Consider the following 130,935-nt stretch of genomic DNA (forward strand, 5'->3'; position numbering starts at 1 on the left):
AAGGCAATTTAATCAGCAAATCAGTCAGTTGGAACAAGTCAAAAAGACATCACCAATGAAAAACTGAGGTTTTTTGCATAAACCAGCAGAAAAAATATAGGGTATTAGTGCTTTTCTATAATAAATTAAAGACCACCTGTAAAAATTCAGCTATTAATTTGAGCAAGGAAAAAAAATAGTCACTTGAGACATTTTTCCGGTCTGCTCTTCAATTAAAGGCAACTTGCTGCAAAGTAAGCACCCATTTCTTTTGGAAAAAGTCTTTCTTCAGTTAATTTCCGTTTAATTTTTTAACTCTTCAGAGCTTTTTACCCAATTGCAACATGTAGGACCTGCAGTATGTACTCCACCGCCTTCCCTATCCCCCTCAACCTTGCATTCACAATCCTTCCTGTTTGATATGAACAGGGGAAAGTTAATAGCTCATTACTCGGGCCGTAAGGCGAACCGAGTTAAGGTTTCGGTAGCATTATCAAATTCTTTTTTCTCTTTGGGGTCGCGATGGGCCGAGAGATAAGACTTCGGGCCACGAGTTATTGTTCTAGGTCTTGTTTTTTGTACTCGAGTGGCACGAGTAAAGTTTTCGGTGGCGTTATCAAATTCTTCGCGTTCTTTGTACTCGGGCCTTGAGGCGCCGAGTTAAGTAATCGGGGAAGGGGAGGGGAGGGTCCCGAACTCCCTCGTTTTTTTCGCTTCCTAAGCTCCCCATCCCTTTCCCCGATGTATTCTGCGAGTCACTATTCTTTTGAATCAAAACATTTGGCGTCGGTTGTGAAGCGTTCGTGAACGTTTCCCTTAGCGCAGAGAGGGTTCTGGAGTCGTTAGAACAAAAAGGTGAAGGCAAATGATAGCATATCGAGTGGCAAAGAAAGCTAAAATGTAAGGATTAAAGCCCGTGGATATAGCATAAGAGAAGAGGAGGTAGCTTGAACATGGTGCATTCTGTTTCGTCTGATAAACGAGGGTGACAGTTGTGCAAGAAATCCTGAACCTTTGGAAGGTTTGTCGCGCAAGCAGCACGTGCGTGAATTTAACTCTGCATGATGTAGATGGTGGGTATCGAAAACGCGAATGCGAAATCGAAACAGAAAAGTGTAGTGACGTTTTGCAGCTTTCTTCGGGACCCTCGCAAGACGCTGCAGAATGGTCAGAAAATTCAAAGAATTCCAAAGATTTGAATGCAGACCTCACCGCAAGCCACGCGAATGTTTTACAGAAAAAGAATGGTCATGTCGAATCAACGATCGATCACAAGTGCACGCTGAGGAAGATGGGAAAGGAGAGACAGTTTTTGGCTAGCTTTTATTTGGGTGACCACATGCAATAAGACTTAATTTTCCAATTTGACTTAATAGAGATGTTATCGGTGACGCGATCACTATCGTGTCACACTCAGTCCTGCGATGACAATTCTCGTCTTCGATTCCTCTGCCCGAAAAATCCTGACCCTTCATGGGTTATCGCGCAGAGCATTTTTATTACGAAACGCGAAACAAGGCACGTGCAGAAAAATTGGCGGGCCAAGGAATACATCCCGCACGACAAAATCATGCGAACGTACTTGCAATTTTGTCATCAGTTTTTTAATTTGGTCAAGAAGGAAACCGTTTTCTCAACAAACTTCTTTAATTTGTGCCCTAGCCTGCTCATAGAGCTTTGTTTGGCTAAATCATGTTTCATATCGTTGATACATCTGAGTAAAAGAATTTGAGCTTACATGGATAAGTTGATATCAGAGTGTTTATGTCAGTGTATACTAAATAGGAGAATTAGAAATTGTCAATTGTACAGAAATTTTTATCCATCGTTGACAAATGCTTCCCCAAGAACCACCCAATAAACAAGATCTTCAACAGACAGACAGACACTAAAACTCAGCTACTCAATCATGCATGCCAAACATGAAAACCATAATCGCATCACATAAAAAAACAGATACTCTCAAATGTAGCAACAACCCCAAACCAAAATCATGAACCGAGCTGCAACTGCAGGAAGAAAGCAGAATGCCCACTTGATGGTAAATGCCTCCAAGCGAACGACTGTAACAACAACTGAATCGTACGTGGGACTGGCACAACACATTCTTCCGAAACGCCAACAGACGCAATGCAACGGAACTATCTGAACAATATATGGACCCTGACGGACGCAAACAAAACATTTCTGATTAAATGGAAAGTACTCAGAAAGTTCAAACCCGATAATAACATTAACAAGAAATGTAACCTATGTCTTCATGAAAAGTTTATTTCTGTAGAAAAGATCTTAGTAGCCTGAACAAACGCAATGAATTACCAAGTCCAAACCCCCCACAGAAATAGATAAGTACTCAAAACCTCTCAAAAAACGTAAAGTAACCGTTTATATCATGGCACGTGAATTTTTTCACGCCACGAGCATTAGTAATTTATCGCCCAGCAAACGCTTGTTTTAAATCACCAGTTCGAATGATTTCATAAATCCATGCCCTCATATAAATAGATACGTACCCAAAACCTCTTGTTTAACGTAACGTAACCGTTTGTATTGTGGCACGTGAACTCTCTCACGGCACGTGGAATTGTATTTTAAATCACCAGTTTTTGATTTCTTTATATACTTTACAGTCATTCATTGAAGTTGCGTGATGAGTGTGGTCACCTCCTGATCATACGAAACAGAGCTGTAGCAATAAAACGATGAATCACTTCTGGAGCCTGAACTATTTTTTTCCTGGGTGTATATCTCCGTCTATTTCTATCGATTTTGGGGAGTCAGCGATGCTCGAAGTTATCACTGCTAAAAGATTGTAGGCTTACGCACCACGCAGTCAAATATGGCCCACGTATAAGCTGGAAACAGCTTCTTTCTTGTTCATATTATTTTGTTAACACATTAAAACGTACATATAAGAAAGGTTTTTATGTCCATGTGTTAGTCATGTAAGATTTATATTTTTCTCTTTTCAGGACTGGCCACCAAAATTTGACACTTTTGAAAAGATTTTCTACTTCTGGACTATCTACGTCTGCGCCAATGCAATCTGGATTGTTGTTCCGACAACCATCATGTTACAGACACTCTCAGAGATGAACAGTGTGTATAATCCACAAACTAGTTCGAAGAAAAAACGTAATTAACAGCAATATGTCAAACCTTAAACTGACAAAACAGGTACTGCTGTCTTAGGTGTTTTCTGACCTGCATTTTCTCAAAATAAGAGTGTGTTGATTACTTGATATCCATTTTCCAATTTTTATTCAATTTCCATTTTTGCATTGATTAAAAAATACTGCTAGCACTTGAATTCCTGCTAACCCGCGCGAACTCCCAAGGGAAATAAAAACTAGTCCGACTTATGGCGTTTGTGTTAAAATCAAGTATCGTGCTGATTAATAGTTAAATAAGGGTTTTGTGCAAGAGTGGTGTAAACTGACTTATTTTGCCCAAAAATCAAAATTGCTTCGAATAAGCTCAACTAGGCACAAAGACCGATTGTCAGGTAAGAAACTGGCTTGTGTGTTTAATTTTTGAGCAAAATTAAGCTAAATAAACAAGAAAATATAGCTTATGAATTACTTTTCTAGAAAATGCAAGCGACCTACATAAAGAAGAAACTGCTCAACTGATTTCTTTGGGCAACCATAAAAGCCGGATTGGCAGAATGGCGAAAAATCATCCCTTATCCTAAAAGACGGCATGGCTTAGGGTTAATTTAGGATGATTTTCCGCCGTTCCCTCTTTTAGGATTTAGGGTGATTTTCTGCCATTCCCTGTTTTAGGGTCGCCAGCTTTCTTTTGAATACAAGACTGAACCAAGTCAAGAACCAAGGAAGGCATTGGAAGTTGTGATCAAAATAAATCAGTCCATTAACAGGCTTTTAATCATAGGGCTTACTTGGAGGAATTTAAAGAAGAAAAAAAAAGTCGCAGATGCCTCTCTTGCACAATTTAACCCATCAACTGAAAATATCATGGTTTTATCATTTTTTCACAATCGAGTCACTTCAAAGTGCAATAGGTTTATTTTCTATTTGTTAGAGCCTTTTGATAAGAATGTTTAGTTTGGGAATTTTAGCCAGCATTTTGTTCTTAAAAGAACACATTATGGATGTTTCCGTATATTAACAATCATGCCAACACTAATTAAAAATTAGAGATTTCAACACGTAATTCGGCTATGTTCTGGCATTTTGGGGTTTACCAATGAACCAACATTTTTAAAATAGAGTTTGAGTTATCAGGGTAAATTTGAGCCAAGGAAAAGTAAAAGTAGTTCAATTTAGTTGGGAGTTCAAGTTAGCTGATCTGTCGTCTCTAATCTTTCAATGGAAGTTATGTTATACTACGAATTTTCAGTCTTGCATGAATTCTATAGCTGTTGTATTCTTTTAATTAATGACTAAGTAAACACATTTAAATTATAGATCGCAGATCCCATTTCTGATTTTAGAGAAGTAGGATAGCTGTTGAGTAATCATTATTTAATCATTGTTGTTTTATTTACATTGGAAATTAAAAACACCAATGTTTGCGTTTCATACTTATTCAAACAATAAAGAGCGGTGAACTTTGCAACTCACTAAAACCCCTTTACAAACAGTATCAAAATAATCTGTTGTGCTTACATTAAAAAATTCACTAAGAAGGCTGTTTTCTTTTTTGAGTGTTCTGCAGTCAACATTAACTGTTCGGAACCACATTGTGATGTGATGCCCACAACAGCAACATCTTTATTCACTACAGTGGAACCTCGATTTTACAATTTGGCCAGGGCACAGCAAAATCATATTGTTGAATCAGGATATCGTAGTAAACGAACTCCAGATTTATAAATAACTGTTGCCGGGACACAGAATGTTGATTGTTAAATTGGGAATATCGTTAGATCGACAATTGTAAAATTGAGGTTCCACTGTAAAACAATTCCCTACTTCAGAAACTACGGGGAGACCGGTATGAGTGAGGGATTATGGGATTGTTTTGGAAGGTGGATGGAAATTGCACCAATGAATAAGTGAATTTCTTCGCAGTCAGTTGTATAAGAAATATTCGTTTAGTTTAAAACGATTGAACAAAAACTATGCTACTTGATAAAATGCTGAAAAATGCACTCCCTTGCTCATAGTTTGTGGAGTGGGGAATTGGAAAAAATTTCAGGACCCACAGGTAGCTTTTGAGCTACTTCAAGCGGATGCCCCCACCCCCACGCACACACCACTTGTTACTTCAAGACAACTTGGCATTATCAAATATATGTCCACATTTGCTTCCCTTGAAGTCGCAGGAAAATTATGACCATTGTTCTGCACAGCTGCCATCTAGGATCCCCCATTTTGGATTTCATAATAATTATTGAAAACCACTCTTTGCATAATCAGAACATGAGATTGCACATGTGGAAATCCTGGCAACTTTTACAGAATGATCAGACAATCTAAATATTCTAGAAACCTTAGGTTGTGAGTTGTGATGTTATATATAAAACATAAGGAAGAGTGTTTCATCTGAGAAGTGGGTTAAAAACGAGGTGCAGCCAAGTTTTTTTTTAACCAACTCTAAGGACGCCCGTGTTTGGAGATCAGATAGAACCCTCTCTTTGAGACTTTGATATACCTTCTCAAACCATTAATAATAATATTAACACCAAATTTTATGATAATTGAGATCACATTTGATTTCCATACCTCATTCACAGGAGTGATTTCCTTTGTTTTGTCCGATCATATATTATTTTAAGGCTTTTAGAACTATCCACAACACAAGGGGAAGTAGGAAGAACTTAATGCTTCCCAAAGTGAGAACTGTGACTGCAAGGAAGTCTTTTTATTTTAATGGATCAAAACTTTTTAATGACATTCCAAATGAAATGAAGGATCTTAACTTAAAACTCGTATTTTAGAATTCTATAGATCCCAAGCATTTTAATTATGTTTAAAGTTAGTGGCTGTATTTAGGCTTTTTAGGCTCTTTTCTTTTGGCAGGGCCCTTATTGATATCAACGTAATTTTTTAAGCTGAAGAGGTCACTTGTTAAAAAACATTTATTATTTATTGTCCGTTGGGAAATTTTTCTGCAGATTTTTTAATCTCTCCATCTCTGCAACTGACCATAAGTAATGATGCATTTCTATGTCTGCAATGTCCATCTCATCCAGATCTTCCCTTTCCCCCTCGGGATCAAGTTGTTTTGAACTCTGAAGATCACAAATCCTTGACTCAAAATAGCCATCCATCAACTCTTCTTCAGAGTACCCACACGTCAAGAGATGTTCTATCAACACGTCATTATGATCTAAATCGTTTTTGTTGTGTGTTGTTAAAGTGCCACTGTTCGCGGTGTCTGAGGAGATGTTGCCATCGTCTGTCGATGGAAGTATAAACATTTCTTGGGATGGGCCAGACTGTGATGCAACTGCATCACCACTGCCCACACTATTTCCATGGTAACTTGCCTGGTGCTTCCAATTCTGACACCTTGACAGTGAGTCTGGGAGGGTAGGGGTGTTTTGATCACTGTTTGCACTGGATCCAGACACCACCTGCTCCTTGTCCAAGATGCGAGATTTGGCCATCTGTATCTTTGCTTTGCGATTCTTATCAGTGATTTCTTTCTTCTTCATCCACAGGGCCTTGACAACAGGCAAATCCAGCTTTCCACATTTCTTGTGAAAATTCACTATGTCAGCAACGTGCTTAACGATGTCTTTCTTTTTCACAGAATCTGGAATCCAGGGAACTTCTTTTGCCAGCTCTAACAAGCTAGTCTTCACACGAGACATGTATCCTCTCAGTTCGAGCTCAGTGACTGAATTTTTTCCCAAGACTTCTGCGATCTTTTCCTTGGAAGGTGACATTCTTTTATATTCGAGAACTAGAAGCACCAAACCCACTGCTTTGGCAGCTTGATTTCTAGATATTGACAAGCCAAATGATTTCAAAATCTGCCACAGATCTAGGGAAAGCTTCTCGCAGGACCTATCCAACACGGAGAGTTCCGAGAGAATACACAAAACCAGAGATTCGACACTAAAAGGATCCAAGCTAATATCAAGAGCTTTCAAAATGTTCTTCACACATTTGCCGATAAGGAACATGCTACACTCGGCAACTTCGGCCATACGCCTGTAAGTGAACTGAATGTTATTCTGCCTACAGACGATGAACACGCAGCTGCCGACAAGAACAGGCCTCCGATAAAAAAGGCCTTGAAATTTCCGAGACTTTCTCACCGGTAAGAGTCTATCGAACAACAACTCTCTTGTCTTGTTCAGAATCTCATTCGACAGGTTTAGTCGCTTCACCAAAGCGTACAGGCACGACTGAAGGAGCTTTTTAGTCGGTGTGGAGTCAACTTTAGGCATGCGCTGTCTCACTGTTCTCGGTAGATCGTAATAGTCACCAATAAATAAGGTGGTTCCATCTGCCCGCATTGCAGTAAATCCATCGCCCTCACTTTCAAAGCTAAAAACATTGCTTTCCACCACAGCTCCGCACTTGTGGCAAACAAGCTCTCCTCCGGGTTCGGAATCAACGGCGTTTTCATGGCAATTCGGGCATTCAGAAGGCATATTATCGTTTTGAGAAAGAGGTAAAAAAGCCTACAAAGTACAAGCCTTGCAAAGATTGCAAAACGTCTTGAAAACGACAACTTTCGCTGTACCAAAATGTTCCAGGCGTTCACAGACGCTAGTGCCAGTCTCTTCATCCCTTACTCTTTTCCAGGCCTTACTCGTTCAGTCACAGGCACCCCAAGAAAGATTAACATTTGATCCCTTGCAAGGCTCTTCCTGAACAATCTCAGCTTCCGTTGAATCAAGAGCCCATTGCCTGCGTTGACAGTAGCCGAATCGTTCCTTATGTAAACTTGTTTGCTGAACCAGAGGAAAATTAGTTTCAGACTATAACAAGACGCCTATGGGCGTTTACGCGGGATCATGAGATGGTGTATGTTTAGCACTAAGTGCAGACCCCAGTCGCGGAGCCGTCGCGGTTGATCTAATTGAATAGTTTGAGTCACAAAGAAAGCGTGATGTTGTTTCGCTAAACTTCCGTTACGCTTCTCGACGACTCATATCGAAAAGTGATTATGATTCAATGGTCTTTGCGAGCATTTGCGAGCATGCGAGCAGTGTGTTTATTTTTGCGAGCATGAGCAGTTGTCAAATTTTTCTTGCGAGCAGCGAGCAGTACAGTTTAGAAAAATACAAATGGGGAGCAGCGAGTACTTCGAGTACTTTGTAAATTTTCCGCTAGCCGATATCAGGGCACGTTGTTTTACGCCAAGTAATAGCTAATAATCTGGCTGACACCTCCAAAACAGAACAATGGTTATAGGCTGAACTGTTGAAGAAAGACTGAAGCCAGAGTTAGAGATGTTTAAACCTTTTTTTTTTAACCCTATCATAACTGATTTATCGTTTATATATGTATAAAAATAACTACAAAGGAGGTTTAAGGAAATTTCGGAGCAATCGAGCACATGTTAACGAGAATGCGAGCAGTTGCAAAAATTTTGCGAGGACGAGCAAGCGAGCACCCGTGTAGTTTTTGCCAGCAATTCGAGCAAAGGCCAAATTTTGCGAACACTTTTAAATTAAATGGGACCATTCGATACCCCTACAAGACACAGAGAGCCGTGGACCTGGCATGTGAAAAAGGCGCATCCAACTGGCTTACAGTTATTCCTCTCAAAAACATGGATTTTGATCTCAACAAGATGCCCGGCTAGTGGCATTAACACGGAATGGTTAAATTATGTAGCCCCAATTATTAACCATTGTATGTTTCGCAGATATTTAAAAACTATCCTCCCTTGGCAATTGAAATAATTTTCTGAATGGTTTTATTCAGATATATTCGTGATACATGTACTTATCGTTGTGTTACTAGGAATCATACCAGAAATAACTCTGCAATAACGTCATGACCCCGCTGAACTGGTCTGGCCTCCTCTAGCTCTAATCCTTTGCGTTGATTATTCGATCTGTTTTTGAAAACGGAGTTTCTTCGCTGTGAACTCTCCCAATTTCCATCGTTTCAACTGTCGAGTACTACCTAGAAATTATTATTTCGATTTACCCCTTGAAAAAGGTTTGCTTTCTCTGAAAACGGCAGATCAGAGTCTTAAATTCATACATGTGGCCGCCATTGCCGCCATTGAACAAAAACAACTTTTCGAAATGATGACTTGCTTTGACGTCACACAGGTAGAGATAAGTGGGTCCCCTCCCTCGTGATATACGGGCCGATAATAGATTTTGATTGGGCTGTTTTTGTTCAAGACAATCAAAACAATAAATCCCTTTTGGGAGAGGGTAGAATTTAATCAAGGTTTAATAAATAAATCAAATAATGATTTGACGTCGCACAGGAAGGGATGAGTGGGTCCCCTCTCTCGTGATGTGTGCCCGAATAATAGATTTTGATTGGCCTGCGTTGGTTTTTTTTATTTATTTTTATTTATTTATTTATTCACCACGACATACAAACATAGAAAGTTACAATGAATAATAGACTAGGATTACAAGTACATAAGTTTAGAGTAAATAAAAATAGTAAAAGAAGTAAGAAGTGGCGAGGAGACCTCAAGAAACCCCCGGGCTTATACTGAGAGGTCTCCTCGAAGATATGTTGGGACTTTAAGACCAGTAAAGACATTGTGTTGAGATTTTTTAACATACGGTGGTGGTAAGACTATAAAAAACATAACAGAGTCGGACGTTTCGTGCAATTAACTGAGGAAATCAAGAAGCTTTCTTTTGAAGGTGGATAGACTAGGGGAAGACGTAATTGATAATGGCAAAGCATTCCATATTTTTGGCCCTCTATAGAGTATAGTAAATTGCTTGATATTAGTTCGGCAGGTGTGAGGTCGAAAATGAGCTGAGGTTCTGGTATCATAATTATGAATTTGACCACCAGTCGGAAATAAATTTAGAAAGGGCGAAGGCAGCAAACGTTGGTGATAGGAAAACATAAATTTTGCAATATAAAAGGAATTCACTTAAAAATATCTAGGATATTCAATTGTGCAGATAAAGGTGCAGAAGGTGCAAGGTGATTAGAATTTGTCATAGCTCGCACAGCTCGTTTTTGAAGAAGAAAAATGCGATTTAAGTTTGTTACATAAGTAGAAGACCAAACTGTAGTACAATAAGTTAAATAGGGATAAATTAAGGTAAAGTTGAAGACAATGAGAACAATACATCCCTACTAGGGGAGGACATATTTTAATGCATAGATTAATGTGCACGTTTGTGGCTACGACGAAGAAAAAAAAAAAGATACCCGACCCAAACCTAGACACGGCCTGCCCTGCGGGCATTCTGTGTAACAAGCGGGAATTTCGTGATGCCTTGAGGCTTCGATATGATTGGCCGATACCCAATATCCCGTCAATATGCGTTTGTGGGAGCATGTTTACAGTAGACCACGCGATGATCTGCCAGCGTGGAGGCTTAGTTATTTAGCGCCACAATGAAATAAGCGATCTACAGGCCGAGTTGCTTAACATGGTTTGCTATGATGTGCAAGTTGCACCGGCTTTAATACTCATTACAGGCGAAGAGCCTGCCAGAGGGACTAACCAAGCCCCTGACGCACGCCTTGATGTTCACTGTAGGGGTTTCTGGGAGAGACAGAGAGCTGCATTTTTCGATATAAGGGTGTGTCATCCCAATGCGGACTCGTATAGAGATCTTAGCCCCAAGCAAATTTACAGGATTCACGAAAATGAAAAGAAGCGAAAATACAACTCTCGCGTCACAGAAATAGAGCAAGGCGCATTCACCCCACTGGTGTTTACAACGACGGAAGGGATGGCTGACGAATGCCTGAGATACCACTCAAGATTAGCCGAGCTATTATCTGCAAAAAAGCAAGAGAGCTACGCCACAACAATTTCGTGGGTCAGGGCGAAAGTGTCAATTTTGCGGAGCGCGCTCCTATGCCTAAGAGGATCGAGAACCCCGAGAAGGAGGAAATTAGACGTCAAGGACAGTGATCACGGCCAAGCTGGACTTTCCTAGACTGCTATAGAAACTTTATAATGGGTTGATTGATAGGTTTCTGAATTTTTATCATTTTAGAGTATGATTGGAAACACTGTGACTGGGCATTTATTTAGAATATTCTTATTATGAGGGTATATATATTTTTATTACATCAGTGGAAATTGTTCTTTTATCTTCTGAACCAAACCGATATAAATTAGCTTTTATATATAAGATGTTGATATTTTACAATTTTATGACAGCAAACTGTAAAATCACTCACTAAAATCAAACTGTATCTAGTAGATTTTATTCTTGTAAATAATAAAATTATCATTCCATTAAAATATTAAGTAAAAAAAATAAAAAAAGAAAAAAGGAATCTAGATTATAGCCTGGTACGTAGCTTTATCACGGGTTTAGGCAGTGAATGAAAACTGACAATAAACACTAGCAAAAAGGCAAAAAGAACTTACATTTGTATATGCATTTTTCCACGTCTGTCAACAAAGTTTGGATTCCGGAATCCTTTGTTCATGCTGACTGGCTGTTAAGTACTGAATTTCTTTTCAGCTAAAGAAAAATAATTAAATCAGCAATGAAAGTTTATTGCTTAGTCCCAGTTTCAAAATAGCATGTCTGCACACCCTTTTCAGAATTATCCCTAGAAGTTGTGCGTCACTCCCGAGACAGTTTCTGATAGCGTATTTCCCTACCCACGGAAACTGAAGATTTGATAAATCTGAGTCAGATTCCATCTCTTTTGGTAAACAAATTTTCAAATTTATATACACACAGACTAACTCATTCTTTGAAAAAGAACTGAGATGGTAATGGTAATGTTTTTTATTTCGCATATATCACATAATCTCATGGCGGTTTAGAATTCTTCTGTGGAGTGAGATCGGACGTCAGCCTGAAAGACGCCACTGGCAACCAACCAACCCACGCGTGAATGTGAAAGACAGTTGAAATCAGATATAGAGATAGACCACCACCACGTCGAGGACTACGTCCCTTACTCTTTTCGAATAGTGTGTGGGCTCTTCAAGTCCCACAGATCATTAGGCTCTGTACAGCCTTTCTTTTTCAAGCGGCGACAAATGCCTTCTTCTCGTTTTCTGGGCAATCGCACAAACCAGTTTTTGAGCTAACTTATGCATATCAAAAACTGCGACACCACAGTTACTGTTCGATTTTTCGTACTCAGTACCGTTTCCAGTTTCGCCTTTTTTCTCCCTTTTTACTGGGATCTTTGCGGGGTATCAATAAAACGTTCATTTCGGCCATTTATAAAAAAACAAATTAAGTTATTAAAGCCGCCAAGAATATCAAAATGTGTTATTGTTTACAAGCTGTTACAAGACAACGACGGAAAGGACACCGTCTCAGATTGTTAAAAAAAACTTACCACTGTAGATGTTTTTGCATCATCGAACATTTTACATTTAAATCATTTTCTTTGCAAAAAACACCATTTGCACCCATTTGGTTCTGTTTGCTCGTCTTTGCCCTTAGTTTTTGAGGTAAACGTGAATCGTTAACGGTCTTTTGTTGTTGTTGCTTTTTTTTTTTTTTTGGAGCGCGAACAGCACGGCGCGCTCTTTTTCCCGCCAAAAAATCTGGTTACCAGGTCATCACGGTAAACATTTACGCATTCGCAGTATAATAATACTGGAGGATACTGGAGAGAATTGGAATTACGTCAGAAATGACCACGAGACCATGTTTGTTCACATTTATCACTCCGTAATTTCAGTTCCTCAGTAAATTGATTGCGTTAGCATCAAAGGCCAAAATATTTTACACTACTATTAGTATATACTGTCATTGGTGTACTCATTTTTCCAAGAAAACATAAAAGCGACTCTAAATCTCTCTTATGATGTTTTGGTAAGTCGGAGACTCAGGGGCAGCTAGTCGACAAGAAGGGATTTCCGTGGGCGAAAGTTTACACAACAACGGTTGTTGTTGTTGTTGTAAACTTTCGCCCGCGGAAATTTCTTCCTGTCGACTAGCTGCCCCTGAGTCTTTGAGGATGTTACAACTGATTGATGATGCCAGAAAAGCACGAGAAGCCTGGTCCCGAGCGGCTAGAGGGGGCAGAGGAGGAATGGATTTTAAAATACTAGTAGTAATTCATCGTGGAGTAAAAAGTTTTCGGAGCTGGCCTAGCAAACGACATTTTCCTTGGTTAAAAATAAACAAACAATTGAAACCACCCGGCAAATTAACAGAAAATAACTCTATCTCTCTTGCCCTCCCTTGAAGAGCGCGCTATTGATAGGTGCCTATATGAAGTTCCGTTGTGCTTATTAATTTTATTTCTTTTCTTTGTTTTCATAAAAACTTCAAAAAGCGTTGAATATCTTATTATCAATTTTTTTATTGTAACAGAGTCCGTAACGCTCTAGTACGAGTGAAGATTTGTTCGTTAAATTAATTAATTAATTAATTAATTAATTAACTACTAAAATTGTACTCAGGAATGGACATAATATAGTCGAACCTGTATTAAGCGGCACCGTATTAAGCGGTCACCCTCTATTAAGCGGTCAGTTGTCAAAGTCCCGAAAATTACTTCCCTTATTTACTGTAATCCTGACCTGTATTGAACGGTCACCCTATGCTAAGTCCCAGCGAGCTGTTTCTATTGTCTTGACCTGTTTTAAACGGTCACCTTGTAAAAGGAAACCACTTAAATATGGAAACAAATAGCGTGCTAGGCAATTGAGCTTCTAATGAGCTGCACAATCGTGGCGTTAATGTTTTACTAGTCTGTTTCAATACCATGCTCTCCTTTGTCATACCATTTTACCGCTGAACTTTCTTAACCAAGTAAGTGATGTATTCTGTGCAACCTGTATCAAGCGGTCAACCTGTATTAAGCGGTCACTTAGCCATTCCACGAGGGTGACCACTTAATACAGGTTCGACTGTATAATCTCAAAGTTATCGGACTCTGTTATCTTCGGCGTTATCTCTTTCTGCTCGGTGATCTTTCGTTACATGTTGTCAGTGCATTTAGCACCCGCTTGTTGGTCTTTCTGAAACTGACGAAGGCCGAAGATTTTCGACTGGAAAGTCTTATCTAAGTTTTGGATAAATGTTGTGTTTTAAAGTTTTTCCAAGTCAGAGTCCGACATGGTTTAATAAATCATAAGTCTCTTCTTTCGTAGGTGGAAGAGGTTGTTTGATTCGCGATTTACAGCAGCGTATTATCTAAAGCAAAGAGTAAATAAAAAACGACTATAAGAAACATGAAGAAATAATCTCTTTCTCTCTTGATCTTGGTGCTGACAACTAACTGTAACTTTATAAATATGAGTTCCGGAAAATTGGAAGTTTCAATCGCTACTAAATCTTTAATCAAGATACCCAAAATACAAGTTAATACAAGCAGTTGGCAGTGAACACACTGCAGCCGGTTAAATAATCTTTTCCTATAATCGGCGTTTTGAGTTTGACTGTCTAAGAACAAGTTAAACAGTAAACAATGAAATTATTTTACATTCACATAACATAATTTTTATTGATCCACGGAAATTCAGGTTACAGATATATAACCCAATGAGAAAAACATTCCAAAATTCTAATTGCTATCACCACATACCACAACAATCATTTACTAATAAAACGCCTGTTTTCCATGAATGCCGTGCCTTTAGTTATTGGTAGAGTAATTAAAAAAGAGTCTCTCAAATTCACCCAGAGATCCTGCTTGCCTCACATTTTGAGGGACCCAAGACTAGTCCACAGAACAGCACCGCTATAGCGAAAAACTATTACTAAGATAATTAGTTCGTGGCAATGGCATAGCTAGTTTATTCACAGAATCTCGGAAAGTGTATGGAGTGAGGAACGAGAATCAAGAGAGGCCGTTTAGGGATTTACAGACCATTAGGGCCTTTGAATGTCGCGCTGAGTTCTGAGTTCTGGCCGATTTCCTGTGTTCATCTCTTTTTATTTTACCTTGAAGCTACTCGGTGCATTGTGCGCAACTGATATACTTGTGGGGAAACGGAGGGGGAAGCAAATTGCGTCGCTTTAGAGCATGATAGAAAATTAAAACGAGCTTTCGACAGCAGCAAACTGTGCAATCCAACTGTTGACATTCGTTAGCAACTTACCTTTATATTGGATTAATCACCAAATCGGTCGAAGACTTCTCCCTTGTTAAATAGACATTGCCATGATCTATTCCTATTCTCCGGCGGGTTTCAACTGTACAACTCTTGGACTTGCACTTATGCGAGGCCTTCACTATCACTTCATGCCTCAAACCTTTTAGGTAAATCTTTCAAACTGTCCGCCAAAGTTTCAGGAAACGTCTGGAAAGCTCTTGGGAAACTTGTGCTTGGGCTAACTTTTTAGAGACCAACTTTTTTCGTTCCAAATTTAGTTCTTTCGGTACGTAAAGCAGCAAGCGAAATGTCCGTTAAGAATTTAAAAACCCGTTTGAGCTGAGGTGCGCATGGGTGAATAAATTTTTGGTATAGTTCATCTATCGCGAAAATCATAAAGAACCATTGTGTAAGTAAATATCTTTACATTGGAGCGTGTTTTAGTTCAGTATCGCTTAGCATAATCTAAAATGCTGAGATTTTTGCCACTTACGAAGCAATAAAGCTCAACAGGCCAGGTTTTTTCGCGTTTTGAATTGGATTCAGCACGAATTAAATGCCGGAAAATCGGAATTGTCCGGCGTCAAAGCGCTCTCAGGTGCTGAAAGCGTTGAGGGTGAACAAGTTCGAAAGTTATGAATAAATAAACAAATATGGACAGGTTAAAATACGTCCCTTCCACTAACGATTTTCAGACCTGACGCCTAAACGGATGTCCATATTTTTCAGCCTAAATACCAAATCAATGCCTATTTTCACCACTCTCCCATAAATCCCTTGATACGGTACCATTTCCAGACCAAAACAGGTCGAAAACCATTTTCATTGGGTATGTATGATTTATCAACAGAGTTGGCCATCGGAGTAAAGAGATTCGAGTATGTGCTGACGTTTAGAGCGTATTTAGCCCTTCGTCCTGAGCGCTAGCCCTTCGCTCTGACGAAGGGACGTCAGCACCGAACGAATCTCTTTTACGGTGACCAATTTACCTTTGGTCATCAACTCTTGATAAACCAAACATTCGTTTTTATTCCTCACCGACGCAACACAGCAGTTTCGTTAGAAACTAACCTTTTTCATATTCATTTCCACTGAGACCCTACAGGTATACCGCCCTTGGAGCATATATTTTCAGTGATATATGATTTGAATTAAAATCCTTGACGTTACGTTACTAATTACTGATAATGTTTCCAGAAAAAAAAAAATACACAGTCAGAGCCTTGATTCCAAAAATCGTTATTGTCTTCTTTCTTGAGTTGCAAATCAGTGTCAGTGAACGAAATACCAGGGCCTACAAATCACTGTCTTCCGATTGTAATTACTGTATTTCAGTATTTGGTAGACTGCTTGCGATCTCTTTCCTACCGAAGTCGAGTACAAGTCGTGATGATCAGGCAAGCCAGTGAAAAAGCAAAGCAACCTTGAAGAAGGATGAGCTTTTAGCCACTTAATCAAGGTCAAGTTTTTATCGGATTTTCAGTTTATTTTACAAATTCGCTAATGGCGGGTAAACAGACAAGAAGACATTGTGACCCTTACTAGGCCTGTCAAACCACAATTCACTGAGAGATAAGAAGAAAAACTGAGACCAAAACTGACTGAATGTAAAATTAGCAAGAGTACACTTGAAGAGGATTAACAAAGCGGCATTTAGGGCGCTTTGACCTCAAAGAAAAAACTCACGATGGTAAGAACAGTTATTGGTAAATGCAAGTGCCGGCACAGTAAACTTGCTGATCCAATTTGTTATAACGAAGTTAAAACTAATTAACTTTACACCTACCCTGCCCCATTTTCTGCAAATAAGTTTATTAATCATGTTAAGACCCAATTTACTAATTAGTAAATTTGCCGTCACCTTCTAGTTTAAAAGAGAAAAAAATTTGATCTAAAAGTTCCGACGCTCGAGGCTTTTCTAATCACGTCCTTATTATAGATCTTGTTGAAAACGAGCTTAGTGGTTGCTTGTTTGTTTGTTTGTTTTTTTTTCTCAGTATTTTTTTTCTTTTTATAACGTATCTTCCTATTCCCTGGTTAAAAAATTATTTTGAGCATATATATATCTTCCCCAAAATGGCTAATGATTTTTTTGTGGTTTTCATTAGTTATAGTAACGATATCCAAAGTTTGGTAAGGGTCCAAACAGCCACTGTAGAAAAATTCTTGTCCAAAAATCTCATCAGCTTTTGGCCCGTACTTCCGTGCTGAAAATTCTCTCGGTTATTTCTTAGTGTCATTCATATTGAAAAGCTCTTTTTTATTTCTTGAAAGCAATTAACAATATATTTTTAGTTCAAGGTTGACAAACACTGACAAGGAACCGCATTTTCGCGAAAAAATCTCCAACTTCCTCCCTATGGATTAACGCGACTCGGCGGTTGTAAACAAAATTATCAAGAATGGCCATTTCACGACATGTGATTATTTTCCCCTTTCTCGAACAACTAGTGCGGAGTCGACTGTATTTGGTGAAAATGATAAACTTTATCAGTCTTTCGTGTCTTGTTCGGGCAGATGAAAATTAACGTGATAGGAACTATTAATTCTGTGTTACTTTAATTTCCGGCGCTTGTAGGCGCTACCTCTTGGGAGATAGAAAAAAAAGCATTGTGTGGTCAGGAAAATCTCAAGAAGTTCAAAGTTGAAAAATATCGGAGCGTGAGAGTCTTTGCAGTTTTAGACAAATCTGTGTTATCCTCGAGAATTTTCTGGCGCTTCTTAGTACAGGAAGTCCGCTTAACAAGCTATATTTTCAGTGATGTCAAATAGCCACTCTATGATCCTTCCATACACCATGATACGACCCAACAGCTTTCTGGGAAGTGTCAGTTTGACTTGTAAGCTTATTCGTATTCTTCATGTTAGAAAATAAAAGCACGTGTGATTTTTAGGGCTTAAAGTTAACATGTCTCAAGAACAAAGAGAAAACTGACACGAATATTGTTTTAGGCGCACGCTAATTAGATCAACCCTTAATTCCATCAGGTCGCGCGTGGCGCGTTTACGATTCATACCTCGTTCATCTCCGGACGACGTTTCTTCAATCGAGTGTATGCTGGACAGTTCATCCATGCGTTCAGTTTCTGTCTGCTTACTTCATTAAAAAAAACAAACTAATCAAATTATTGTCTATAAATTTCCACAATTCTGATGCCACAAATTGACAAGTACAAGGAGAAAAGCTAAGCTTGTTCTGAGCAAAAAACTGCCTTAGGATAGTGTCCAACGTGCACAATCTGTTGTTAAACGGGACCGTAAGACTTAGAGCCTTAACAATGACTTTGACCGATTCGTAATTGCTTTTCTACGAAACACTTGCGTTTTAAATTCTTCGTTCTGAAGTCTGTGAAGTAAAAACGACCAAACCGCAAACTTATGGGCGGAGCCCAAGAGTAAGTGTTAGACATAACTGAGCTCAACTCATGTAAACCTTTTCTTTTTTAAGAGAAAACAAGCTCTTGACGATTGGATTTGTTGCTGAGAAACATGAAAGAACTAAATATAATCACGGCGTCTAATTAGCAAATTATATTGCGAGATTTGTCGATACATGCAGTAGACTTCTACTGTCTGTAAAGACTAGCGATATTATTTTAACGCAAGAGGTCATGATTGTGCAACGGAAACGACACGTTGTTGTTCCAGATAGCAACACTGATTTTGGATGGCTGGTTTCCAAGATACTATAGGGAGTAAGGGGCCGCAACCCTATTTTTTTAATTTTCATTTGACAAAAAATAAAACACTTTCATTTTGTGGAATTTAACCATGATAAGCCAATGCTCAGTGACTATAGCTGCTGACTACGAATCATAACCGGACAATCCTATTTGGAAAACCGGGTGTGCCAACCGGTACAGTTTGTTTTTCCAGCGGGTTAGACATCTAATCCACATTTGTTTTCGTCTCCATAGGTGTAAATTTGCAGATTGTCAGAAATGTACGGAATTCATCAACTTTGGAATAACCTTGCCCCATAAATCAAAACCTGGTGGGTTTTCCTCACCTTTTTTTTTTTAACTCGCTTCTTTAGCTTAACCGATAACTAAGCGGCTTATTAGAGATTATCTAATTTTGTTTTAATTGATAGTATTTTACAATACCTGAGATAAACAGAATGTCTCCAGGTTTATTGAACTCGGCTCACCCTTTTGGCATATCCTCCCCGGCGACACGAACGTGTTAACGCCCATGCACAAGCGACATGTTTGGAGTGCAAAATATCCAGCAACATCGACATTTGAGTCCTGTAGGACCACATCCACAATGCCTAGTTTTATTTGCAATTGTGCGACGTTTGAAACACGAGGAGATGAAAATGTTCCTTTGATAGTCCAGAACAAATGGCGATGAATCGTGAAATTATGACAAATTTTCCCGACGTGTTCCAGATTTTTGCGGCGGTGATCTCCGATCATTCTCGTCAGGAAAACATAAATTTTGGGACAGTCTGAGACGTTGTGCTATGTTAAGCTTGTTTACAAATTCAGATGGCACACTTTTCCCCAGACATTCAAGGACTTTTTTCATCTGTTGAGAATTCGAATTACATCCGGGACAGGAAACATCCCGGGGGCATCCGATATTTTACTACATTTCGAAAAACAACAAAATCATTCCACAAGAATTGAAGGGCAACTAGACTCTATTCATTTTCATCTATAAACCTACCTTTTTGAAAATCACAAAAGTTATTAGGGAACTAATGATAACAAGTTTGTTCAAAGAGGACCCACCTTGTCTGGGGTAAGGGGGTTATCGAAGACACTACCTAACTCGTGAACATTACCGACAAAATTTTATTGGTTTTAAAATTTGAGTTGATACAGAAACACTCAGCTAGCAAGAGTCAGCATTGCTAGATAAATAAGAAAAGCGAGGTTTGAATCTCACTGTCATTTTTTTTACTGCTGGATAGAGGGGTGGCTATGCAACAAAGACACCGTCTTTTGAGGTTGAGGAAGATGGGGGGGGGGGGGGGGGGGAGGCAGGCAAAGGCCACCATCTATTTTGCGGTTTGGTGGGTCCTGTTCGAGTATAGTAGTTTTGACCATGCCTTCCCTTACTCAACACATTGTAACACTGCCCAAATATGGTCATGGTTCACTCGATATTCGTCGTCCTTAAACAACAAATATCCTGTGATATACGTAATTTTGTGTCTCGGGGAGAAAAATGGCAAACTAAAGGTCGTCCCAGCTTTTCTGCAATAAAAATGTGCTTTTTTATCGATGTGTTGAATAGTTAAACAACTCGACCTACAGCCTCGTCGGCTAAGTACCCCGCGATTTCGCAGGATGATTGTTAATTAATCCAGGTTGGTAATCACAACATAACAGTCACAATATACCACAACTAAAAGCTGCATGGCAGATCTTACAGATGTGAGTTATGTTGACGAATTTGCTAAATTTTTCGGATTGACGAGGAACTAGCCTTCATCAAGGGCAGGAAGGCTAAAAACGCTAACCTTTTCCAGACCCCAAGGACGTCTAGTTTTATCTAACTGACAAATTGGGCCAATTTATTAATTGAAAGTAATCTTCGGCTGTTCGATCGCTCACGAAACACGCATTTATTGGTTGAGTTAAGTTGATCCTGGGCCGGTTGTTCGAAAGCCGATTAACGCTAATCCCCGATTAAGAATTAATTGAGGTTTTTATCTCGCTCATTAAATAATGCTTTTAAAAGCTAATTTTAATATAGTGGTAGAGAAACGTTAGAAATAGAGGAACAAAAATAGCGTTGAAGAGTCTTCATTGATTAGTAATTAAACCGAATCACGATCAAAGTTTACGTTTACCCAGGATTAACCTAACCCCGGGCGGGTTTTGAACAACTGGTTCCTGAGCTCTACGAAGATCCGATTACAAATTGCTCCTGTTTATTCAAGTGGTCCTTAAAAGGTTCATAAAAATAATTGGGATCATGATATATATCACGAAAAAAAAAAAAAAAAAAAAAACTGCAAAGGTCAAGAAAGAAAATACTTTTCGCAACAAGCTCCAGGAAAATGCATTTGGTTACCTATACAAAGTCAATTTGCAAATGACTTCTGTGCATGAAATTTGTAGGTCGTTTCGGAACAGTGGACTAAATAAAAGAAGTTGCAGTGAAAGATGCAAGGCTGATCGAACAGCTAGTATTTAAATAAGTTTGCCAATTAAATATTGCGGTCAGACAAAAGTAACTTTATCCGGGGCTAGCAATGCTAATTTAAAAATACCCGTGCATACTTTGGCGCCCAATAAAGTTTATTTTTTATAATTCAGGTACCGTTACCGCCTTTAGTAGGGGGCAACATCTCACAGGGTTGGTCGAGAGGGGAAAAGAACGAACAGCAGAACAATATCTAAACAAACAACCGTGGTCGATAAATCCTGCTGGTATACGTTGGATCAATTGTTGATCTGATCGGCTTAACAAATACAAATGATAAGAGAAGCAGAGACCGATACTACGTAGAACTACGTTTTAAAGTGTACTATATTTCGGTTGGCCAAACCAACCTTCTTCAGGTACGGTGGTCTCCTCTTCTCTTTAATATCAACAGAACAATGCTCCCAACCCTAAAAACAACGCAGCTGCTGGTTATCAGGGTCCAGTGAAAATAGAGCTTTTGAAAGGTGCAGGTTAATAATAATAATAATAATAATAATAATAATAATAATAATAATAATAATAATAATAATAATAATAATAATAATAATAATAATAATAAAGACTTTATCAACAGCATTTCCACAGAGTGGCTCTTCATCCGTTAACTAAAATTAATTGCAACTAAGACAAACTTAAGAAAAACGGTGTTAAAATGAATAACAAAATATGTGTTCCAAACGCTAAAGGCAGGTTTACTGTTGTAGGCGCAGTGGTGCAGTAATTAGGACGTATAGGTCTTTTGACTTTTGATTGGGTATATACGGCATGCCATATAGTCACCCACATACTTCATGGCAGCAAACCGCCGTTATGTTGTCTGCTTTGACAAGCAGCTTTACTCCATGTCTATTAGCCACATAAATACTGTTGGGGAAAACTCTGGCGATTGACTTCTTAGTTGCTTAATGCCAAGAAACTGTGTTGAGCTTCGACGGTCTGAACTCAGACTCAAACTATGACTTCAAACCTTAGTTCACTTTTCCATCATTATACTTTGAGTATATCAGTTGAATTTACCTTGTGGTTTAACTGAATTTAAAATCCTCGCCGAACATTTATAATAAGCAAATATCGACTACGGAAATTCTTAAAAGCAGTGATGAACTCAACTTCTTTGCTTTTGGCCTTGATTTGGCTGAAAAATAATTAGCAAACCCTATAAATAAAATTTAAGAAATTAAGTTAGCAATACTATATGTATTTACGGTCGTGAAAATAAAGCTAATTGTTGTTGTTGTTATCGTTATTGTTAGAAAAAAAATCTTTCACGCCGACGAAAAATAGTCGTCGGGATATGCATGGCTTCATAGCCAAGCTGGCCCTTTACCATATGCAGTTAAAATCTACAAGATCGCCGCAATCACAAATCGATAAGTTGTGCCGGATCTCTTGTAAGATCTGGGGCTGGTTGTTCGAAAGCCTATTAACGCTAATCCTCGATTAAAAGTTAACTGGGGTTTTCATTTCGCTCCTTAAAAATGCTTTTAAAGGCTAATTTTAAGCTAATGGTATAGGAAAGTTCAAGTCAAAACTGAGAGACAAACATCTTTTGGAAGCATCCTTACTGATTAGCAATTAAACTTCAATCAAAGTTCACGTTAACCCAGGATTAGCTTACTGGGCTTTGAACAACCCGGCCCTGGATCAGAAAATTATTTCAAATGCAAAATATAGACGACAGACTTATCCTTAGGCTAACGGCGGAAATAAAAAAAATGACTAGAACAATATAACAAAATCAGCCCAATAATTAAAAATATTTCAGTTTTTCTAGCCATTTTGTTTACTTTTTTTTGTGTTGGCAAGAGTTCAGTTTTTCCGGCACAATATGTTTCTCCTTAGTTTTCTGATTTGGAAAATGGCCAATGGCCTGACGCACTGTAAGGCACGTAGATGACCGGCAGGGTAAAAAATATAAAAGATATCTCTGAATGTCGAGTCTAAGTAGATTACGCCGCGTAAGCTTATTGAAACTTGACAACTGAAGCATCAAAATGAGTTAAACAGGACTTCGTGTACCGGCTTTGACTGGCTTCAATTCCGGTTATGTTTTTCGTCCATCAAGGCTGAAATCTGCCTTCCGATCTGATTATCAGGAGAACTTAATTCGCAAAATTACTTTCTGCCGTAAGATATTTAATATGATGTTCTGTAAGGACTGGTTTTTTTAGATGTATTACTCGTGGAAAGTGAAGGGTAAAGTTTAAGTTTTAAGTAAATTTGAGAATCTTCAAAATCACATCGCTGTTTAGTTCTTACTGGCAGCAGACTACGCTAGACTGTCAACAAGGTTAAACTCCACCTCCACCTTTCACCGTCAGGCTTTCTAAACGTCGGTTTCTAACTTACTGTCATTTAGCCTTGTTCAACTTCTTGTGACTGTAGTTAGTGCGTGCAGTAGACTGCCATTTTCTCAAACTCTGGAAAAAAGACGTTTTGCTAAAAGATCGTCAAGGAAAGGGAAATTGGAGACAGACAATACACTCTGTTTTTTTTTTTTTATAAGAACCGTTTTTATAAGAACGTTGAGGCTGAGATTAACCAAAATTTTAAGAACGTAGTAAGAATATTCCTCAGGCCGAGAGTCGATTAAGAACGTTTTTATTTTGCTAATCTGTATAAAAAATCAAGGTAATAAATGTAAATTAACCAAAATACTTAAGGGCAGGTTTCGTAAACATTAACAATGGTGACACACATCTCGGTTTGTCATAATCAGCAGTTCTTGATACCATATCTCAACAGGCAATGCTTGATATACTAAAATACATGTAGTGTACACCATGTAATTTAAGAACATCTTAAACAAGAACGTTTTCAGCCTCAAATCGCAAAAAAATATAAGAACGTTCAGCCTCAGCTCCAAAATTAGACGTTCTTATAAAAAAACAGAGTGTAGCAAATTACTGTACCAGTGAGGGAAAAGAGTTCATTTTGACCTTCTAAAAAGTACTTCAAGTAGTAAATCGGCATGGTTTGAAATCTAAGAAATTCATTGTATACTTGCATTGGTGTTCATTACCACTGAAGTGCTTCACGTACGTCTACATACCTTAGCTAATGGGATTGATCACGGCCACGAAAGTTCTGAGAGCATCGATCGAGATAAAAACTGCCCGAGATCGCAGTACTCGGTCCATTACATATCCGATCTTGTCTAAGTACCTCAAGCATTACTGGGGGCGTTTACGTCTTATGATAACCCTTATTATCTGATATAATTGTACGTATTTTTGCATACCCAATGAGATCAGTACTCTCGTGTAATTTACTGTACCACAATCGCGTACAAATTTAGAGGTAACAGCTCGTTCTTTCTGTAGCCGGCCAAATCACGAGTACCGTTGTGGGGTTCTAACGCTAGAGATCGGGGTTCCCTGGTGATGGGGTCATATTGAAATGAACTGTGTGTTTTAGGCAAACCGGTTTTTATACATTACAGACGTGACACGGGGCATGCAGACCTGTGTTATGAAAATACCGGGTATCTGTCTTCTGGAGTTCCCCTCGAATTTTGACCTTTTTAGACATTTTGTGTCATTTTACGGATGTATGTAAGGAGTGCAGTTATTAATCACTATGTCATCGAGAAGGCACTATCTGGCTTACATTAACCACTTCCTTTTAATCGGCGTTGAGCTTCTCATCCCTTTGCCTTTTACTTCAAGTTGCCATGCATGCCCTGAACACCTTATCAGTATCGAGGGTGCGAAATCCGTTTTAAGTGATATCCTCGGCTACACGAATATTATTGGATACGGGATTTTGAAAAGTCGGGCTTTCGGTTTAAAGGAACAACAGATGTGATAATAAGAGGATAAAGTTCAGTTCAGCAATTGCAGGAAACAAATTGAATCATTGATTAAGAAGGGATACGAAATCAGATCGCAAATGTGTTTACAGAAGACTTCAGAATGTTTACTTGCAAAATATAAATTCGACTTTCGCTCAGAATTTACCATTAAAAAAACAGTTCAAAGGGATTTTGTTTCCTCGGATTTTTTAGGCAAAAAAAAATATTCCCAGGTTGGTCAGATATTTCAACTATTCGTTACTTGCAATTAAGAGGTATGAAAAGGACGTTTGCTATTCCGTCTGAATGCAGCAAAAAGACCCGAACGCTCCCCTGCGTAGAAATCCACCACAAATTAGACGAGTTTCCGAAGAGGTTTAAATTGACCATCAAACTCTTTCATCTTCAGCCGCTCAGCCCCTATAATAATGTACATTCCTCTCCGGTATTTAACCTCTTGACACGGAGAAATTGATTTTCAGGGCTTCCATAGTCTTAGAAAACACGAAAATGAAACAGGGAAGTAAGGATTTATCCTCGGGAATTTCTTGAATAAATTGCCTTTACCAGCGACACAGAAACGGGCCAAAGCCATCACTTACGTTCCAAAAAAAAAAAACTTTGCTTTGGGTTGGACTCCGGACATAACCCTCGACGGAAAACAAATAGTTATTTAATATCTTTTCTTAATGACAATGTCAAGGGAACGAAGTGACGCAATTGACCTGGGCAGTCTGCGAAATGCGACATAAAATCTCATGTGCACTTCAATCGTCTGCGAAGTCGAAAGAGTGTGCCTTCGAGAACATCAACTTAAAATTCGTGCAACAATCGCTGTCTTCACATTGCCTTCGTTACAATCATGGTGTCGTGGCGAACAGTTTATGTCACTTTCTGTGCATTGCTTTTCTTAAGCGGATTCTCCTCTGTAGAAGCTAAAAGACGAAAGAAAGGGAAAAACGTATTGCAGGGAGAAACGCTCCAAGAAATGTGCCGTAATGCTGGACCCAGTGGCTCAAGAAAGAACATCTTGGAGCTGCAAGCATTTTTCGATCTGAGAAAGGTATGGACCACATATGAAAAATTTATGATACAAAACATTAACTTTATCAGCGACGTGTGCAACTGAATGTATCAGCATTTTTATATCCATGTTGTTTAATTCTATTTGTTTTGCTCTGATTTCCCGGCAGTCGTTTGCGTGTTTGAAAGTGGAAACTTGTTCAAGAATTCCAGTTTGTTTTGTTGAGGAGACCCCAGATTTGGGTCAGGAAAGTCTGCATAATTGTAACTTGTGGAATATACTCCTTCACGGACTACAGGTAATAGTTTTTTTTAAAAGAATTAAATGTTAACGTTTCCCATAAACTGTGTTACGCAAAAGATACTTGTTTTTCCCAGCGAAGAAGAGTTGCAAACGAGGGTCATCCTTGGAACGACTCAGAACAAATCGCGGCAGCTGCCATCCAAGAAGTACCTGATTTCCTCCATAAAAAAATTGGTTCCACATATTTCGTTATTTCACTGCTTCGAGTAGGAGATATTTTGTTTGTAAAACTGCATGCAGTGAGTACTGATAAATTTTTCGATTGAAGCTGAGGTGTTAAGCCGATGGTCTTGTCGAACCGAGAATCGTGATGAATCGAGAAGAGCTTTGTTGTTGACCTCCTTTCACATAAACCCCATTGCAATATCTATTAGCAGGCATTTAGACCACAAATCCTCAGGAAATTGTAAGTTCCTCTACCCCGTTTTCTCAGACAATCTTATCAGCTTAGCGAAACAGAGTCAAAGAAGCGTTTGATTTCACAGACAGATGCCAGCACAGCACAACGGAACATTCGTACGATCTGACTGCCAAACGGGGCCAATCCGTATTCCGCATCTGCTAACCAATCGAAACATTTGGAACAGCTTAGATTGTTTCTTGTGAAACGTATGGCAACTATTTTAAAACTGTGCAAATTACCGTTGTTCAAGAAATAATGGACAAAGTTCGGGAACATTTTTACTAAATTTGATATCTCTTTCGTATTTCCTTTCTGCCAGGGTACTCCCTCGTCGGTTTAATTGGAAAATGAAGGACGAGATCTTATCATTTAGTAACGAAAACGCGTCGATCACGACTGGAATTGATATCAGCAATTTTTCATCGCCGTCTAATATGGATAAATACGTCTAAGAACATCCTCATGTTCCAAGTAAGGAAAGCTCCGACCAAACACTGCACGGAACGTCTGTTATGTTGTGATCGAACAGGCAACTGAAAATACTAACTTCAACTTCGAAACTTTTGAAGCCAGGTTTTCCTCTCCAACTTTGTGACATTTTCCTGGTACATTTCGGACGTTTAAATCCAGTAATCAGGGCCTTCTTTGACTTGAAACAAAGTAGTGTTTCTAACACTGAAATTGAAATGAACGGTTTTATTCTGATTGCAACCGTTGTTTGTCGCACACTAATTTGACTCGGTACAGTTTTTTTCCCCGAATCAGACTAGACACTGCAGTTCTTAGCTAAATTACCCAACTCAAACAGTTTAAAACGAGTTCAAAGTCTTCAGTCTCCTAGAAATCAGTGGACTTGTATCTTCATTTTTTTCGTTTAATTTACACTGAAATATTTAGTGGTTATAAAGCTTTATAACAAAAACAAAAAGGCTCTTTGGCAATACTTGCGGCCTCTCGGTGTGCTTCGTTTGCTTGAACATACACTTCTTTCTGCAAATGGTTTCCTTCAAAATCTTATCGTCAGAATTACCATTTTCCAAGTCAAGGTGGAGCAGAAGTCTAAACAAAAAGATTTCTTTGGAAAAACTCTCAAGAATTTGCTTGCCCTGACACGTATGACCTTGGAAGCGACTATTTTAACATTCCGAATTCCAAATTCATTTCTGCCGACAAACAACTATAAAGGGCATCAACTATTCAAACAGGCACTACCCTAAACAGTCCAAAAAAGACGGCAAGTTTAAGCTCCCTCCTGAGAGCTTAATTAACTTGAGACTGGCGTTGACAGAAAGGTAAATGGCTAGTTGTCGTGAAGTGGGCTTGTCAATGACAAATCAATTATGTCTTCTTAAATTGCGCCTTTAAAATTTTCTGCTCACGAGACGTATGGGCGTATGCAGTACTATTAATGTCGAGAGAAGAATACGATTTGCACTTTTTCTAAGTCCATATATTGAAGCTGACTTTAACACCGTATTCTAGATATGGTTTTCACTGCTGTCGTAAATTCATGTTTGCCTTATCCATGTTTGTACTTTCTTGAAATGCAATTCCAGGTCACGTGAATCGGCGGGTGGGAAATAGCGTGATCACTGTAATCAGAGAGGTTTTACAGTCAGCAAGAAACTACTTAAAATCAACAGAAATGTGTTCACTAAAGTGATAAATACGTGTTAAGTTTTTACCCCTGTTTATCAGTTTTGTTCACGACTTTCACACAGCATGCACGCAGCATTGATTTAATAAGCGTCTCTGGTTTGGTTGAGTAAGGCTGGCCGACAGATGATTTGTTTGTTTTTCATATCAATCGTTCCATACAACTGGCAAAACGCCTACTTCGTTCAGCATCAAGTCTGATTTGCTCCACCTCTATGACCCGCTCTGGCAAAACATTCATATGACTCAAGCCGAGTGCCAAATATCAACCAGCTTCCATCATTTTCTTTGGGCACACTCAGGAATTTAATCATGTACCGGTTACATGAAAAGTTAGAAAGGCAGTAAAATTAATTAGTTAACCTCCTCAGGGACTGTACTCACAGATAGTACAGGAACCTCCTAAGAGGTTTCTAAGAGGAGCGGGTGGAGGCGTAACGTCCAACGATTGAAACCGTAACTTTCAAATAAAATGTCTTATTCTTCATTCCCTAGAAATGACCACTAAAATGCTTTACTTGTTGGCCCAAAGCGGCAAAATCTATGTGCTTTTTTAACAGCTAGCCTTGTCTGTGACCAGGTCCTCCCAGGAGAGGGGGTATTCAATATAGATTCATGGAGCAAGACTCCCCCGGACTGGATTCACGTGTATACAAACGTTTGCGAACTAGCTCACCTTTCACACACATACATGAAAAACAATAGTACTGGCTGTTTTTCCCCCAATATAAACCAAAGACAATAGATTCCCTACGTTACAGATATAGCAGAACTATTCACAATAATCTTAGCATTGTTCAGCTCTGCTAGGAATTTATGCCCGGTTTTCCTTTCTAATACTTGGATTTAATCGCGCCCTTTCGGTTCACAGTCTAGTTTTACGACCTTTTAAAATGCTAAAATTTTAATTTTTTGCCAGGATATTTCGTCGCGTTGACATTTTACGAGGTATCCTTTTCGGACTGGGCCTCCCCGTATAACGACGTCTTTAAGCGGACATTTCAGAAAATCTGTCAAAATGTTAACCTCGAATGGTAATGAAAGCCAGTCACAAACTCTTTAACTACTACTCATTAGTAGAGCTGTTTGCTGAATCACCGGAAATACTTTGAAGGCAAAATTCCTTTCGCTCGATGACTTTCATTCAATCGTTGATTGATCAAAGGGAATTTTTTTTGTGTGAAAAATATCTGAATACCAAATTAAAAGGTAATTATGAAAATTATTGGGTTCTATGACAGTTACTTTTGAGTGTGATGAATGTGATAATCTTTACCAAAAACCATGATAAAGCAGGATGAACACTATTTTGAACTGCGATCATCCTGAGTTTTGTCCCTGTTTATTAAAGTAACCGAACTTCCAAGGTTTTAACATGGCCGATCCCCACAATACTGGTAACTCTAGACGCTTGTCTACTAAAAATACCGCTGATAATTACAGTGAGGGCTGAAGAAGCCGTGCTCTGGTTTGATGCGCTTTCAGTTAATATTAAACTGTACAAAGTGTTCAAAGTCAGGTTTGGGTGAAATCCTCAAGTGTAACCATTTAAACGAGGATACCAAGAAATAAATTCCTCCGGTGGTATTTATTATGCCGGCATACAAAGTGGGCAGGCTCTAAAGTTTGAATTTGGAAATGTAATCCTCAAATGTGGCTATTCAATACTTTCCCATGGTAATGTTGAATCATTCAAATGAAAGCTACTGAGCAGTCAACTTTCCTTACATTTGTTTTATTTTTCCTTGCTTCAATCTTGGGCTCTTTTGGGAGAGAAAGGTATAAAATCGAAACTCACCCTTCTAATAGGTGGTTTCGAGAAGTTGTTTGATCTATGAATTAAATCAACCAGATAAAATTTTAAAATTCAGCTTGGAAACACTTGACACAGTATTTTCCTCATTCAACGGCTTCTTAAATTCACTAACTATCCATGACCCAATAGGTCAATACAAATTGGTCCAGCCCGAAAAAAAACTACAAAAAAAACAAAAACAAAAAAAAAACAAATGAAAACCACAAACGTTTTGGATCACATATCCAAAGCACGTGTGATGATTACTTAATCTAACTTTCATCATTTTCTTGGTGCATGGAACTTCTTATGAAACACTTGCAGTACGGTATATAAATAATTTTTAATTACTTCAATTTCAGACCAACCGGAAGATAGAACCAGTGAGGGAAAATTCTGTGGTATGTGCAATGTTTTTTTTATAAATACTTTTTATAAGAATTTTCAAGAAGGCATTCAAACCTGGTATTTACGTAAGAAAATTAAGATCAGTTCTTCTTGAAAATAACTTGAGAACAATTGATACCTATAGCAACTTTTGACTGAATTTTACAATGAATCTCAGTTTCAGTGTCGGCACACAAAGATGTTTTGTTGTTGGTTACGAAATTACTAGTAGTTACGACACAACACCTTGTTGTCTAGTTTCGAAACATAAGAACTTTTTAAGGACATTCCAGCCTAAAATCCTTTAAAAGCTGCCAACGTGCAGCTGAAAAAGACGGTCTTACAAAAAAAGGGGAGCGTAAATCATCTGTTGTTCCGCTTATTGTGGCCCAGAAGGAAGGGGGGGAGAGGGTGGGGGTGGGGGAAGTGCAATGAATCAAAATCGATCGACTGACAAAAGCTGCACTCAAGTGTTTCCGTTCGGTAACCAGACAACGAGGTTTCTTTTTTTCAATTGCTTGCTGTTTTAGTTTAAGTTTTTTTTCTTGCGTTCTCATTTCAAGCTCAATCAAGAATTGCTCTATCATTTCTTGGCTATATGAATTTGAAGGAGAAGGACTTCTTTCCTTGTCTTTTTTAGAATGTTCTAAGCGGTGTCAAGTCACATATAGATAACACCTGGGACGATGCCGTTAGCAGCCTTTGCCATGGAGCCAACGTTTATCGTTTTTTGACCGAGAATACAAACGAAGAGGAAAACGCAAGTAATAATGGGAGTAAGTGTTACATTGGAGACACACACCCTGTATCATTATCGTCACCCTTATCATTACGGCCACGCTTTCTTACGCATGCCAACCCAATTGGCCAAATGACCATCCACTACCACCAAGCGGAGATACAACTATTAATGCCACCTTAAACTTCAACCAACAAATCACCAACATCACTTATAATTATCATCATCATCAACATCATCATCATCATCATCATCATCATCATTATCATCACCGTTATCGTAACCGTCTCTATCACCATATCACCAACACCACCACAGTTCTCTTCATCATCACTACCACCATCACCACATGACCAAAACTATCGCCGTCATTTTCACTATGAACACGATGGCCACCATGACGACGACCATTTCTTGACTACATCACCATTCTGGTTAGCATCACAACTACCATCATCACATGACTGTGAGCATTACCACCACCACAACCATCATCATCATCATCATCATCATCATCATCATCATCATCATCATCATCATCAGGCTAATCACATTCTAATCACAACACTTTATTGTTTCTCCTTAGCGTCCGAAAATCCCACCACCACCACCATATTAACTCCAGATAACCAAGCCACAAATGGAAGTACAGCCACACCAGTGACGAATACACTCCCAAGGAAAAAGAGACTGCGGCGAGGGGGACCCTTCAACAGGGTTGTTAGGTTGCTGAAAAAGAGACGGATGGCCAGTAGCAATTCATCTTGTGGCGGGCTCGAAGACTGTGATCGTATTTGCGTCGGACAGAACGAAAGGCTCACGACCCTTTCCGATTGCACGATTTTTAAGATTCAATGCACGACCCGGAAGCTGTTCAAAAGTCGCAGAAGGCAAAAAGGGAAGGGTAGGAAGGGAAAAAACAATAATTAGAGAAACAGGGGAAATGTTTTCTGACGTGCACTCACTACGCACGGTAGCGCGTTTTTAGTGTTAGTGTAAGACTTGACTGAGTCATTTACAGGCTAAAGAATAGATTTTTCTAGTTTTGTAGGCGGAGTATATTTAAACTAAAAGATCCATCATGGTTATACCCATCGAAGCTTCGGGAGAATCGACTTAAAAATAAACTTATTTATGGTAAATCCTAGGCTAGAGGCGCCGGGAAAATTCCAGAAAGGTGGAGGGAATAATTGAGGAGTCGCGATAAAAATAATGAGCGCATTTATTCCTAAATCTTTTTTGTTTTTGCTCTTTCCTTTCTATGATAAACCTTGATGTATGTTAATTTAATTTTGAAAGCTATCGATCACTGGCTTCCTGTGGTCCTGCACATATTTTGCAGGAAGTGAATTTGTCAATGAAATCCTAGCCTCTTCTAGACGATCAGAATGCGGGGTGTAAAGGACGTTTAGCGCGGAAGAAAATCAAAAGGGCTACTAACACAAAATTGATTCACTTAGTTGCCCCTTTAGGAGAGCTTTGCATTCCAATGACAACATTTTTGCGCCATTTTGTATTTGCGTAGAGTAGATAATGACATATTTGACACGAAAGTATTTTAAAGGTCTGTCTGTGTTAAGAATTGCTTGTAATAAGTCAGAATCAGTTCCAAGACTGATACCCCGTCTAAAATCAATATCTTGTTCAACACAAAAATTCTCCTAAAACCATATCATTTATATCGGGTTGACGTGACGTGAGGCCAAAAAAGGGCATAACTTAAATTTCGGGGGGATCCAAGACAGTCTCCTTCCATTTTCAGTCATAATTTCTCCTTGACGACTTTCTTTCCTCCCCAAAATCTGAAGCATCCTGGAACTGAAATCTTGGACAAAAATCCATTTGAAAACAGGACACTTAAAAGAACTGAAACACTTTTCTAATGTAAGAGGCTAAACTTTTGTTTTACCAAATTAAAGTTACTATTCCTTTTCTCCTTCTCCTATTCAATGTTGATTCGGGAGGTCGTCATTGCCAGGGAAACGTTTAAGAGCCGGAAAACAACATTGGTTCGTTTGGGGAGGGAAGGATTGGGGCTGGCGGGGGATGGGGGGTTTCAAATTGTTTTTCTTGCTAGTGTACGAGTAGAATTGTTTGGAAGCGTAATTTCCTGAACAATTTTGTCCAAGATTGTGGCAAACAGAGGATCCTAAAGTGTCGCCAAGCAAATTAAACTATCAATGTGGAAGGTTATAAAATCGATTACATTTGCTTTTGTTAAAGGTTAAAACGAGTGGAACAAATTCAATCGCAGAAGCTTTAGTTTTCATATACTCAAGCAGTCGGACCAGACTTGTTGTGAGCATAAAAAAGGTTAAGATTATTCTTTAGTAAGTAGCAAAGTGTGTTTGTCACCCTTCGAATGCTTTGAGACACATTATCTGCTGGTGACAAAACGATGAACTAATTTAATAACAGACTAGCTTAATTTGCTAATATTTAGTGCAGCAAAAGCTGTTGTAAAGAGGTTTTGTAATGTACGTGTTAGAATGCCATCTAATGGTTTTCAATTGTTGGTGAAATAACCCGTCATTATAAGGTATTGTGTTATTTCATGAACACGTTACACAAGATAGTCATTGTCTAGTTGTTAAAAGTAGCTCTTAAGTAGTAATTATTGTGTAATTATTTATTAGATTTGCTATGAGTTTACAAGTTGCAGCTTGGTGTATTCACAAAACGAAAATCTGCTCGATTCGTGAAACTCTTGAAGCATGTAAACCCATGCTGGCGAAAAAAAAGTAAATTAAATTGTGTTAAATTGAGTATTAGGATTTAAAGGGGCACTGTAGCGGAGATTTTGCTGTATGTTGCCGGTCAAAACTGCCCGGGGGGGGGGGGGGGGGGGGCAATCCCATAAATTTCGGATAGGTGTGTGCCGCCCAGGTCTTTAAACCCTTGAACCTATTTAAGGATGAGACAAACGAAAATTGATACCCTATTAAAGGCCCAAACCCGAAAACGCAAGGGAAAATAAAAAACTAAGAAATTAATGTCGTGAAAGGCTTTATTTCGTTCCTGTAACAGATGACTTGTTTCTCGTGTAGCTGAGCATTTACGCACTTGAATTTTAGCTCATACAACTTAGGTACCCTATCTAAGGATCACACCGGGAACACAATGCTTACACGTGCAAAAATGATACCCTATTTAAGGATCGAGACTCTCAAACACAGGCATACCCTATCGGGCGGCACATACCTATCTAGCCCATATATGGGAGTAGCCCCCCCCCCCCCCGGGAAAAACTGCTCAAACATTTGACCAACAACCTCTTTTCTAGCTTTTCCAACGCAAAATAGAGAATCTAAAGAATAACGTTTATAATAATTTTTCTAAAATACTCAGAAGGAACTTAAAAAATTGGCCAATTTTTTTCAAGTTGCAATCCATATCCATCCTAGCCATCTTCTGCCAAAGATGAATGATACTAGCTTCTGTTTCAAAATGACGCCAAAAATAGGTGACACTGCCCTTTTAAAGGGGCACTGTCATGGCGATTTTACTGTATTTTGGTCAAAAACTGCTCATAATATTTTAGCCTGGTTTGTAACATGAAATTGCTCTTACAACACCAGAAGGAAAATATTAAGGTTTTTCTCCTGGGAAGAACGAACTATAATCGGTTTTTAGCGTCTTGCCTAAAATACACAGGATGAACTTGAGAAAGTTCGCCAACTTTTTCAAGTTGCAATCCACTACCATCCTAGCCATCGGCAACTAAGTATAATTTCTGAGCACTAGTAGGGTTGTTGTTAATAAATTACAGACCTCATCATTATTTTTAAGATTCCATTGAAACAGATGTATTTGTTGGCTTTTCATAGTAATACTAAAGTCAGGTTACACTGCCCCTTTAAGACAATGCATTAATGTAGAGATGCGGCAAGCTATATTATGTTCCGGTTATTGGAGATGTTGCGATGATACCATTAAAATAACTCTGAAAGTAGTTAATATAGGCATTAAAACTGTTGCAAAATGTTAATTGACCCAGCATAAGGAAAAATGTGAATTAATTGAATTGTATTGAGTTAAGAATAATGTATTAGTATACTGAGAAATGTGGCAAACTACGTATTTTAAATTTCTGGGCATTGTTCCGTTCAAGAGATGGTAATTAGTCAACAGATGGAAAATGTTGAAGAATGTTAACTCAACCTGAAGGAAAGTGTAAATTGAACTATATCAAATTAAGTATAAGAATTAAAGACAATGTTATTACAGTAATTTGGCAAACTGCGTTTTTTTTTTCAGGCTTTGTTTTTGCAACTGTATATTAAGTTGCGTACATATCTGCGATGATCATTCCCTGATTCGTACCACAAAACTTGATTGCTATATACGTAATCACGAAAAAAAAAAGGTAGCATATCGTAAAGCTGTCTTAAGCCCAACCTCTCTATTGAGCCGTTTTTCTCGAGAGCTCAAAATAAATAAACCCCTCCCCCAGGGGCTAACTTTTAGGTAAACATACTGCTTAGGGGGGAGCCTCGTGGGAGCATAGAACCGCCCAATGAAATTGCTCGATTTTTTTTTAACGAAACGTGAATGGCGCTGTCTTCAATGAAATACAGTCAGCCATGATTGGATAATGTTTTATCTCGGGAAGGCAGAAACCCTTTCGGCTACTGTCATGCGCACTTCTGACGTATCCGAGTTGATGCATGATATTTGCTTCGATAAACTTACCTGGAAAACCGAGGAGCGGTCACATGCAAATTTTGCTAAAAAAAACCTTTTACAGCAGTAAAATGGCCCAGTGAATCGTAGTGTTACGTTTTACTGTTTTTCTCGAGTATTCTTTCCAAGCCGCCGACAACCATGTATTCAGATCTTTCCAACATTCAAAGCTTTTAAGGAACATCTGAATTCCTAAAATGTGTCAATTTTCGAATGTAATGCATCAGCGCAGTCTGATCCAATTTTTTGTTTTTTTTTTTGCTTGAAACGGCATTGTTCCTGCATGTGAATGTCAAATGAAAGCTGTTTCGGCGGCTTTTAATATTTTGTAAAATGGATGGTCTTCGAAACGGTGATATAATTGGAGCTTCTTAAGGTGTTGTTTAGCCAAGACCGCCGCGGCGGTTGCATATGCCTTGTACTTTGAAACTATCTTTGCCTGCATTTCACGAAACACCTGTCGTCGCAAGTGTTGAAAAATACTAAAAGCAAAGGTAATTTTTTAAACGCCTGCTGTAAAGTGATGCCACATTTGCAATTCAGGAGATAAAAGTTGCCGGAAATTCGTTATATTGGAACGGAATGAATGGAAAATTAAAAGTGATAGCTATAAACAGCACAATACAACATTACTGCATTAGCAAATACTCAGTGGAGAGCTGCGACATTGATAACGAGCGTCGGGCTGAAGAAAAGCGGCTACAGCGTCAGTAATAGGTAAGTATTAGATTTAAAAACGTAAACATTAAGTTTTGCCGTTGCAAAGAAGTTTAAATCTAGTTTGGGATTGTAATTTCTTGAAGGAGAATTAGCGAACGGTGATTGTTATGTTCTGTTTGTCGTTTTATTTGTTCTACTTTCGCACAGCAAACACCTCACTTAGACGCAATCTTACTAATCCCGAATAAGTCAGTTATAGACAGGACTACGACTAAAGCGAAGTAATTCCTTTCAGTTGGCATAAGGGATGGCCTCTGATTGCCGATTAAGAAGATAATTGCGCGAAGTCTTAACCTAGATAAAATCAAAAGCTATAAAACCTTAGGTCTACTTTGCACATCGTTTGTGCCAAACACGAACATTTTCAACGCTTGGTGATTCAAATAACCGAGCTCAAATTCACAAGTCGGAGCGTTTTGCTTTATCGTTTGACTCAGTGGCATTCAAACGCACGTAAGTTTGTAGAAAATTTATTAATTTCGTTTTTCCAAACTTTTTTTTTTCTGTTCAACTGCGTTCTCATCTAAGCCTACCTTGAAAAACTGATAAACTGGAAAAGTGTAATTGTTCCATTACTTCGAAAGTCAAGTCTGAACCACCTTCATCTGGGAGATATGATTAAGCGTGAACAAATCACAACGACAACCTCAATGAACATGTCGAAAAATTACTGGTTAGAACGCCGCACCCAAATCAGCGATGTACAGGGCTCAGTTAAGACGAAAAAGACTTCTCTAAGCACTATGAAAACAGACAAAAATAGTATTCTTTTTCACTTCACTTCTTCTCTTCTGATGAGTGAGAAACCATATCACTTTCCAGCTGGCGTTTTGAAGGCTAGAAAAAAAAAATACTCGCTTCGCGAAGGTTGCAGGTTGCAACGTAGTATCTTGAAATCATAAACCGAGGTCTTGGAATTGTGAAGTATCCGATCAAAAAACCGATTTTGCAATAAGGGCTTTTCACTTGGTATTAAGAGATTAGTCTCTCCTTAATCTATAAACATTATCCCTGTCAATTTCTATAGTTTGTAATTTAACTGGGATCGGTACAATTGCCTTCACTTTTGATATTTTCAGTATGTAAAGTACAGTTGTATAAGTGAAAAACTTGTAGTTTGGTAACGATTTGAAAATTTGAGTAAGATCTCAAAATAGACTTGATAACCCATCATTACAGTATGTTATGAATCTCAATGTACCACTTCCTAATTCTTTAATTTTATTTCATTTCGAATAATCTTATTTAATCTCGATTTGGTCGCTCAAATATCCACAATTTTAAAACCGATAAGTATTATTAGTACCATAAAACTGTGAATGGACACTCAAATAAAAACATCATACTGATATGTTGGAGTAATATCAGTATAGTTATAACTTGGGCAAAAAATTCTCAACGTAAAAAAGCTTTTAATCAAGTGTAAACTGTGGCTGTGAGGTAAACAGGTGGGTCTCCTTTCACCCAAAATAAATAACAACAAAAGAGTACAATACGAAAAACACCTCTTTTCAAGCGACATTCAAAATATGCTAAGAGCTTTCCGTTCTAAGGAAGTAATTGATTGTTACTTTTCGGATGTGTTTGTGAGTTGAAATATAAGATGACGGCTGTTTCAAACTGAACAAAGAGGCTACCATCAGAAACGCTAGAGACAAGGAACTATATATCTCCATTTTGAAAACAGAGAACTCCCTAGGGATCGTAAAATTAAAGGAAGTTTAAGGGACCTCGTGCAGCCAAAATTTTTATTACAGGATGAATAAAACACCTTAAAACATTCCCCAATTAATGGAAGGGAAATGTTTCGTGTAAATGATTTCTTTAAAACGTTTCTCGTGCTGTTGCTCAGTGGTTTTAAGCGATTTGAAAATAACTTCGAAACTATAAACAAAAGACAAGAATACTTCCAGCAAACTTATCGCTTTTTTTTTAAGCACAATGGTGCTCTAAAGGATCTAAAAAGGCTTGTAGACAATTAACAAGGGTTGGCCAAATATGCGCATGCAGCTGAGTAGTTTTTGGTTCTTCATGCCCAAAATAGAGAGAAAAGACTTCGATTTACTGTTTAACTTAAACAACTAGGGGACTTAAGCAGCAAAGACGGCAACGCCAACCAAAACGTCACTTGATAATACAACTTAATTTCATTTGTGTTACTTCGTGATTATTTCAACTTGTTCAACTTTTACAGAAACGGCGAACTGCCTAGGAACCAAATTGGTAGGAGTGGCGTTCAAAGAGATTGAAAAATTCACCTTCGTGTGTTCACGTTCTTCACAAAACCTTAAATTTGGGCATTTTACGTTGTTGTATTGCAGAGGATGGCAAAGAAATGTCCCAAAATTTATTAAAACGCACGTACAGAGCCAGTGTTTTTGCTCGTGAAACCTATTGTTTTCCGGCGCTGTCGTTGCCATCGCCGTCGTCGTTGCTTAAGGTCCCTACTGTATTTAGGCGGGCAATGGAGGAGGAGCATGATTAGTGAGGGGGGAGGGGGGGGTAGGGGTGGGTATTTGAAAAAGTTAGGATGGGGTGTTCCGAAGGGGTCAAGCTGAACTCCACCACGTCCTGGACCACAACTGCTCAAATGTGCTGCCCCACCCACCACAGACTATACTAAAGTTGCTAAACCTTATACCCATCTTACGCTGAAAGTAAAGATAACGTTTTTATTTATCAAGTTTTGGTTACATTGCTGCAACTGATTTAGAAGAACAGAAAGGTCTTATGAAGAGATTCATTTTAGTTGCATGACTGCTTGTGACCGTCATGTTGATCTTGTGATTCAAGGTCTAGGTAATCCTACACAAATGTTTTTGTAGTTTAGCTGATTGATTATTTTGATATTTTAACAATAGCTCTCGAAATAGACATGCTTGGCAATTCAGTCTTGCTAACCTTGGCTTGGGCCACCGCGAAATTCCAGTTCTTAGTTTGTTGCCCTTAAACTGTCGTTCTTTCCACGTTTTTCATTGGATATATGTTATTTGAATGTGTAGGTTTATTTGGGTTTTCTTAGTTAAGTAGTAAACGGAATTCTGGACGTTCCCACGGTCAGTTAACCCAAACACGTCTACAAATTAGACTATGAGGAGTTGATAATCGAGTTGATAGTTGAGTTGCAAGTTGGGTTGCTAGTCAAGTATAGCTGGAGTTTGTTGAAGGATGCAATAGTAGAAGAGCAGTTGTAACTTACTGTGGTTTTTCAAGTCAAGTAAAGAAAACTCGAAAATGTAATTCAGAGTCTTGGCACTTCTACGCCCTAGCCAGGCAAGTGTTTAGCATAGGCATAAGAACAAGTATCTGGTACAGAGGAATAGTATCTCCCTTTTAAACAAAAAGTTCCGCTATAGAAGGGCAAGACCCTCCTTCATGACACACCCTTATGGGTGTAAAACGCAAACTTAGACGCCGTTCAATCGTGACAAATTGCTGACTCAAGTGTCCTCTGATCAAACATGCGTCAAAACTTCATAAATTCACCACGGTAGTATTAATAAGACGTCAGTTTCTAATTCGAATAACAAGATTTATTCCGCAAACTAAGTCAATTTTATCCGTAAGGGCCGTAGAAAAATATGCATGTTGTTTGTCAGTTGTTTACACTAACCCGAAGGAGAGAATGGCTAGCCAAGTCCACTTTTGTACCGGAATTTCCTGTTAAAAGATTACAGGCTCAATAGCCCAATTGCGATATATTAAAATTCAGCCTGTAACAATAACATCACTTCGAGGTTCCGGAGAATAAATTGTAGAGTTTATATGGGTTTATTCCCTGGAGCCTCGCAGTGGTGTTTATTGTTTCAGGGTTAATTTTAAAATATATTGGGCAACTGGAACTCCATCTGTCTCCTCCACAGTCTCCTCTCTTTTTTATAAAGGAGTTTGGGAATGAGCGAGAATACGAAATGGTGAAGCATGGGAACGAGCGGGAAGCGGGAGCTTATGGGAAGGAGAAAAGCGAAACGGGGGCTTATGGGCGGCTTATGTACCGCGCGCTACAGTTTCGAGCCAGCGACTGGGGACGAGGCAGGAACTCCATTGCACATACACCCGTAGACACACCCGTATGGGATGTGTGGCTGTACTTTCCGCTAATGCCGTTTACATCTAAGATCATTTCAAAAATCCTGTATCAGTCAATCAATCAGTGTAAGCAAATAAACGAGACGAGTTCAAAAATCATTTCATAGAAATTACCCTTCAATTTCTAGACTTTCGCACGCCAGTTCAATTTACTTGAGACGGGAAGCATTCACATTTAATTAGTGCAATCTGGATCACAAATTATTTTGTACAGTTTTGAGCTAAATTTTTCGTGGCCACTTATTCTACCTGCAATTAAATAGTTCAAGACAAACAGAAAAATAAGAAATTCTTACTTTCTTCTGCATTGGAAAACAGTGGGGTTCTTTTACGGAAAATTAAAATGATTCCGCTGGCAAAACATTTGACCTCAACAAAATACTAAACTTTTTAGGCTTCATATATTAATATAATATTTATTTTCGTGAATGCTTCAGATCATTTTTGACAGTGCGGTTTGATTAAATTTGCCGAGAAAGTTTTTTCAACGTACTAACCCGTAATCCGTCACATCAGTTCTACTCACTAAAAATTTACCAGCTGAACGTCATGAAAAAGAATAGTTTTGACGATTTTTGCATTTTAAAATGGTGTGGTGCTATTCATGGTGGACTAGCAAAGTTTTAAAAGGCAGAAAAATGGAAAATTATATTTCGAAATCCACGTATGAAAGTTAAAAAAGTGACTCATCTGAGTATTTTTTTCAAATTTAGATTTGTCATCAGCATCGTCATAATAAATAGTGGCATGAAAACTTGCGATTCATTCGAAGACGTCTTCTTAGAACTTGTGTTTTTGGCAAAGGAAATTGTACGTACAAGATATTCTGTTAACTTTCTTTTTGGGTAAATTTAAATTGTGTGGAAGCGTATCAACGTTTGTAAGAGCACCTCTTGATGCCCGCGCATACAGTGAAAAACAACAACAACTTGTCTTTTGGTGGTAGGATTTTACTAGTAAATGAGCATCATATCAAGATTAGTATACATATATATAGTTCTTCGCTGAAACGGCACAAAGTCGTTCTGCGCAAGCCTTGTTCATTAATTTTAAAACTAGTGGGATAAAACCTACATAAAATCATGCAAGTTCGAGGAAATAAGGTTATCATTTACGATGTCAATGCCAAAATATCTGGTAGAGTGGTTGATAATTTGTGGTGAAATAATATTTACCGTATAGTATTAATATATAGGGGCAATTTTTTTCCAGTAAAGTAAATTGGAGACTGAAATTAAAACGTCAAAAAAAGAAAAGGAAAAAATTGAAATTATTTTCCCATATCCGTCCACTCTGCCCTGTATTAGCGTCTGTTAATGGAACATGATTATCGCAGATTTCTATTTATCCACTATACTCGGACGACATGGCACTCTAATTAAAATCGTAAGCTATCTTGTCCTCCACATAAAAGATTAAGATATTTTGATTAAGCAGAAAGGCACCTTAAATTCTCTTACCTTAATGAACCAATCAAAGGTTTACGTGCAAATGTGTTTTAGTGTAAGCGAAAAGCAAGAAATTGTTCGTAGGCGTCATGTCATCGTTAGAAAATTGGTTTGGCAATTAAACCATAAAAATGGTGATTTTTAATATAAGATTTTCATAATGATTTGGCTATTCACTGGGAAAGATACTAGAATATTTTCTTGTAGTTTCGTTTTTGGAAATTAGTTTTTAAACGGTATCTTCCGAGGTTAAAATCTTTTAAATGAACTACTTTTCGAGTAGTTTGAGGGAGTAGTAAATATCCGGAAAATAATGATAAAAAACAACGTGAGAGGGCGATTCCAGGAGACGAAATTAATTTTACTTTAAATGTCGGATAGTTTGCGGCAGTAGTTTAGCTGTAATACATAATTGACCAGAGAATTATTTTATTTGGCCAAGAAAACTTGAAAATACACTTAGAGCGTTCTAGGCACAAATTAAAGCACTTAATTCACAAGTTACAAGTTACAAAATATTTCAAATTTTCCAAGCACAAAATTATCCCTTTTTAATAAAAGAGATAAATGGAAATTTTGTGAAGCTAAAAAGAACGTTTGCCGTGAAATGAAGAAAAACAAAATGTTCTTGCTAAGCTCCGCGTAACTAATTTCTTTAGGCAGAAAGAGTATTTACAACGATCGTATTTAGATAATTTGAAATCAAAATAATAGCGTTAGAAAATAGATTCTCAGATAAAAGTCCCGATTTCGTTTCCTTTATTTAGTTTAAAAGCTTCCACTGAGCCCATTAAAGAAGAAAAGCGAGGTGATAAAATCTAGGAGAGAGTGAGCAAGCAATTGCAAAAGTTGATTAATTTGCGGGAAGGATTTGTATAAATACATTTGAGCCATCGGGGATGAAACCATTTCAGTGTTCGTAGTTACTACGATTCACTTATTTGATTTTCTGGCTGGCATTTTCTCCTTGCGCTTTCTTGGGTTTCTTCAAAGGTTTGTATGTCATTCAAACAGAATATTATTTGCAAATGGTAAATAGTTTTGTCGATTTGCATTGCATACACATTTTGTGGAATATCAGTAGTTCGGAAAGACAACTCACATTCTATTGTGAAGAAACACTAGCGTTTTCTTTAGGGAAAGTTCGCCTTAAACTTTCGCAAAGCTGAAAAACTAATCCCTTTTGATTCCGAAGGGTAAATAAACCGCTAAAAATGCGGAAAAATGTCCTACTAGTATTTTCTGAAAGTCAACAGCAACCGTCTTAAATTCGGGAAATAGGATTTCATTCCCTAAAATTTGCGGCAAGTTAAATTTCAGCTAAATAGACCACAAACTTGACTTTAAAAAAGATATAAAATGATCACATAAAATGCAAGAAACAACATTTTCACTATTTTGTTTTCATGTTTTCGTTGAGCGCCACTGATCAGTACTTTTATAATAATTTACATTTTCTAGTCTTTTTTAAATTAAAGCATGACGATTCTCTTCAATTTTGAAAACATATTTCGATCGATCTTCCATCATCTTCAGCTACAATTCAAGAGAATGAATGTTTGGTTTTATCGACGCAGCTGATAACGTAATTTGTATGGCTGATTTGGCCCATAAAGAGCTTCGAGTACTGACCGGTTTCAAGCGTTAGCTCTTCGTCAGAGCGGATCGCTCCGGTGACCGAGGGCTAACTCTCGAATCTCTTTATGGTGATCAAATTACGTTATCGACTCTGTAGTTTCTTTAGAAGCTAAACACCTTACAATTCAAGGGATTGTAAACATGATAAGTTTATGGCAAATCCATGGTAACTTCATACTTATAGTTTCGAAACAGTCACACTGAATTATAGTACACATGTATTCAAAATTAAAGGGCGTCTTTCTGCTTTCAAAAGTGTTGATTTGCCTTCTATGTAAGTTTGAGTCAATACTCAAAATAATTTGAATTTTATCTGGTTTATTTGTAATATCTCGTAAACATGATTATTTCAATTTTTTTAATCCAAAGATAGAAGTGACAAATGGTTCGGCGTTTAACAACTACTCAGAAATTTCTTTATGCAATATCACTAATTCTAACTTGTGTCTTTCAAGAAACAACATTATTATTTTGGAAAAGAAGGAAATACTCTCGATAGCGCAAGTGACTTATTTTCTGAGTTATTAAGTCGTTAATGCCGTTTTTTTTTTTCAATTTATACCGTGACACAGAGTGAACCTTTTCGAGTGACATTTCTGGTTACGAACAAAACACAGACTGAAGTTTTATATACAAAAAACACGATTGCGCATAATAAAAACATCTTTAGGGAAATTTTTTGCTGCACTCCTAAATTTATTTTGATTCATAAAATTCCTGTTGAAAAAATCCTCCAAAAATTGGTCTTGAACCTGCCAGAAGCCTTGGCGTTGACTCTTGAAACTCTCCCTTGTAATGATTGTTTGGAGTTAAGTTGTATATTGGCTTTCTGTATTAAGGAAACGAAATTAAAGGTGTTGATTACTTCCAGTTGAGCCGTGAGAACGAACCCGAGACAATCGATTTTAGGTCAATCTCGTCCCCAGAGCCCGCTTTTTTTTTGGTCAGCACCAAGAACGCGGACCCCGCTGGACAAGGGCAGCGAAGGCTCTGGGGACGAGATTGTTTTAGGACAATCTCGTACCCAGAGTCTTCATGCAGGCTTTTTGGTCAGCAGGGCAACGCCGGGAAGACTCTGGGGACATCGAATTTTATTACCGCGGGATTTCTGTGGTAAAACAATGGAAACCGTTACGGGACAGCCAATCAAAAAAATTGAATTTTTTCGATGTCCCCAGAGTCTTCCCGGCGTTGCCCCGCTGACCAAAAAGCCTGAAGACTCTGGGTACGAGATTGGTTTTAGTACGGTTTCTCATCTCGCTACTGCGCATTCGTTCTGCGCATCACGGGATGCTCGGAGAAACCCGGTTTTCTAAAGGGACGGTGTCTCCAATTATTTTGCGCGGTTTATGACTATGTGGGAAAAGTAGGGCATTGTTCTGTGACTAGAATGAACCTTAATTATCTCTGAAAAAATACGTGGATACCAGTAATTTTCCTTTTGGATTTCAAAATCCCTTGACTAAGTTCTGTCTTTTTTTTTTTCCAGCATATTCTTAAGCCATGCAAAAACACAGTTCTATTATATTAGGAGGCACCGTCTTTAAGTCTTTAAAACCAGCTCAGCCAGCTGCTTTTCGATTTCAGATCAACTTAAAATAATTTGTTGTATTCTTTCCGTTAGCTTGTGAAAAAGAAAATGGCTGGAAAACTGCTGATCGTTTGTTTTTTGATGGCAATGGTTACATTGGCAACATGTAAACCTCGAGTGAATCCTTTTGCGAAGTTTTTCCGAAGAGGTAGGCCAGGAATTTTTATAAATGTTTCAGAAATTAATTCAGTTTTTGTTTTGGGTAACGTCATAATTATTAGAATGATTAAACGAATTCTGATTTTCCGGTAGGAAACATATATACGGTCAGTCTTGAACTACTACAAATGAATCGCCCTTTACGTTCAGTCTTTGGTGTAGACAAACCCAGTTTCGAAGCGGCTGGTTGTGTTAATCATTTTTGGTGCATTCAGTATGATAACACGGGACGTGGAAATCACAATAAAAACAAACAAACAAAAACAACAACAGCAACAAAAACAGCAACGACAACAGAAACAAAACAAACTAACAAAAACAAAAAACAAAAAAAAACAACAACAAAAGCTACAAGGCTTGTAGGGTCGTGTATAAATAAAGAAAAGGGAGAAGTTAATTGGTAACTGGTGAAGACTATTCAATTCGAATCTATGTACAAATCTACAGGTTTAAAGTACGTATTTACAAGACGATATCCTTCCGTACTGCCGGTTGGATGGTCTGGGAGACTCGAGACAAGCTAGGTTATTGACTATCTGACTATGTGTATCTGAGACAAACGTGCTACATACTATTCAAGGAACATTAATGACTCGGAGCCAGGTAGTTTGTTCAACGTATAACAAATAGCAATTATAACCTAGACCCAGCTCGTCATCTAGACCAATACGAATTCGAGGTCCGTACTGCAACTTACGGATCTCGTTTTTTCCCGTTGATTTATGGCCCGCGCGCTTCGCGCTTGGGCTATAAATCGACGGGAAAAAAAGCGGACCGAATAGTGAAATACCAGCTTGCCACGAAAAATGGGCGGGAGAAAATTCGACGAAGAAAACTCTTTCTCCCTACTTTTCTTCGTCGAATTTTTTCGTGCTCGTTTCCATTTTTCTCTTTTTCGAACCAAACTCGTCGAACCCTTTTTGCGCGCGCAAGCTTCATGCTTGATCGGCCACGCCAACGGGCCTAAACCAATCACGAGCCTCGTTATATTGAAAAATACATTCTATCTAGTAATTTATGCATTAAGTTCGGCGCATAAATAGTACGGCGAATGTCGTATTATGCGGCAAGCTATGCCTTACCTAATTCAAATTGATTCAGACGCGGTACAAAACTTAGCCTCGAAGCAGTCTCTCTTTTGCTCGAAAATTCGCGGGAAAGATCGCAAAAAACTGAGCAAGCACGAAATTCGAAGCGCGAGAGGGCAAATCCACGTGCCGCGAGTAGCGAGGGCGCCGAAAGCCCTTCCGGCGCGCGCGCGCGAAACTCACCTCTCGAATATCGTGCTTGCTCACCGAGTTTTTTTGCATTCTTCCCCGCGGATTCTCGAGGAGCAAAAGAGAGACTGCTGGCAGTCTATACAAAACCCTGACGTATCATTTGGTTCACCGAGCAAAAGATACACTTTCTGAACTGGACCTTACGCTCCTGTTATATCCTTTTCCGCTGCATTTTTCTCAGGAATATATTACGAAAACAACAAGCGCGCGACCGGTGCCTGCGAGGACGTCTGTTCGACTTACACTAACTGCATAGGCGGAGATGCTCGCGGGGAGTATTTTATGGTAGAGGGAAACTGTGACGTTCCTGGACTGGTGTGCTGCTACTATTATGAATACTAAATCCGAGGAGAACCTCACACCCCAGGTGAATACCTTCTTAAGTGTAACAGAGTTGTGAATAAAATTAATGGCCCTTTTAAGGGCCATTAAAAGTAACATGACTGATAGCTCCAAAGATTGCCGAAGATCACCAAAGCTTTACGACGATTTTCACAAATCATCCGTGGTCAGTTTCGAGAGTTTCTCGAGTAGCAGAACAACGGGGAAATAAAGTGTAAGCGAAGGAGTCTGAATTTCCCGAGTCCCTTCCCCTTTGCTGTGGACTAGGGGCCGTAGGGGATAGGTGTGGGTACAAGTTTGGTCAAAGAGGCCGTACTGAGTGAGTGTGGATACAAGTGTAGACTAGGGGGAGAGTGAGGGTCGTGGACCAGGGAGTGAGTGTGTGTACGAGAAGTTGAAGGTGTCCGCTAACTTTTTCCCGGTTTGTACCCTTACCTCAACCCCTTACTGATAAGTCGGATTAAATTTGAGTCCCTACGGGTAGAATTTCGAGGTCTCTCTGCTTTGGTTTTGGGTTAAAGAGACTTCATAAAAAAACATTCTCGAAATAATGATCCATAAGAGACCCATAAGAAATAAGTTAAACTTGTTTTGCCTGATCTTTCCACGTAAAAGTCACTTAATGTTTTCAATCATTTCCTTCTTTTGTAGAGACCTACCACGGAGATCCAAGTTCCGAGGCAGACGAAACGACATCTGTAGTTAAGCGTGCATTAATTTAGTATAAAAAGCCTTCATTGTTGATGGTGCTGGTCCGATCCTGACATACAATAAATTAAATAATAACAAATAACTCTCTTTGGACTTTCTTAATGGGTCTTTAAAACCTTGGGCATCTCAAAAGGACGTTCCTTGCGGCAGTTATGGTAGATGGGGAGGAGGAAGGGGGTGATGGGGTAGCGACTCAATACGTCATAACAACAACTAACTCTCTTTGAACTTTCTTGACACTTGGGATATTTCAAAGGATCATGACTAAATAAATTATAACAACAAATAACTTTCTTTGGACTTTCTCAATGGGCCGTTGACACTTGGGACATTTCAAGGACCATTTTTTCCGTGTGTGGTAGATCGGGGGCGGAGGAGGGGGGGGGGGGAGTTGGGGTTCTTACTCTCTAAGAAAGCCTCCTGTCTTCCTATGTGGACGTTCTTTGGGCTCGTCACGCCTCTCCTTCACAAGGACGAGAGATTGCGTGACGAGCCCATAGAGCACCTATGTAGGATGTGATCTCGAAGAGGTTCTCAGCTATAGAATACGTCGCCGCTCACCGACACAGAATCGGATTATTTAAGTGTTTAACGCGGAATGGGACCAGTAGGCCCCAAAGGGCTGGTTTATTCTGTAGCAAAATGGACAAACCCTCACTCGCATCAGCGTCAGATAAAGTCAACGATGATCAACTAATAGTTTTGCTAGTCTTTCGCAGTCTTTAGTAGCACGAGAACGGTAAGATACTTAACGCGAGCGCGAAAATAAAGTGCGCTGGAAATCAGGAGAGGAAGATCGGTTCCCATAATATGAGAGCCTGAGTATTTTTTCGAGTTTTTCTAACCAATGAGAGTGTGCAAAAAACACTTAGTGCTATCCACTTACGTGGTTTGTACTACCCGGGGAAACTCCCATATAAACGTGACGGGGGTGATCGTCGGAAGTTTTGAAAAGAACCCCTACTCGGAAAGAAATCCGAGACCTCCTACCTTCCGATTAGTAGTTCGGATGCTCTACCACTGAGCTACAGGAGACTCGCAATTAAAACTAACTCCTAAAATGTAACAGAATTCTGCTTTGTGAGCGTTTTTACCCCTAAGAGGTGCCAACTCTAAAACAATACTCTAAATGACACTTTACTTGGGCTATTCCTTCGAATGCCTTCGACTTGTAAATATTTTACTTCCTTTCGTATTTTTCGGCTCAACACTCTAAAAGATACCTCTGGCGGAAGTCATTGTAGATTTTAGCACCCAGAGGGGTTACCAAACCACGAATTTTAACCCTAAATGGTACGACGATAATCCCCGTCACTTTTTTGAATGGGAGTCCCCTCCCCCAGGCCTACTACCCAAGAGATCTACTTTCTATGTGGATGAGTAATAAATTATTTACCAATCAGTAAAGAAAAGAATAGTAATTTATTTAATAACACGTGGAGTGCTTGCGCAATCTCACGAGCCAGAGGTTTATGATGAAGTGCTTGACAATATAATCTGGATCGAATTTGAATTTGGAAATGTTGGTTTTGAGTAGAGGGGAAAACCGCAGTATCCGAAAAAAAAACCTCTCGGATCAAGGACGAGAACCAACAAAAACTCAACCCACATGTGACGCCGAGTCCAGGAATCAAACTCGGGCCACATTGATGGGAGGCGAGTGCTCTCACCACTGCGCCATCCCTACTCCCCTAGATAAGAAAAAACTTGTTACATCTACCTATAAATAACATTTTATGACTTACTTGACTTAGTTCCTTATCTCCTCTGGGAGAATAGGGCCGTAAATAACATTTTTTACCATACGTTTATAAAATAAACCAATGTCTCAGAGTTGTTTCTCTATAAATGAAGATCTGTCGAACAACAAGGAAACCACATGAAAGCTCACACAAAGAACCAGATTACGTACGAGAAATTTATACAACCTGTAAATGGCTCCAATAACGAAATACAACCACTGGATGTCTTCCCTGGTACGATTATTGATTTTTTGTCGCGTTGGTGAGACTCTTTATCAGTTCCTGTCTGTAGCTGTTTTTGAAATTTCCGGCAGGGTACTTTCCTGCATCCAGCATAACCTGCCATCAGGCATTTTTATGGTATGATCGCGGGCAGGAGGTTAAATCCACAACTCCACGGTTCTTCAGTTGTACGCACTGCAGGCCTATATATCCCGCCGTGCATTTCAAGAAAACGAATCTGGATTCCAGTCTCTTATCGGCCAGTAATATTTTGACACGACTTTTGACACAGTACTCACACAGTACCAGAAAGGAAATTGTTACAGGAAGAGGCTAGTGGACGAGCGAAAGCACTTAGAGACCAAATGGGGAACCCCAAAGAGCAAGATAAAACTTCACGGCAAAGTGGCCAAATGCAGATCGTGAGAGCTAATGGTTATCCGGATAACCGGCCTTTCAGCATCTATAAAGTGAGATATCAGCCAGACCCAGCAGTTCTCCGACGATGGAACCAATACTTATTTCTTGTGAGTTTGGGATTGTTAATTTAAACAACGCTCGAGTAGTAACAGCACTTTAATAACATTCAGACTCGTTATGTGTCCACTTTAGCGACCTGCACCCTCCACTACGGTTTAATTTAGTTTCTATTGAGCGTGCAAATTTGAACTCATGCTTATCATGCATTTTTCAGTGAACTCTCCATTTTCTTGGTAAAAAGGAACGACCAAGAGCACCACAGGGTAGTATTTCTCGATAGCTTTCATTCGACTGATATGATCACCGTAAACTCAAAAGTTAATTATGTACATATATTTACAAGGGCAATGTTCTGTAAATATCCTTGTACGTCACGGTAATTAATCTACCAATCGCGCGGCAGGTTTTGGTTTATAAATATTAGTTGTGTCGGAGATCTCGCGAGGAATACTTCATTTTCTCCCAGTTCGATTTTGCACAAGATACCAAAGAACAAATATCCTGGAGTTAAGGAATAAATCCTCAACTCGAGTAAAGTTGTATACATTCACTGATCTTAAAACGATTACCTTGCCAACTGACCGTATTTAAATACAACTGAGAAATATTTATTTTTTTCTTGTTCTGTTTAGCAAACAATTATTTGGAATGGTGCACGACAAATCAAAAGGAAAAGCATTGAATATCATCCCATGCTTGATTTTTCAAAGGATGCCAAAGAACAAATATCCTGGAGTTAAGGAATAAATCATAAACTCGAGTAAAGTTGTACGTTCACTGATCTTAAAACGATTACCTTGCCAACTGTTCCTATTTAAATACAACTGTGCAATATTTATGTATTTAAATGAATAAGAATATATGAAACATCATATATTTGAACTGCAGATGAAAGATCAAATAGGAGAAAGAACCTCGCAATTAGTATGCAACTTAAGCAGTTGCGAAAAGAAAGCCTGAAAATATTCAGGCTTGAATGGGAAATCTTCAAACCCATGACCTCTGCAACGTCAGTGCAGTGATCTACCAACTGAGCTATCAAGCCAACTGGGACCTGGTCAGTTCAAATATATGATGTTTCATATTTCATATTCATTTATTCATCTTTTACGGGTAATTATTACAAACTCACAAGATGACCAGCTCCCAGTTGGCTTGATAGCTCAGTTGATAGAGCACTGCACTGGTGTCACAGAGGTCATGGGTTCAAATCCCGTTCAAGCCTGATTTCTTTCAGGCTTTCTTTTTCGCAACTGCTTAAGTTGCGTACTAATTGCGAGGATCTTTCTTCTATTTGATCTTTCATCCGCAGTTCAAATATATGATGTTTCATATATTAATATTCATTTATTCATCTTTCATGGGTATATTTATGAACTCACAATATGATATATGCGTTTCAAGAAAACGACTCTGGATTCCAGTCTCTTATCGGCTAGTAATATTTCGATACGTCCAAGATACATATAGTAATTGTACAATTCAACCGGAGCTCATTTGCAGTTTCGTAATTTCGGCAGAAAGCAAATTGTTACAGAAAGCGTGGCTAGTGGATGAGCAAAAGCACTTGGAGACCAAATGGGGAAACCCAAAGATCAAGATGGAACTTCACGGCAAAACGGCCGAGCGCACGATCATGACATCGTGAGAGCTAATGGTTATCTGGTTGAGAAGCCGGATAACCGGCCTTTCAGCATAAACTGCGAGTGGGATATCAACCAGACCCAGCAGTTCTCCGACGATGGAACCAATACTTATTTCTGGTGAGCAAGGGATTGTTAATTTAAGCAACGCTCGATAGTATTACAGCACTTTAATAACGTTCAGATTCGTGATGTGTTCACTTCAGCGACCATGCTCCACTACGGTTTAATTTAATTACCGTGACGAAAAAGAATATTTACAGAACTTTGCCCTTGTATATAACTTTTGAGTTTACGGGGATCAGTCAAATGAAAGCTATCAAGAAATACTGCCATGTGGTTGGTCCCTTTTCACCAAGAAAGTGGAAAGTTCATGGAAAAATGCATGATTATCGATCATGAGCTCAAATTTGCAAGCTCAATAAACTTAAGTTAACCCTTTAACCACTAAGGCAAAACGACATTTTCTCCAGATCCAGGACTACAAACTCAATGTCCATGTATGACATACCATTTTAAAGCTACTCATGAGTATATTTCATAACTGATATAATTATAAATGAGAAAATTATGGCTTTGAGATAAATGGCCTTAAGACCAAAAAATTTAAAAGTTCAAAACATCCCATTGCTGGTGTGTATTAGGTTAATACCCCTAAACTATAGCTTATTTTTCAGTTCTCAACATGTTCGTTAATGTGAAAGATGTCTTAAGACCCACAACTGCTAGGGGAAAAAAGTTGGAAAGTTATGGGGGTGATCAACCATATCACATATGGGAGGGGGTTAAGTTTTCATCCTTTTAATGAGTAGATCTTCAGAAGACCATCTTGGTGTCAAAAATTCATAGAAGTCTGTCAAATATTGAAAGAGTTATCAATGGCATTATGAACCAATTGGCACTCTTAGGGATTAAAGGATTTTAATCTACAAATCGCACGGCAGGTTGTGTTTGAGATCTCGCGAGGAATACTTCATTTTGTCCCAGTTCGATTTTGCACAGGATGCCAAAGAAGAAATATCCTGGAGTTAAGGAATCAATCCTAAACTTGAGTAAAGTTGTACATTCACTGATCTTAAAGCGATTACCTTGCCAACTGATTGTATTTAAAAACAGCTGTGTAATATTTAATTATTTATTGTTTTGTTTCTAAAGCAAACAATTATTTGGAATGGCGCACAACAAATCAAAAGGAAAAGCATTGAAAATCATCCCATGTTCGATTTTGCACAGGATGCCAAAGAACAAATATCCTGGAGTAAAATCCTAAACTCAAGTTAAGTTTTACATTCACATCCCATGTTCAAAGGTCTCCAGACTATCTCTTACATGTAGGGAGTAGGCCCTGGGTATGGCGTACGAGCTCCGCCAAAATTCATGGTTTGAATTTTAAGTTTATCATTTAAATTTTCAACCTCAACACTTGAATTTTACAGTTGAATTCAAAATTTTACACTCTTTTAGATTTCACATCATTGGAAAACCTTTTTACTTTTGGCTTTTTGACTCAACTTTTTTTATTTGACCTTGCTCACTGTACATTTTCAATTTGAATAAAGTTGTACATTCACTGATGATAAAATGATTACCTTGCCAACTGATCATATTAATTTTAAAAACAGCTGTACAATATTTACTTGTTTCTTGTTTTGTTTAGCAAACAATTATTTGGAACTGTGCACAACAAATCAAAAGGAAAAGCATTGAAAATCATCCTATGTTCAAAGGTCTCCAGACTATCACGTACATGTAGGGAGTAGGCCTGGGGTATGGCGTACTATCCCCACCGAAATTCATGATCATGGTTTGAATTTTAAGTTCATCATTTAAATTTTCAACCTTGATACTTGAATTTTACAGCTGAATTCAAAATTTTATACTCTTATTTTGAATTTAACATCAATGGGAAACGTTTTTACACTCGTCTTTTGGCTTTTTGACTCAACTTTTGTATTTGACCTTTCTTGCTGTACAAATTCAACTCAGAAAAAGAGGTACATTCACTGATGATAAAACGATTGCCTTGCCAACTGATCCTATTTAAATACAGCTGTACAATATTTACTTGTTTCTTGTTTTGTTTAGCAAACAATTATTTGGGACAGTGCACAGCAAATCAAAAGGAAAGGCATTGAAAATGATCCCATGTTCAAAGGTCTCCAGACTATCACTTACATGTAGGGAGTAGGCCTGGGGTATGGCGTACAATCCCCGCCGAAATTCATGGTTTGAATTTTAAGTTCATCATTTAAATTTTCAACCTCAGTACTTGAATTTTACAGCTGAATTCAAAATTTTACACTCTTCTTTTAGATTTCACATAATTGGAAAACATTTTTACACTCGTCTTTTGGCTTTTTGACTCAACTTGTATTTGATCTTTCTTGCTGTACATTTTCAACTCGGATAAAGAGGTACATTCACTGATCTTAAAACGATTACCTTGCCAACTGATCATATTTAAATACAGCTGTGCAATATTTACTTGTTTCTTGTTTTGTTTAGCAAAGAATTATTTGGAACTCTGCACAACAAATCAAAAAGAAAAGCATTGAAAATCATCCTATATTCAAAGGTCTCCAGACTATCACTTACATGTACATGCTGAAATTCATGATCATGGTTTGAATTTTAAGTCCATCATTTAAATTTTCAACCTTGATACTTGAATTTTACAGCTGAATTCAAAATTTTACACTCTTATTTTGATTTCACATCATTGGGAAACATTTTTACACTCGGTTTTTTCGCTTTTTGACTCAAGTTTTGTATTTGACCTTGCTCGCTGTACATTTTCAACTCGCCTCGTCAAATTACATAGTCGAACCATGCAATTTTCAACTCGACGCTGTGAATTAAACTAAACACTGAACTAATTTTAATGCACTGCTACTGTTTATTAGTTTTGATGCCTGAACTAGTACTCTACATTTGACTGATATGTGAACTTTGCATTTGATACTCACTCGTACTCACTCGGCACATTTTGCCACTCACCGCCTAACATTTCAAGCTTGACCTTGTATATTTTCAACTCTACTTTTGAATTTTTGTGTACACTTCAGTGATCATTGGTTGAGACAATAAGCCTGTGTGGGGGTGGGAGATGGCGATCGTGGACCTCCTCCCCAGGCTCTTTCGTCCATCATGCATTGCGCAAACATGGCGGCACAGTTCGCACTTACTGTCATTCATGAAACTTTGGAGAGTTTAGATTCCTGCCAGGATGATGATTATGGTAAAATTGTGCTTCGAATGGAGTATTTTTAAAAATCATACTTTTATAAATTGTGGGGAATTATGACTCTATCGTGGCTGGTATTGGATCTGCCATAGCACGTTTATCGAGCGCACAGAAATTGAGCATTGTTACATACAGGGCACGCAGTTTATTCACTGGCCGCAAAGGTTGTCCTCCTTTTTATGTATCAGAGGATCGACTAGTCTTCCTTGTAGGCAATGGGTTTACAGTATTAACAATATTAGTGAGCTATAAACCCATTGTCTCAATGAAGACTTGTTGATCCTCTGATACATTAAAAGGAGGGTGACCTCTGTGGCCAGTGAATAAACTGCCTGCCTATGCCCTTGCCCTGTATATAGCAACGCTCGATTACAATACTGGAATTAAAAGTCTCAGTGAGATTTAAAAGCTTATCTCAACACAATTTTGCATCTTTAATTTTAAGGGTTGCAGAGATACTAGACAATAAGATGATTTAGGACTAAACCAGGTACAGCTTGGGGTTGGGCTCTCCAACCTCTAAATCTTGTTTGTCACCTTAATCTTCCTCAGGGATCACTGTAGTAGAGATGGGTAATCATAAATGCGAAGAAACATTGCACGTTCCCTGCCAGCAGTCTCCTTTTTTAAGCATTTGAAGTGGGGAAGGAAAGGAGTCTTACTCTGACTCTAAACAATGTTTAATTTAATTACCATTCATGTTTGTCGATAAAATAAACTGTAAACTGCTTTATGAATCTAATTGTTTCAATTAAAGTATCAAGTATGCGTGCCTGTTAGAATTATTGTTTGCTGACTTTTAAATGGTCTCACGACAACAAAGCTTGTTTTGTTTAATTTGACACCTGATGAATAATTTAGTGCTCTTTAAACATTACCAGCTTAAACTATGTTGTTTACTTATTTAGTATTAAATGCTAACACATGCTCATCATCATGAGTCACAGCAGAGTCTCTCACTCTTTCTACCCCAAAATACAACAGAAAAAGAAACTGAGTGTCTAACGTTTTGTATTGTACGTTGAAACTAGAGACAGATATATAGCGAGTTGTAGGCATGCAACCTCTTTTTTAAAATTGAATGCTGTAGAATATTACAGGCTGTGGAATCAATGTTCTGTTCTAATCACGCAATACATGCACATAGATTCTGGGATTGATTACATCACTACTGTAGTATTTCAAACAATAATTGGAAAGTTTGTTTCTTTTCAAAAAATGCTCCTTCCTGATGCATTCAAAGAAATGTTTTTGCTCACAAGTCATATTCATCGTTACAATACTAGACATTGCAATATTCCTTTTACTTATTTCCCTGTAGAATGAATATCAGACAGTTTGCAATGAGTTTTCAAGGACCTAAACTGTTTACTTCCTTTAATTCAGAAATTCAGAATGCTGAGAGTATTTCTCTACTTAAATCTAAATTAAGATCATTTCTTCTAAATGGACTACTCCTGTTTTGAATGTGCTGTTTTATGTTTTGCTGCCTGTGCGTGTTTGATTGTGTACTGGCTTTTTAACCTAAATGTATTGATAAATTAATTAAGCTACGCCTAAAATCCCGATTTCAAAGTTGTAAGTTTTTTGGGGGGCCTGTAGCTCGTACAAGCCCTTATGGTTTCTCTATGGGTGTCCTCGCAATATGTTTCTCCCTCTTTTGTTATTTATTTATCTTTTATATTTTAATTTATATTTATCTTGTAACGATGTGCAAGAATAGTATTATGGTACAGTGTAAAAGTAAACTGAACTGAACTGATTCATACAATCCAGCATCCTCACATACTGCTATAATAATTATAATTATAATTAGCAGAGAATGTATGGTTGTGGCATTAAATATTACGTCCAATTCCCCGCTCCCCCTCCCATTAAAATTTGCATTCAATGTTGCATCATAATATGGTGAGCCTTAACAGTATTTTTGTTGTTGTGGTACCTTTAGGAGAACACATACCATCACAGTATTGATGATTATGTTATGTGTACTGCTCTATGTTGGAGTATTTGAGCAACCTCACAAAGATCATGAATATAACACTAAGAGGTAAGGCCTGTTTAATGACAGTTACTGTTGTGTTGAACTTATTTGATATTGCATTAAACTTGACTTAATGACATGACATTTGAAACTATTAGTTTGAAATGTCATGTCAAAGTCAAGTTTAAGTTGTGCAACTTGTCTATAGCATGGCAATTTCTGTTGTGGAACACAGCAGTAGCATGTCTTGGTTTCAAATTAAAATAAATGTATATAGTTGTTATAACATGGAAGTAGTGTGGTCGAGTGGTTAGGGCGAGGGACTTGAATTCTGGAGGTCCTGTAGTTGTTTCTCAGTAGCCCTAAGTTTAACTTGTCAGTCACCCTTGTAAAACAGCCAGCTGGTCCGTCCCCTGCCAGTTGGGATTTTTGTTGACCAATAATATTATTGTTAAATGAAATAAATGTGACGGTATATTTCAAGCCTGGTGAATGAATGAGAATGATGTATTATTCCAGAAAGTGACACAGGCATACTTGAAAAAAAAAAAGAAATCTGAGTGCTCCTATCAGGAGTCGAACCTTCTGTAAGACCTTCCCATTACTAGTTCAAGTGAATTATTTAGTATTTATTTGTTAATGCTTGACCCGCCAGCACCTTGATGATAACCACTACACCACTTCACCTTGCTTGTTGTTATTAAAACATTAAATACATCATGTTCAGGATTTACGAAAAGTATTTGAAACATTTTAGTTTGAAAGAGTAAAAAATTCCCAGTTCATTATAAAGTCCACCTTACTTCTTTTGATTTCAGAGGCCTCGTAGCATGTATTGCAGTGTTCCTATTATTTGGTGTGACCCAGATTAGAGATGGCCCATTTAAAAGACCTCATCCAGGTATGTGTAAATAATATTGGTTGATGGAGAATCAACAACATGAAAACATTTTCCCATTTCCTTGGTACCTTGTTATATCAGGGAATGTTTCAGTGTACAGGGCTTGTGACATTTCATGAAAAAAAAAATTGGGGAAATAGCGTGGCATTGATGGCAAATTGCGTGGAATTGTTCGGTAGGAGAGGTCTTTTGTCTGGCAAATTACATGATTTCTCTTTGATTTTATTTTCCCTTGTCACACATAATTATATGAAATTTTATACAGTGTATTGAGTGCCTAGAATAAGTCTATCTGAATTTTAATGAAAAAATTTAATGCAGTTGCTCAAGTAGTAAGCATTAAAGCAGAAAAATGCAAGACAAATTGCTGAGGAAAAATAACCTACACATATCAAAGATTACAATTGGCCAGTTTTCATGAGCCAATTGGCAATTACTTTAAATTTAAAACCAGTACCAGACTCTCTGCATGCCAAAGGCCTGGTTGCCCATTTTTAGGGGCATAGTGATCGAAAACGAACGCGATGACAACAGCGTGTCTTGAGTGGTTTTCAAGGGTTTTTCAGAGGTTCAGGTACGGATAAATATTTTGTCTAGTTTTCAAATAAGTTGCAAAAGAGTTTATATTTTGTCATGTTGGTTTTTTTCCTATGAATTTCATGGGATTTCAGAGAAATGAGCAAATTACGTGATCCTACGCGATTTTAGGTCAATTTTGCGAAATGGTACCCTCGTGAAATATCAGAAGCTCTGACTGTACTGTAGTATTAATTATGGCAAATAATATCCAAGGGAATTAGAAATGGATGACTCTCTGTTCAACATAACAAGAGGTCTGCGAAAACCAATGTTACCAGTGGTCAACACACATTGTAATAGGGGTTTATAAAATATTGCTTCTTGACCAATTTCAGTTTAATTGCAGTCTGACTTTTTTCACAGTTCAATCTAGGCTGTATTCAGATTGTTTTGGCTGAATATCAAGGTTACAGAAAATTTTAGACAATGGAATCTTATCTCCCAAAATTCCAAGGTGCTATTAGGTTTCTGAAAATCCTAACTGGCCTTATCTTCAACTATAAACAGAATTTATTTTCTATTTTATTTGCACTGTAAATGTTATTTTATGCCATGTTATGAAAGTTCGAGCAGAGTTGATTTCACCAAAGAAAACTCTAGCTTTTCAATACAATTTCAAATCTGAATAAATTGAGACAATTTAGGTCTTCTGAACATGTATATGTTCAACAAAACAAACTGTTGGGTGACTTAGCTGGTTAATACTGTATAGAGCATGAATCCTGCTGCACGTGTATTTCCATCTGAACCAGTGAAAAGAGTCAATTACTTCAGAGTCAATTATTGACTCTGAAATTATTTTTACAATCATGTATATTATAAAGTTGACATCAAGCAGGTGTGATTAATTTGCCGTTTGTCTCATCCTATTTTATTGCAGCATTTTGGCGTCTCATTCTTTGTTTGAGTGTTGTTTATGAACTAGCTCTCATTTTTCTGTTGTTTCAGGTAAGATTAGAAAGCCTATTTTAGCAGACGGCTTCTCTGCTTTAAGGCGGCTGGCACTGGTTTTCATCACTTTGTAGCATTTACATTTCAACAGATTAATTGAACCATTCTTTATCACTTGATTCAACAATAGTGGTATCAAAAACATGCCTAAACAGTTGTGATCAAGTTATGGATATTTTCTTGACATAATATATTACCATAGCAACAGTATGACCTGTTAGAAACAGCCCTAATTTTACCTTTCAGTGGTTATAACTCAAAAACAAGCTTGGTGACCCCCATTTTTTATTATGGAACTGTAATCAGCACGTTTAGATACAATTTTTTGCAAAGTTTAAAAAATTCTACCAGAAGGGTTCAGAGCTACCTAAATTTTCGAAAAGTTCAGGGCCTGGTTGTTTGCAAGCTGGTTAACGCTTATCCACGATTAAAAGTTAATCAAGGTTTTCATCTCGCTCGTTTAAAATGGTTTAAAAGGCTAATTTCAAGCCAAAGGTTAAGAAAAGTCTAAGGCAAAACAGACGGACAAAAATCTTTTGGGAGAATCTTCATTAATTATTAATTAAACTCGCATCAAACTTCACGTTAATCCGGGATTAGCTTAATCAGGCTTTGAACATCTGGGTCCAGGTGGGTCTGCACCCCTCTGGTAGAATTTTTTTTGAACTTTGCAAAAAATTGTACCTAAACATGCTGATTACAGTTCCATAGTAAGAAAATAGGGGTCACCGAGCTCACTTAAAGGTAAAATTAGGGGTGTTTTTAACAGATTATACTGTTGCTATGGTAACCAATTATGTGGAGAAAATGACCATAACTTGTTCACCAATATTTATGCTTTTTTTGTATCATTGTTGCATCAACTGATAAAGAGTGGTAGTATTGATCCATCAATGCGTAAGTGCTGGAAAGTAATGGAATAATTGGATACCAGCACCAGCCACCTTAAGTGATGGTCTTTGAAAATGGCTAGTACTACTTTCTTAGGTTTAATTCCACTTATAATCAACTTGGAAGGACTTGCCCTTTAGAAGTATCTTTTTGCTACATTAAAACCAACCCAATACCCAAGTAATAGCATCAATAGTCTGAACAGGGATTGAAACCCTCCAATCACCAACAACCAAAGTGAAGATCACGATTCACCAGTCACTGTTGATCAAGGTTTTGTTTATATTATTAATACACAGCCATTAAAGACCATCACCTGATGTAGACCTGCAGTAGAGCAGTCAAAATGTCATAATCCACACCAATATGACACAATCATGACACAAACAATTCATTTTGAGCTATCATTTCGAACTATGACGACTAACACCTTTCATGAAAAAAAGCCATTAAAATTGCACAAGTTTAAATTTATGCAAATTGAAAATAATTTCATAAGGACCTAGGGCAAGATTGAATTTGTGGCTTCTTAGGTTAGCATTTTTTTAAATTATAAGCTTTTTCAATGTTTAACTTTTCAGACAACTGATGATGCAAGACAGTTGTTGAAGTATCTTGATGAAGATCTAGGTAAACCTCTTCCAGAGCAATCGTATGGAGAAGACTGCAGGCTGTACACTCCAGGTCACCCTGAGGGGCCCTTCCATAATTTTCTAGTAAGGACAGATTCTACAGCTTAATATCTCTTACAGAGCGCATTTAATGGAGATATGTTTCAGCCCATCATTTCAGAGATGCAAACTTTTTAAACATCTACAGGCCTCTGAGGAATGTGAGAACTCATGTTCTTCGGAGTCATTTACCATCTTAGACTCCGCTGCTACTTATTCCAAATTACAATCAAGGAAGCTTTACACAGTAATTGGAAGAAGCCCACTTTAAACCAACAACTTCAATGTGATAATTTGTCCCTTTTTTAAAATTTTGTTTCTCTTTACATGGTCTTTTCATGAGATTTAGATCAGGAAATCTGGAGATTTTTTTCTTGTGTCAAACTCAACACTGCCCCTTCATCACCTCACCCCCTTCCCCAAATGACCCAATCTGAACCCACCCCCACCCCAAGTTGACCCCAATCAATCCACCCCATCAAAAAATTGACCCTCCCAACTTCCCCCAAAATTGCCTGTTTCCTTTAAATACTTTATGTAAATCTCTGTGTCAGATTGGTTAAAAGATGCAACCAAAATAGACCTAGAAACCATAACATGAATTTGAAAAACGGATTTTGGGAAAACTTTGACTGATAATTTGTGGAGAAAAATCAAAAGTAGCTTTTATCCAGGAGATTTGGAGGCCTGTATGGCGAAAGGGAGATTCATTCCAGAACTGGGAAACTCCAGGATAATATGGGATAGTTGGTGTGCATATGTTGCCGTTTAAATTTTTGCTTGTTTTTAAAAATTTTCAAACCAGTTCAATTTGTTTTTTCTTTATGCAGTATTCATTACCATAATCTGAGACAAAGGGAAATAAAAATCAAATTGGTTTTAAAATTTTTAAGCCAAAGGAAAGTTTGAACCACAACATACATATCAACCTAACCACAGAACCATAAAGTCTCTACAGAGACAAAATGTGAACTGGAACCTTCTGCCCCTTTTGCCTTCACCCTGTCCCCCTTGAAAAAGTTTGGGCTTGTGGTTGTTTTGGTAATTTCCAGGTAGTGCTGCTTTGGTAGTTATAAATGAGGTGCTGAAATAATTTATTTTAAGTTCTCTTTGTTTTGGTTTCGCACAGGAAAAGTGTGATGTCTTTCTTCCATCTCATTTCTTTGGTTCGTGGGCAAAGGTAAATAATAATTATTAGTATAATTACTCAGGTGATTATAGAGATTCTGTTGATCTGATTGGTTGAGGATAGCGTCATATCCTGCTATAATCACCTCGCGTGAGGTGATTATAGCGGGAGCACTAACTTTCAAAATGGCCGCTTAACGATTTGTTGATGTTTCTGAGGAAGAAGTGAATATGACAGAAAAATATGCAATTCCGAAAGGCACTAAAGATGCAGCTAAGTCCGAGGTGACACTTTTCGAAGGCAAGATGTGAAAATTTTGCTAATTGTAATAAAAAATCTTGTAAATTGCATGTTGTCGATGTCCATGACTTAAAATGAAGACAACAAATTAAATTAAATTCCAGCAAGATTTTCTTTATTTAACAGAATGGTTACACAAACAAAATGAATTTAAGACAGAATTGGAAAACATGGAAGTAAAAAAGATGAAAAAAATGTCTACTTGTTTAGTGAAGCCAATAATTAAAAAAGGACTTAATTCCTACCTGAAGCAGCTTATCTCCGAGGGCAATTTATAAACGTCCGTTAACCGGCAAAGCCATCATGTCAACAAGAAATTGTGCAATAAAATGCCATCGCTAACACTTGTGATGCCGGCTCGAGTTTTACACCAAACAGCCTGGTTCATCTTCATCTATTTTGGTAAACGGGTCGGAGAAACCCAACATTCATTCACACAAGTCAGTGCTTTGTCTCAATGAAGCGGCAGTTAAAGAATACTGACATTCTGCTTGAGGCCGTGTACAGTTTATCGATTGCACATGTGATTGACAGACTGTGCGTCTCTGTTCATTGACACATGACAATTTGAAACAAACAAACAAAATCGACATTTTTCAGACAGTTCTTGTTTTTCTCTGATAATCACCTGAGTAATTATACTAAAACAATTATTCGCCTCAGGCTCAGTAAATATTGGTGAATATTCCCCTCGACGATTCACCAATATTTACTTCGCCTTCGGCAAATAATTGTTAATTTTCAGTACTGCATGGAGACTAAAATGCTTGAAGTTGTTAAAATAGTACATGAGCAGTTGTAGGGTGTACTAATAAAGTAATTTTTGTGCTCTTTGTTCATTCCAGGCCCTTATCCTTCGTGACTACTGGTTGGTGAATGTAATAAATGTTCTTTTTGAAGTACTGGAATATTCTCTGGAGCATCAATTGCCAAACTTCAGTGAATGCTGGTGGGACCATGTAAGTGTAGCCAGCTTTCCCCAACATCAATGTGAATCTTCTCCTCATTGTAAAATATATATAAATTTGTAAATTTGTATGGCGCATAATTCCACGACAAGATGATCAAAATAATGTGCTTTTCAGTATGGGGACATTCTCCAGATCGAATTGGAATTAGAAATGTTGGTTTTTGAGGAGAGGGGAAAACCGAAGTATCCGAGAAAGATTTCTTGGAACAAGGATGAGAACCAACAACAAACTCATTAACCCACATATGACGCCAACTTTGGGAATCAAACCCGGGCCACATTGGTGGGAGGTGAGTGCTCTCACCACTGCTAGCACCATCCCATATACATGTATCACTATTTGGTTCATAAATTTGAGATTTCATTGTGACCTGTAAGCATGATGAAACTCCTGGCTGTAATATTGTAACGAGAAATTAAATGGAAGCCATCACGGAGTTGTAAAAACATTATATAAACACCAGTGTTTTATTAGGATTTCTGCCACTGAGAAAATCCATATATTTTTTCAGTTGTAAAAATACAATATTTTTATCATTGATATTTGATGGTTTGAGAACATTTTAACCATTTATCTTGTCTTTTATATTTTTGAACAAGATACCAGACATTTTTAATATTTGTATTTATTTTTTTACTGTACTTTGTAGAGCTCCGAGTTTTCACTGGAGTATTTTAAACAATGAAATACATTAATCGGGTTCTCGACTATATGGCATGGTTTTGGTTCATATGGAATGGCTGATTCTTGTTTATATAATAAACAGAATAATGCATGGATGCTTGGAGATATGGAATTTATGTTCTCGTGTTCACATTCGATATCTCACTCGTTTGCTGCGCTCACTTGTTCGATATCGATGTGAACACTTGAAGATAAATTCCATATATCCGCGCGCCCATGTATTATTCTCTATTTAAAGTGACTGAGTTATAAAAAAATACACAAAAAGTTTGTTGACGGTGGCATTGGTCAAGTGTGTGTTAATTAACTTGTAGCAACATAACATTGTTTGTGTTCTTTCATAAACAGTGGATTTTGGATACTCTTGTCTGTAATGGCCTTGGAACATATTTTGGGATGAAGACCTGTGAATATCTAGGAAACAAGGTACTGTCCCCTTACAGTATGAGTACTGTGACAGAGCTGTAGCACTTCCCACTGGATTTTTGATGAGAGGACTGGGGAATTGGTGGTTTGATGCTATGACCTTGTGAATGTGTTCTTCATTGTAATGTTGTTTTCTCAGAGAGGAAACTTTTTTTTCTATTTTTTCCTCCTTCTGTTCAATGTGCATAATGCATTGATGGATTTGCATCACATCCAGGGTGGAGTATTGATACTCAGTCCTCATTGCTTCATGCAACAGAAACCTGGTTAAGCTCTTGCCATATCAGCCACCTTTAAGCCTTGAAGTGCAACTTGCATGTAAGAACTACATGTATATTTTGTAATACATTTTTACGGTATGCTACTTCTTTGGGAAGAGAATGGTTGGTGGGATGTTAATTGATCCTTAGTAGCTCCCCTGCTTTGTGCTTAACACTGACTTACCATGATATAGAGTTGCAGTAACATAAAAAGAGGATCCAGATTTGTAATAGATTATGATCATGATAATTGCCTGCAATGACTTACAATAATGCTGACAGCTTAAATTATTGGCTTACAATGACTCTGATCTGAATACTTGATACTAATGTTTGCTCTGTAGTTGTACATCATAATCTTACGCCGGCGGGGTATCTCCTGACCTGACCCTCTTTCTCCGTCAATAAGTACAGCTACAGTGTAGTACGTGCAGGTCTGTATTGTCTCGATCTTGATAGCTCTAATTTTTTTCTCTATTTTCGTTAGCCATATCACTGGAGAGGTCTATGGAACATTCCCTCCTACAGGTATACCACAGTTTACTAAAATTGGCAGCAAAGAACTTGTGGTCCTTTACAAAACTCCAACATTTTAGAAGTGAAGTGCAGAAGTGTGAACAGTAAATAAGGTTACAGAATCAGCTGTCCAATCACAAGTAAACTAACCCCTTTAAGAAACTGGTATATTAGGGGATAATGGCTGCAGCTGGAAGGTTGTCTGAGAAAAGAAGAGTTGGCCGATAAGTGAAGCTTCTAGGGCAATTATGGTGATATTTTGAGGACAATATTTAATTCACTGCTGGTTCAAACATTATGAAATGTCCGCTGCTGAAACCAACCATGCATGAAACAGGCTGAAAAAGAAACGATTTCAACCGACATCTGAGATCAGTAAATATTATGGATCCCTTGAAAGCTGTACCCAAGGTACTTAATATTTTTAAATCATTACTTCTCTATTTTTTCTACCAGTTTCTAATATTATTATTCTATTCAAATGATTTATTTTAATAGTGGTAAACTCAAGCGAGTGGCTGAACAGTTTACTCCATATTCCTGGACCTCCTATGACTGGAAGGCCACCACAAGCCTCAGGAGATGGCTTGCTGTTTGTGGAATTGCAGCTGTGGTATGCATCAGTTTCTGTTTACATGGGTCAGAATGCCGGTGACTTGAAAATTATGTACTTGTTACATCAATGAAAAGCTTAAACATACAAGTTTTGATTGCAATGGAGTGTTTTCACATGATGTCACGGCAGCCATGTTGGTGTCCCAAAACAAAGAAATGGCGGCCATGTTGGTGTCCCAAACTAAAACGCTGGGAATTGAACTCTATTTTTATGCAAATTCTTTCTTTTGTTTCAGTAAACCAATATGGCTGGTAGTCACGTGAATGAAAACGCTCTATAGAAATTATCACTGCAGTTTTTACCTAATTTTTTTCACGTTGCTGCTACATATTATTTTTACGAACTGTTGCCGGTACCCTTTTGGGTGGCCACTTTTGGGATTGGCGACTTGTTCACCTCTTTTAGAGCATTGCTACATTTAAAATTTTACCAGTAAACAGGTCGTTTTGGTTTATTTTCTTGCACCAAAAATGTCATGTATCAAAACATGAGCCAGGTATACTTTTCAGGTTGCCGAATTTGTGATTGTTGAAAGAATCATCTTGAACTTTAGTGTTATTTTTGGGAGTCAATGCCTTTGGGATTTTTTTTTGAAAATGCTAAATTTTAAGGTTATTTTTGGGGCTTATAGTAATAATAACAATAATGATGATGATGATGATTTTATCTTGTCCCTACGTGGGATAATGATGAAACAACATGAGAAACAATATTATTATTTACTGTAAATGCATATAACAGATTAAGAATACCAATTGGTTGGGGGAGGGGGGGGGGGGGGGCGAACCAGTTGGCTACTTTACAAAGCATGGTTGAGGATTTTGGCTGGAGGATTCGTGACCACTGGAGTTACATTCAAAGATGGTATTTTTTCAAACATTATTTTCCTGTTGAATTTTCAGTTCCTTATGGCAGAACTAAACCTGTTTTACCTCAAGTTCATTTTGTGGATTCCTCCTCCTCACTTTATCATGAAAGCTCGCCTGGCCCTGTTTGCTGGGATTGGAGCTGTTGCACTGAATGAGATCTTTAGATACATGGATGATCCGTAAGTAAATTATTTTGACACTTTTAAGGAACGTGTAGACGTTAATCATGGTAATTTAAAATTTTGGTGTAAGGCCAGGTGGCGGAAAACCACGCTGTTAGAGCAACTTGAGATTCGAAAAGAGGCCAGATGTGAGACTAGTGTCTTTTAAATTAGCGGAACTATAGTTCCGTGAATTTAGGAATTTTTGGAGATGTTTGTACGAAGACGGGCAAAACTTGCCCATCTTCATAATTTAATGCGATTGAAAATGAAACACCTCTTACTAACCGAGTTTGAGGTCCATACAGTAAGTTACGGACCAAGCTTAAATCAATGGGAAGAAACAAGGATCCATAACCAACAGTATGGACTGAGAAAACGAAGTTAGTGAGATATTTACATGTATTATATCTCTGAGGTTAAACTTTCAAATTTAGCAGGCCGTACAATAACATACGGCCCTCAAAATTCACCAATCACACTGCGTGTACTAACTGAGAGATATAATGAAGAATGTTAACCAAAATTGCGCTTGATCGGTTGTTCCAATAATCTGTGGCTTTTTATCAACTGCAGCACCTGTAAGCGGTTTGGACAGCAGGCCTGGGTTATTTTAGCCATAGTGACCACAGAGCTTCTAATCTGTGTCAAGTTTGGCTGGGCCGAGACGCTGAGTATTCCTCTTCCTTTCCACGTGGCTGCCTTCTGGATCGTGTTCTTTGGCACGTGGCTCGTGTGGACGGTGTGGAATTTTTGGCCCTCCATCATCGGTGGGTTTAGGACACATCATGATACACAGGACAAAGATGCAGTCAGCTCCACTGATGGCCGACCCAAGCATGAATGAGGAATAATTTGGACAAAATTTGGTGCGCTGTGTGGCAGTAAACACTGCTCTGTTTTAACCCTTTAATCTCCAGGAATGAGGATCAATGTGGAAATTTTTCTGAATGCTCTCTGTACATTTCTTGTGATGCTAGTTGGGAGAATTTGTTTGAACATCAATACATATTACATCTTTGGTGATCTTTTTCTCTATTCTTGTGACCTACATGCATGCTTGATCAAGTAGTGATATTGAAAGCTTGTCTGATATTGGGGCTTAAAAGGTTGAAGGACAGTTTACATGCAGCGTACATGACGGTGCAATGTATCAGCCAGTGTAGCTGGCTTATGCATACATGTTTCTGACCCTGGATTATCTTTATTTGAATTTTGATTGACGTGGCGGTGTCTTGGGGTCTGTTGATTTGATAAAGGATTGTTGCCCTGCAACAGATTTTACTGGTTTTTAATTTAGTTATTAATAATATTGTAATGCGCTTTTGAGTATTTTTATAGAAAAAAGCGCAATATTAAGTATTAATATTATTATTATTATCATTGGATTTTCTGAATCAGAGTGGCTCTCGTATTCATGAGCCGGCCATTAACCAGGTGTCAGAAATACACGTTCCGATCCTGTCTCAGGTGCCAATACGTCAGGTCCACAAATCGTACTGGGTAGGGTATAAATCGGCCTTAATCACATTTCTGTCACATTTCTATCACATTTCTTTGTTCTTTTCCTTTTTTTGAAGGCAATCTAGATTACTTTTAAGAGCTCACCCAGTTTTCTCACCCTTGTCACAATCCTCTGTTCATATTCCTTGCCTTGATCCTTGTAATACCTGCAGTTCTCTGCCCTCAGCGCTTTTGGTCTCCCAAGCTTTCTTTAGAAGAAAAAAAAAAACCAGTTCTGTCGACAAGGGAAGGTTTATAACTGGCCAAAAGTGTACTTTTGTCAGATCAATGGATAGTAATCTCCGTTAACCTTTTTAATACGACAACCCCGAAGTTTTGCTACCATTTTTTGGCTGCAACATCAGCACATTTCCTGTGGTTATTTAAAAAAAAGAGGAGACAGAAAATGACATCTTTCAATCCGTTCGAGTATTTTATCCTTCTTCCTATTACCTGGCCCCTAAAACTTAAATAGTTAATCGATTCTAATCAGAATTAATTAGGACTTGATTAGTTTATCGATTTTAAGGACTTTATGTGAAGGGCTTTTTCACGATGTAGGCTTGTGAAAGTTCTAACTTTCTTTCATTGAAATGTCTTTGAAATGTGATCAATATCTGGGATATTGTAATAGTAAAATGGCACCTTATTTATTTTTGTCGTGGTAGTTCGAAGTGTCGACTGTCCCCTTATCACAGAGGGACTTTCTCATTTGTGCCCACGGCGGGGGGGGGGGGGGGGGTAGGGTGAGGAGACGGTTGACATTGCAATACAGCTGTACCGGTATTTAACTTAATTAACCTTCTTATCAGGGAAAGTGGGGAAATATCTCTAATAAAGCATACAGCATAACAGCCTATTCAAATACTTAATATTCAAAGATGTAAGAAATCATGTGTAGTTAATTCCATAATTTCGTACCCAGAGTCCTCAGGCGTTTTGGTCAGCGGGTGGGCGCTAGGCGGGGACTTTGAAAAAAATAATTTTTCTGATTGGCTGCTCCGTAACGGCTTGCATTGTTTTACCGCAGAAATAAAATTCCAGTTCGCCAGAGTCTCTCCTGGCGACAAACTGCTGGCCAAGGAGCCTGAGGACTCTGGGTGCGAGGTTGTCAATTCCACTAATTGGCAACTATTATTATTTTATTTATTTACCAATTAAGTCTTCACTCTTAACAGAGTATTGCAGACTGCTTTAAACTGTAAAGACCACACCACAACACCGGGAACTATGTCCCCTACTCTGCGAACTGTAAAGATGTAACTCTGCGTAACAGCACGGTAGAGAACGGACGATTTCAGTTCTGTCACTAGCGTGATAGTTACTTCCTAGCGCATTTTGAAGCAATCTGTTGTTTAAATTGCCTTCATTTCGTTGTGTTCGTTTGGTAATAAACCAGAGGTGGACGATTTGAACAGAAGATTGTGTAACAATGGAGAAATAATCAGCTGTCACGCTGGTCACACAAGGGCAATTTGGCTTCTTTTCCTTCGTGAAGCTTGCAGAATCTTGCACTTGGTCTGAAGGTCGGTGCGTTGAAACATAATATATTTTTGTAGCGTAGTACTCCAGTGTACTTAAATTAACTTTAGTAAATAAGACGCAGGTGGTGTATTGTAGGCTTACTTAGTAATAAACTGCACATCATTGATTGCCAAGAGTTGGATCGTTTTTTGTTTTTGTTTTTTTTATCTTCGGTTACGATAAAGCGTAGTGTAAGGGTTTTTGGAGCGTGACCGCGTCGATACCGTGGCACAAAGCAGCAATTGACAAACAAGTAAAGGAACAAACGGACCAAAAGACGAGTAAATAAACAAACGAACCCAATAGACAAGCAAACCATATAGACAAGTAAACAAAGAAACAGACCAAAAAACAAGTAAAAAAACAAACGGACAAGTAAATAAACAAACGAACCCAATAATCAAGTAAACAAAGAAACAGACCAACAGACAAGTAAACAAACAAACGAACCCAACAGACAAGTAAACAAAGAAACGGACCAGCGGACAAGTAAATAAACAAACGAACCAACAGACAAGTAAACAAACGAACGAACCCAATAGACAAGTAAACAAAGAAACGGACGAGCGGACAAGTTAATAAACAAACGAACCAACGGACAAGTAAACAATCAAACGAGCCCAATAGACAAGTAACCAAAGAAACGGACCAGCGGACAAGTAAATTAAAAAAATGAACCCAACAGACAAGTAAACAAACAAACGAACCAACAGATAGTCAAAACGCAAACGAACGGAATGAGCGGACAAAGGCTGCGGGTTCATCGAAAAGGTGTCACTGGTATTAATTGTTCTGCTGAATTGGTTATTATTCCCATAAGGTTTAAAACACAAGACTTGCATATATACAACAGTGTTAACACGCCAATTTGACTGCGGATAAACATACTAAAACAAACAAACAAACTAACACTATCTAGTTGGGCTTCAAGTCAAGTCCAGCCATTGAAGCCAGAAAGTGATAGCAACGTCGATATAACAGTGGTTATGGAATGCAAGTAGAGTTGTCAACTTAATACCGGGTCTTTTTGAATCCTATATTTGATACAAACTTTTGTGATAACCAGCAAATCAGACAACATGATGCGACAATGGGCCTGTGCTGCAAGTGGGAATATTGACTACACAGATAATAAGACACAAAAAATGCAATATAAGCTGCTTACCTTTTATTCCCAAATGTTAGTCCTACATGTAATTTGCGTTTCACATACTTATTAAAGAGTTTTCTTTATTCAATCAAGCAGTCGTTTTCGAATCTTAACCTCGCCTGGATCGCCTCCGTCCCCAGTGGCCGCCTCGCCGCCTGGACCCCCCGCTTTTTCGTCGCCCTCCGCTGGATCGTCTTCTTACGCCACTTCTCCTACCGGATCGCCTCCCTCCACGGCCTGATCGTCCGCCACTTCTCTTGCCCGATCGTCTCCCTCCACGGCCTGATCTTCCCTGTCGTCTCTGTCCTCCCGATCGGCTTCCTCGTAGCCTTCTCGATCCTCTAGATCCGCCACCTCGTCTTCCTCCTCTCGATGGCCGGCTTCCTCGTCCCCTTCTCCTGGTAAATGTATTTCCGCCACGTCGTGTTCGCCTTCTTGATGGTCTCCCTCGTCCTCCGCGTCTCCTGGAAGGTCTGCTTCGTCTTCTATGTCGCCTGCTTTTTCTTCGAGGATCTTCACTCTCCAACTCCTTTCGTTCTGTCAGATAAAATACATTTTGTTATTTCATTTACAATTTTTACTCAGTTTGCACGCATTCATCTCCTGACCTTCAGCTTTTGTGATTCATTCCAAATATTTGCAGGCTGAAATATATCTAGAAAATTCCATAAACCCATATTGTTGTGCTATGATTCTACCAAGCCTTTGCAACTCCATGCCCAGCACTGTTATAAGAACTTTTGGCCTAACTAAACAAAACTTCCTTTTTCCTGATTTCAAGTTTTCCGATTTGCTCGGGCATGCCAACTAAGAAAGAGGGGAATTTTTTCTTCGTTGAAACCTCGCTACAGAATCGTCTTTATTACTTACTGAGATTTTATTTTATTTCCCTCTTTTTTCCCGGTGGGTTTGTTGACCTTTTGGTCTTCTTTCTTTCTGTTGGGAAAATTTGAAATTATGGTTTGAGACCTCTGGTCATTTTATCACGGATCTAGAGAAGCTGTTGGTGGGGAGGCCATGTTTTTGTCCGCGTTTTCGCGTAAAATATCCTTTTTTTGGGGGGGGGGAGGGGTGGGGTGGGTATAACTCCAACAAGTTAGATGCGATTTTGAAGATGTAGGTGTGTATTTTTTTGGAGCGACAAAGTACGGCTAGTTAGCATTTCGTAAAGTCAACGGCAGCTCATAACTTCAGGGAATAAGATTCTGTTCCATAAAACACGACTTAAATTTTCGAATTTTAATTTTTTGAGTTTTAAAGCAACCGAAAATATCAGACTGTATTAGCTTACAGAAATAAAAGTGAAACTCAAAATAAACCAAAAAACGATCTGGGAACATTTAAGACAACATTTTTAAGACGTAAAAAGACGGCTCATTTTTACTGATGAAGGGACAGTAGTTCTTTGTACACCATTCTTAGGGCCCAAGGGAAACTACAGCTTCTTCAAAACTCATTTATGTGATGTGCAGTGTGTTTAACTGTCAATAAAGTAATAAAAAAAACTAACGTAACATTTTAAGTAGCCTACTTAAATGTTCTCGATGGATGACCCTGGTTTTTTTTTTTTTGATGCAATTGATATGGAGCAAACAATCGGCCTAAAAACGAGCGTAAATACATGACTTTTAACGATAATCAATCGAAAAACTGTTATCTGTACAAATACCTCCCAGCTGCGTGTTGTCATCCTTTAACTCCGCAACTTCCGAAATCTCGGGTTCGTCTTCGTCTTCGTTCTCGGAGTCTTCTTCGTCGGCGTCGTTTTCGTCTTCGTCTTCGACATCCTCCTCATCTTCATCTACATTTTTGGCTTCCTCTAGTTCGGATGCTCTACCACTGAGCTACAAGAGACTCGTGGGAACTAAGGCCATTAAAATTAACCCCTAAAATGTACCAGAATTCTGCTTTGTGGGCGTGGTCCGAACAATTTTTTTTACCCCCTTCACTCTAAAACAATACACTAACAGACACTTTACTTGGACTATTCTTTTGAATGCCTTCCACTCGTAAAGATTTTTACTTCCGACTCATATTTTTCTGGGTTAACACTCTAAAACGTACAACCATACCTCTTACGCAAGTCAATTTAGGTTTTAATCCCCGAAAGGATACCAAATCACGAAGCCTAACCTCTAAATGGTACGACGATCATCTCCGTCACTTTTACTTAGGGGTCCCCTCCCGGGTCTACTACCCAAGAGATCTACTTTCTATGTGGATGAGTAATAAATTATTGACCAATCAGTAAAGAAAAGGAACAGTAATTTATTTAATAACACGTGGAGTGCTTGCGCAATCACACGAGCCAGAGGTTTATGATGAAGTGCTTGATAATAATCCGGATCGAATTGGAATTTGGAAATGTTGGTTTTGAGTAGAGGGGTAAACCGCAGTACCCCGAGAAAAACCTCTTGGAACAAGGACGAGAACCAACAAGAACTCAACCCACATGTGACGCCGAGTCCAGGAATCGAACACGGGCCACATTGATGGGAGGCGAGTGCTCTTACCACTGCGCCATCCCTGCTCCCCTAGATAAGAAAAAACTTGTTACATCTACCAATAAATAACATTTTATACCATACGTTTAAAAATAAACGAATGCTTCAGCGATGTTTCTCTCTTAATGAAGTGCTGTCGAACATCAAGGAAGCCACATGAAAGCTCACAGAAAGAACCAGACTACGTACGAGAAATTTATACAAACTGTAAATGGCTCCAATAACGTAAATAAAACTATATAAAACCACGGGATGTCTTCCCTGGGACGGTTATTGAGTTTTTGTCGTGTTGGTGAGAGGCCCGTGAGACCCATTCTCGTCTTTATCAGTTCCCTGTCTGTCGTTATTTTTGAAATTTTAGGTAAGCCACTTTCCTGCTCGTAGACTACGCACGATCCAGCATAACCTGCGATCAAGCGTTTTTGTCAGTGGCAGGGTATGATCGCAGACTCCACGGTTCTTCATTTGTACGCATTGCATGCCTATATATCCCGCCGTGCATTTCAAGAAAACAACTCTGGATTCCAATCTCTTATCGGCCAGTAATATTCCGACACTTCCAAGATGCATGCAGTAATTGTACAACTCAACCGGTGCTCATTTGCAGTTTCGTAATTTCGGCAGAAAGCAAATTTTTACAGAAAGCCTGGCTAGTGGACGAGCAAAAGCACTTAAAGACCAAATGGGAAAGCCCAAAGATCAAGATAAAACTTCACGGCAAAACGGCCAAGCGCACGATCATGACATCGTGAGAGCTAATGGTTATGCCGGCGAGAAGCCGGATAACCGGCCTTTCAGCATAAGCTGCGAGTGGGATATCAACCAGACCCAGCAGTTCTCCGACGATGGAACCAATACTTATTTCTGGTGAGCTTGGGATTGCTAATTTAAGCAACGCTCGAGTAGTTACAGTACTTTAATAACATTCAGACCCGTGACGTGATGTGTCCGCTCTAGCGACCTGCACGCTCCACTACAGTTGAGCGTGCAAATTTGAACTCATGATAATCATGCATTTTTCCATGAACTTTTCACTTTCTTGGTGAAAAGGGAACGACCAAGAGCACCACAGGGCAGTATTTCTTGATAGCTTTCATTCGACCGATATGATCGCCCTAAACTCAAAAGTTAATTATATAAAAGGGCAATGTTCTGTAAATATTCTTGTTCGTCACGGTAATTAATCTACCAATCGCACGGCAGGTTTTGGTCTATAAATATCAGTTGTGTTGGAGATCTCGCGAGGAATACTTCTTTTTGTTCCAGATATCTGGGAGTTGAGGAATAAATCCTAAACTTAAGTAAAGTTGTACATTCACTGATCTTAAAACGATTGCCTTGCCAACTGATTGTATTTAAAAACAGCTGTGCAATATTTATTTTTTTCTTGTTTTTTTTGGCGAACAATTATTTGGAACGGTGCACAACAAATCAAAAGGAAAAGCATTGAAAATCATTCCATGTTCGATTTTGCACAGGATGCCAAAGAACAAATATCCTGGAGTTAAATCTTAAACTCAAGTAAAGTTGTACATTCACAACCCATGTTGAAAGGTCTCCAGACTATCACTTACATGTAGGGACTAGGCCCGGGGTATGGCGTACAAGCTCCGCCAAAATTCTTAGCTTGAATGTTAAGTTCATCGTATAAATTTTGAATGTCAACACTTGAATTTTACAGCTGAATTCAAAATTCTACACTCTTCTTTTAGATTTCACATCATTGGAAAAGGTTTTCACACTCGTCTTTTGGCTTTTTAACTCAACTTTTGTATTTGACCTTGCTCACTGTACATTTTCAACTCGCTTTATCAAATTACATAGCCGAACCATGCAATTTTCAACTCAATGCTGTGAATTAAACGAAACACCAAACTAATTTTAATACACTGCTTCTCAGTTGTTTTGTTTGTCGCTCAACTAGTGTCTTCTGGCGTTTATATTTTGTTAAAAATGTATGGAGCAGCCATATTGGTGTCGTGCCTTTGCGACATCAACATGGCGAACGTAACATCAAAGTCTGAAAATATGTAGTAAAAATGTCATCGGAAACAACTGAATCCACTAAAATTCCTGTAAGATACATGTATGTGTAATAAACATCCATGGTGCAAGATATTGTAGTATTTGATATAAACGCCGGAAGTCACTAGTTGAGCAGCAAACAAAACAACTGAGGAGCAGAAACATAGACTTTTGGTATCAGTCTACTGAAATCTGTGATGAAACCAAGAATAGCTCACCTGATATCTTGATCCCAAACATAGACATCCTCCTTTCCACTGTCCTTTTTGAAATTCCCAATAGCTCACTTATTATTGGTACTGTAAAACCATTGTCTACAAGGAAGACTAGTCGATCCTCCGATACATTAAAGGGAGGGCAACCTCTGTGGCCAGTGAATAAACTGCCTGCCTTGCCCTTGTCCTGTATATAGCAAAACTCGATTTCTGTGCCCTCGATAAACGTGCTATGACGGATCCTACACCAGCCACGATAGAATCAGGTAATTCCCCACAATTTGTAATGGTACAATTTTTAAAAATACTCCATTTGAAGCAAAATTCTACTATAATCATCGTCCTGGCAGGAATCTAAACTCTCCAAAGTTTCATGAATGACAGTAAGTACAAACTATGCCGCCATGTTTGCGCAATGCATGATGGTCGAAAGAGCCTGGGGAGGAGGTCCATGATCGCCGTCTCCCACCCCCACAAAGGCTTATTGTCTTGAAAAATGGTCACTGAAGGATGAACAAAACTTCAAGGTTGAGTTTGAAATATTAGGCGTTTAGTGGCAAAATGCGCCGAGTGAGTCAGAGTATCAAATGTAAAGTTCACATATCAGTCAAATGTAGAGTTAGTTCAGGCATCAAAACTAATAAAAAGTAAATTAATTATGCTATGCCTAAAATCCTGATTTCAAAGTTGTAATTTTTTGAGGAACCTGTAGCTCATATAAGCCCCAATGGTTTCTCTAAATTGGGCATCCTCATATCTTTTATATTTTAATATACAGCTATTTCAATTAATGTTGTCGGATTAAAATCAAGCTAAAAGACAAGACCGCAATGTTTTGTGGGATTATTTTTTATGAATAATTTCATCAAAATCATCCCTGCACGTGCAGGTCATTGTACTGCTAATTACAACGTATTGTTTTCTCCAGGCATGACTGATTTTGATGAATTTATTCATAAAAATCCCACATAAACTTTCGGTCTTGTCTTTTAGCTTCATGCTTTGAACCGACAACGTTAATTGAAATGACTGTATATTTATCTTGTAACGATGTGCAAGAATACAGTCAACTCTCTTATAGGGACCACTTCTCGTAAGCGACCACCTCTCGTAAGCAACCACTAAGTCGTAAACAACCATTTTGTTTTTCAGTTAAATATTGTTTCAAGAGCTCTCTCATGAGCGACCACCACTCAAATTTCTTAAGGGACCGTGGCCACTTTTTAGGCCAGAAATTACACAATCATATTCTTTTGTTTTCTGTTTCTGGTAAGTGACCACCCAACAGAATCACGTATGATTGTTAGTAAATCATTACTCAGAAGTGACCAAAGGTCAATTTTTAATAATGCCAGCCCGGACTGCTGACAGATAATTTAATATAACAGTTTACAGGCAGAGAAGATGGCTTAAATTTAGATCTGTAGCCCAAACAGGAATTGTTACAGTGATCTTTTCCAAAATGTTATATGAAGATTCATCAGAAGAATGAATAGATGTGAAAAAATCAAATAAATTAGTTACTATTTGCCTAATTTTAGCTGCTAAGGTAATATTTTTATGCAGTTAATTAATCAATCCAGTATTAGGCTTATTTTGTTGTCTTTCCTGTAAGCGACCACTTTGTCGTGCCCCATTAGGGTGGTCGCATATGAGGGAGTTGACTGTAATGGCAAAAATAAACTGAACTGAACTGAAGTATCACACACTCCAGCATCCTCACATACTGCTGCTATTAGCAGAGAATGTACAGTACTTTTGTGGCATTAAATATTACATCCAGCTCCCCCCCTGTTCCCCCCCCCCCCCATTAAAATTTAATTTGCATTCAGTGTTGCATCATATGCTGAGCCTTAACACTATTTTTGTTGTTTTGGTACGTACCTTTAGGAGAGCACATACCATCACAGTATTGATGATTATGTTATGTGTACTGCTCTATGTTGGAGTATTTGAGCAACCTCACAAAGATCATGAATATAACACTAAGAGGTAAGGCTTGTTTAACGACAGTTACTGCTTTGCTGAACTTATTAGATATTGCATATTTAAACTTGACTTTGACATGACACATTTGAAACCAAGTTGTGCAACTTGTATTAGCATGGCAATTTCTGTCGTGGAACACAGCAGTAGCGTGTCTTGGTTTCAAATTAAAATAAATGTATATAGTTGTTATAACATGGAGGTAGTGTGGTCGAGTGGTTAGGGCGAGGGACTTACATTCTGGAGGTCCTGTAGTTGTTTTTCTTAGTAGCCTTAAGTTTAACTTGTCAGTCACCCTTGTAAAACAGCCAGCTGGTCCGTCCCCCGCCAGTTGGGATTTTTATTTACCAATTGTTAGGTTCAAGTGAATTATTTATTTTATTTGTTTAATGCTCGATCCACCAGCACCGTGTGCTGTAAACACAGACTGAGAGTAAATAAACATTATTATTATTAACAAAGGTTAGTAGTGATGCACTACAAGCTTAAGTGGCAAATAAGTTCAAATTAAAAACGTATACCAGCACTAGAAAGAGCACTTTTACTTTAGTAACCCTGCAAGGTTTCAGCATATCAGGTGCAATATCAGCTGAGAAAATGTAAGTTGAAAAATGAAAAATTTACAGACATTTGTATGACTGGGGTTATGACGTATACCCCAGGTATACGTATACAAACGCCTGTAAATTTCTCAAATTTCATCTTACATTTCCTAAGCTGATATAACACCTAATATGCTGAAACTTTACAAGGTTACTAAAGTAAAGGTGCTCTTTCCAGTGCTGGTATCTGTTTTTAATTCAGTTCAATTTTAACTTGTTCAAATCTGTTTCCGCCATTTTGGACAAGGGCCCATTTCATGGCCAGAGCTTAACCCAGTATTGTTACCCCTCTTGGAATGGGATGCTAGTCCACCGCAAGGTTATCCCCAGCAGTATGTCACTGGTAACCATTTATACACCTCCAGGGTGAAGAGAGACAATGTGGAGCAAAGTTTCTTGTCTAGGGAAATAACACAGGAGTGAAGAGACCAACTTAATACTTCCAACCACCATTGCTCTGATCAAAAGTCTGATGTGCTGTCCACTATGTCACTTTGTACTGATACAATTTGTGATGTCATCAATTTTTGAACAAAAACTTGAATATCTCTGGAACAAGAGAAGATGTCATAATTAATAATAATAATAATAATAATAATAATAATATTAATAATAATAACCATCCCTAAACGTGCAAACACACTCTATTCGCGCAAAGGTATTCACCTGAAGAACTTGTGATCCTTTGTTAATATGCTTATTTGTAGAGACTGTAAAGTATAGAAATCAAATCTTCGCATTAATTTATCCACTTTGCCTTGAGAATGGTGTCACGATGACACGGAAACGTCGGCATTAACTTTAATTTTCGCTTGCTTATGTTTCAAGAAATCATTATTGATAAAAAAAAAATAATAATTATGATAATAATAAAAATAATAATAATAATAATAATAATATTTAATATTTATATTGCACATTTTCTATAAAAATAATCAAATGCGCATTACAGACATTACAATAAAATGCAAAAGAAAAAAAAATAACCCGTTAACATTACAGTTACTATGGAAAAAAAAGACGAAAACTACAATATGTACAATTTGCTATAAGATGGCAAATGTTATTCAAATATATTCAATAAAAGGAAACGCCATTCTTGTTCCCTTTGAAAGGCCTCTCAAATAAGCATATTAAGTTATTTTTCACTTCATAGGCACTTTAATACATGTTCTGCATGACTTTGACATGACATTTGAAACTATTAGTTTGAAATGTCATGTCAAAGTCAAGTTTAAGTTGTGCAACTTGTCTATAGCATGGCAATTTCTGTTGTGGAACACAGCAGTAGCATGTCTTGGTTTCAAATTAAAATAAATGTATATAGTTGTCATAATGTGGAGGTAGTGTGGTCGAGTGGTTAGGGTGAGGGACTTGAATTCTGGAGGTCCTGTAGTTGTTTTTCTCAGTAGCCCTAAGTTTAACTTGTCAGTCACCCTTGTAAAACATCCAGCTGGTCCGTCCCATGCTAGTTGGGATTTTTGTTGACCAATAATATTATTGTTAAATGAAATAAATGTGACGGTATATTTCAAGCCTGGTGAATGAATTTCATGAGAATGATGTATTATTCCAGAAAGTGACACAGGCATACTTGGAAAAAAAGAAATCCGAGTGCTCATTCAGGAGTCGAACCTAAAGACCTTAATCTGATTACTAGTTCAAGCTCAGTTCAACACCTAGTTCAGCACCTTGATGATAACCACTACACCACTTCGCCTTGCTTGTTGTTATTAAAACATTAAATACATTATGTTCTGGATTTACGAAAAGTATTTGAAACATTTTAGTTTGAAACAGTAAGAAATTCCCATTTCATTATAAATCCATCATATATCTTTTGATTTCAGAGGTCTCATAGCATGTATTGCAGTGTTCCTGTTATTTGGTGTGACCCAGATTAGAGATGGCCCATTTAAAAGGCCTCATCCAGGTATGTGTAAATAATAATGGTTGATGAAGAATGAACAACATGAAAACATTATATCCAGTTTCTTGGTACCTTTGTTATAATTCAGGGCACATTCCACTGTAGTAGTAAATTATGGCAAACAATGTCCAAGGCAATTAGAAATGGATGACCAGTGACACACATTGTAATTATTAGGGTTTATAAAATATTGCTTCTTGACCAATCTCAGTTTAATTCCAGTCTGACTTTTTTCACAGTTCAATCTACACTGTATTCAGATTGTTTTGGCTGGAAATCTTAGGCAATGAAATCTTTTCTTCCAAAATTCCAAGGTGCTATTGGGTTTCTGAAAACTATAAACAGAACTATAAACAAAATTTACTTTCTATTTTATTTGCACTGTAAATGTTATTTTACTCAATGTTATGAAAGTTCGAGGAGAGTTGATTTCGCCAAAGAAAACTGTAGTTTTTCAACACAATTTTAAATCTGAAAAAATTGGGACGATTTAGGCCTTCTGAACATGTATATGTTTAACAAAACAAACTGTTGGGTGACTTAGCTGGTTAATACTGTATAGAGCATGAATCCTGCTGCACGTGTATTTCCATCTGAACCAGTGAAATGTACAGTTGACTTTGAAATTTTTTTACAATCATATATATTATAAAGTTGACATCAAGCAGGTGTGATTAATTTGCTGTTTGTCTCATTCTCTTTGATTGCAGCACTTTGGCGTCTCATTCTTTGTTTGAGTGTTGTTTATGAACTAGCTCTCATTTTTCTGTTGTTTCAGGTAAGATTAGAAAGCCCATTTCTGATTCTCCTTTTAATTTGTGGTTTCTTAGGTTAGCATTTTTTTTTTTAAATTAACTTTTTCAATGTTTAACTTTTCAGACAACTGATGATGCAAGACAGTTGTTGAAGTATCTTGATGAAGATCTAGGTAAACCTCTTCCAGAGCAATCTTATGGAGAAGACTGCAGGCTGTACACTCCTGGTCACCCTAAGGGGCCCTTCCATAATTTTCTAGTAAGGACATAGATTTTACAGTTAAATGTTTCTTACGAAGTGTATTGTAATGGAGATATGTTTCAGACCATCATTTCAGAGATGCAAACTTTCATAGATGAGAAATCTGGAGATTTTTTCTTGTGTCAAACTCCACCCAATCTCTTCATCACTTCAGCCCCTCCCCCAAATGACCTATCCCAACCCACCCCCACCCCAAGTTGACCACAATCGATCCACCTCCTCAAAAAATTGCCCCACCAACTTTCCTCCAAAATTGCCCATTTGCTTTTAATACAATACAGTCAACTCTCTCTAAGGGGACACCTCTCTAAGGTGGACACCTCTTTAAGGCGGACAGAAAATTTAGTCCGTTAAATTTCACTTGTTTCTCTGTAACTGAACTCTCTCTAAGGCGGACAGCGGACACTTTTTCCAACATGTTGGTTCAAAAAACCTCTCAAAGCAGACACCAGATGTTTTTGAAATTTTATAACAGGTCCAAACTTCCGAAAAATTAGCGCAATTTGATAACAGTGGTTTTAATAAAATATACCAGACCTTACAATAATTATGTCTTAATACAATATAAAAGTCACTTTTCCCGTCATTTATACAACAACTCATTTCCGCTGCCGTTTACTGGAATCAGTTGAGCCACTTGTATTCTTCCTTCGCTTTTTCGCGTCTAGGTTTAGATCAACCGCAGTTGTAATCTTCTCGTTTTCTTTACCTATGCACTTTGCTATCCAGGCCATGACCTTTGGAACACCTTGAAACTTCAACAACAGTGCAGCATTACAAAGTTTTTTATCCTAGTGAATGGTATGGGGGTTATGAACCCCGACTCCACGTACTGTCAAATAACAAGCGACACAAACGAGTTTTGTTAAGGTTGATTCACAAATGTTCAAAGTGTGTATGAACTGTGTTGGATTCCGTAAGGAATATATAAAAGAGACGCAGCAGGCCCGTCATGACTACATTGTACACTGTAATTAAAGTAATAAAGCACTGGTTTCAGTTTTGATGTTCGGGTATCAGTTTACATGAACTCTCTCTAAGGCGGACAATAAATCTGGTACTGAGGGTGTCCTCCTTAGAGAGAGTTGACTGTATGCCTCAAATGTAATGCTGCTAGACCTCTTAACTGCCCTATTTCTTGCTGTGAGTGATTCATGTTAGTTCACTTTTTTTTAAGTCGTTTTAACCTCCTGGGACTGCAGTAATTGGGATGCAGTATTGCAGTGACCCTGCTTTCATAATAGTTGTTTACCCCCTGTTTTCTTGTATTTTTTGTGTCTATAATTGTTAGGTGAAGCTAATAAAAATATTTTAAAAAATTATAATAAAAAAATAAAATACTTTCCGTAAATTTCTGTGTCAGACTGGTTAAAAGATGCAACCAAAACAGACCCAGAAACCATAACATGAATTTGAAAAATGAAATCTTGTGGATGTTGGGAAAAATTTGTCTGATTGTAGAGAAAAGATCACAAGTAGGAAATTTGGTGACCTTTATGGGAGACTCAGAGAGATTTATCCCAGAACCAGGAAACTCCAGGACAATATGGGAAAGTTTGTGTGTATATGTTGTGGGTTAAAATTTTGTTTTAAAATCTTTCAAACTAGTTTGATTTTTATTTTGCTTTATGCAGTATTAATTACCATAATCTGAGACAAAGGGAAAATAAAAATCAAACTGGTTTGAAAATGTTTAAGCCAAAAGAAAGTTTAAACCACAACATATACATCAATCTTACCGCGGAACCATAAAGCCTCTACAGAGGCAAAAGGTGAACTGGAACCTTCCGCTCCTTTTGTCTTCACCCTGTCCTCCCTCGAAGAAGTTTGGGCTTGTGGTTGTTTTGGTAATTTCCAGGTAGTGCTGCTTTGGTCGTTATAAATGTGGTGCCGAAATAATTAATTTTAAATTCTCTTTGTTTTCTTTTCACACAGGAAAAGTGTGATGTCTTTCTTCCAGCTCATTTCTTTGGTTGGTGGGCAAAGGTAAATAATAATTATTAATTTTCAGTACTGCATGGAGACTAAAATACTTGTACTGTTAAAAGATTATATTGACTTGAGTTGTAGGGTGTACTAATAATTTAAAATAATTTTGTGGGCTCTTTGTTCATTCCAGGCCCTTATCCTTCGTGACTACTGGTTGCTGACTGTAATAAGTGTTCTTTTTGAAGTACTGGAATATTCTCTGGAGCATCAATTGCCAAACTTCAGTGAATGCTGGTGGGACCATGTAAGTGTAGCCAGCTTTCCCCAACATCAATGTGTATCTTCTCCTCATTGTAAGATAAATTTATAAGTTTGTATGGCACATATTTCCACGACAAGATGATCAAAATGATGTGCTTTTCAGTATGGGGACGTTCTCCAGATCGAATTGGAATTGGGAATTTTTTGTTTTTGAGGAGAGGTGAAAACCGGAGTACCCGAGAAAGATTTCTTGGAACAAGGATGAGAACCAACAACAAACTCATTAACCCACATATGTTTGGGAATTAAACCCAGGCCACATTGATGGGAGGCGAGTGCTCACACCACTGTGCTTATTCCCTGCTTCTTCATGTTTGATGTACTGTATCACTAGTTGGGATAATTTGTTCATAAATTTGAGATTTCATCTTGACCTGTAGGCTTTATCAAACCCCCGTTTGTGAAATTGTAAGGAGAAATTACATGGAAGTCATCACAGAGTTATAAAACAGATGTCGCAAAGTTATAAAAAAAATATACAAAACGTTTGTCAACTGGCAATGGTCAAGTGTGTGTTAATTTATTAACTTGACAACATTAACATTCTTTGTGTTCTTTCATCAACAGTGGATTATGGATGTTCTTGTATGTAATGGCCTTGGAGCATATTTTGGGATGAAGACCTGTGAATATCTAGGAAACAAGGTACTGTTCCTATACAGTATGAGTACTGTGACAGAGCTGTAGCACTTCCCACTGGATTTTTGATGAGAGGACTGGAGAATTGGTGGTTTGGTGCCATGACCTTGTGAATGTGTTCTTCATTGTAATGTTGTTTTCTCAGAGAGGAAACTTTTTTTTTTCCTCCTTCTGTCCAATGTGCATAATGCATTGATGGATTTGCATCACATCCAGGGTGGAGTTTTGATACTCATCATTGTTTCATGCTACAGAAACCTGGTTAAGCTCTGGCCATTTCAGCCACCTTAATTAAGCCCTGTACTTCTTTGGGAAGAGAATGGGTGGTGGGGTGTCAATTGATCCTTGGTAGATCCCACTGCTTTGTCCTTTTGCTATAAAAACTTTAAAACTGCAGTGACTTACAATAATGCTGAATCACTGACAGCTTATTATAAGCTTACAATGACTCTGACCTAAACACTTGATTAATGATACCAATGTTTGCTCTGTACTGGTACACCATAATCTTGCGCCGGGTATCTCCTGACCTGACCCTCTTTCTCAGTCAATAAGTACAGCTAGTACGTACAGGTCTGTATTGCCTCGATCTTGATAGATAGATCTTTTTTCTTTAGCCATATCACTGGAGAGGTCTATGGAACATTCCCTCCTACAGGTATTTCATCTTTTACAAACTATAAATTGTTTATTAATGGCTGTAAAGAACTTGCTGCTACTTTTCAAAACTCCAAGATTTTAAAGGTGAAGCTCAGAAGTGTTAACAGTAATAATAATATTATATTATTAAAGTTACCGAACAACCGTCCAATCACAATACACTGTAAGTAAATAACCCCTTGAGTCAACCAGAATATTGGAGGATAATGCCTGGGGATGAAAGATGGTCCAAAAAATGAACAGTTGGCCGATAAATGAAGCTTCTAGGGCAGTTGTGATATTTTGAGGACAATCATTCATTCATTGCTGGTTCAAACATTATGAAATGTTCACTGTTGAAACCAATCAGGCATGAAACAGGCTGAGATTGATAATAGATCCCTTGAAAACTGTTCCTAAGGTGTTTCATATTTTTTGAATTATTACTTTTCTATTTTTTTTTACCAGTTTCTAATAATATCACAATGATTTATTTTAACAGTGGTAAACTCAAGCGAGTGGCTGAACAGTTCACCCCATATTCCTGGACCTCCTATGACTGGAAGGCCACTACAAGCCTCAGGAGATGGCTTGCTGTTTGTGGAATTGCAGCTGTGGTATGCATCGGTTTTTGTATACATGGGTCAGACAGGGGTTTCATTAGGGCTGGCAAGCGATCAAATTGACCGGCAATCAACATGATTTTGCCTGGCTGTTTTTTCCTCTCAAACAAGTTTTTTGTTGCAAAGAAGTCAATAATATTATTTTGCCCATCTCTGAAGACCACTTTTCCTCCTGCCCAAAACATTAGTGCAACACCTGTAACTCAGAACATAACTTGTAAATGTTCTTGAATGCGACATTAATGAAAGGCTTACATTGTACATCTAATTTTTTATTTCAATAGCATTATCGTGCCATATTTGACCTAATTTTTTCAGCTTGGTTGGAATGGAGGATTGGTTCTGGTTTCAGTCTGTCAGTAGTTGCTACACATTTTATGAACTGCCTCCCATTCTATTATGTTAAAAGTTTGAAGCTGCATTCAAAGATGGTATTTTTTTCAAACATTATTTTCCTGTTGAATTTTCAGTTCCTTATGGCAGAACTAAACCTGTTTTACCTCAAGTTCATTTTGTGGATTCCTCCTCCCCACTTTATCATGAAAGCTCGCCTGGCACTGTTTCTTGGGATTGGAGCTGTTGGACTGAATGAGACCTTTAGATACATGGATGATCCGTAAGTAAATTATTTTAACACTTTTGAGTAACTCGTAGACCTTAATCATGGTAATTTAAAATTTTGGTGTAAGGCCAGGTTGCAGAAAACCATACTGGAAGAGCATCTTAAGATTTGAAAAGAGGCCAGGTGTGAGAGTCGTGTCTTTTAAATTAGCGAAACTATAGTTCCGCGAATTGAGGAATTTTTCGAGACAAAACTTGCCCGTCTTCATAATTTTGTGCCACTGCAAAATGAAATACTTCTAGTCTTACTAATCCAGTTCGAGGTCCGTACTGTAAGTTACGGATTGAGTTTTTCCCTGTTGATTTATGGCCCAAGCGCGAAGCCCGCGGGCCATAAATGAACGGGAAAAAAACAGTATGGACCGAGAAAACAAGCGTAGTAAGATATTTATTGTATCTCTGAAGTTAGACTTTCCAATTTAGTGGGGCGTGCAGTGAATATGCCTGCAAAATTCACCAATTACACTGCGTGTACTAACTGAGATATAAAATGAAGAATGTTAACCAAAATTGCGCTTGACCAGTTGTTCCAATAATCTGTGGCTTTTTATCAACTGCAGCACCTGTAAGCGGTTTGGACAGCAGGCCTGGGTTGTTGCTGCCATAGTGACCACAGAGCTTCTAATCTGTGTCAAGTTTGGCTGGGCCGAGACGCTGAGTATTCCTCTTCCTTTCCACGTGGCTGCCTTCTGGATCGTGTTCTTTGGCACGTGGCTCGTGTGGACGGTGTGGAATTTTTGGCCCTCCATCATCGGAGGTTTCAGGACACATCATGATACACAGGACAAAGATGCAGTCAGCTCCACTGATGGCCGACCCAAGCATGAATAAGGGATAACTTTAACAAAATTTGGTGAACAGTGTGGCACTTAATCCTGCTCTGTTTTAACCCTTTTTACCCCAGGATCAATGTGGAAATTCTCCTGGATGCTCTCCGTACATTTCTTGTGGTGCTAGTTGAGAGAATTTGTTTGAACATCAATACATATTACATCTTTAGTGATCTTTTTCTCTTTTCTTGTGGCCTACATGCATGCTTGATCAAGTAGTGATATTGAAAGCTTGTCTGATAATGGGGCTTAAAGGGTTGAAGGACAGTTTACATGCAGCGTACATGACGTTTGAGTGTTTTATCCTTCTTCTAATTACCTGGCCCCTCAGACTTAATTAGTTAATTGATTCTAATCAGAATCAACTGGGACTTAACTCGTTTATCGATTTTAAGGACTTTATGTAAAGAGCTTCTTCATGATGTAGGTTTGTGAAAGTTCGAACTTTCTTTCGTTGAAATGTCTTTGAAATGTGATCAATATCTGGGATATTGTAATAGCAGAATGGCATCTTATTTATTTTGTCGTGGTAGTTCGAAGTGTCGACTGTCCCCTTATCACAGAGGGACTTTCTCGTTTGTGCCCACGGGGGAGGGGGTAGGGTGAGGAGACGGTTGACATTGCAATACAGCTGTACCGGTCTTTAATTTAATTAACCTTCTTATCCGGGAAAGTGGGGAAATAACTTTAATAAAGCGTAACACATATACAAAGACTTAATATTCAAAGATGTAAGAAATTCTGAGTATTCAATTCCATAATCTCGTACCTAGAGTCCTCAGGCTATTTGGTCAGCGGGTAGGCGCCAGAAGAGACTCAGGGGACTTCGAAAAAATTTAAAATTGTTTGATTGCTCCGTAAGGGCTTGCATTGTTTTACCGCAGAAATCCTGCGGTAATAAAATTCCAGTTCTCCAGAGTCTCTCCTGGCGACTAACTGCTGGCCAAAGAGCCTGAGGGCTCTGGGTACGAGATCGTCAATTCCACTAATTGGCAACCTACGTAACAGCACGGTAGAGAACGGACAATTTCAGTTATGTCACCAGCGTGATAGTTACTTCCTAGCGCATTTTAAAGCAATCTGTTGTTTAAATTGCCTTCATTTCGTTGTGTTCGTTTGATAATCAACCAGACGTGGACGATTTGAACAGAGGATTGCGTGACAATGGAGAAATAATCAGCTGTCACGTTGGTCACACAAGGGCAATTTGACTTCCTTTTTCTTCGTGAACCTTGCAGGTAACGCAACACCACTCTTCTACCTTGTTATCCTGCACTTGGTCTGAAGGTCGGCGTGTTGAAAAATAATATATTTTTGTAGCGTAGTACTCCAGTGTACGTAAATTAACTTTAGCAAGTAAGTTGCAGGTGGTGTATTGTAGGCGTAATTAGTAATAAACTGCACATCATTGATTGTCAAGTGTTGGATCGTTTTTTTTTTTTTTGTCTTCGGTTACGATAAAGCGTAGTGTAAAGGTCTTTGCAACATGACCGCGTCGATGTCTTCCCCAGTACCGTGGCACAAAGCAGCAATTGACAAACAAGTAAAGAAACAAACGGACCAGAAGACGAGTAAATAAACAAACGAACCCAATAGATAAGTAAACAATCAAACAAACCAATAGGTAAGTAAACAAACAAACGAACCAACAGACAAGTAAACAAACAAACGAACCAACAGACGAGTAAACAAACAAACGAACCAGCGGACGAGTAAACAAACAAACGAACCAACGGACAAGTAAACAAACGAACCAATAGACAAGTAAACAAACAAACGAACCAACGGACAAGTAAATAAACGAACCGATGGACAAGCAAACAAAGGAACGAACCAACAGACACGTAAACAAACAAACGAACCAACAGACAAACCGCAAACGAACGGAATGAGCGATCAAAGGCTGCGGGTTCATTAAAAAGTTGTCACTGGTATTAATTGTTCTGGTGAATTGGTTATATAATGAGAGATGAATCACACTCTGCTGTCAAAGACTTAATTTCTTCTGAAATATTTTGAAAATATTGAATTTGCTCGCTGCACTTATTTGGAGCGTAAATATTCAGAAGACAATAACGCGAATCCTGTATAATTGCGTCCAACATAATGAAACGGCCTTCAGGGTCTGTCTTAATTGTTTGCAAATTAAAATCCAAATTGTTCTTTACAAGCACCAAAACTCCTTTGCTATGGCATGTTCCATGAGAAAAAAACAAATCACCCCTCCACTGTTTCTTCCAAATATTTTCCACGTCACGAGTACTATAAGTTTCCTGCAAGAAACAAATATCCGCGCCAGATTTACTGAGCCAATTGAATATGGCTTTCCGCTTTTCAAAGGTACGAATCCCTCGAACATTTAAGGACTAATTTAAAATTAACATTGCTAGGCCCCATGTGACTGAGAGAAGAAGACAATAGTACAATGGAAAAAGCTGAACAAAAAAATACAGTTTTGTTTAAAAAATACTAATGAAGTAACAATGACAACTAAGAATTGAGGATGTAAATCAGATTTTGACACGTCCAAATAGCCATCAGCGAAAACAAGAGAAAAAACGCAAACAGAAACAGGTACATACGTAAAGAATTGCACAAGGAAACAAAATTTAAATTTAAATTTAAGAGGGCAACAAGGCGTGATATATTCTAAGCCTCTCAACTCGCTCTGAGAAAACATTATTAACATCAGTATTATACTTCAGTCAACGTATACTGATCAAATAATGTTGTTTACAATATCTCAATTATTTTGCTTTTCGGTCATTTCATTAATTGTCAGCATGATTAAGGTGAAAAAAAAATACCAAAGTTAAAAATAAATGAAACCATATTTTTGGCCGTTCCTCACGCAAGAGAATATTGGAAGCGAAATATATGAAAAACATATATTTTCCATCACTTTAAACCTCGACGGGTATATTACGAATTCACAAAATAACCAGCTCCCAGTTAGCTTGATAGCTCAGTTGGTAGAGCACTGCTCCGGTATCGCAGAGGTCATAGGTTTGAATCCCGTGAGGCCTGGATTTTTTCAGACATTCTTTTCGCAACCACTTATAAGTTGTGTATATGACTGCGATGATCATTGACTTATTCATGCAATAGAATATTGTAAGCTTAGCCAAATGTACAAAACTATACCATTAATGTCGCACTGTGATGGATTTCTAGAGTGATTAGATTCTTGAATTCCTGTTGTTTATGAACTCGCAAAAACCAGCTTCTTTTCTGTCTGCATGTTTTAGGACATGTTACAAACTTCATTTTTACAAAATCAAGCACTCTCCATGTTGGTGAGTCGTATTCAATATCACTTCAGTTTCTCGGCAATCTTGTTCTCGGTAAATTTTCGTCATGTTTAGCATCATCATCAGCAAGTTTCGGCGTCATGAAGTTCTGCCTTGCGCCTGTCTCTAAAGGGCTGGCACCTTTTCCTTTTCACTTGGTTTGTTTGTTCTGTCGAAACGGATATGCTGTATCGAAAACTAACGCTTAATTAAATTCTTTCGAAATGGTTCCTCAGAGTGGAATGAGCTCTTAACAAAGCACGTTTATGAAAAAGGAAACTTTTGAACACGCATCCTTGTGCAAACCATACACGAAGACTTTTAAATTTCAAAGCGATTGATAATGTGATTTCTTTCTTAGTTTACTTGTTAGAAGTTACTTTCAACATCGCTTTAATCTCTCAGCAATCTTGCTCTTGGTCAATTTTTGCCCGCAAATTAAATTCGCCATCTTGAAAATTTACTGTTGTTAGTGGTGTAGCATATAAACAAACAAGATTACCTAAAAATAACGCCCAGGCGAAATTAAGTGATGAAAAGGCAAGAAGAGAATGATTGTCTGAGTTATTCATTCAAGTTTACCCTGAGAAAAGTGTGTTAAGGTTAACAAACTTAAATGCACCATTCACGCAGGTCCAAAAACAAAGGATCGACTTTGCAGGCTGCCAATTTTAATACACCGTTAACAAAGAGACAAAAATAATGACAAATTCATAAATGCTCTCCCTCGATTGGAACAGTTAAAACGATCACCTAGAAAGGAAATAACCAATAACGATATCATAAGTGATGAGAATTCCTGTAGGTGGATATTGTTCAAAATAAGCCTCGCGTGTTCACCGTTTAAAAATAACGCCACCTGGACAAAAAATATCAGTTTGTCCTGCCTGGCTACAAAGAAAATATTTGCTGTTAAAAATAATATGAAGTTGTATCTCGGCTGTTAATTTTCAAAGTATTCAGGCATTATTAAACTTACTGCGCAAATCGGCTTAGAAACGGCATGTTTATCAATCACAAAGCATATTCCAATGACAGAAAAAAACCAATCGAAGAAAAACATGAAATAACAGTAAATGTCAAATTAGTGCGAGTTATTTTCAAAGTTTGCATGTACCATGGCAATTGCAATTAAAAACACAGACGGGCTTATACACGGTAAGTACATGCCCTACGCAGTTTTCCCACACAACTCATATCAGCGGTATCACTTCCGGCTTTTAAAGTGCCACTACGATCAAAATTTTGCATCCCTTTTTTTCTTCAGCTTTGGAAAGTAGAAGTTATAAATACTTACCACGCCAAATTTTACATCGAAATTCCAACGGGAAGACCAGTTATTTTAAACGCGAAGTTCAGCTTCGCTGTGCCGCCATTACTCGAACGACAAATGGCCGTGAACTACAAAGAGAGCTGGATCTAGTTGCACCGACAGCAATATGACGTCATACGCGCACAACAACATGGCCTGCTTCCGAATGTTCGATCTCGCTGAAAGAAGCCACTTCTTTTTATTTTAGTGGCTCAAGGGCCGACTTTACAACGCACACGTATTGTGGGCACCCGAAAGAAACCTCTAATGGTGGTTGTAACATTTATGGTTCTGAAATACGTCAAAAGGGGGTAATTTCTTCAGACAAATCGTCTTTTTGTACATCGCACCGAAGTACTAAAGACATATCCTCTCGACGATTTCGACAGCTGCTTCGAGGGAAACTCAAACGCAAGGACTGCCATACAATGCTACTGCCTCGATGCTTACTTTTCCAGGGTAAAGCTAGGGACTAAGTGAAGCGATTAGGCCAAGATAACTGATCGGGAATGAACTATTTTCGTGAATGCGTGCAATGAAAGCAAGTGGCGCGGAGTGGTGGTGTGTATGTTTTGTTTATAGCTCATTGTAATGCTTCGTTTGTCTAGTGTTCATTACGTCTACTCCTATAAGTGTCATGCTTTGGTAAAATAAAAGTGCATAGATACTCCATTTTATTCAAAAAATAACAATAATAATTGCTTGTTGTATAATATTGACAATCAACTGAATGCTCTCCTCGTACCTGTACAAAGCACCCAACACATTTCTGAAAGACTTGTATGCCGACTGTAGAATACACAACAAGGCGAGATTTTCGATCTGTATTAAATGAGCAATTGTAATTAAACTGATTGTGACATTGACATGAAAAATTCATCTCTATATATTGAAACAATCACATGATATGTGAAAGTACAGGTCAGAAGGAATTTGCAGGCAACTTTGCAGCTGATGTGGACCTGCTGACACTCCAACTTGCAAAATTCTCTAATGTAACCATCACTGACTACTGTGAGTCATCACTTGTAATATATGCTTTGACTGCACCTTTGTGCAGAATTGCAGTCAATATTATGCATGAAAGTTATCTTCTGGGACAAGTCAAGATAATACCTACAATTAAACCATATTAGTTTGTACTAAACAGAACAAATGAACCAAACTGACAAAATTATGAGACAGTATTTTGTCCAATACCCTATTCTAAAGAATGTGGAAAACTACCAGTGCTTGGTAAATTTCATCTTTGCGTTTAAATTATTAATTTTGTATTTGTGCCTTCTTTTGTTTTCTTGGCAAAGTCTGTTATATGAACAGCCAATTTTATAGCATTTTTTGTACAACATAACAAATTTTTAACAAAAGTATTGCACTGTTTTGGTATATACCAGAGACAGTACAAAGGCGTCAACAAGGTCACCTAAGCACACCATGGTAAATAGGACTACCCATGGTAAATAATGCCATAGTAAATCTCACTTAGCTTTTAGTTTAGATCTGTCAACGACACTTCCTGAACCTTAAAATATTGGGATCTGTATTATTAGGGTTAGTTTAGGGAAGCATGAAGGCATTTTTCACAGTTACAGAAGATACCTTGTCCAGAAGAATGGGCCAGGATCTTACAGTAAGGTTCACATTGTACATAATGTGCAAATTTATAAATGGAAGGGAGAGGAGGAGAACTACCAGCAATTTTTTGCAATATTTAGCATTGATATCATATCAAAATGACAAGTAGGTACTAGTAATGCATGCAGACTTTGTGTGTGTGTGTGTGTTTTTTTTTTAAAGTTGCTGTCATATCCATGTCATCAAGAACCACAATGCTGCAGGTATGGTGAGAGTAGACAACAAGACTGGCCTCTGACTTCAAGGGTAAACTTATTTTTATACAGGGACGGTTTTGGGCCAGTGGGATCATGGCATGCATTCTTGTGCTCTGAGTATTCTCATTGTTGAAAATGGTTATCAGAGAGGGTCACAGCAAAAGGCGTACCTTTGAATTTGATCCTAGAAACTGCCAACATAGCTGATAGGAGAGTCTTCAAAAAAATCTCCTGGATATAGGTCAAGCACATTAATATAAACAGTGAAGGGATTATGGAAATTGTTTACTGATGGCTAATTATTTTGTTGGCTTGTTCATAGTGAGGGGGATTTGAGTGCTGATGTCATAACAGCAACAACAAAAACAAAACAAAAAAGCCCCCCCCCCCCCCCAAATAAAAAATAAATAAAATGAAATAAAGTAAAATATGTGGTATTATTGGCATAAAAAATGGCTTTGATATTTAAAGCTGGCCCTGTTCTTGGTTCTGGTTATTTTCTGAAGGCCAAAGTAAAAAGCCACAGATATCAACATCCAACATAAGAAAGCCAGGGCTATTTGACAGAAGGAAAAAGCTAAACCAGAATAGAAAAACAACAAACACATAGTATAAGTTTAAAGCATGAAAATGTTTGTGGGGTCATGTAAGAATTACAAGATAGAAAAAATTAAAATGAAGTTCATGTCGCTGAACAAAAACAAAAAAATAAGCTGTGGTTTGTGTGAAAATTTAGGTTAAAGAATTATGGCTCTTAATTTAAAACACCAAAGAAAAAAGACATAAATCTCATTTCTGGTAGAATCTCCAAGAATAATTAAGGTATATCTGTGGAAAGGATGGTGATTCTTTCATAACTATAATATTTCAATTTTATGTCTGTGAACATTGTGTGATTTTGTGGGAAAATACACAATACTGTTACAGCACAGTGTTATGCTGGCTCTTCACACTCAACATGTAAAATGACTACAATTATAGTGTCAGTTTTAAATGAGATCAAGAGGCTGGTTTGCTTGTTTCACTCAGATTCACACATCCTCATTGACCAAGGAACAAACATTATTGAAATAACAAAAATGGGTGAGATATAATGCAAGCCTACTAAGGTTTCCTTCTTAGCTGTCCTCCTAAACTTTCTTATAAATCTTTAGTTTTCCAGCTGCATTTGAGGGCTTTACAACAATTTATTGTTGAATGTTACTTGGACTGTGGCTTTAAGATATTAGGCCCCTCATGATTACTTCATTTACTGCTTGAAAGTTGTTGTAGAATGAGGAAGGGATCTAACCAGGTAATACCCGGTAGATTACAGCCCTGCAGTATCGTAATATTGCAAATACTCTGTAGATTACAGCTATAGCCACCCACTTTTCAACTGAAGTTAATTATACATCATTTTAGTTTTGTCAAAGCTTTATTGAACTATAAAAAAACGAGGTTAATAGTTCTTTTTTTCTTGACTCATTATGCAGCTTTGATTGATGCTTGCGAACACCATACACGCCACCAACATAACATCAACATTTGGTCTGGAGTTATCCATCCTATTCAATAATAATTTGTTGCTCAAGTGCTTCTGCGAATAGTGATTAGGTTCTGTTTACTAATCTCAAATAGAAAACATACCCAGAATATTAAATAACCATATGTCTACCTCCAATACAGTTGCTGAGTAAATGCCGGAGTGAATTCGTTTCTTCTTCGGCTTTACAGTCATGTAAATCCCAGGCTTGAATGAGCTGTTCGCGTGTGTTCGAAGCGTATTCTTTGCAGTCAAACGACTCCAAATCCACCGCCAAGGAAATTATATTCCAAGATATTCGGTAAAATTGTCCTTTAGATCGCTTTTCACCAAACTGGATGGCGAATCTTACAAATAATCTTGCCTATTCACTTACTTTAGGACTTACGATTACTGAGGTTTACTGAGTTCTTGTAAGGAACGCACGATGTTCGATGCGCGTATGACGTCACACAAAGATCTCATACAAGCAACCGCATTTTAGAATCACCACGGGCGTCACTTTGCCGTCGGAGTAATGGCGGACGGGTTTTCGACGGTTTTCGGCCACTTATTCCCAGGATCAGGAAGCTTGTATAAAGCTAATTAATAGCTATTTTTGCAATTACGAACTCATTAAGTGGATTGGAACACGAAAAGGGCGAAAATAGAAGTAAAAATTTTCGTCGTAGTGGCACTTTAAAGCTTTTCGGTTTTCCTGATATTAGAGACTTTAAGCATCGACGACGGGAACGGCAACGGCGACGTGAGATTGTGAGGGAAAACCCAAATGTCACATTGCGCATGTCTGGCGGGAAATATTCAGACGTTCTGTTCCGGGGCCCGACGTGAGAAAGCTTCATTTGGCGTTGCCCGAAAACGTGAGTAACATTTCACATATTTTACCTCCGTTTCGCCCCGAAAAAATGATATTTTTAATATCGCTTGGCACTTAAGGATACCGTAGGAAAGGAACGCGTTGAGTTTTTGTTTTATTCTTTCCGAAACTATAATAACTTCATCAGTCTGCTGTTTCAAAACAGAAAGCTAGTGAGACTAGTAACGATGCCCGCAAAATTAGATGACTTGCGAGTCTGACACTAATTATCGATGTTTCTCTCTAACATCAGTGTAACATTACTTTTTCTTATTCAAAACAAGACACACTAGAACTTTTAATTTACATTTAAGCTAGAGAAAAATAAACAGTCTAAGTTGCTCAAAAATAGCATCCAAACCACAAACCACTGTGTCATATCGTAGTTTTCAGTTCAAATTTTTAGATGTAAAGATAACAAAATTCCCACGCGTGCTCGCACCGCTAAAGCGTTTCTTGAAATGCCAGCCTTCGATGCAGAACATTTGAAGTAAATTAATGTTAATCTAGTTGCTATTTCTAGTTATATCGGTGATTTTTATTACGACCTAAAAATATATCAAATGGTCTGAATTGTTTACATCGGAAAACTGCAACTCCGACAAACACGTTCTCGTTAACAGCAGTAAAAATTCTTCATCGGTTATTTCATTATTAAAATCGATTTCTGACTTCTTTTAACGAAGACTCGATGGGTGCTTTCAATTCGACGAAAATTTCGAAAATTTCGGGTGGGAATCGAATGGAACAGCATCTTTTCCGGAAAAGATTTTCGAAAATGTAGGACAACCTTTTTGAACAGCTGTTCCCGAAAAGTGGAAACCGACCGAGAATAAGCCCGTTCCATTCGAGACTGAAATTTCCGAAAATTCAAATCGAAAATTTTTGGTGAATGGAAAGCGCCCATCCTATTTAATCCTCTTCGAGGGAAGTTGTCGTCGTATTGCGCCTGCTTAACTGCTTCCAATTTCGCGACGCAACCGCGTCCTCTCCTCAGTCTTTCCTCGGTTTCTCCGTCGCCGTTGCCGTTCCCGTCGTCGATGCTTAAAGTCTCTATTTACTCAACTGTGGACCGTGCCTCCTAATACAGAAGTATTTTTGCGCATGCGCAGTTTATGACTATTCATTAAACGTAGTCAAGTTAGCAAGGGCTGCTGGAACCAACCCAAAAATGAAAACTGGGATAGATAAGATAGATAAGGAACAATAATTCGAAAAAGTTGTAAACTACATAGAAATGCGTCGTTACTCCCAACAACCCGTGATTCGATCTACGCATAATCATAAACCGCCTCAAAATATATTTGAGTGGCTGGTAAAACCTGAGATGCGCAGAATATATGCGCAGTAGAAAAAGAGGCACCGTCCTAGAAATATACTTTGACCATTTACACCAGCTAAACGTGTTTGTTTAAATCAGGTTGATCAAAATGAAAATCAGGGCTGAGAAAACTTTATTTTACGTAGGGATCAAGTAAGTTCTCGGCAGTGCTAAATTTAAGATCGAAAATTGTCAGTAAACGACTTCTAGAAGGAAAAACTCTTCAATAAGTTTTAAACATAAACCATTCAAACAGCGGTAGTCACACTACACAGCTCTGCGTTTGGCCCGCCTCACGCATGCAGACAGCCATATCATCCAGCCATGGACAGCTAATTCGCCCTTGTAAATTTGTTTCTTTTGAAAGGTAGTTCGCTTTGGTTTGAACGGGTTGGTAGTTACATACTTAGTCTAAGCAAAATGCAAATGAGTAAACTTTGCCCGAATGTTGACCCTGTCATGCCTGCGACTTTCTGATCAATATAATTTCAAGGGTATTTATCTGAATAGCTTAAAAATAGAAGTTGTATATTAGCCCAACAGGTAGATGGCTTCAATTTGGCGAAATTCTGGGGTCAATATGACAAAAAATCAAATTCACCCTTGAGTTTACAAGTTAGTCTGCTATTTAAAAAAAAAAATGATAATAATAATAATAATAATAATAATAATGATGATGATGATGATGATGATGATGATGATGATGATGATGATGATGATGATGATGATGATGATAATAATAATAATAATAATAAAATAGGTTGATGCTGGAACTATGCAGACTTGAAAGGCAAGTATGTGCCCTGACGCCATACTCTCATTCCTCACAATCCATTTTTTTGCGAATCGTGGAAAACGTTAAAGCACGCCAAATGCGAGATGTAATAACAACGAAATTCAATGTGCCAATTCAATCCATAGCAACGATAACAATCTCGCTCGTCGCTTTTACACACCAACGCAAAAATGGGTTCAACAAACAGTTCAAATACGAGTTAAATAAATACTATTAAGACTTATAAAAAACATCGTGCATTCAACGTATTATGGTTATTGTATGAGTAAGCATTCCTTTAAAAAAACTTTAAATCATCTTATGAATGACTCGGAAATAAATGGAAGCCTTTCCATCACTTTCAAGAGAAACATTTTGGGAAACTTTCTGTAGTAATTGGTATTGAATATCAGTGAGATCCTCATGACGAGGAACAACGCTTATTGGTGAATGTAGGCCTAACAACTTGGGGAACACCATTTGGAAATGCGCAAGTACTGAGGAGAAAATTGATAACAAAAAAAAATACGGACCATGCGAACTCCGTCGGGGGCGCTAACAGTTCATTTCGTTTGATATAATCGCCTCAGAAATTAAGATTAAGTTCTAAACAAAATCATTTAGACACGGGTTTTCTTCGGTGAAACGTCAGCTCGTAATTTTGCGACACTGGAAAACTACAATTTTCGCCAATTCGGCCTACGGCCTCGTCGGCTAAGTATCAGGCGATATTCCGCGCGATTTTGCAGGATAATTGTCAACTAGGCAGCACTTTCCGGCATGATAACCACTGATATACCAATAATACTGGTTAATAGGGATATTTATAGATTAAGGAACTGTCTTGGTATTTTTCAAACACTTAGAATATGCTGATGTCCTTAAAAGTTAATAGAGGTACGAGTATATGTCTTACAGAGAGAGGTTTATCCTCTTGGGAAGCTTTTCCCCGCTCTATTTTTAAACAAGTGGTTCACATTATAAATTACCAAAGGCAAAAACATTCAATATGATGTGATATTTCAAGCAGCACTAGCCGTATAAATTCAGTGGTGCATCAAGAGGCAAAGTCATAATTTCGTAGTAAGCTGGTTAACAGGGCAAACCAGAAATTATGCTCAAGGCAAGGTTGATTTTATTTGCTCTGTGCTTTGCTTTGTTCTTTGCTGTTAGTAGCTGTACTACTATTTCAAAAGGTACAGAAGCAGAGCTGAGAGATTTTGAGGCAGAAACTTTAGCCATTGAAGGGATCAACGACAGGAGCGAAGGCGAAAACAACAAAGAAAATGAGGAGGATAATGGTGCGAAGGCACTGAGTGATGGCGTACAACAAGAACAAGGTACACATGTGGTTTAGCAGTGCTAGTTAACGTTTTCAAACGGATCAAAAGATAACTAAACTAATTCGAAGTGGATCCGTGGGAGTCATTTTGTCCTTCACTTGTAATGAAGTTTGATTTTCTTCAAACTGTAAGCCGATCCAGGATTTCTATTTCAATTTTGAATTTGGTTATTTATACCGGAGCATTTTAACAGTTTTTATAGACTAGCAAGCATCTATTCATGAAATGTTTTTCCAAACTTTTTATTTAAGCTGTTATGTTACTGTTTATGTCTGCGATTGCTTCAAAACATGTATGTTAATGCCAAAATGAATCGCCTCGAGTGATTATTGTTTTATCGAAACCAAAATGAGAAGAATATGTATATTTAGCCAAGCCTAAAGGCGGAGCTCCGCAATTCCTTTTCAATAGTATTTATATAAATGCTACTCTGCTTATTGTATGAACGTAATAACGTTACAAATTCCTCATCCAGTCTTGAGTTATACATATTTTAAGGACGGTGCCTACTAATACCGAAGTATTTTTGTGCGGTTTATGACTATGCGGGAAAAGCAGATCTTAGCAAGGCTTACTGGAATTCAAAAAGAAAAATGGGGGTAACCACGCATTTTTCAGAGATAATTAAGCAATAATATTGCTAAAAAGCGCCAAAATATAAAGCAATGTACGGGATTTTTTCCTAAATTAAAGCTTGATTATCCCTGAAAAATGCACGGTTACCCCCAATTTTCTTTTGAGATACCAAAAGCATTTGCTAATTTCTGCTTTCTCCATGTAGTTTTCAACCGCGCAAAAATATTCCTGTATTAGTAGCAACCACCCATAGGAAACCCGAGTATCTTGAGATGCGCAAAACGTATGCGCAGTAACAATAGAAGGCACCGTCCTTAAGGTGTCTCCCTAGGTTTTTAAGGTTGCGCGGGTACTTGATGATGCGAGCTTTAGTAACGTGCGCGCCCTAGCTGACGCAAGCTCAAGCAAAACAGCCAACAAGTCAATTGCACAGTTCAAATTATAGTCCTGGGGTAGAAAGACAAAAGCATTTCAAAGAAAACATTCTCTGTCATAGTTTTATAAACCGAAGTATTGTTGTTCGGGTCTTCAAAGATAACCGAGGTTGCAAATTTCATCCAATTCGCTCGTGAAAACAGGTTCCTATTCTGATGACCTTATTGTCATTGAGGTGAACAAATAGGAAGTTCCCCCTCAGATTTCTCGAATTTCCTTCAGTGAAGTTCCTTAACATTTGGCAGAGATGTTAAACCTTTTTAGCTTTCCTTGCTGTCAATTTATCAGAAACATTTGTAAGACAAGGTTTTCGCTCAGCCATGAAAACAAAAAACAAAAACAACAAAAAAAAACCAAAACAAAATGCTAAAACGAAAAAGCTACCTTGACAACCCCTACCTTTTTCGATTTTAAAAGTTACTTCTTGTTAGACTCTACCCAGTCGGAGCATGTCGGGAAATTTTACGGAAGGAAATTGAAGAAAATTGAAATCAAAGCCAAACAGACGTCAAAAAATGGCGATGTTTGAGTAGTTTTAATTTGAGACTTGAAGCCTTGAATTCAGAGGTGACTGTTTCACAGCAAATTTTAGCCCTTTTTTGTTATTTTTAAGTAGCTTTGATTTAGAAAATAGCAAAAAGAACGAGACTATTAACTTTTGATTGATGTCACTGGCGCGCGCGTCGTGATCTTGCATAACACTTTCGAGCCACCTTAAGCGCATATGTAAAGCAAACTTTTTACGCGTCAGCGGAAAATGTTTTGAACCATAAGCTGTTCTTGTTGATCGTGCGAGATCACAGTGCTGAATTCCGATGACGTTCGAGAGCAAAAACCACTTGTGACTGAAAAAATTACGCTTTCTCTCAAATATTTTGTCCTGTGGAAACTATTAATGCATTTGTGTAAAGTTTGAAATGCGTACAATAAAGAAAATTTAGCTACCACGTAATGTTTGTCAAAATTTATTACTCTGTAAACATTCCTCGTACAGAAATATTACAGTCTCATAATAACAGTACAAGAGAATAAATAAAGGAAAATAAATTTTTGTTATGGTTCGAAATATTTGAACGTTTACTTTAAAATTAGGGCGTACTGTTTACAAATATGCGCTGCGAATGAATTACACAAGTCGAACACAGAATGTTCAAAACAATTATTGACTTCCGGAATATTTCTCCCAAAGAAGTAATTCTAGTCTCTAACTAAAATTTAAGTAAAGAATACAGGAAAAACAATGTTTGGTTGCGGCCCGAAATATTTCAGTGAGCGCTTTTAAAATTAGAGCGTGTTTACAAAACGTATGCGCTGTGAATTGCGAATGAATAAGAGAAGTCCAACACAAAATATTCAAAACAATTCATAACTCTGTAAATATTTTTCCTACAGAAATATTTGTAGTCTCTAAGTAAACGTTAACAAACGGAGAATACAGAAAAAAATAATGTTAGGTTGTGGCCCGAAATATATCAGTGTTAATTTAAAATTAGAGCGTTTTTACAAAACTTTATGAGCTGCGAATGGCGACTGAATTAGAGAAGTCTAACAAAATGTTTAAAACAATTCATAACTCTGTGAATATTTCTCCTACAGAAATAATTATAGTCTCCAAGTAAACGTTAACAAACGGAAAATACAGGAAAAAATAATTTTTGTTTGTGGCTCGAAATATTTCAGTGAGCGATTAAAATTAGAGCGTGTTTACAAAACTTATGCGCTGTGAATTGCGAATGAATTAGAGAATTCCAACACAAAATGTTTAAAACAATTCATAACTCTGTGAATATTTCTCGTACAGAAATAATTCTAGTCTCTAAGTAAACGTTAACAAACGGAGAATACAGGAAAAATAATGTTTGGTTATGGCCCGAAATATTTCAGTGAGCGCTTAAAATTAGAGCGTGTTTACAAAACTTATGCACTAGTCATTTGTTTCCCCCGCTCCCCCACCCCCGCGACATGGCGGGGGAATTTGCAAACAAGCGATGCTAATTATGGGGAATTCTACCACCCACCAGAGCAGAATTTCTTTGCAAAACCACCACCCCCTGGGGCTACCTGAAAGACCTTGTAAAAGAAGGGATTGTCTATTTCTGCGTTAAATACATTTTGAGAAACACAAACTATTAGGAATGTTTCAACCAGCTTAAAATCAGACTTTCATCTGAGGTTGTTTGGAGTATAGCTTTTTGATCAGTATAATAGTGTGGGAGAATAACCAATAAGCTGAGAGAAGGCTTGAAAATCGTGAGCCATGCCAGCAGCAAACACAGTTGTTTGGTACCCCCTCTTGAACTCGTTCCTGTCGAGAGAAACCTGGCCACATGGGTGGCTGTCACAATACGGGGCATATAAGTACTACATTTTGTTTTAAGCACTTTAAGTAAGGGGCTAAGATTTAGGAAATTGTGATTGCAAAATTATTAAGAAGATAAATTCAAGATAGCTATAAGCTAGTTCGCCTTTTCAGAAGGAAGTACAAATTCCATTTGGCAACAACATTGCTACTTTACGGGGGTTTAAAAGGCATTCAAGATTCTAAATTCTATAGGAGCCGTGTTTGGCCTGTCATCATTACTTTACCATCTTTGTGATATTTTTAGGCAGAGCCCCGTCCTAGAGGTCACCGTATCTAACGAACACTGTTAAATGGTAGGCCATGCTGCACAAATAGAAATCTCACTTGCTGGATAAAACGCTCTAAGACCTCAAGAAACACAACTTCACTCAGGATCGAAAATACAACCACCTCATTGGCTAATCCTCATTAGCGAATAGAAATCTTCTATTCTCGATCCGTCCAACGAGTACTTAAACAGCTGCACGCCTCACTTTCTACAGAATGAAGCCATCTCTCAAAATCATTCCTCAAAACCTTAACACAGTAGCAACTGATGAGATTCACTGACAGAATCGAAACTGCAGTCTTGCTTGATAGACACTACGGAGGAAAATATTTTGAATGATGAAAGACTACTCACTGTATCCACATCAGTGCTTCCAAAAGACATTACCGCACTCAAATTTTGCAGAATTCAACGGCTTGAATCGCGAAAAAGCACTGTTGTAAAACAAACTATGAATAAGGCATTCTCTACGTGCGGTCCATGAACCGAAACTAAACGAACAGAAAGAATTTCAAACACCCAAATCACTTTCCTTTACCGACATGTTCACACAAGGGCGAACGGTGTTCAAAAAATAATCTATTCTTGACGTGCACACGCACTTCAAACCTACAGAAACTTTCCAGTACAGGCTCTATCAAAAGCGAAGCCTTGAGACTTCTCAAAACAAAATCTTCAAAAACAACATTTGAAGACAACATTCCTCTATTCAACCAGAGATTACGCTACAGAGGTTACCCCGATAACCTTATAGATAAAACTCTCTCAGAAGTCAATATCAGCAAAAGAATGTCGGCACTACAAAACAAACAAAAAACGCGCAAGATCATTTTGCCGTTTGTTACAGAATATCGCCCTTCTATGCTTAACCTAAAAACCATGCAGATGAGTAGGTGGCACTTGATAGAAAATCAGCCTCTGCTACTTTCGTACAGAAAAGGGAGATCTTTGAAATTCGTACTCGTAAGAGCAAATTGCTCTTCTTATCTCGACCTATAGGAGCCGTGTTTGGCCTGTCATCATTATTTTACTCTCTCCGGTAGCCATGTTGGATCGCTGCTTGTGAGGAATGCACCCAGAATCCTTTGCACGCAGTCTCCTCGTGAGCACTTTGTTTTTAAAAATTTCCCGGAGGTTTTCTCGGAGGTATTTTAGGTCAGGCAAATTTGAGGTAAAGTCCCTGCGTGTCTGGGCATAAAATCATCGCAAAGCTGCAGTAATTCCCCCGCTATTGCCCGACAAAGTCCCGGAATGTCGCGGGGGTGGGGGGACAGAGGAAACAAATGACTAGTGCATTATGCGCTGACAATGGTGAATGAATTACACAAGTCCAACACAAAATGTTCAAAACAATTCAAACTCTGTAAATATTTTTCCTACAGAAATAATCCAAGTCTATAAGTAAACGTTAACAATAGGAGAATACAGGAAAAGTAATGTTTGGTTGTGGTCCAAAATATTTAAACGTTAACTGCGTGTTTACAAATGTGCACTGCGAATAAATTACACAATTCCAACACAAATCATAACTCTGTGAATAGCTCTGTGAATGTTCAAAATTAATTTATCCACTTATATTTGTCGTATAGCAACGATTTAAGTATTTGTGTATAATTTGAAGTATGTTAAATATGGAAAATTACCTACAGTTTCCTGCAAAAAATGCATTTTATTTCTATGCGACTTGCGAGTTGGTTACTCACCCAGCTTACCACATGCTTGCTTTCAACTGACATCTCGCCTGTTTGTTCGTCGCTCTCGGGTTTCAAATTTGCTTATTAGTCGCCTGCTTTCTCGACATTTGTAGTTTGACAACATATTCAACGAATAAAAGAAATTAGTTTTTTTCAAAATTGTCGTTTGTTCTTATAAAAGAAGTCAGCCATCCCACTTCCCGCCGAAAAAACGCGGAATGCAGCACAGGTTGAGTGTGACATTTCACGGTGGCTTATATAGAAGGGCGAACTTACGTACGGACGGTCAGACAGCAGACGTCATGACCAAAATTTTTCGCATTCATGGGTTTACCAAATTGTCTTATCAATGGGGCTTCGCGCGCGCGCGCGCAGCTCCGCTATAATTCGAGTAAAAGAGCCGATATTTGGCCCAGTGGACTTATCTGGAGGCAACACTGCCCGCAGACTTAATTCATTGTAGAACTGCAAAAACTATAAGTTCAACACAAATACATATAGAAATGATCTCAAAGCTTGTAAACAAACCTTGCAAACAACATTGAATTCACCAATACTGGTCACACAAAGGCGTTTCTTAGAGAGATACTGATAAAGCGTTACATTGTGATTTCAGAAGGAGAGCAGAGAAACTGTTTTATCGGTGCAATATCTATTGGTTAACCCCCTTGTATTGCCTCCAGAGGACTTGGCCGTGATGTGCGATAATTTGATTTTTGACTTTTTTCTTTCCTTTTAACCTAAACAGGGGCAACCAATTCATCGAGAACATCAAAGCAAAATAGTTTAAATGTTAATTCCTGATTCCCACATATTGTTATGGCCTTCTAAAGGGGAATTTGTGTGAGCTAACATAGTTTGATCTGTTTGATATTTTGGCAGAAAATTTAAATTGCCGTATAATTTAGGGAACGGAATGTTAATAAAATATAATATAACATAATAGCTGTTTATTCACAAATCCAAGTGGAAAGGAGATAAATGAGGTTTTTCCTTCCTAGTTATTTACCACTGTTTAAAATACTTAACATAAAATATATAACACATCACACAATAGAAAAACTTAGTGTTCACTAGAAAATTTTGTAAGATGACATCTCAGTCTGTTCTTAAAGGTTGTCAAATCTTCCGCCTAAGCAATTTCCTTTGGCAGATTATTCCACTTATCGATTATGCGTATAAAAAAGGAATGTTTAAAACCATGCAAAGTTGCAGATGCAAACTTAAGTTTAACACGGTGATTTGCTCGTAAGGGCCGAAAATCATGTGCAAACGTAAAAAAATGCTGATGCATCTAGTCATTAAGTCTGTTTATTGTCTTATAACACTGAATAAGCGACGAAAATAATATTCTTTGCTCAAGTTTTGGCCATTTAAGAAACTTCAGACGTTCTTCGTAAGACATGTCTCGCCCAATATTTCCAAGGGCACATTTGGATGCTCTACGCTGTGCTTTCTCCAAGATGTTTAAGTCTTTCTTAAGGTGCGGGCACCTTAGTTGACCTTTATTTGCACATTTAAGACATATTTGCCTCTTCACAAAAAAAAGGATTAGTGTTTCATTGCTGCGAAAGTTTGAGGTGGCCTTTCGCTAAAGAAAACACTTGTTTTTTTTAACAATTTAATCCAAATTTCTAAGGCGGGTTTGTCTTTCCGAAAAGATCCACTGAAATGAATCACCGAGTAGCCCTGCCTAACTGGCAACTGACGCGGTGGGGCATAATAAAATTTACCCGAACTACGGCTGCACTTCTGGCCACAGTTGTTAAAATTAAAAGAGCGGAAAACTCTATCCAGTGGATAAATCACTGGGTCAGTACCCAGCAACACGCTCTTCAGGATCATTCAGGAGTTTTCAGAATCCAAACAGACACATTATGATTTCGTCACCTTGGCAACACGCTTCGACTGAAGATGTCAGTGTGCAATTTATCTGCTGGATAATGACTTAGCTGTTGGACAAAGTTATCCGCTCTTTGAACAATTTGGGCCTAAGGACCCCTAAGTGTAAAAAGGAGACTGTTGCAGATTCTTAGGATTATTTGAGAACTAAGGCGAGCGGCCTTTTTTTTTCTTTTTCCAAATCAGTAACTACAGACTCTATCTTTGTGTACAATAATTGAAAGCTAATGGTACAACTGTTTTAATTGTATCAACATTCCTTTGGAATCAATAAAGAGCTAATAATGATCATAACTATAACATATTAATTTCATGAAAGGAGTTGTGGGTTCGAGAAAAATGAGTTTAAAACGAAACAAATGAAAAACTTCACAAACGAAGCACTCTTCTAATGTCTTAGGTATACCGCTAACCACACTTTATTTGCAGCTCCTTGAGGACAGATTAATGTGACTTACGTTTTACCCCTCATAGATAAGAAGGGGTTCAAAATTTTCTGACTACAAGGAGCAGTTTATATTTAATCAACTATCCACGAAGTTATAGCATTGTGTTCAAATTGGAACACTTAGTTTTTATAGCTGCTTAGAGGGCTGTTTCAATTAGTCTTTTTTTTTTTAAAGTTCCGACTTGGGAAGCCATCTATCCTTTTACACATTTTACTTTCTGCTATTGATGACACTGAATGAATTATTTCATTAATTCAACCATTTATTGAACTGTTTTCTTGTAAAAGCAGAATTTTCGCCCAATGAACAAACACAGGATTTGAACAGCGAGGACGGGGAGTTTGACAGTAATGAAGACGGCAACGACAACTTCTACGACGACGACGACGACGACGACGACGACGACGACGAAGAAGAAGATACCGAAGACGAAGATGAAAGCGGGGGATCCAGGCAGCGAGGCGGCCAAAAGGGTTGGTGGCGCACCTCGCGACGTTAAGATTCAAAAACGACTGCTTGATTGCGAGTTTTAAGGAGTAATGACAACTCTAAAAAAAGTCTGTAAAACGCAAATTAACATGTAGGACTAACATTTGGCAATAAAACGTAAGTAGCTTATATTGCATCTTTGTGCCTCATTCTCTGTGTAGTCGATATTCCCACTTCCAGCACAGGCCCATTGTCGCATCGTGTGCCACTTAATTTTGCTGATTGGAAAGCCGCCTAAGGGACTAGCAGCTAAGTGCGCTCGCACAAAAAGTACAAATCTCATAAAGTCCCAGTAATCGGTGTGGGAGTACGTAAATGCGTTTCTTTCTTCTCTCACATCGATCGACTCGAAGCAAACTTTTACTTATGACTTAAAGAGCGACTCTCCCTAAGAACTTCATAATTATTCAATTTAATTATTGTATTTAATAATAGATTTCGCTGATAACTCTTCCATCAACTTCTCTTAGCAAGTAGGTAGCAAATATGAAATGCGAAGGGAGAAATTCAATTTTTCTTAAAAGTTTCTAATTCGAACTTTTTGCACTCCGGGCTGTGCTCGAAACCCACTGGCGAGGTCGTGAATCTTGCAAGAATTGCTGCTGTTCGTTCTGGAGAATACAGATCATTCAAAAACGATGACCATTCACGTTTATAAAATGAAGAATTGTAATCATAAGCTTCAAATCTGAGGGCAGAAAGTTTATCTTCTTTGAGTACTTATCTCCATCATAACTCAAGTTGTGAGGAACACATTACAAAAGTGGCTCGTACTCACAGGCTCTTCTACATATCAGTAGAGAGATCATATCCATCCATCGTCTGTGAAAATCTGTTAAAACATTTGGCCGCAATCCTGTTTCTGTCCCACAAGTGAGAGGTGAAAGTTGTAATATTCGACTAATACGGCCATATTTCCATCCGGCCAACATGTCATCAACGAATGTTATCAACAAACCAAGAAATAAGATAAATATCGCTTCATATTGGCCAAAAATAATCAAAGCCAACAAAAAAAGTAAAAAATGGTGCCAAAATGTAACTGACTACAAGTTACCAAAAGACAAAAATAAAATAATAATAATAATAATAATAATAATAATAATAATAATAATAATAATAATAATATATTTTTTTGAGAAACGTGGCTTTCAAAATCGTGTTCCCATGGAGATATCTACCAAATTGTTGTGAGATAAAGGTCAGGAAAAGTCACAAAGTTTGTCGTTCTTTGCTCAGATTTTTTTAAAAAGTTATGAATGCTTAAAGTCAGCGTGGGCACTCTGCTCCCATCCCCACCTTCATCGTAGGCTTAATAGCGTTAATAATAATGCATGGTTCAGTTCTTGCTGTTATCATCTTCCCAGAAAATCTTCGTGGCAATCCAAAGTCACACTTGTGTCCTTGTGTTGCACTGGGAAAAAGGGAATTTTTCCAGCAGTCATCTTCCTGGAAGAGGTTCAAAGCCCCCTTAAATTTTCGGGCTCTCAACCCCTTCCCTCTGGTTTGTTAAAACTTTACAAAAAGTTGTATCTAAATATGCTGATTACAGTTCAATTATAAAAAAAATACAGGTTAACCGCGCTCGTTTTTAAGTTAGCGCCATTTAAAGATACAATCAAGGACTTTTAAACAGGTTATAATAACCTGTTTGCCGATGTTTAGGAATTTGTTTGATACCCGTATTGTCGAATAAGTGCTCGGTAATGATGGAAACCTGTGCCAGCCACGTTCGACGACACTTAATTGAAAACCGCTCTGATAAGAAACACATTGACTAAAACAACCACAAATAGACAGAAAACGGAGTAAAAAATATGTCTTGGGACCAAACACTCTTCATAATCATTCAGGAGTTTTCAGAATCCACACAGACACATTGTGATTTCGTCACCTCGGCAACTCACTTTGACTGAAGATGTAGGTGTGCATGTTTGTAGAAAAGCATAACGATTTTAAATTTAAGTGGTTTTAGCTCAAAAACGAGCAGGGTTGACCCCCATTTTTTAATATGGTACTGTAATCGGCATGTTTAGATACAAATTTTTGCAAAGTTTAAAAACAATATAGGTAAGGAATTCTGAGCTCGAAAATTAAGGTGACTCTGAAACCCTTCCCGGGAAAAGCCCGCTAGTAAAATGCCCTACTCCAAAGTAGGCCAGAAGGACGACTTTGGACTGGCCCTAAGATTGTCTGGAAAGATGATAACAGCAAGAATGGAACCAGTGATTGTTAACCCTGTTTAGCCTAGGTTGGAGGAGGGGAGGGGGACAAATTAATCGCCCGCGAACATTTTCCAGAGCATTCGTAACTTTTTTACACTACAGCAAACAATGCCAAACTTTGTGACTTTCCCTAACATTTATCTGAGAACATTTTGTTATGACATTTAATGTTCACGCGACATGATGTCTCCATGGCAACACAATTTTGAAAATTGCTCTTTTTTACCTTTTGGTAAAATCTATTCAGTTACATTTTAACAACATTTTAGCATTTCGTTAAAGAGATTTGATTATTTCTTGACCAATTTAAACGGTTTTCTGTTGTTTTGGAGAAATCGAGAAATCCAAGATGGCAGTTATAAAGAATGACGTCATCCTGTAACTTTGCGGACGTCAGAGGAGCCATTCCATGGTGCATTACTTTAATTCTCGTTTATTGATAGTATGGACCGTCCTAAAAAAAAATGGCCACTGGTAATTTTACTTTTTACGAAAACACCAAGAAACACTCATAAAAACGTATACACAATGTTGTTTCTACAGGAAGTAATTCGCTAAAAAAATGTTGGCCTATTGGCTGTTAGGTTCGCAAGGTGTTGTGGTACCAAGGTATTATTTACCAGCAGTAAATATGTCAGTAAGTCGAAACTATCGTAAAACATCTCTAGCTTGCGGCCAGCAAGAACTTCCTGATTTCAATTGCGATGCCTTAACCGCACGATAACACTGTCCCCGCTAAATGTCTATTATAATGAACAAATTTGACATAACGTAACAAAATGCGCCTGAGACACGAGTCGGAATACGTATACTACTACGCAGAGGCCCGAGGCACAAAAAGTGCATTATAAGCTGATGACACTTTATTGGCAAATGTTATACTGAAAAATTAAATGAGTTTAAAGACTATTTTAGTGTTTCCATTATTTCTTAAAACTCGGTCCTTTCCAACTCTAAACTAACTACGTTGTTAATTCTAGTCCATTGGCTTGATCATTTGTAAACGAGCAGTAGGCGCCTCAGTTGGTGCATCAGTGGGACCACCATTAGGCCCAGAGATCAGCCTCGTCACCATAGGGGGCACGACTGACCTATGGGAACAGTGACAAACCTTGGTATATGTCCAGCGAGTATGCAGCACGTCTCCTTAACAGGGTCATAAATTTTTGTTCCGCATAACCACACCCACTTCCTTCGACCCCTGCTTGAACCACCACGTCTCCGTCCTCCGCGTCTACGTCCACCTCTACGTCGTTTTCTTCGGGGTCGTGATATTCTACGTCGTCTTCGTCCTCCTCCCCGCTTCCGTCGTCGTATCCTCCTGCGAGGCCTATTTCTACCCCGGCTTCGTCGTCCGCGTCTCCTGGAACCCCTTTTCCGTCGCCTCTTAGGGTCTTCACGCTCCATAAAATCGTTTTCTACTGTTAGATAAAGAAAACATCTTGTTATTTCACATACAGTTCTGTGACTCTCTTCGCGAGCATTATTGCTTTGATCAAGAGATTTTGGGGTTTAGTTTAACCATTTGCTTTAACATATCGAGGAATATTGTATTAAAACTATTATTAATTAAATATCTAAGCATCACCGAGAGACTTTTTGTTTGTCTAAATACCCGGATCTTCTCGCTAGCTTAGGCTCTCAACTTGTGAACTAAACACAGTTTAATTACTTTTTTCTTAATTCAACTACAAGCTTCATGACAGAGAATACACCACCACTTTCAAGTAGTTGCCATTTCAACAAGTCTATAACTAGTCAGGGACCGGTCTTGTCAATCAATCAATCAATCAATCAATCAATCAATCAATCAATCAATCAATCAATCAATCAATCAATCAATCAATCAATCAATCAATCAATCAATCAATCAATCAATCAATCAATCAATCAATCAATCAATCCATCCATCCATCCATCCATCCATCCATCCATCCATTCATCCATCCATCCATCCATCCATCCATCCATCCATCCATCCATCCATCCATCCATCAATCAATCAATGTTTATTTTAAAATATAGCATAAGTTGTGCCTTGCTTGTCCCACAAATAGCTACAGCTACTCGAGGAGGAGGAAGACGAAAACAAGAAATGATAAGTATACAAACTACCAAGACATTGAGGATAACACAGTAATATATTTATCTAGCACTAAAAGAAGAACCCGTAATTTATAAGTATAATAATTTGAAATTAAAAAAAAAAGTGGAAAGAAAATTGTGACGAACAATTATATTTATGTGGGTAGTATATCGTCGTTAATTAGTAAAGGTATTTGATTACAATCATCTTCTTTTCCTAACTATGAAAAAGCGATTGGAGAAGGACCATTTGGAATTTCTTCTTAGGCAAATCTGATATGTAGCGTGGTGTCTCATTCCACAGTTTTACTCCACGTGGAGAAAAGGAATGCTTTTGTCTCTCTAATCTACAACTGCTAAGGTAAAGCGGTCAAGAGCTGGATGATCGTGTGTTGTGAGAATGAACATTGGACATTTTCGACTCGTGGTAAAGAAAAGTTATTGGTAAAATATTTGTATCAAGAAAGAATGGGATTGCATGATCGCGTCTATCTGCGAAATTCATCATACCAAGTTCTCTTTTCTGGAGAATTAAAGTTTCATTGAGGTAAAAGTCTTGCATGCCTGACCCGTGTGACTGATAGATATTCAAGAGTATTTGTTGAGATACAAAATGGCGTAGCTTTGCCATAGTTCAAACATTAATAAATGTTTGTTAGGAATTGAAACGCACTCGTCTGTAGCACATGGTAAGTACTCTTGGTGCAATTATAAAGAGAAAGAATGATACATGATTGTTTTTTTTTACTAATCAGTGGAAAGCAAGGGCTATATACTCAGTGGTTGTGTGCAAGTACCTTTTAGCTCCGTGTTATCATCCTTTATTTCTGCGATTTCAGATGGTTCGTCTTCATCTTCGTCTTCGGAGTCTTCTTCTTCAGCGTTGCTTTCGTTTTCGTCTTCATCTATCCCTAGGGAACGAATTAATCAGAAATATATATTGTAGACGGCATATTGTAGAGGGTCACGTGTTGTCGTTAGGTGATTGGCGGGAGATTCCTTTCATTCTTTGCCATTTTGCACATATTGTTTTTGGCCACTTCTAAAGTGTGGACTTTTAGGGAGCTTACGTATCTAACGCGTCGCTTTTGAACTAATACATGTATATTTTAGTTTTCATGTGGAGTTTGCAGTGATTCAGTTGATAATCTTAGTGTAAACTATTTATTGAAAGACACGTCCTATGGCCTACTGGGCCGATCTTGATTAAGTCAGCCTGTTCCTGTTAAGTACAACGATAAGAAGAACTTCTACTCTCCCTTGCCCAAAGCCTAACTCTTAGAATTTTTACCTCGGTACCCAGTTATGCATCGTCGTAGGGACAAACCAAAGATAAAACCACTGACCCTCAGATCTTTGGATCGAAAGTCTGTTGCGCTCATTTGCGCCTCAACAAATTTGACGATTGAAACAATAAAGGGCCGGTGATGCACATTCACTCTGTTTAGTTAACATAAAACTGAACAAACTTTTAATCGAAAATAATTCTTTAGTTACGTTCATCCTGATTTGAAAAAATGGCTCCAGCATGGAGTGGAGAAAAAATTGAAGGGGCCCTGAAAGCAAAGGTATGAACTATTTTGCATCAATCCGTAGACTGATATAACCTTACATTGATCAGTAACATACCTTCTCTTTCCTCTATATTATCATCCAGTGCAATCGCGACATTTTCCTTAAAGTTATGTGCCTGAACATCTACCAGCCTTGCCTGTGTTTCTTTTGAGAAAGTAGCACAGTTGGAAACAGCAAAGAACGGAGCAGCACACAGAGCAAATGAAATCAGCCCTGCCTTCAACATAATTTCTGGCTAGCTGTGTTGACCAGCTCACCAAAAAGGTATGACTTTCCTTCTTGATTAACAATCTTATTTAAATGCTTTGTGCAGCTTGAAATATCAATCATAACGAATGTTTTAGTTGTGGTGATCTATAATTAAACATACTTTCTTAAAAATAGAGAACTAGACGGCGTCTCGAGAGGATATTAATACCTATCCATCTGCGTCTTTTTGGGTACAAACTCGTAATTCTCCGAATTTTTGAGGATATGTGCTTTTTGTTACACTCCACTGATATCGTTCTTCACTAGTATCATTCACGTGTCGACGATCAACAGAAACGTAACGCAATAATAGATAGAGTTCTTGACATTGCTCCAGTTATGTCCAGGATTGAAAGCTGTGGCAATAATTGACTAGCAAAAAAATAAGCGAAACACATTGCTTTTAAGTTGCCAAAAAAAAAAAGACAGGGGCGGCAAGGAAATAAAAGAGTATCAAAAGAAACAGAGAATTTCTCTGCGACATCTAGAAACTTTGTAACAAATAAGGCTAGAATATCAAATAAGGTAATGAAAAAAGAAAGGCAAAGAGAGGATAATAACAACTAAAGAGAAGTCAAGCTGTACATATGCTTTTTTTGTTACTTTTCCAACTTCTTTTAAAAGATTCCTCTAAAGAATTTTATTTTAGTTATTCTTTGCCAAAATCGATAAAATATGGCCCGGCCCGGGTTCGATTCCGGGACTCGGCGTTACATGTGGGTTGAGTTTGTTATTGCTTGTCGTCCTTGCTCTGAGAGGTTTTTCTTCGGGTCTCCGGTTTTCCAGTGGTGCTTACTATTTACGTAAACCATCTGAATGGAAATTTTTTTGGCATCAATACGAAATGATTTAGTTTGTCTTAACAGAAGATGGATAACATGCAAAACGTATGAGCATCAGCTTTTAATCCCAAAAGGAGTAATAAAAATGCATCACTTTGACCATGAGCCCATAATTTTAGAAGTACTCCAAATGGAATGATGCGTACCATTTGATTTTCCAGCTGGAATTGCCGGGTTTTCCATGTAAATGGTGACCACCCCTGCTTTCCTCAAAAACAAATATTTCCAATGCCAATTCGATCTGAAAAGTGTCCACATACGTATTTGATCATCTAGTAAAGAAATTATGCGCAATATAAATTTACAAAATTATTTTCTTTTTTAAATATCATTGAACCAAGGAGTAGCAAGGCGCGGAGTTCCGTTTCTCTTTTGGGTAGGCGTGTGGGGATGAAGTTTATCTGGAAAGGTTGTTTTATAGCTTTTAAAAGCGTCAGCAACAGCTGTAAAATTGCCATAGCCACGCACAATGGGAGAGTATAAAACATCAATCAGGAACTGCTTTTGTGTTCCTAACGCTGCCACTAAGTCAGACGGGGCTGATTGGTTTAAAAACGGCAACGTCCACTAGCAGATAAATTCTCTACTTAACTAATCGCAGAAAACCATAAATCGCGCAGAATGTGAAATGCTAATTATTTTCAAAGTATTCATTTATGGACTGACATTGCAATTTTAACGCCTTCACAATACACACAGTTTCTTATGTCACCACATTTTGAAGCTCTTTGAGTTTCTATGTTGACTATCAAAAAATCGCTTTACAATACAATGTTTTTGAAGCAGTGTCGTTCGCCCTAATGTTAGATATGGTGATCGTTTTCAAGAGTATTTATCTCATTGTTTTTAGAAGGAAGCTGTTTATTTTGCATGCGTAGATGAATTCAATATGGCGAAATTAAGGGATCTATTGGATGAAATAGTCACAAGCTAGGCCCCAGATAGATTGATCCTTAATCTACGTAGATGGACTCAAAAAAAGCAACTAAATATACCCTAAAAATTGCGCTCATCTCTCTCAATAGAAAGACGTGCAATAATGTAATCTATCTTAATCATGAATTGCACATGCACAACGAATGGAAGAGTTATAGCAGTTTTAGGGGAAATTCACTCGCTCGCTCGATCGGTCGCTCGATGGTCTGTAAACTTTATATTTAATCAAAATCTTAAATCATTAATAATAGTCTACGCATTATGTGACCATCAGCCGCCATTATGGGAAAAAGAAAGAGGGACGAAAACTCAACGTAACGAATAAACTATTCTTAAAAGAAAACGGTAGGGGTGTTGTCATGTTAAATCCTTCCATTTACCGAAACTACGGTACAAGCTTCCTTTTCAGAACAGATATTTCCAAAAGTTCGACCATGACACGCAGAACGTTCAAACATGTGAGGTTTTCGCCAGGAATTTTGAAAACCAGGTTGTGCAAGTTTAACAGACAGGATCGAGAGACAAAGAAACACGCAGAACGTTCAAACATGTGAGGTTTTCGCCAGGAATTTTGAAAACCAGGTTGTGCAAGTTTAACAGACAGGATCGAGAGACAAAGAAACAGTCAATAAACACCCCATAGCTCACTTAAAAAAATCAACTCCCACATGATCAAAGCCGTGGAAGGTCACCCATCCAAGGCATAACCCTACAGAACAGAGCTTAATTTCGCTGAAAGCACTAATACTGGTACTAATGGTAGCAGTATCTAGGCCAGACTAAAATGATATAAATATTGTAACCAATGCTTAGAGAGTGGGAAAATTGTCAACTCGTGAATTGCACATATCCATTCTCAAACTCATTAATAATTCATCAAGAGAAAACAAAGAAAATCACTACTGTGACCGTGGTTTGGATATGTGATCCTAATTACCATAAAATTTTGCCAACTTTAGCTTTGAATTTCTTCAAGAATTATTGATCATTTGAGAAGCCATATCAAACACTCGAAAGTGTGTTTCATCAGATATCCAAACACCTCGAAGTCGTTTAAAAAAACTTGGCTGCGCCTCGTTTTTTCAACCTACTTCTCAGTGTTTGGATATCTGATGAAACACTGTTCCTCGTGTTTGATATATTACATGAACGGTCGTGAATTGCACATATCCAATGAACAGGTTATCGTAATGAACGAAAGAGGCATTCGCTCAATCGTTCCATTGTTCCATCGGTCGCTTAATGGACTGTAAAGGGTTAAAGTCTTTTTGTTTTTTAATTTTGATATTATGGAAAAACAAGATGTTATTTTGAAAAGTCAATGATAAAATCAAATAGCAGGGCTAACTTAATAACAAACTAAATAAAAATAAAATGTACAAAGAGCCTTCAGTTTCCTAAGTACACGACTCCTGTAACTATCTTTTATGCTAACCTTTCTTCGTTTGTAATCCGCCCCAGCTAATTTAATACAAAGACATGACTTCCGTCCAATTGATGTATGATTGGTCCGCCCGCCTAGATTAACAACTGTTACCTGCAGGCTAGTGCATGATCATGATCAGATGTAATAAGATCACTTACTAGTAAATAAATACAAGCACAGTAGTACCACGGCCCCATAAGTTTGTTTGTCTTCCTCCTCATAAAATACTAAGCTACGAAGAGGTGACACCGAGCGCAGACTCTAAAGTTCTTGGGGTTCAGCGGCTTACTAACATCGTCGATTTTTATGGGTTAGTCTTGTCTGAGGTGAAAAGAGGGAGAAAACTCCTTGGGCCAGGATAGTATTGTGCTCGGTTAATAGCACAAGTTTTTCACCAATTTGTCCGAAATGAAGTAAAGATATTTTACCTATCCCACCGGCTTCACGGCTAGTAAAATATCCACCAAAACACCGCAACCTCAGTGAATACATTATTATTAATAGTACACTCAACATATACTTTAGACTTGCTATTTATAAATCGACGACAAAAATACTTCACAAACAAGGCTTACAAAATACTAGTGGTTTAGCATTTGTAAACACCAAGAATAAAGAACTATTTTTGTATGGTTTATGACTATGAGCGGAAAGCAGATCTCAGCAAGGGAAATTTAAAACCCAAAAGAATATTGGGGGTAACAACCCACTTTTAAGAGATAATCAAGCAACAGTTATTCTAAAACCGTTAAAATACAAAACAATGTATGGCCTTTTTTTTTTTTTTTTGTTATCTCTGAAAAATGCATGGTTACCCATATTTTTCTTATGGATACGAAGAATACTTGCTTAGTTCTGCTTTCTCCAAACTTTTAAACACCGCAAAAAAATCCCCGTATTAGTAGACATCACCTAATGGAAACCCGACCATCTCGAGATGTGCAGAACGTTTGCGCAGTAACAAAAGTAGTCACTTTCCTTAAAGTTAATTTTGTTACATTGGCTCAACCGCAAAGCTACCGCATAGATATGAATCAAGTGACATTCAACCAACTTAAAGTTAGTCAGTTTGGGAAATAAAGATTTTGTTACTTAGTGACGAAAGCTGGATACATACTTCGGCTTTGTTTGCTTGTCTGTGTTTGTGTATATATATACCTTTTCTTCTTCTCCCATATCGACTGACTCTAAACATCTTTAACTGATATCTTTAACAAAAAGTATTTTTCGGGGTCTTAGTTGTCATTTTTAATTTGCCTTACAAAAATGTTTGCCCTATTATAGGAATACTTTGTGCATATTCAAGTCTAAAACTGGCGTGAATGTATTTTTTTTTTCAATATGATTTATATGTTCAGGATTGAAAGCTATGACAAAAATTTGCTAACAGATATCTTTAGCTATTTTTGGCAAAAATAACTAGTGCTGAAAGGAGATTCCCTGCGTGAATCTTTAAAAAAAAAGTAGCAAAAATAACAAAATTGACAAAAGTAGCATCGAAAAATTAAGCAAAATTACTAAGGAGTTTGCAGAAACATTTACTTATTTTCTCTAAGAACTTCTTCTCTTTAGTTGAAATCCTTTGTTACCTTTGATATATTTTTTTATTTCCTTGCTGCTACTTTTGTTATAAAGTTTTGTAAGCAGTGTCTTTGCTTACTTTTCGCTAAAATTGTTAATGACGTTTCCTAGCAAATTTTTGCCACATCTTTCAAATCTGGACATAAGTGTTGCAATATCAAGAACTCCTATCCAATATTCTGTGACGTGTCTGATCATCGCAGATATATGTACTGTGAATGATGCTATTATGAAGAACGATATCCATGGGATGTTGAATAAAGCAGATATGCTAAAAAATTTGGAGAAATACGAGTGTGTACCCAAAAAGACGCAGATGGATAGATCAACACAAGTATTATATTCAATGTGATTTATATTTCAAGCTGCACAAAGCATTTAGATAAGCTTGTTAATCGAGAAGAAAAGACATACTCTTTTGGCGAGCTGCTCGACACAGCAAACCAGAAATTATGTTCTCAAACTCATTAATAATTCATCAAAGCAAATCACTAGCGTGAAGTAGGTTTGGAAATGTGATCTTAATTATCATAAAACTTTGTGAACTTTTGCTTCGAATTTCTCCAAGAATTATCAATAGTTTAAGAAGCTATATCAACACTCGAAAGAGTATTTCCACCTCGAAGTTGGTTAAAAAAATTCGGCTGCGCCTCTTTTTTCTAACCTACTTCTCGGTGTTTGGAAATCGGAGGAAAGACTCTTCCGCATCCGCATGTTTGATATATTACTTGAGGGCAGGGCTGATTTCATTTGCTCTGTACGCCGCTCTATTCTTTGCTGTTTCCAACTGTGCTACTTTCTCAGTGGAAACACAAGCGAAGCTGAGAGATGTTCAGGCAGATAATTTCATGTAATTTTTGCTATATTTGCTAAATTCGTGGCTTGCGGAGGGCTCTTTTGCCTTTGTCATTTGTCTTTTTTTCTTTCTTGCAAAATCTGTTATTCTTGATATATTTGCAATTTTATTAACAAAGTTTTTTTCGCAATGGCAGAGAAATTCATTGTTACCTTTGCTATATTTGTTACTTTTACGGCTTGTCGAGGGCTGTCTTTGCCTTTGTCATTTGCTATCCTTCGTCCTTGCTATCTTTGCTTGTGTTATTACTTTTGCTAAATTTGCTGCTTGTCGAAGGAGTTCTTTGCCTTTCTCTCTTTTGCTAAATTTGATATTTTTGCTATACTTGCGATAATTGTTGCCAGACAACCTTTGTGGCAGTTACAGATAATTTCGGCCTTGTTATTTTAAAGACCTTTGATACAAATTTATTTATTTCACTTAAACTTCTTGTCTTTGCCTTTCTTCTAAATTGGTAATTTAGCAGTTGCAGAAAAATATTTTGTTTCTTTTCATAATTTTTATTTGCTTGCTGCTTCTCTTGTTTTTTTCTACATTTGATAAAGACTTTTTGCAAGCAATGTCTTTTGCTTATTTTTTGTTCAAATTGTTATCGACATTTGCTTGCAGATTTTGGCCACAGCTTTCATTCCTGCAAATAATTAAAGTGCACAATATCAAGAACTCTTATCTATTTTTGCGTCACGTTTATGTTCATCACTGATATGGAAATGATATTAGTCAAGAGCGATGTCAATGAAGTGTAAAATAAAGGAGATATCCTCAAAAATTTGGAGAATTAAGAGTGTTTACCCAAAAGAGGCAGACGGATAGGTGTATCCTCTTCGCTAAGTACTCCAATTTTCTATTTTTAAGCAAGTATGTTTTGTTATAGGTCACCACAAGTAAAAACATTCAATATTATTTATATTTCAACATTAAAAAAAACCCGCGAATTGAAAACCTCTGGCACCCAGGTTAGGTCAACACAGCAAATAGAAATTATGTTTAAAGCAGGACTGATTTTATTTGCTCTGTGCGCCGCTCTGTTCTTTGCTGTTTTCAACTGTGCTACCATCTCAAAAGAAACACAAGCGGGGCAAGGAGTAGCCTGCGTGGCAGGCGCTAGAAAGAGGAAGGGAGAGGGGGAAATTGAGCGCGCGAGAAACGCGCGGCGCGAGGGAGAGGGGAAAAGGAAGCGCCTGCAGCGAACCCATTGCTTATTTCGTCTCGCCCCCTCATTAATATGCAAACGGCCGACATTCGCGAGCAACTGCCTGTCAAATGCCAGCCAATAGAAATATTGCTTACTTTCGCGGGAACCCAGAGTGCGTGAAATAATGGATAAACACTAAGCGGTATGGCCGATCGAAAAGAATTACGCTATTGCGTACAGGATTTCGATTATTCTTTTCCACAGTGTGTTAGTTTTAAGGACTTTGGGCGGTTAAACCACCTGGGTGTTTGTATGTCCCACAAATCAATGATTACTCTGCAACAGCGAATGGGTGAGAATTTTGATCACAAGGCGATTATTTGGCAGAAATCCATCGTGTGCAATAAAATAAATACTGTTAAATCAGCGAGCTTTTCCGACAAATTACACGCAGATAAACCCATACTCTCCACTTCAAAAATTTGGTCGTTAATAATGCTAGTAAGAGGGCAAATTACTAGCACAGAAGCAGTTTGAGTGTGGCCATTGCGATTTCTATTTTCTAATAACACCGGCAACTGGAAGATAAGACTCTTTCCGAAACCCGTCGGTAAAACTGCCAGCAAGACTTTCTTTCCATACAGTTGTTTCACCGCTTTTCTCTGTTCATCTGTCAGGGTTATTTTGCGACCTTTATCTTCTAACTCCAGCAAGATTTCCCTCGAAATTTGCTCAAACTTGGCTTCCCTGTCTCTTTCGAGTGCATCTGCCATCTTGATTTTCAGTCTCAAATGGCTTCCAAAACATCTGGACCAATCAGAAGGTCGTATCAAGCAATGATTGACGCATAATTAAGAACGAACCAATGGCGATTTTTCGTTCGCCGGCGAACGAGAAAGACGAAATAAACAATAGGTTCGCTGCAGGCGCTTCCTTTTCCCCTCTCCCTCGCGCGCCCAATTTTCCCCTCTCCCTTCCCCTTTCTAGCGCCTGCCACGCAGGCTAGGCAAGGAGATGTTCAGGCGCGGGATAATGACACAGAGTAAAGGGAAGCTATGTGACCGATGACTGTTAGGTTATGTCAGTTCACGGATTGATGCAAAAACATTGATACCTTTCCTTCATGGCCCCTTCAATTTCTTCTCACTCCACGCAGGAACGCCATTTCTCACACCAGGATTAACGCAACTAAAGGATTAGTTTGGGCTATAAAGTTTTCTTAATTTTATTCTAGCTGAACGGAGGGAATCTGTGTCAATTCTTTTTTCCTTTCAATCGTGATGTTTAATTTGTTGGGGCGCAGCTGAGCTCGTCAGACTTTCGATCCGAAGATCAGCGCGTCGTTTGTTTCATATTAGGTTTTTTCTCAGCAATCTTATGTAGGGAAAGGCTTTCAGCCAGAGAAGGGTTGAAATTCTTCTGGTCGTTGTTTGTGACAGGAACTGACCGACGTAATTAATTAAGCTCCGGCTGCGCGTGCCACAGGACATGTCTCTATGAAGACAGTTTATACTTATAAGATATCTGAGAAGGAGACGACTTGGAAAGTCATAAAAAAATTCACAGTTGGATTTTCCATTCTTTTTAATTAAAATACTATGTAGGCTATTCTACAATGGCATTTTTCTTTTCACTGAATAACATCATAATGCAACTTTTACAACGCTTATGGGTTCCTGTTTCATCAAAACCTGGTGCGAGTAAAGTAACACTATTTTTATATATAAGAGAGGGACCCCTTTCCTACAGGACAGGTAGGAAAATGCTAAACAATCAGCCAGTTCATAAATCAAAACACCTGGAGATGATATTTGCCCAGTTTAATTCCAGTGTAAGTAAGTATAAACATTTGAAATGTAAAAGGACTTCCACCACTTTTCCAGTTTCTGGAAACGAGAGAAAGGAGTAATACCCCCTCCCCCCATATGTATTAACTTTAACATCCAACCTCCCTCTTTCTAGTTGTGATTTTCCTCTACCCAGACAGTTATTGCAAAGTACCTAATTCTTTGTCATGCAAAGCTCATGAAGTGGTGTTATTAAGCACGCAGCGTGATTCTGTAGTGTCACACGAGATAGAAAAAAAAAGTAGTATCTTCGCTTCCACAAGAAGTACAGAGACGATTGAAACGACAAGATACTCTGCCTCAACGCGTGCTTGCTCTTTCTTCCTCTGCTCTCCAGTATAATTTCGTTTCTGTTCTCTTGTTATGTCTTGCTGTTTCTCCCGTTGTTTGTCAGTAGTTATTTCGCCTGTTGCTCGTGCTCTCAGTCTTTCTCTTTTACGTCCAACTTTGTTTATTTGTCACCAGCTTTCTCGTTCTTCCTCTGTCTAATTCTCTTCTTTCCACGTTTGTTGAAATATTCAATAAATACGTTGATTTGTTTTCTTTAAAATTTCCCTCTGTTTTCTTACAAGCAGTTGACTACGTAACTTAACGCCAAAAAAACGCGGGTTTACAGCAAAGGGTTAACTTGAGTGTGGCAGTTTACGTTGGCTTGAATAGAGGGACGGACGGACGGACGGACAATGACGTCATAGCCAAAATCATCCTTCCTGCCATTGATGGGTTACCATATTTTCTTACCCATGGTGCCCCGTTCGCGCGCGCCCTTGCAGTTTTTCGAATTCTCAAAACCACAAAACACCATTCAAATCTAAAATTGTTGTCAACAAAATGTTACGAAAATCCACAAAGTTTGGCATTCTTTGCTGTAGTATTAAAAAAGTTATTAATCCTTAAAGTCAGCGTGAGCACTTTTTACCCTCCTCTCCTCCATCCTTGGCTGTAGAGGGCTAATGATGCATGGTTCAATTTGTCCTCCATCACCGAGAATCAACGTCAGGGCTTATGTTAAGGCTTAAATTGGGCAAAACCTAAATGATGAATTCAACAAGGACTTACAAGCTCTATAAAAAACTAACACAGTTAGTTATGTTACACCTTTTTACTTTATCAAAGCGACTTTAATGAACATTGAATTTTGAATCAAGCAAACAGCAAGACTTTAATGACACCACTATCGCACCAATTGATCAAACAATCAAAAATAGCTCGACTTGATATTAATTTTTGTAAAACGCGAAGCAGTGATTTTGATCTAAACTAAGGCGGGGTGTAACGTAGGAGCCATAGAAATTGTCACTAAAGAAAGAAACCTTGCGACTCGTCCTTCATTGAATTTTATAACGCCGAAGGCAAGCGCGGAGCCCCATAGCTAAGAAAATTTGGGAAACCCGTGAATGCGGAAAATTTTGGCTTGCCTTGGTTATGACGTCAATTCCCGTCCGTCCGTACGCAATCCCACAATGCTAATGCGCCCGTTTTTGTTTGGCAGGAAGTTGCACGGCGAGGTACATTTACAACAGAAATGCTTAAGAACACAAAATACAAAGTCAATTTGTATGTATTTGTTGGATATGTTGACAAACGCGGACAGAAGAGTTATTTTAAGTTAATTTTTGAAAAATTTTTTCGTGGTGTTTCATTCGCACCGCACGGCTGTCATGTGTTTTTATTAACACACGCAAGTTCGAAAGCTCTAAAATAATTCTACCAAACAGCGGAGAGTGTTTTTCTGTATTCTTCTTTTCTTAACGTTTATTTTTAATTAGGAGCACAACTGACACAGTTTTGAATTTCCAAATATTTTTCCTCGGGAGCTAAGTTGCTCTCGCAAAAAATACCATGTTTACGTGATTCCAACGGCCGTTTAAGCAGATCATTTGTAAACGAAAATATAAATAATATTGAATGTTTGTACTCGTGGTGACCTATAACAAAACATACTTGCTTAAAAATAGAAAACTGTGGTACTTTGCAAGAGGATATACCTATCCCCCTCGTCTTTTCGGTAAACACTCGTAATTCTCCCAATTTTTGAGGACATCTCCTTTATTTTACACTCCATTGATATCGTTCTTGACTAATATCATTTCCATATCGGCAATGAACAGAAAGGTGACGCAATAATAGATAAGAGTTCTTAGTATTGTGCACTTAATTATGTGCAGGATTGAAAGCTGTGGCCAAAATTTGCTAGCAAATGACGATAACAATTTCAACAAAAAATAAGCAAGAGACGTTGCTTGCAAAAATCTTTAAAGGGGCTGATTACATGGCGAATTTCAGCCCAGGCTGAAATTTCATCCCGGTAGGCGGGTTGGAATTTTGATGCGATTACATGGCGAATTTCAGCCCGGGCTGAAGTTTCAGCCCGTGCGCCAAATTTGGAATTTGGCAGGAAGAGTGAACAGAAATCAAAATGGCGTCAAATATTCGACTTTTGAAAATCGGGGCATTGCTTCTTTCGTAATTTAGCCTTTTGCTAGCACTCAGTTTCCAATTTTTTGGGATCGTGGCAGCTTACAAGATGATGGAGCACAAACGAAAGAAGAAAATGTCGGTTCCTCCTTATATAATATATATATTTAGCCAAGCCTAAAAGCGGAGCTCCAATTTTTTTCATAACATTTATAGAAGTCTACCTATCATATGAACGTAGTAACCTTACCAGGTCCTCATCCTTTCTGCAGTTATATATATTTTTAGTGCATATGCAGCAAACCGCCCATCAACAATAACAACAACATTGCAATACAGAGGGCAAAATTTTTGTGAATGTCGATTTGTTGTAACAGGGCTAGAGGGCAATTTTTCTTAATTTTCCTTTCCCCGAGGGCAAAATTACTTACTCCTGATAGGTCGAGCGGCGAAAATACTCGCTCCAGATTGGCTAAGCACGCCAGTTCAACATTTCGTTGGTTTCCTCATTTTGTGTCCAAAAATAACGAGTTCTTTCAAGTTCTTTGGAGTTCGACTGTTTAAGCCGGGTTGTTTGTACCACAATTACATGGAAATCAAGTGCTGCAGCTAGAAAGAAAATTTCTAAACGTTAAGTTTTCGTGCCAAGAAACAGCAAAAGATTTTTTGTGTCAAAGCTAAAAACTTGGACCGGATTGACATTTGTTTAGCTGAGAAACTGAAATCAGTCATGGCGACCAAGTGCTTTCACCTCGTTACTTCGTCTTGCAACGAATGATAACCGAGCATAACAGTGTCCTTTTGATGGGAGGAAGGAGCAGGTCAAATTCAGGGGAAGAAATTACTCCGTAAGTTCATTCTTTAGATCCACCGTTTGCTATTCTTATCGATCTATTTTCGCGGATTTTCAAGCAGTAGGAAGCTTCAGTCAGCGCAGGTGAACAATAAACTGATGCCTGACATTACGTTTTATCGTTGTTAGTTTACTCCTGAATTAAACTAATATTCTCTCTTCATTACATCTGTAAAATTTACAACTCAGTCAATATATTGTTCCTACCGAAATCTAAATAAACGTCAAGAAAAGGAGAACAGGGGGAAATCACTCTTCTTGGTTGCTTGGCACAGATCTTTTAGTGTGTTTACAACTGAACGAGAACCGTGCGGTGCGAACGAAACTGCCCCGAAAAAAAATGTTCAAAAATTAGTTTCCTGACGAATATTTGTCCTATCGAAACGATTAAAGTATATTTTTAAAGCTTGAAACACGTAAAATAAGGAAAAAATATTGTTGCTCAGAAACGCATTAGACTAGTAAACGGCTAGCAAGTTGCCTAAATTAGTAGAAGATGCGTTCAAGTTAACAGAGAAAGAAAAATTCACCGTCGTTTGCTCATGTTCTCCACAAATCCCTTAAATTAGGTCATTTCACGTTGTTGTTTTGCGGAGGACGGCAAATAAATGTACCAAAATTTAATTGCGGAGCGATTGTTTCTGTTCAAATGTTGTTGCTACCGTCGTCGTTGCTTAACAGAGTTCTCAGACTTTTTTTGGCGCTCGGATGAAAATGTTTGAAAAATCATAACACAGTCAATATTCCTCCTACTAAAATAAGTCTGGCCATTACAAAAATTTTAACACTTTACCACTTGGCTGTGGCCCAAAATATCAGAACATTTAAAACTTGTGCGTGTTTATACAGTCCAAGCGTATGGAAGCAGAGCGGCGCAAATGCATTGCATGTACATGGCTCCAAAACAAAATGTTCAAAAAAAAATTCTCTGCGAATACTGGTGGTATCGAAACGATAAGTATCTGTGTAAAGCTTGAAACACGTAACATAAAGAAAAGATATCGATTGTGTCCTGGAAGAAAGCATTTTCGTTTACAAATGATTTGTAAACGGCCGTCGAATGACGCGTCATGATAATATTTTTGGTGTAAGAACAACTGAGCGTCCCGGGGAAAAATGTTTGGAAATTCAAAACTGCGTCAATTCTGCTCCTATAGAGTGTTTTCACATGACGTCACGGCGGCCATGTTGGTGTTCCCAAACAAGAAATGGCGGCCATGTTGGTGTCCCAAACTAAACCTCTCGGAATTGAACTCTATTTTTATGTAAATACTTTCTTTTGTTTCAGTAAACAAATATGGCCGGTAGTCACGTGAATGAAAACACTCTATAGAGCGTTTTCATTCACGTGACTACCGGCCATATTGGTTAACAGAAATAACAGAAAGTATTTGCATAAGAATAGAGTTCAATTCCCAGAGGTTTAGTTTCGGACACCAACATGGCCATCGTGACGTCATGTGAAAACACTCTATAGTAATAATTCCAGTCTCTATATAAACGTTAACAAATGGAGAATATTGGAAAATAGTCTTTGGTGTTTGGTAGAATTATTTTAGAGCTTTTAAACTTGTGTGTGTTTACAAACACATGACGGCCTTGTGGTGCGAATGAAAAAAAAAAAAACACGTCCACGAAAAAATATTTTTCAAAAAATAATTTCTACACCAATATCGATGATATCGAGAATTTAATAAACGATTGAATCATCTGTCGGTAAAGCTTTAAACACGTAACATAAAGAACATTATCGAATGTTGCCTGGAAGAAAGCATTTTCGTTTACAAATGATTTGGAAGATAGCTCCCGGGGAAAAATGTTTGGAAATTCAAAACTGCGTCAATTCTGCTCCTATAGTAATAGTTCTCGTCTCAAAATAAACGTTAACAAATGGAGAATACGGGAAAATAGTCTTTGGCTTTTGGTAGAATTATTTCAGAGCTTTTAAACTTGTGTGTGTTTACAAACACTTGAGAGCCGCGTGGTGCGAATGAAAAAAGCACGGCCACGAAAAAATATTTTTCAAAAATTAATTTCTACACCAATATCGATGGCATCGAGATTTTAATAAACGATTGAAGCATCTATCGGTAAGGCTTCAAACACGTAACATAAAGAAAAATTATCGATTGTTGCCTGGAAGAAAGCATTTTCGTTTACAAATGACTTATAAACGGGCGTCGAATCACATAAGCGTAATATTTTCTGCGAGAGCAAGATAGCTCCCGGGGAAAAATGTTTGGAAATTCAAAACTGTGTCAATTCTGCTCCTATAGTAATAGTTCTAGTCTCTAAATAAACGTTAACAAATGGAGAATACGGGAAATAGTCTTTGGCTTTTGGTACAATTATTTCAGAGCTTTTTTAAAAGCTTGTGTGTGTTTACAAACACATGAGAGCCGTGCGGTGCGAATGAAAACAAAACGGCCACGAAACAAAATGTTCCAAAAAATAATTTCCACACGAATATCTATAGTATCGAGAATTTAATAAACGATTAAAGTATCTGGGTAAAGATTGAAACACGTAGCATAATGAATTATCTATTTTCGCCTATGATCTGTTAAAACGGCCGTCGGAATCACGTAAACATGGTATTTTTTGCGAGAGCAAGTTTAGTTAATAGCTCCCGGGGAAAAATGTTTGGAGATTCAAAACTGTGTCAATTCAGTCTGCTCGTAATTATTAATGATTCTAGTCTCTAAATAAACGTTAAGAAAAGGAGAATAGAGAAAAATACTCTTTGGTGCTTGGTAGAATTATTTCAGAGCTTTGAAACTTGTGGGAACTTGTGTGTGTCACACGAGAGCCGTGCGGTACGAATGAAAAAACACGGCAATCAAACATATTTTTCAAAAATTAACTTCTCCTCGAACATTAGTAATATCGAAAGCGATTAAAGTGTCTATGTAAAGCTATTTTAGAGTTCTGAAAGTTGCCATAACTGATCACGAACGGCTGATATAGACAAATGTGAGGCTTCTTTAAACTTACTTTTCCGGCCGGTCTGTTCTAACTTGCTATTTATCGCTCTCTTTCACGTTAAACTTTGCTTAATAGTCCCTGCTTTTCTGTTTTCTTTTTCTCTCTCTTTCTCTTCTTTCCACGTTTGTCAACATATCCAACGAAAACATATAAATTGACTTTGTATTTTGTGTTCTTTAGCATTTCTGTTGTAAACGCACCTCGCCATGCAACTTCCCACCAAACAAACAAGGGCGCATTAGCATTGTGGGATTGCGTGCGGACGGTCGGATGGACAGAAGTGACGTCATAACCAAACCCAAATTTTTCGCTTTCATGAGTTTCCCAAATTCTCTTAGCCATGGGGCTCCGCGCGCGCGCTTTCGGCGCGCGGAGCTCCGCTATTAGGGCCATCGCTTCCCGAAAAGCTTCATATCACTTCACCTTATCTGCGTTGAAATCACTGTTCTGGTAGTCCATTTTTGATTTGAAATTCGCCAAGCACCAAATAAGATTTTCGATTTTATCACCGTTATTCAACTGAAACCTGGTAGCCGTCATCTTGTTTCATTGAAAACAAATCATTGCGCATGCCCACGTCACTTTTCTATCCAGGTGACCTCACTTTTCAGCCCGGGCTGAAATTTCATTCTGATTACATGAGATTTTTCAGCCCGTTTGCCCAGGCTGAAATTTCCAGCCCGGCTTCAAAAACCGGGCTGGAAGAGAAGCAGCATGCAAATAAAATTGAAGACGTTGTAACAAATATAGCAAGAATAAGAAATATTTCAATTTAAAAGAAAGGCAAGACAAGAAGCTTTAAGAGAAATAAATAAATTTTTAAAACAAGCTTTTACTTATGACTTAAAGAGCGACTCTCCCTAACAACTTCATATTCAATTTTATCTAATAATAGATTTCGCTGATAACGCTTCCATCAACTTCTCTTAGCAAGTAGATCAGTAGCAAATATGAAAAACGAAGGGAGAAATTTAATTTTTCTTAAAAGTTTCAAATCCGAACTTTTCGCACTCCGGGCTGTGCTCGAAACCCACTGGCGAGATCGTGAATTTTGCAAGAATTGCTGCTGTTCGTTCTGGAGAATACAGATCATTCAAAACCCCCTAATTCACTAGTTATAAACTATGATCCCTTACGTTTATAATATGAAGAATTGTAATCATAAGTTTCAATTACTGTAATAAATCTGAGGGCACAAAGTTTATCTACTTTGAGCACTTATCTCCATCATAGCTCAAGTTGTGAGGAATACATTACAAAAGTGGCTCGTACTCACAGGCTCTTCTACATATCAGTGGAGAGGTCATATCTATCCATTGTCTGTGAAAATCTGTTAACACATTTGGCCGCAACCCTGTTTCTGTTCCACAAGTGAGAGGTGTAAGTTGTAGCATTGGACTAATAAGGACATATTTCCATCCGGCCAACATGTCATCAACGAATGTTATCAACAAACCAAGAAATGAGATAACTAGCGCTTCATATTGGCCAAAAATAATCAAAGCCAACAAACAAAATGTTAAAATGGTGTCAAAATGAAACTGACTACAACTTACCAAAAGATAAAAATAAAATAATAATCAAAAAATTAAATTATTTTTTCGAAAAACGTGGCTTTCAAAATCTTGTTGCCATAGAGACATCATGTCGCGTTAACATTAAATGCTATACCAAATTGTTGTTACATAAATGTTAGGAAAAGTAACAAAGTTTGTCATTCTTTGCCCAGTTTTTAAAAAAGGTATGAATACTTAAACTCAGCGTGGGCACTCTATTCCCCTCCCCGCCTCCATCCTAAGCTAAATAGCGTTAATAATAATGCATGGTTCAGTTCTTGCTGCTATCATCTTCCCAGACAATCTTCGTGACAATCCAAAGTCGTCCTTGTGTCCTTGTGTTACACTGGGAAAAAAGAGAAGTTTTCCTGCGATCTTCTCCCTGGGATTGGTTCAAAGCCTTCTTAAATTTTCGAGCGTCAACCATATCCCTCAAGTTTTTTAAAACTTTAAAAAAAATTGTATCTAAACTTGCTGACTACGTTCAATTATAAAAAAAATACAGGTTAACCGCGCTCGTTTTTAAGTTAGAGCCATTTAAAGGTACAATCAAGGGCTTTTAAGAACACTTCTCTGTAAAAATAAAAAAAAGTGAAAACGAAAATTCTTGACCC

The 130,935-nt window shown here is 38.0% G+C and overlaps 7 protein-coding genes, 1 long non-coding RNA gene and 1 other non-coding gene across 11 annotated transcripts in view; 6 read left to right on the forward strand and 3 right to left on the reverse strand.

The window, feature by feature from the left end:
* LOC146482614 (emopamil-binding protein-like) overlaps nucleotides 1–5,622 on the forward strand; it is a 14,209-nt gene extending 8,587 nt beyond the window's left edge. Inside the window, exon 4 of the mRNA XM_085107050.1 lies at nucleotides 2,952–5,622. Coding sequence (XP_084963176.1) covers nucleotides 2,952–3,122 — 171 coding nt within the window. The 3' untranslated portion in view covers nucleotides 3,123–5,622. The remainder of the gene's footprint in view (nucleotides 1–2,951) is intronic.
* On the reverse strand, nucleotides 4,463–7,752 carry LOC146482615 (uncharacterized). Its single transcript, XM_085107049.1, has one exon. The coding sequence runs from the start codon at nucleotides 7,550–7,552 to the stop codon at nucleotides 6,029–6,031; it is 1,524 nt and encodes a 507-aa protein (XP_084963175.1). The 5' UTR covers nucleotides 7,553–7,752; the 3' UTR covers nucleotides 4,463–6,028.
* Nucleotides 7,753–25,824: 18,072 nt separating this feature from the next.
* On the forward strand, nucleotides 25,825–32,430 carry LOC146482616 (uncharacterized). The gene is made up of 5 exons (XM_085107051.1): nucleotides 25,825–26,120; nucleotides 26,251–26,379; nucleotides 30,601–30,639; nucleotides 31,266–31,401; nucleotides 31,951–32,430. The coding sequence occupies exons 1-5, from the start codon at nucleotides 25,920–25,922 to the stop codon at nucleotides 32,292–32,294; spliced, it is 849 nt and encodes a 282-aa protein (XP_084963177.1). The 5' UTR covers nucleotides 25,825–25,919; the 3' UTR covers nucleotides 32,295–32,430.
* A 10,711-nt stretch (nucleotides 32,431–43,141) lies between these two features.
* LOC146482617 (uncharacterized) lies at nucleotides 43,142–48,107 on the forward strand. Its single transcript, XR_014864070.1, has 4 exons — nucleotides 43,142–43,297; nucleotides 45,567–45,681; nucleotides 47,154–47,339; nucleotides 47,966–48,107. It is a non-coding gene; the product is annotated as an uncharacterized LOC146482617 (long non-coding RNA).
* A 2,213-nt stretch (nucleotides 48,108–50,320) lies between these two features.
* On the forward strand, nucleotides 50,321–70,426 carry LOC146482618 (phosphatidylserine synthase 2-like). 2 transcript variants are annotated; one of them, XM_085107054.1, is made up of 12 exons: nucleotides 50,321–50,516; nucleotides 57,305–57,406; nucleotides 58,159–58,241; nucleotides 59,701–59,768; nucleotides 61,244–61,378; nucleotides 62,463–62,513; nucleotides 63,608–63,721; nucleotides 64,766–64,843; nucleotides 65,591–65,631; nucleotides 66,118–66,232; nucleotides 67,138–67,283; nucleotides 67,842–70,426. In XM_085107054.1, exons 2-12 carry the CDS (start codon nucleotides 57,330–57,332, stop codon nucleotides 68,110–68,112), a joined length of 1,179 nt encoding a protein of 392 aa, XP_084963180.1. In that variant the 5' UTR covers nucleotides 50,321–50,516; nucleotides 57,305–57,329; the 3' UTR covers nucleotides 68,113–70,426. The 2 variants fall into 2 exon arrangements, with proteins under 2 accessions (XP_084963180.1, XP_084963179.1); XM_085107053.1 differs by lacking the exon at nucleotides 50,321–50,516 and adding an exon at nucleotides 51,947–52,232.
* Trnav-gac (transfer RNA valine (anticodon GAC)) lies at nucleotides 51,438–51,514 on the reverse strand. Its single transcript has one exon. It is a non-coding gene; the product is annotated as a tRNA-Val (tRNA).
* A 4,054-nt stretch (nucleotides 70,427–74,480) lies between the features above and the next one.
* On the forward strand, nucleotides 74,481–88,742 carry LOC146482620 (phosphatidylserine synthase 2-like). The gene is made up of 12 exons (XM_085107052.1): nucleotides 74,481–74,813; nucleotides 78,077–78,178; nucleotides 80,625–80,707; nucleotides 81,415–81,482; nucleotides 81,584–81,718; nucleotides 83,657–83,707; nucleotides 83,841–83,954; nucleotides 84,539–84,616; nucleotides 85,228–85,268; nucleotides 85,752–85,866; nucleotides 86,343–86,488; nucleotides 87,054–88,742. The coding sequence occupies exons 1-12, from the start codon at nucleotides 74,629–74,631 to the stop codon at nucleotides 87,322–87,324; spliced, it is 1,389 nt and encodes a 462-aa protein (XP_084963178.1). The 5' UTR covers nucleotides 74,481–74,628; the 3' UTR covers nucleotides 87,325–88,742.
* Nucleotides 88,743–99,241: 10,499 nt separating this feature from the next.
* Nucleotides 99,242–107,888, forward strand: LOC146482621 (uncharacterized). The gene is made up of 2 exons (XM_085106906.1): nucleotides 99,242–99,574; nucleotides 107,554–107,888. The coding sequence occupies exons 1-2, from the start codon at nucleotides 99,349–99,351 to the stop codon at nucleotides 107,760–107,762; spliced, it is 435 nt and encodes a 144-aa protein (XP_084963032.1). The 5' UTR covers nucleotides 99,242–99,348; the 3' UTR covers nucleotides 107,763–107,888.
* Nucleotides 107,889–110,094: 2,206 nt separating this feature from the next.
* On the reverse strand, nucleotides 110,095–113,985 carry LOC146482622 (uncharacterized). 2 transcript variants are annotated; one of them, XM_085107081.1, is made up of 3 exons: nucleotides 113,692–113,985; nucleotides 112,860–112,973; nucleotides 110,095–111,395 (listed from the first exon to the last, which is right to left on the reverse strand). In XM_085107081.1, the coding sequence occupies exons 1-3, from the start codon at nucleotides 113,861–113,863 to the stop codon at nucleotides 111,046–111,048; spliced, it is 636 nt and encodes a 211-aa protein (XP_084963207.1). In that variant the 5' UTR covers nucleotides 113,864–113,985; the 3' UTR covers nucleotides 110,095–111,045. The 2 variants fall into 2 exon arrangements, with proteins under 2 accessions (XP_084963207.1, XP_084963206.1); XM_085107080.1 differs by having other exon boundaries at nucleotides 110,095–111,398; nucleotides 113,692–113,983.
* Between the last annotated feature and the right edge of the window lie 16,950 nt (nucleotides 113,986–130,935).

Source organism: Pavona decussata, unplaced genomic scaffold (assembly GCF_977016875.1).
Source record: "Pavona decussata unplaced genomic scaffold, jaPavDecu1.1 SCAFFOLD_45, whole genome shotgun sequence".
Lineage (NCBI taxonomy): Eukaryota > Metazoa > Cnidaria > Anthozoa > Scleractinia > Agariciidae > Pavona > Pavona decussata.

What these genes read in the sequence shown, in the direction of transcription:
- LOC146482615 (XM_085107049.1), bottom strand. Translation starts at nt 7,552, where the DNA reads ATGCCTTCTGAATGCCCGAATTGCCATGAAAACGCCGTTGATTCCGAA.
- LOC146482616 (XM_085107051.1), top strand. Translation starts at nt 25,920, where the DNA reads ATGGTGTCGTGGCGAACAGTTTATGTCACTTTCTGTGCATTGCTTTTC. An exon ending in TACTCCTTCACGGACTACAG is followed by an intron (nt 26,380 to 30,600) that starts GTAATAGTTTTT and finishes CTTCAATTTCAG; the next exon opens with ACCAACCGGAAGATAGAACC. An exon ending in AAACGCAAGTAATAATGGGA is followed by an intron (nt 31,402 to 31,950) that starts GTAAGTGTTACA and finishes GTTTCTCCTTAG; the next exon opens with CGTCCGAAAATCCCACCACC.
- LOC146482618 (XM_085107053.1), top strand. Translation starts at nt 52,048, where the DNA reads ATGGGGAAACCCAAAGATCAAGATGGAACTTCACGGCAAAACGGCCGA. An exon ending in TGGAACATTCCCTCCTACAG is followed by an intron (nt 65,632 to 66,117) that starts GTATACCACAGT and finishes TTATTTTAATAG; the next exon opens with TGGTAAACTCAAGCGAGTGG. An exon ending in TTTAGATACATGGATGATCC is followed by an intron (nt 67,284 to 67,841) that starts GTAAGTAAATTA and finishes TATCAACTGCAG; the next exon opens with CACCTGTAAGCGGTTTGGAC.
- LOC146482620 (XM_085107052.1), top strand. Translation starts at nt 74,629, where the DNA reads ATGGGAAAGCCCAAAGATCAAGATAAAACTTCACGGCAAAACGGCCAA. An exon ending in ATTTAAAAGGCCTCATCCAG is followed by an intron (nt 80,708 to 81,414) that starts GTATGTGTAAAT and finishes CTTTGATTGCAG; the next exon opens with CACTTTGGCGTCTCATTCTT. An exon ending in GTGAATATCTAGGAAACAAG is followed by an intron (nt 84,617 to 85,227) that starts GTACTGTTCCTA and finishes TTTTTTCTTTAG; the next exon opens with CCATATCACTGGAGAGGTCT.
- LOC146482621 (XM_085106906.1), top strand. Translation starts at nt 99,349, where the DNA reads ATGCTCAAGGCAAGGTTGATTTTATTTGCTCTGTGCTTTGCTTTGTTC. An exon ending in TGGCGTACAACAAGAACAAG is followed by an intron (nt 99,575 to 107,553) that starts GTACACATGTGG and finishes TTGTAAAAGCAG; the next exon opens with AATTTTCGCCCAATGAACAA.
- LOC146482622 (XM_085107080.1), bottom strand. Translation starts at nt 113,863, where the DNA reads ATGTTGAAGGCAGGGCTGATTTCATTTGCTCTGTGTGCTGCTCCGTTC. An exon ending in TAATATAGAGGAAAGAGAAG is followed by an intron (nt 112,974 to 113,691) that starts GTATGTTACTGA and finishes TTCGTTCCCTAG; the next exon opens with GGATAGATGAAGACGAAAAC. An exon ending in TGATAACACGGAGCTAAAAG is followed by an intron (nt 111,399 to 112,859) that starts GTACTTGCACAC and finishes TTTATCTAACAG; the next exon opens with TAGAAAACGATTTTATGGAG.